This window comes from Crotalus tigris, unplaced genomic scaffold (genome assembly GCF_016545835.1).
Source record: "Crotalus tigris isolate CLP2741 ecotype Arizona unplaced genomic scaffold, ASM1654583v1 scf7180000024439.5362192, whole genome shotgun sequence".
In the NCBI taxonomy this organism is placed as follows: Eukaryota; Metazoa; Chordata; class Lepidosauria; order Squamata; family Viperidae; genus Crotalus; species Crotalus tigris.
In genome coordinates this window covers 3347873-3467312 of record NW_024100609.1, presented here as the reverse complement: position 1 = coordinate 3467312, position 119440 = coordinate 3347873, and the positions used below count along the sequence as shown (strand labels likewise).

The window sequence follows — 119440 nt, the reverse complement described above, 5'->3', positions numbered from 1 at the left end:
ACGGAGGTTCTGTTAATGTAGCGTTGTTGTGACGCTGCTTCTACGGCGTGGTTCAGGCTCCCCTCGAACCTCCTCGGTGCAGTCAAGAGGAAGAAAGGGCCAAATTATGTAAACGCCCCCCCCCCCTTCCCGCGAAGTTGAGAGAGACACCGGGGTTGCGTTATTTAAATCCTGGCTGTGGTTAAGAGACGCAAGATCGGAATGAGGATTTAATCGTATCTTAAGTATGTCACTGACGGTGATTCCGACAGGCGGGGGCGGGGATTTCTGGGTCCGTGTGTTTGTTTCACTTGACGGAACTAAATCCAAACCTGTTCCACGATTTCACTTTTATGTAGAATGCGGGCGCATTCTACTTATATTTAAATTTCTATTTTTTACCTTTCTGATAGGATAAATGTTGAAACGCGGCTCAAATATCTCGAAGAAGTGTGGCTAAAATCTATATTCCGGGTAATTTTTTTTACTAAGAAAAAAGCCAATAATGCGACGCAAAATAAACATCAACCTGAAAGATGCATATCCTACAATAGAGCTTTATGCAAATAGTTGACTAATAAAAAAAACACACAAAACATCCGATAGTAGATGTGTGTCTACCAAAGTGTTCCAGAACGAAAATGCTAATTAACCTATTCACTTTGGGTTTGCCTTCCAATTTCTGAGGACTGAGATTAGGCCTTATGTGATGACCCTGAAGGCACACCAAACTGGCAGGAGTAGCCAACACCCCAGAAGACCAAAAAAGGATCTAAAAAGATCTTGACAAACTTGAACAATAGGCTCTATCCAACAAAATGTACAAGTACAGATTGGGCAAGATCTGGCTTAAAAACAGTAACTGTGAGAGGGGCCTTGGAGTCCTAGTGGACGATCACTTAACCATGAGCCAGCAACATGCAGCAGCAACCAAAAAAGCTAATACAATCCTGGGTTGTATTAACAGAGGCATAGGATGAAGACCATACCTGGAACACTGCAGCCAATTTTGGTCACCATATCACAAAAAAGATGTTGAGACTTTGAAAATAATTCAGAGAAGAGCAACTAAGATGATCAAAAGCCTGGAGACTAAAACATACGAAGAAGGCTGCAGGACTTTGGTTTGGCTAGTCTAAAGAAAAGAAGAAATAGGGGAGAGATGATAGCAATATTCCAGTATTTGAGGGGCTACCACAAGGAAGAGGGGGTCACGTTATTCACCGAAGCACCAGAGAGCAAGGCAAGAAACAATGGTTGGAAACTGACCAAAGAGAGAAGCAACCTGGAATTACTGAGAAACTTCCTAACAGTGAGGACAATTAACCAGTGGAACAGCTTGCCCCCAGAAAGCGTGGGTACTCCATCACTGGAGATTTTTAAAAAGAGGCTAGACAGTCACTTGTCTGAGATGGTATAGGTCAGGGGTAGGCAACCTTGGTTCTTTTATGACTCGTGGACTTCAATTCCCAGAATTCCTGAGCCAGCCATGCTGAAGAGAAATGGAGAGGTTTCCAAGCTGAGCCATGCTGGAATTCTGGGAGTTGAAGTCCACAAGTCATAAAAGAGCCAAGGTTGCCTACGCCTGGTATAGGTTCTCCTGCTTGAGCAGTGGGCTGGACTAGAAGACCTCCAAGATCTCTTCCAGATTCTATTCCCATTCCCATTCCCATTCCCATTCCATTCCATTCCATTCTATTCTATTCTATTTTCTGTTCTGTTCTGTTCTATTCTATTCTATTCTATTCTATTCTATTCTATTCTATTCTATTCTATTCTATTCTATTCTACAGGTTCGTGTAGATACGCTGTAAACAAAATGTTTTGTCATACAGATTTCTATCTTAACCGCCAAGTAGAATGGATTGGATAAAGAGACTTGCCCAAGGCAAATATCTTGATGAAGTGTGGTTTTTGAATTTAGCCATTTGTTTTATCTCTACATTTCCTAGTGCTGTACTATGACATTGAAATATAGGTAAGTTCAGTCATTAATGAAGGATGAAAATTATCACCAAAACATTAAAAATCACCGCCCTTTGAAAAGATAATTGGACAATTTCAGTTTTGTTGCTTGTATATTGGCATACTGGAGTCTTGTATATCAACTCCATTTTTCCATAATTTAGAGTTACATTACCAAGCCTCCATAACCAAATGTTCAAAACTTGTAACATTGACATTGACGGAGGAAACATTTAATATTCAAATCACATATAAATCACAATTCTAAAGTTTAATATTAAAATCGGCAAATGTTGCATTCCAATAGTAGAATGGTAATAATGGAGGAATCAAATAGGAGTTTGAGGGGAAATTGTACATTGTGCAACATTGCAAAATGGCATGGGGGGAATTTGGTTGTGTAACATGAATTGATAGTGAAAACAAGACAAGATATAAAAAAGTGAATTTCTCATTTGGAGATCCCAGAATGAATGAAAGTCTTTTGTGACTAATTTTAAGAAAAAGATATACTTGTTTTGATTATATGATTTCAACATAACTCCATTAATATATAGACACGGCAAAGGAATGAACAGAATTCTAAGGATATGATTTATTCATTTGTTTACAATGAAAGATTGAATTAGTGAAGGATACAGTGATGGTGAGAGATTCTAAATGTGGCAAAGATAATCTCTTGCTAATATCCAGAGAGGATTTCAGGAAACAAAAATATACATGGAAGAAAAATGAAAGAAACCAGCATAAAAACAGAGCTGAGGGAAGAGAAAATTTGATTCTGTATGAAAAAATATTGCAAGACAGGTGACTCTCCACAATGAATAGGAGAAACAAGGAAAAAGGATTTGGAGGTATGTGAGTCAGAATGAAAAGTATATCACAGACTGCATAGAAGTATGAATTGCTACAGGTAATTCTCAATTTATGACCACAATTGGGGGCCAGGATTTCTGTTGTAAAACAAAGAAGTTGTAAAGGGAATCATCATGTGACCAGACCTGATTTTACATCCAGTTTTACTGTGGTTGTTAAGTAAATCTAATTCCCCCTATTGACTTTGCTTGATGAGAAGTTAGCTCAGAATGTCACACAGATCACAATCAAGTTATCCTGGGATGCTGTTGCAACCATCAATAAATGTGAGCCGGTTGCCAAGTGCCCAAACTGTGACCTTATGACTGCAGGGGAGGTGCAACAATTGTAATGTCAAGGATAGGTCGCAAATAACTTTTTCCAAGGCTGTCATAACTTCAAGCTGTCATTAAACAAATGGTCATAAGTCCAGGATTACCTGCACATTACTAGGAAGTATGGAAAAAAATGCTTAAAGGAATGATCAAGTGAAGGGAGCTGAGGAGGAGACAAAATGTATAGAGCAGAAATGAGCCCAAAACAAAGATGCTGTCTGAGGAGAAGAAAGAGAAAAAGATGGTTACAAAGAATGTAATAAAACAAGAAACTCTGAAAGTCCAGAGAGGCAGAAAAATGAAGCATGATTTTGACTGTTTATCTTAATAAAAGCTTTACATGAATCTTAAAACAGCCAAACACTAGTCAAAAGATAATGGATAGCAACTAAAATGCCTGTGCAGAGGAGTCTGTGTCTGTCCACTTTATTATATAGAGGTGAGGATTGGGTGTGTCAAGAAAAACATACAAATAAGTGGAATGAAGTGGGATTGTTAAGAAATGGGTGTGGTGAAACAGGGAGAGACAAGGAAAAATGAGGGAGATGAATTAATGTGGGTTGAATTCATAGTGGCCAAGTCGTGGTGGCGAAACTACTGGTGTGATTTGGTTAAATTGAGAAAAGGACCATCAGATTTCAAATCAAAGAAATGAAAAAAGAATGAATGGGAGAGGAGGAAGGGACAAAAACCAGGATTGATGGAGTTTGAATTGGTTGAAAGAATAGAAATCTAAAGAGCAAAAATCAATGTATAAAGAAATGTATGAACATTGTCTGTGAAGAGGTACAGTGTGTGGTGTTGGTTAAATGAAGTAGTTTGTAACTGTATTTCCTTTTCTTCTTCTTACCTTTTGGGGGCTTTATTTCTTGCTTCTCTCTGCACTTTCCATACTATTGCTTGGCCCAAACGAATTACAGGATGGGTAAGTATTTGAGGTGTTCACTCAACAAGGCAGTCATGACTGTGTAATTGAAAGTCCTTTATTACATGCATCATCCTGAATTTTTTGAGCCTTCCTATGAAAATATACATACATACATACATACATACATACATACATACATACATACATACATACATAATAAAATTTGGATTGCTAACAAAGAATTAAGGGAGAATGGAATAGCTATTTCGAACTTTTTAGTTCTCATCAACCAGACATACCCTTCTGAGAGTCGAACCTGGGCTGTCTGCATGTTAAGCAGCTGTGTTAACCTGTTAACCTCTAGGTCACAGGCTCTTTCTCACTTTGTCAGCTGTGTCAGGGAGGGAAGAGACAGGGGGAGGAATTACCCTGAGTGCTTTTTGATGCACCCTGTCGACCCAAATATAGGAGAAAGAGATCTTTTGCATCTTTTGTATATAGTACATATACATTGTATATATGTATATGTATGTCTATTCTGAGTCTTGGACAAACTTTTTGTAATCAAACTTAACTGTATTTTTTTTGTAGAATTTTTATAAAATCATCATTTTATTGGATAAATAAAATGCTTTGTCTCTAAAGAGCTGGGAGTTGGATGGCTGCAAGAGAGTAATTAATCCAAGTCATCCAGTGAGATTCATGATGATGGGAAGACTTGAACCTGATTCTTGCAGTCCAACTCATTAGCCTTTCCATTAGCTCACCCATTTGTGGTCTTTATTGTGGTATTTTTCTCAATGGCAAACCACTCCTATATTACAATCTAACAAAATGATTCTTATATGCTACAGTAACTTTTGACTTCTCATACCATAACCGTGCCACCCAAATCTCAATTCATGACCTTTTAATTCCAATTGCCTTTTCTTCTTCTTCTTGTGCCATATCCATTATCGGACGTTGGCAATCATGTTGGCGATCCTGTTTTCATCAGCAGCTGCACAAAAAAGTGCTGCTGAGTTTTGTCCAAACCAATCCCTTAGATTTTAAAATTACCCACTTTTTCATCAAGGAAATATGGATAAGTCACCCCAGGGGCAGAGAGGAGGAAGAGGAGAAAAAAAATATTATAAAGAGGGAAGAGAGACAAACAGGGTTAAAAGATCCTCGTGTGAAGAAGTGCAAATCTGGAAAAGTACTTAGCTGGTTGTTTTTATACATCTTTTTCATATCTCCCTCTACTCTCAAAATGCTAAATGTTTGCCTCTAAATTTGTTTGAATTAAACATTCAGAAGAAAGTTGCAGCTCCCACATCATCCAGGCTGATTCATCGTTGATTCCATTCACAGAGCTGCTTTCAGTGAAGTAACACCCTTTTGTTGCACAGACTGGGCGGCTGCAACACATTTGTCTAATGGGCCAAGCAGAAGTAAGACTTGTAACATTGCTGTAATTACACTGGAGTTGAGAGGAGCTGTTTACAGCTCTGGTTTTCAGTCTTTCAATTGCTACTGATTACTTTCTGTGAAAGCACCTGGGGTTCCACAGAGAAGGAACCAACTCTCTCCCAGGACATTTGTATGGACAGTTGTATGGCGTTATAATTATTTATCGGTTAAAAGATTTCATTGAATTCTGCGTGACTTATCTTGTGTCCCATGTAGATTACTTCTGAGACTCGCCAATAAAAAAAACATGCTACCCCGTTGAGAACCATTGTTTCATGGCATGAGGCTGTAGAAACCTCCAGCATTCCCAGATTAGGCTGGTCCTTCCTAACTCATCAATAGAGGAAGAACATTCCCAAGGAAAGTGAAACAGTCACGATAGCAGCTGACTCTTATTTTATTATGATGATAGATTGGGCAATGAACCATGACATGCTTTTATATCTGCAAATCAAATAGTCTAATCATTTCAAAACATTTGTCACTTTTGTGGAGCATCCTTTTTTTTTTTTAAGCACTCTTTTCTCTGTGGAGTGCTTGGTAGCCTTTGAGCTTGGTTGGTTTTTTTGCAGACATTCCGTTACCCAACTAGGTAGTATCATCAGAGCACTGATGATGTTAGCTAGCTGGATAAGGAAATGTCTGCAAAAAGACACGCAAGCTCAGAGACCACCAAGGATTCCATAGTTCAATCCTGAGCTGCAAATATTCTCTTCTACTGGTATTCTTTTACTACTTCTTCTAATCTTTACTGACTCTTCTCAACCCTACCTTGTTTGCAAAAGGAGAAATGAGCTATCAGGGAACAGTGTCCGCAATCTGATTTCTGGTAAATTGTTTTGTGGCTGCCTGAACTTATGTAATAATGACCCAAATGCACCCATGATATGCTCTGAGAATTTCCAAAATGCTCAAAGATCCTCTCCTTTTCTAAGGAACAAAGGTTCAGCCAGTAATACACAGTAAACCTTTTACAGTTGGATGAGCTGTAGAAACAAAGGGTAGACCTTAAATTGGCATAGTTGCTGCAGTATTTAATCTTTTTCTTACAGCCAACATAGCTACCTTTTTTTGTTACTGAAGATAAAATTAGCAGGTAGCAGTGTGCCCTCTATTATTGTTGTTAATGATTTAAGCCAGTCAGTTTGATGACTCAAACCAGTCATGAGATGGCTCATATTGCTTGTATTGCTATTGGAGTATCTTCAATTAATTACTCATCATTTGCTCTTCAAAGCATTTGTGTTACTATTTGAAGTGGAACCCCCAAGAAACCTGTTTGAAAAAATGTATTATGGTCCAAAATAATGATTCCATATAATTTTCAAAGTATGTACAGTCCTAATATTTAACATATTACTCAAAGCTGCCCCATATATTACAGAGGAAATCAACTCTAATGTTTTTATTGAAAATCTATAATGTCTGAAGGGTTTTCCTTCCTAGAGGCAAGGACATCTGTGTACTATCAAATGTCAAATGTTGTAAGAAAAACATACCTCAACCTATAGAGAAACAGATTTATTCTTTGTCTTAAAGTGTGAGAAACGGGAAGTACCTTAAAGTTAGCAATAGAATTTGCCAAAGTATAGAATATTTTTGGGTAGCCTGTTCAATCATTCTTGATGCTGTATCAGAGCCCCTAGGATGGATGGATGATGGACAGATATATGTATTCTTCTACTTATACTTAAGAGAAATTAAATCAATGGTTTATTTTTTTCATTATAAATGTAGACACACAAGATCAAACCACTAATATCATCTTAATAAGTTTACAGAGTATAACAGCAATTTTATGGTAACCTGAGGCAAGAATAAATTTACCTAAATTCACTAAGGCTTTATTTTTACTTCATAAATTCAACTTTCAAAACATACAGAAGAACTTCAGCCAATTTTAACATTGAATTATTTATGTAAAAATTGTGAAAAAAAATGGTACCATTTAAGTTAGAATGTGGCAAACACATCACAAAGAAAAAGGAATATCCAACATTTGCTTCCTTATGGGCTCTGCTCTTGGATTTCCCCCCTTCTAATTTGTGACAAATATATCTTGAAAGCTTTTCTACTAGCTTATTGGCTTGCTAGCACAAAGAGAGACTATTACCTTACTGATTTGGGAGATATTGTCCTGCTTTGAAAAAATGTTCTAAGCTTTGTTGCCCTCCCACTTCAATCTATTTTAAGAATCTGAAGATGGAGCTTGTTCATGGCACCACATACTGTACCACTTTACAAAAGTATGAAAGTATAAATCCACAGGGTGAAAATTTCTGAACCTCTTTTTGCTTCTGAATGCTTGGATGTCATCGAGCTTTAGGGACGATTGTCAAGCTTAAACTAGGAGATCAGACCAGGTGATGGTAATCTAGTCCTAACAATACAATCCTATATATATCTAATCAGAAGTAAATCCTATTTTGTTACTGGCTTATTTCCAAATAAGCACAGGACTTCAACCTCGCTTAGACATTGTTGCAACACCTTCTTCACAGGACTGCCATTCAGAGATTTCAGTTATTTTTTCAGTAAGAATTTTAGCCAGGCAAGAATGTGATAGCAAAAATCAGAATTGTAAATCTCTGTCTGTAACCTGTATTACAATGAATTTCTCCCACTGTACGTTAGCTATAAGTACAATTCAACGTATTTATTACTGCAGTTAATACAGATCTAGGATACTTAATAAGTTATCTCAGCTGTGATGGCACAGTGGTATTGCAGGCTAACTCACTGATCACTCTAAGAGTTCGATTCAGACCAGTTCAAGGTTGACTCAGCCTTCCATCCTTTCCAAGTCAGTAAAATGAGGACCCAGATTGTAGGGGGCAATATGCTGACCCTGTAATCTGTTTACAGAGGGCTGTAAAGCACTGTGAAGTGGTATATAAATCTAACTGCTATTACTATTGCTACTGGGCCCTATTATTCCTTTAAATAAATGTTTTTCAAAGTTGGCAAGTTGAAGATGTACGGCTAGGACATTCTGTGAGTTGAAGTCCGCATGTCTTCAAGTTGCCAACTTTGAAAAACACTGCTTTAAATTTAGTAAGGGAAATGATTTTATACCTTCTGCTGATAATCATAACGTAATTGTTTGTTGCCCAAATCTGGAGGAATTACTGAATTCTCTGTTGCTGCACCTGATTAGAGTATGGAATTTGCTTCCTGGGAAATTCAACACAGACACACCCTGTTCAAGATGCTGTTGTTTTAGCAGGCATTTTCCTTGATGAGCTGAATAATTTCATATGCGGATATTATTTCTTAAAATGCAAGTTTCCTTTTCCAGGGCGATATATAGTGTTGACGGTTGTGGTATTTTATTAATTTGGCATTTGTGCACGTTTTTACACTGTTGAAAGTCACCTGGTCTGTTCTGGCAAGAAGACTGAATTTTTATTGAATTAAAAAGTATATTAGGGCCTAATTATTAAAGAATGCTAAAGTACCAGTTACAGTATTAGTGTTCTGTGTCTGAAGCAAGGAAGACTGCTATTAAATCAAAAGTAGAACTGGAGATACACAATTAAAAGAACATGACTATCAATCATTATTAATTACTTATTTAAATTAATTATAGCTGCCCACACCCATAGACTCTGGGTGGCTTACAAATACAAAACAATAAAAACAGTTAAAAACATACAACCCCACTCATGAAGTCCAGGCCTGGGATCAAAAGAGCTTTCCAGATCTCTAGGAGAGAGGCGGTGTCTGAATTGGGGGGGGGGGCTGTTCCAGAGAGGAAAGACTGTGACAAACAAGGCACACTTCCTTGGTGCCATAAGATGACTGCATTTAATAGGAAGGGCCTGCGCATACTCCCTCTGCCAGAACATAATGGTCAGGCAGAAACAATTGGAGATCAGTGGTCCCTCAGGTATCCAGGCCCTGTGCCATAACATTCAGAATGCAATGCAGGTAGTCCTCAGCTTTACCATTCGAAGTTACAGTGGCACTGAAAAAAGTGACTTATGACCATTTTCCACACTTATGACCATCACAGCATCCTCGTGGTGACATGATTTACATTTGGATGCCTGACAACTGACTCTCGGAGCCATGTGATTTACCTTTTGCAACCTTCTGACAAGCCAAGTCAGTGGGGAAACCAGATTCACTGAACAATGGTGTTATTAATTTAACAACTACAGGGATTAATTTAACAAATGTGGCAAAAAAAGTCGTAAAATGGGGCAAAACTCACTTAACAAATTTCTCACTTAGTAACATAAATCTGTGGCTCAGTTGCGGTCGTAAGTTGAGGACTACCTGCATAAAAGAATTGGAAAGGACCTTAGTCCAACCCACTGCCCAGGAGACCCTATACCAGGGATAGGCATCCTTGGTTCTTTTATGACTCGTGGACTTCAACTCTCAGAATTCCTGAGCCAGCATGGCTCAGCTTGGAAACCTCTCCCTTTCCCCTCAGCATGGCTGGCTCAGGAATTCTGGGAATTGAAGTCCACGAGTCATAAAAGAGCCAAGGTTGCCTATCCCTGCTCTATACCATTCCAGACAAATGGTTGTCCAGTCATCCTTTTTTTTTGTCCAACCACTTCTAACCCAAGATATACGGACAAGATCTGTGATATTCAGTTTCCTTATCAGCCTCACTGTGATCCTCATTACTCAGTATTTTCCACAGAGGTTTGAGATGGGAAGCAGAGCACAGGGTGACAGAGAAGGAAACAAAAATACAAGAATCTGTAAAACAGAAATGAACAGCTGATTCCAATAGAAGAGTACAGGTATATATGTAGCTCAAGAGTTGAATTGTGAAGTCCTTAGTGCTCTCTTGAATTTGGTTGTTCACTTGCAGACATTTCATTACCGGACTAAATAACTTAATCAGTACTAGTGAGTGTGGGATTGCTCCTTGTTTACACACAATAGCTTGTACTGCCAGTGTTGGTGAGGGTTTTTCTCCTTGGTAATTCCTTAATTACAGCATTATTTTCTGATTGTTTGTCTGATGTTAATCCCTGTTTATTTGGCTATAAGCTGCTGAAATAGATGTATTCTAGTCTGTTTCTGTCTTAGCTTTTTATTGTCTTTTGAATAGTGTGTAAATGTGATTTATCCCTATGCGTCTATTAATGGCTGATTTATCTAAATACTGCATTTCCAAGAATTCCTGTGGTTTTGAATTTAGCTTGGCCTTAGATGCTCAGTTTCCCAGATGAAATTATGGTTGAGTCTGTCCATGTGTTGTGACTTTTCATTGTCTTGGTGTTCACTGATGTGCTATCTTCTGCCTTCTATCCTAATAGTGGCTGTTAATCCTTACACTGTTATGTTGCAGATGGCTTCTGTTTTTTGATCATATATGTATAGCTGCCCACCTCACATGAAAATGACTGTAGGGAGTGTTGCTGAGCTATTGGGTGTACCGTGTGGTTTACTAGAGATGTTTTGGAGGGCTTTACTTGATTTATGTGCTATACCATATGGTTGTTCCTGAGATGTTTTTGTTGTATGGCAGTGTTATCCTTTTCAGGGATTGTATTAATTGTGCTGTAGCGAGTTAAATATCTATAGTCAGGTATACTTTGATAATGTTGCATGGTAGCCATTCCGTTGGAAGATGTATAGGCAGCCTGTTTCCTTTTTCTGGTGTTCTGGGTTATTGTAGTGCATTTGTACTCATCTGAGTAATGTTATTACACAGCTTCTGTTATGGGAGGTTGGGTTGTTACCTTGGCAATGGAGTACTTGGTTAGTATGGGTTGTTTTTCAACAGACTTGTTTTTCTAATTTGCTGTCATTTCTTCTGCTGATAAGGATATCCAGGGATGGTAATGTCTTGTTGCTTTCTTCCCTTGTGAATTTTATTCATTTCAAAATGTTGTTGCTTCATGTGTCTTTCTTTTCTAGTTGTTCCTTTTTTTATTACGATGGAGGTGTCATCTACATACTGGATCCATACTTTTAGTTGCACATGTTGGAGTGCTATTATAGTTTCTAGATGTTGAATTATGGCCTCTGCTGGATCCTAAGACAGATGATCCCATGGGTGTTCCTCATATTTGTTGGTCTATTTGTCTATGAAACTGAAAGTTGGTAGTGAGTCAGAGATTGATGAGGCTTATGGTTCTAGGTATTTCAATCTTAGTGTATTTGACTAGGTTGTTGTTGTTTAGGTTGCTGTGGATCTTTTACTCCTTCTAGATCAGGGGTATAAACTGCCGGCCCAAGGGCCGGACGCGTCACGTGGAAGCCACACCCACCCCATTGCCGGCAATGGCAAAACCGGCCCGATACATAGCGCGACGCCATGTGATGTCGTAAGTTTGACACGTCTGTTCTAGATCTATGGGTGTAAAGAATGCTGTGACATCAAATGAAACCATACTTTCATCTTCTATTTTTACATCTTTGATTTATCTGGAGGCACTATAGTGGGGAGTTGACAGAATATTTGTTCCCTCTATGAGATGTCCAAGCTTTGGACATGTCCAAATTGCTGATTTTGCATTTGGGAAGAGAACAAAGAATGCTAAATCTGAATATGAACAGAAAAATAGTTAACTTTTTTAGAGTTATTATTTAGAGCCTCACACCTTACCCCCAGGTGATTCCACTTTTAGCTGCTTGAGAAATACAGCTCCACCTCAATATAATGTGAAGTGGACTTAAAGCACTTGGTGTTCTAGGCTCATATAAATAAAATCACTCTCCTTAACTTCCACAGATACATGGAATGTACGCAGTTTTCTTAGAAGAGGTTTGCTACTGACTTCTTCTAGATATTTTTTCCACTTTCTACTTTCCCTTAAAACACGATCCCCAGAAAGGTTATATGCATTACTTTGCACTATTTATCTGCCTTTTATTTGGGATTTAAGTCATAAAATGATGAATGCTTAAGAGATCAGCTGCTTAAGACGTGTGTGACCTTTTATTTGTAAATCCTGGATTGTTTTACACCAAAATACAAGGACAAAAAAAAAATACAGTTTTAGTTTTGTGTACTGGATATTAAATTGCTCCAGCATCCCAAAAACAATACAACAAATTGTTTGGACCAGGATTGGTTCAAGATAAGCAGTAGGAAAAACAGAATTGACTCCCTGTGGTTCCAAAATAAAATTGTATCTGTCATTAAATACACCCCATTTTTCAAAAAGAGGTAAGCAATTAAACACGGCTATATTATTAGTTAAAAGTTAATACTGTATCTCAGAAGCAGGGTGGAGTTTAACTTGAAATTGTAAGGTCCAGGAAAACCAAATTTGAACCTGTAGTAGTCTAGTATTACAAGTTTAACTTGAATAGTATAATAAAATGAAAACCTGACTAGGCATGACAATTCTTTTAAAACCTTGAAATACTATAGCAAGAAGAGGTCACTTTGGCTATTGACCTCAACCCTTTCCTTCAATATGGGAAACCAAGAGAACAAAATTCTAACACACTTTAGTCTAACAGAATAAAGAGAATAAAAGGGGGGGAGGGAAGGAAAAAAAATCTCAATATACAAAAAGAAAGAAGCTTTCAATTTCCTTTGTAGCAAATGAGTCCAAAGCTATCTCTTACCTTATGATTACAAAAAAGCTACCTTTTTCTATTTTGCATTTTTTTCTAATCATCAAAACCGCAAATCAAAAGTGCATTTTTTTTTTGTTTCATACAAAAGGGCTATAAGAGATTTTAATTCAGCCATAAATGTAGCTCAGGGGTCCCCAACCCCCAGTCTGTGCACTGGTGCTGGGCTGCGGCCTGCCAGTAACCGGGCCGCACAAAGAAGCAAAACCCCATCCGTGGGATGCAGACAGCACACAAAACCACGCCCCCTCCGGTCCATGGGAAAACTTCTCTCCACGTAACCAGTCCCTGATGCCCAAAAGGTTGGGGACCTCTGATGTAGATGACTGTTTTTTCTCTAATAAAAAAAAGTTAATTTAGCCTTTTCTGCAGATTTCCCCAACTTCACCAGCCATTCCTCCATTGTGGGTAGTGTTGAATCATTCCACTTTGGAGCATATAATAATCTTGCTGCAGTTGTCATATCCATGACCTTTTTCTAGTCACCTATTAGTCCCCCAAGACTTTAATCTTTAAAATCTTCTGAATTAGTGGACTGTATGTATTTGTATCCAAATTTCTTTAGCTTTTTACATGATAAAATGTCCCTTCCTGTTCACTCTACCAGTCCTTTGCATATTCAGTTCTATTGTCACTGATTTATTAGGTTACTTTTTCCTCCTAGAATTCAATGATTATTTACCTTTCCATCACTTAAACTGTTATTTCAGGGCTTACATGACGGAATAATAGAGAACTGGTCTCTTTTTATTTTCTTATGTGTGACATTCTTTCAGTGTTTGAAGAATTCCCTTAGCTTTTCTCTGACGCCAAAGTCCTATGTTTATTCTATCTTTTGACAGGATTCTGTTCTTAGTCCTCTGATAATCCTCACTGCCCTTCTCTGCACCGATCCAATTCCTCTCGTCTAAAACCATCTTGAAACAAGGCACCCAGAACAGAGGGGTGGGGCTGAGGATCTGACCAAAACAGATTAAGTGGGTCACTTCTCATGACTAAGAAACAGCTCTTCTGTTGATGCCGCCTAAAATTACATTTGCTGCTTTTGCAACCTTGTTAAACTGTTCACTCACATTCAGTTTGTAATCAACTAGTATTCCAAGTTCTTCAAAAGCATCATTAGGAAGTGAGATATCCCTGACCCTCTCTCAGGTACATTTGATTCTCCTCCCCAAAACAAACAAAAAGGGGGAAAAAAACCCAAATCCCTTTACCTTTCAATGTTATGGCCATTTTTAGCTACTCTTATGAGTAATCTGTTTTCGAAAATATAAAAGAATCAAAGAAAAAATCAGGAAGGGCTGAGACTGAAACTGTTTGGAGAGTCAGATTGAAAAGTCGGAACCCGCCTCCGCACTTCGAGGCAAGGCACTGTAACACGCGGCCTACTGTTTCACGAGATTCAGATTTAGTTTTAATTTCCAACAAGGTAACATTTCAATATATCAAGTTTTATTTTTTGCAATAATAAATACACTTTAATGAGAAAAATATTATAGAGGTAATATAAAGAAAATATTATCTATATTGTTTATATTATACAATATAAATAAATGTATGAACATTTTACAACATCCTTGGTATTGCACAGAAAAAAACAAAAAACAAACTTTGGTAGTCGGATCTCATCTTTTCTACAATTTTCCTGAGGAATGGATGTGCAAGATTCAGTTCAAACATAATACTAGTCCAGGGATAGGCAACCTTGGCTCTTTTATGACTCGTGGACTTCAACTCCCAGAATTCCTGAGCCAGGAAGTCCACAAGTCATAAAAGAGCCAAGGTTGCCCACCCCTGTGCTAGTCCAACAAATTTAGCTTGCAAACCCAATTTGTATGAATCACACACTCAAAAGTTTCCCAAACTGGATGCTTAGGAAATGGGGTTTCCCCAATATTATATGCATTTTGCAGAAAACTGTTATTTAACAAACTGGTTCATCTTCTACAAAACAAAGGCTGCTAGGCAGGAGAGAGCTGAGAAAACAGAGGTAGTGTTCACACTTGTCACTGATTTTTTTCTTTCGCAAAGCTTGGTTGTTAGATTAGGCATTTGATTTCTGAAGCTGATCTAAATATAAACTAATTGCAGACAGGATGCATCTCTCTTCACCTGATGATTTCCATGGAATTAATAAGATGGGAGCATGAAACTTACATGGATTATTTTTGATTACTATAGGTCTTCATTGCAGTAGTCACTGGACTTACGACTTTTCACTTTTTTTGAACTTTGAATATTCTGGACTTCATATGAAATTTGGAATGAAACAGTTTATGTTCTATCGTAGATACTTCTTCGTGGATGAGATAGGGCTGTACTCTCAGTAGGAAAGAAAACAGATCTAGCATAAATCGGTAGGTATGGGGAAAATCTGATTCAATGTACCGACTGCGAGGATTGCGCGGCCTAACAAAGAAAGAAATAATGTTGTAAGAAAAGTAGCACAAGTGTATTCTAAAATTACAATGTTCAGAAAAAAAGAGACCAAATCACAAATATTAATCATCTTGTGGGCTTAAAATGAAGAAAGATCCCAAGTCAATTTCCTTGGAGGAAAAGCAAGATATAATACAAATAAACAACATACAAGGTAAATTCATGAAGATTGAGCTATCATTTGGTTCTTGGTTTTAATGTCTATGTACTATTTCTGGAATCTCAGGAAGTATGTCCAAAATACTTGCTGATAAAAGACAAACAGGGAAGAGGACCTGTCCAAGTTTTTAGCTTCCTGGATGCATCTGGTTAGCCATAATGCTAGACCAGATGGCCCCCAATGAAACCATTGCAGATCTTCAGATGTTTTTTACCGCTAAGCACTTAGATATTTAGTATGCAATGGTATCAGACTGATGATATTATATCTGTAGAACAAATCATAATTTCAGATTCATGCTCCTTCCCCTAAAATATATATTTTCCTAAGTAGAACAGGATACATTTAGGAAATGAAGTAAAATGAGAAGTAAAGGAATAATCTATAATATTGGATGTAGTCTATAATTTTTTGCATTGTTTGCCTTCAAAATAAATCTGTAAAGTCATACAGTCCTCATCTACACATAGGTTGTTACACTCTGAGGCAGAAATTTAGATAAGGATCGAGAAACATAAATGTTGAAAATTATAACTTCAATTCAGTCATAATCACATAATCTGAGGAAAAGATGGAGTGGATTAGGAGTTACTTGAAATGCAAACCACAAGATATATAGTATATTCCATGTAATTAGCAATATTCAGCTGCTTTTGTGTAGAAGTTTTCATTCTCATTCTGGTACTGGAAAGTATCAGCTCTTATTGTCTCTAATGGCAAAATTAAAGGAAACAAAACTATACAATCCTCTTTAAAAACTGAGTTTAATGACTAATTGGATTGATGGAGTTGTCTTAGTCTTATTGATTTCCAACAGCCACCATACTATATTCATTTAGATGTATCACAGACATAGCATTTTTGTAGGACTCAAGAGCTATTACAGTAATTGTTTTTCCAATATATTGAGACAGCTAAAAGACACAGCAGGCAAGAGGATGCCATCAGAACATTAAGATTTTCAATAATGGTGACAATATAATTTTTTCAGGGTTTATTAAATGTGCTTAAATCTATTTGACTGTTTATATGCCATTTTTGTTTGATTTTCCATTGAAAACTGGTAGAAAACCTCGGTTGTTTATCATTTGCCACAATTTTTGCCAGCCACACTTAACATCTATAGTGTTTAAAAAGTAGATTTTGTGGCCACATGGAGCCCTGCGACTTCCAAATTTATATTGATAGACAAGGTTTACGAGACAGTTCAAAGTCATCTATTCTAGCCATTGTTAAATTCATAATATAACTGGTCTGATGCATGTGGAAAACATCTCTAAGAGTTTCTATAGCCTTACTGGAGCTTACTTTTTTAATAAAAATAAATTTAAATATAAGTTTATATTTATATAAGATTATAATAACTAATTAAAATATAAAATATAAAAGAAAAGCAGAATAAAACAATGTAAAACCAGAAATATATCATTTACATCTAAAATTAATTACAATGCTCATAGTTAATAGGATTCCTCTCAGATCATGTGATTAATAATATTCCTTGGCCATTTTAAAAAAATATTTTTATTTTGTTAATGATTTGTAGAAGGAGTGGAAGAATCTGGGGACCAAGTAAAAAGCGGAATCAGCCTAGTCTCTCTATGTCAGTGTTTCTCAACCTTTTTAATGCCGCAACCCCCAACCGGTCGTAAGTCGAGGACTAAACTGGTCATAAGTCGAGGACTAAACTAGTCGTAAGTCGAGGACTACCCAACCGGTTGTAAGTCGAGGACTTTCCCTGCCCGGGACCACCACGTATGCGCGGTGCCACCCCCTGCCCGGCCGAGGTGTAGCTGGCAAGCGGCAGAGACGGAGCAGGCCGACCACCGGCTGGGCCACCAGCTGGCCCAGCCCAAGGGAGGTAAGGCACCCGCCGGAAAAGGGGAAAAAAATGGCGGACAGCCTTGCTTGGCGACCCCCGTGAAATGGTCGATCAACCCCAAATGGGGTCGCAACCCATAGGTTGAGAACCACTGCTCTATGTGGCTACAAATGGACTAAGTTCAACCATTTTTGCATCCCATTGACCCTTATCTAGTGCCAAAATAGTGCTAACCATCAGTTGAATAAATTCCTGTGCATAAGCATGTTGTCAGTTTAACTGGAATTTCACGCCTGACACAACTTTTGGCAATCTCTCGATTGAATCACTAACTGCCACATTAGGACTCCAGTTTGGTGCTCTAATATAGACAATTTAATTCAACCATTTTAAAATGGAACATTCAGCATACATTTTCAACAAGAGCATTAAAAACTTACCTCTTGCGCTTTTTAACTGTACACAACCAATAGTCTCTGTTCAGAGGGGTAAAGATATCTCCTTTTTGTTGCAAAATTGCTTCAAGACTATGCCCATGAAAGCAGTCCTTTTTTGTGCTTTCTTCCATCCAGTTGAACTGGAAAAGGGAAGGCTTTTGCGTCTCAGTTAGTTCCAGGCAGCCAGTCAGGGTACGAAACTGTCTCTGAAGATCCATTACGACCTCTGTACAGAACAAAATACTACAATAATAAAGTACAACCATTCACGATTGTTTTAGGTTTATCCAGATATTTCACTTACCAGCAGCAAGTGAGGGAGGATCCAATTTCTAATTTTGTCTTATTTGTTTATTGGTTTCAATTTAGGTACTACCTGATTCTAAACTAATCATGGGCAGCTAGCAGAAATATAAACAATAAAAACAAAATACAATATAAAGCAAATGGGATCCGATACGAAGACCATCCCTCCCCCCCCCATCAAAATCTTTTCAAGGGGAGCTATCATCTCAATTCCTAGATCAGGCTGAAAGAACAGTGCAGTAGTTCAAGCCGGCACCAAAGCATGTCTGAAATGGGAAGCTCTAACAACTGGAGTTGTCAATAAACTAGAATGGTTATGCAATAGAAGAAAAAAAATGCAAAACAGGAAGTTCTAGGAGTGCTGTTTAATATTAATGTGTTGTTTAATTTGTGATCTTTTGTTGTTATAACTTTCTGTTCCTAGAAGATATAAAGATGGCCAACCCCCCTCCACGACACTTAAGACAATAGAAATTCACAGTAAGGAAATTATATATGCTCCTCTACACTCACCCCCATCCATACTCACACACGCTTCAAAAGGAGCACTTGCAATCTCAGGATTTAAGGAAGCATTAGAAAAAAGACTTCCAAGAAACAAAAATTAATGGGTCGCTTCTCTCAGAAGAAAACATATAGCCAAGACAGCCATATCAAGGCTAAAAAGATTAGTAAAGAGGAGCATAATAAAACTCGAGCCCTGCTCTGGCATAGCTACTTTGAAGGAAGCTTAAACCACGCCTTGACCTATCTAGAAATGGAAATGCAAAATCTTAGTGGCCAGGGACCTCCCATGAATGGCCAAGAAAATGTGTGGCACAATCCTTTCTGGAAGAATCCAAGTGTTCTACGCAATCACTGCCGACACTAGATTTCTCCTGAGGAGAAAAGGAATGCAGGCAAAGTTAAAAGAGGGCCCTCCTGCACATGGACAAATTACACTGAGGATAACTACTAGACCTCAGTAGGGAAGTATCCACTGAGAAATTTCTGTTGGAAGCCTAGTTTCTGGCCAAGGAGATGGTCAGGTGATTTCAATTACAGAGGGAACAGGCTAAACAGGGAAACTGGTAAGTCACCTGTGTAAGATGAGCAGTCATATAAATCATATAAACAAACAAATAGGCAAATTGGCTTCTCATTTGATGTATATTTTAGGAAAAGGAAGTAACAGTAACTATACTCACGTTTCTTCTTGAGGACAACATACTTTTCAGTGGCTGTATACAATAGTGGCTTCTCACATCGCCATAAACGCCTAAAAAATGAAATAATGGTTGTGGGTGCATGCAGGAAACACCTACAGTGTATTCAGAAAATATTCAGATCCCCTTCGCTATTGTAAATTTTGTTATCTTGCAGCTTAATTCTACAGTTTTTGAAATTAATTTTTTTCTCATTAATCTACATTCAGTACTTATAATGACAAAGTGAAAACAGAATGTTTGAACTGCCTGTAAATTTATTAAAAAGAAAAAAACTGAAATGTCACATTGGCCTAAGTATTCATACCCTTCACTCAGTATTTTGTTGAAGCACCTTTGGCAGAAATTATAGCCTCGAGTCTTTTTGGGGATGACACGACAAGCTTTGCACACCTGGATTGGGGGATTTTCTCCCATTCTTTCATGCAAATCTTTTCAAGTTCAGTTAGGTTGGATGGGGACCATCGATGGATAGCCATTTCCAGGTTCCTCCAGAGATGTCCAATAGGGTTCTGGCTGGGCCACTCTAGGACATTCACAGTGTTGTCCCTAAGCCACTCCTGTGTTGTCTTGGCTGTGTGCTTAGGATCGTTGTCATGTTGGGAAGTGAACCTTCAGCCCAGGCTGAGGTCCTTGAGTGCCGTGGAACAGGTTTTCATTGAGGATATCCCTGAACTTTGTTCCATTCAGCTTTGCATTCAACCCTAACCAGTCTTCCAGTCCCTGCTGCTGAAAAACATCCCCACAGCATGATGTTGCCACCACCGTGCTTCACTGTTGGGATGATGTTGGGCAGGTGATGAGCAGTGCCAGGTTTCCTGCAGACATAATGTTTAGAATTGAGGCCAAACAGTTCAACCTTGTTCCTCACAGTCTGAGAGTCCTTCAGGTGCATTTTTGCAAACTTCAAGAGGGTTTTCATGTGTTTAGCACTAAAGAGAGGCTTCCATCTAGCCCAGATTGATGGAGAGCTGCAGTGATACCGGTAGTCCTTCTGGAACTCTGTTGCATCTCTACACAGGATCTCTGGAGCTCAGTCAGAGGGACCACTGGGTTCTTGGTCACCTCTCTTACTAAGGCCTTCTTCCCCGATTGCTCAGTTTGACAGGGCAGCCAGTTTTGGAAGAGTCCTAGTTGTGCCAAACTTCTTCCATTTGAGAATTATGGAGGCCATTGTGCTCTTAGGAAACTTCAGTGCAGCAGAAATTTTAATGTAGCCTTCCCCAGATCTATGCCTTGCAACAATTCTGTTTCTGAGCTCTGCAGGCACTTCCTTTGGCCTCATAGCTTTTGCTCTGCTACACTATGCATTGTTAGCTGTGAGGTGTGTACCTTTCCAAATCATGTCTAATCAACTTAATTTACCACAGGTCAACTCCAATCAAGGTGCAGAAACATGTCAGCAATGATCAAGAGAAATAGTAGGCACTGGAGCTAAATTTCAAGTGTTGTTGCAAAGGGTCTGAAAACTTATGCCAATGTGATAGTTCAGTTTTTTTTTCTTTTTAACAAATTTACAGACATTTCTAAAATTTGTTTTCACTTTGTCATTATGGAGTAATGAGTGTAGAGTAATGAGAAAAAAAATGAATTTCAACAACAGTAAAATGAGGCTGCAGAACAACAAATTTAACAAAAGTGAAGTGAGTCTGAATACTTTCTGAATGTACTGTAAATACCCCCCAAATGATCATGTTACAATCAAACCCATATACAGGTCTTCCCCTTCCTTTAGATTCTGAGAGTTGGGAGACACACAGCTTACATTATGTCATGCTCCCATGTACACAGTTTTAAATGACTTCTAACTTTACCATTATCTCTTGAGTATCATTATTCATTCTCCAAATGGAAAATGTACCAACCTGACCAGTACTGGCCTTAGTGTTAACAGGAAATACTGCATGCAGGCTGGATGAAGCTTGGAATTTAGGCTTCATTTTTCCAAATCACTGGAAAACCTTTTGGAAAGTTTAATTGACTAAAGCCATGAAAAGATGGTTAGAGGTATCTATGGTCTAGAAGGTGATTATGGCAAATGGAAGACTATCACATAGAGTATGGGTGGACTCAATATGAGGAATTTACAGAAGAAATAAAAAACCCACTTTGATATGTTGTATGTATATGAAACTAAGGGAAACCAGAAGGATGATAATCTGAATGATCTTGATATTATAGACTAGAGTTGATAAAAACAGACATGAAAGCAAAAGTATAGATTTAATTATGAATGAAATAGCTAAACCTGTGGTTTACAGTTAGTTATTAACCCCATATGAAAAGGGAGTAGCAGTATAATTTCATAACAGAATAAATAGAAAATAAATAGATGAAAAGATGTGGAAGCTCTCTGGAACAGACAGAAAAAAATTATAGTACAGAATACCATAGAAGAGTATGGAACTGTGGTAATGGATGATATGAAAAAGAATACCAGGCAGAATGATCAAATGCAAGAGTCTTTGTGTGATAAAGAGTGTAGTGTAGTGTAGTGTAGTAGAATGGAATGGAATAGAATAGAATAGACTACAGTAGAATATAATATAATATAATATAATATAATATAATATAATATAATATAATATAATATAATATAATATAATATAATATAATATAATATAATATAATATAAGAATAGAATAGAATAGAATTCAGTGAAGGAATTTGTGAACCTTTTAGAACTATCCATAATGCTATAATATTATGACCTGCAATGTTAATCTGGGCTTCATCCAATTCCTGCTAATAGATATTCTGATTAAACAAACCTCACAGAAAGCAGTGCACTTCACTGTTTGTTTAAGCAGACTCTTTACTTTAAATCAGATAACCTCTGACACAGTAGTGCAATATTACCTATAGTTCTAAAGAATTTACACTACAGTATATAAGCTAATGATTGCTGCAAAAATGATAAAAGAAACATACCATATACTGTGAGAAAAAGAAAGCTGCAATGAACATAATCAGAGCAAGAATTAGTTGAACAAGCTAACGCTTGTAAAGGAGGCAGGGCAACGGAAAACAACTTCCATTTGTATTATTATACAATTATAATAAAACATAGTTCTTCAAGTGAATGAAAATGGCCAACAAGGAACCTCAGCAGAATGTGTTGGATTAAAAATAAAAATCACGAAATAATTTCAGATAAAACTGACATGAAGGAATGTCTGAATGATAGTGATTTGTTAAAGAATGGTACCAAAATGTAATGCGCATCCAAGAAATACACTGATGAAAAAGAAATCATAAATATAGTGGGAAAGTTGAAAAATCAGAAGAGTATATACACTGTAGAATTTATACCGAAGAAATGTGAAAATACAGGCATGCTAGTGAAGTGCCTGGTTGATATGTGAGTATAAAGTCTGTGTCTGAAAATTGAAATATAACACCAACAATATCTAATAGGGGACTTAAACTTGGAGAATAGCAGTAATGGCAAAACTAACAGCATACATATATCCACAATAGAAGTCCTAACAAATCAAATAAGAATCCGTATTTATAATTTATCATGCAGCAAGGCAAATACAAACACTTACAGTATGGTTTCTAAGGGGGTCTAAATGTCTATTCTCATTGAAAATTGGTCTGAATACAAAGAAAGGGGAAGTAAGAGTGGGAAAAAATCAGAGCCACCAGATAAATGTAGCGTAGCTTGGAGTAGTATTTTAGAATATTTATTAAAGATAGAAAATAAAGACATTGTAAAATGAGCAAGTGATAGTAGATAGTGTGTGGTCTATTGCAAAGAATAAATATTTGTTTAAAAGATGAAATGGCTGTATTTAAGGGAAGGCTTCTGTTCACTTTGTTACCAGGAAATGAGAGTTGGGTGTGTCAGGGAAACAAGAACTTGAATGTCGTGGAAAGAGAGTATTTAAAAAGTCTGACATGAAAAATAAGAAAAGATAAGACAAAGGAATGAAGAAGGTGGACCAAATATTAAGGTGAATGAGGTATATTAAGCTGGTTTGGTCATACAAAGAGAATGAATGAGAATTAAGTTCCAAAAGAAACACATGAAGGACGAATAGGCTGAGAGGAAGAGGAAAACTGATAAAACCATTACTGACTGAAGTTGATGAGATCCTGAAAAGAGGGAAGATTAAAGGACAAAAAGAATGATGAAGCACTGTATAGATGTGGGGGAAGCAAGACTGGTTCATATGGATATAAAGACAATGGAGAGATGCAATGAACGGGTGTTGGTATAAATTATATTAAACTGTATTTCCTTTTCTTATAATGCCTTATTTTCTTTGGCTCACTATTTTTTGCTTCTTTGCTTTGTTTTGCATAACCTAAAAGGGAACATCAAAACAAATAAGAGTAATTTTTAAGAGATATACCTGATTCTTTCTTCATTAAATTTCTTCTGCTCCACATCCAAAATATTCTTTACAACCATGTACCATTTTCTAATATCAAAAATTGGACAACCTGTAGAACAAGAGAACTTGTAACTCTTCTCTTAAAAGCATTCAATAGAAAGCAAACTCAGAAACAGAGACAAGCCTTATTACACAGGGAAACCATGCTAACTCCCTCCACGCTGTAATTAAAAGTACTACACTGATTTTCTGATCCTAAGATTAAGGGCATATATTAGCTAATATAAACATGTCTACTTCCTAATGCAGATTTTTTAAGATAATGATTTAATCCCAAACAACCTACACTGAAGCCTATAAAATGATTTCACCAGCTTTGTCACCCGTGACAAAACAATCTTTATTAAACCATAACCCTAGGATACATAGAGCTCCACTGGCCAAAACATGTAGGTCATCAAAACAGTTTAATACTAATCACAGTTATGGACAGCGGGAATATTTCAGGGAAACTGCATCAAAATAGTGAGAGATTGTGAGAAAGAAAAGCATAAACTTACAGCCAATCTGTGAATGCCTGTGACTAAACAACTGGTTGACTCACATGGTTTCTGAACTCACGTACTCAAAACTTATATACTATAGGTAGCATACATATACTACTCTAAAATCCAGGAAACCCTTTGAACATCTTTAAAGTCATCTGCCAACATAGTCCAAATTATGCAGAGTTCTTTTGTTTTTTCTTTCCTAATTTCAAATATTTTTCAGATGAGTCTTCACAATTATGGCCCAGACACTTTAGGAGGAGTGGCTGAAATTATAAAACTTAATCTATATTGTTTTTTTTTTTTTTTTTAAAAAAAAGCTTGGTACCTTCTTCATTTTTTTTGTTTCTTTCCTCCACATAGTTTGCCAGCAGCCTGAAAATACAAAATATTAATCAGATTCGCTATTTATTGGAATCATAACCCTGTGTCTAAACATATCAAATGTATTTAATATTTGAATTACTACCATTGGGCCGTTTACAATTTTAACAGCCCAGAAATCTACTGCAGTCTGTCAGCCTTATATTTATACTGTGTACAAATTAGCACCTGTTGCATGAAAGGGATTCATTGCTAATTTCTCACATGTAGAAATTTAAGCTGCCAGCACAATTCAAATATTAAACTTCACATCATCAAAACATTTTTTATCGGTCTGAACATAAGATAATTAATACTTTAATTCATATTAGGTCCAATAAATTCTGATACTATTAGAGCTTCAATGAACACAATCTGTTGTAGGAAAATGGCAAAAGGAAATCCAAGTCCAATTTATTATTTATTTATTACATTTACATATTGTCTTTTGTACAGGAGCTCAAGACTGTACATAGTGCTGGCTCCTTTTTTCCCAACAACAACAATCCGATGAAGTAGGCTGTGCTGAGAGAAACTGACTGGCCCAAAGCTATCCACTGAGGAGCCATGGTTGAAAATTAATATTAACCAAGCAATAAGCTATCTTTTATCTAAACCGATTTCAATTTTAGAATAGAATAGATTTTTGTAATTAAGAACATTTGACTACTATTCTTGCAATTGAGAACTGCAAAGTTAAGTATTCTTTTTATAAAGCAAAGGACACTTACCACTCATATTCATCATCCAGCAAGAATAGAATTTTCAGCACTACTATAATAATAGCTACAGCAAGTATATCATATTTCACTTTCCAAGTTGATTTATTACCAGGATGAAGCGTCAGAAAATCTGTTTCACCAACACCAATTTTTTTAATCACTCTACAAGCCCATTTGTTCATATCATCTGAATGAAAAAAAAATTGATTGAGAGCAGCCTCAAATGTTATAGTGTATCATTCTGAAACAGTCACCACATCAACCAATGAATTACATATTCTCTATTTGAAATAACTATATGGTTGCACGTAAACATGTTTAGGAACTAATATTTCAGATAACATGGAAAATTACATTATAACATCTCCCAGCACAAAATAGTCCAGGTCAATAAAAACAAAACTCTAATTACTTACTTACTACATAACCAAAGTAAAATTCCATAAACTTCCACTGATTTTGTTAGAAAATATAAGTAATCAGAAACTTAATGCACTAAGTAAAATTAAATTATAGTTCATGATCATGTCTTCACATTCTGCAAAAATAAAGTTTAAATAGCATATGTGTTGATGTTTCATAGGTTGATAGTATGATAGCATTAATTGTTCTTAATAGAGGGTTTTTTAATTATTACACTAAATTAAGAGCATAATGTAAGAACATTTCTGCTTTTTCAAGTTAGTAAAGATGTCACAAATCCTTCACTAGACTCAGTGATGGTCTGAATCTAGTCTATGATAGATAGATAGATAGATAGATAGATAGATAGATAGATAGATAGATAGATAGGCAGATAATTTTTATTTTTGATTCATAAAGGACCAATTGTTTGTTCATTAGTACCCATTATCTTCTTTTAATATAGGATCCTGTTTCAAAAAAATAGATTTTGAACAAGAACATTTAAACAACTAGAAGATACTAAAGTAGACTACTAAATATTCCCTTACCAGGCAAGTTGACTTCCATTATGTATTTCATGCAAAGAATATTTGGATGAAGGAAGCTGCGTTCTGTTATATCTGGAAAACAAGGCAGGTCCATGAATTCTGCAAGGGCATGCATTTTTTTATGAACATCATCATACTTAGGCCAAGACTGAAAAATAAAATATGTAAATAAGTATTAGAAGATATTATGGATTATGGGCGTATGTGTGTGAATAAACAAACTCATTTTCTACATGATCACTATCCTCATCTTGCTCAATACTGAAACCTATATTTTCTTAATTACTCTACAGAGCCCCAAATATTATGCAGAGTTCATCCAGAATCAATTTTAATCAATTATGCTCTTTTGAAAAATATTAGCTAAATCATTAAATATGGAAGAGAAGATATTTCACTAAAAAGGCTTCCATGTGCTGAAGATTCTCCATTCCTGTTTTACAACTTATGAAACTGAACAAAACCACTATATTACTAAATTGGACAAAAGGGGGGGGGGGAAATGCATGAATGGTGGAAAACATTGTTATCTATGGCATTACAGTTTTTCTTCCCTTGTTTTTTATTTTTTAAGGGGCTGATGATACAACATTCATTCAAAACATTTCAAACTTTACCGCTCATTAAATATGCTCAAGATCCCAGAGATCAGGAACATATAATGTGTATAATTTAAACAAAAAAATTGTACCAAAACACAAATATTTAGAAGCTGTATTACTATAGTTATGAATCTTCAGATCAGCAAGTTTTTTTTAAAGTATTTTTTTCTACCTGGAGGTTTTTCTTGTAAAACCAGAAATATTTGTATTACAGGACTGTTGCGCATTAGGTTTATGCTGGCCTTCAGACACTTCAGGACAGTAGTCTAAAAGCAGGATTTAATAGTGGGAGTTACGAGCTGGAAGCAACATCCTTTTCTAGTACCTATGACGTCTCTATGCATAATCTCTCCAACATTTTAAAAACTGAAAAAATAACATTTTAATCAACATAAAATGAACTGAACGTATGGGAAAAGTTTTATTCTGAAACACGTGAATTGAAATAGCAATTTTTTTCAACCCTAAACAATAATGAAGTTTATAAAGATTCATCGGCATGTTGAACAAATTGTCTAAGGAAGATGATTTTTTTTTTAAATAGAGAAAATAATATGGTCATTTTCATGACTATAAAAGTTTCTAGGCTCAGGCAAAGCTAAAAGTAGTCTATTGTTTTAAGTGTCAATTCCTAGAATAAAAGCAAAACCAACTAAGTGGCAATACCTGGCGTAAAAGTGACACCACTTTGCTATAGGAAACCAAAATTGCCACCAAATTAATTTGTGTATATTGCAGGGAAGGGTATAATCTCATTTCACCTATATTCCACCATTGGGGAATGAGACACTGCACATGAAAAATGGTTATTCACAGGACCAATCTGATCTCATAGAAATTCAATGGGAATAGCAAATCCAAAAGACTCCTGTCCACACATACACTTACCACTTATATTCAGAAATACACGTGCTTACATTCAGTTTGTTTTAATGTGAGAGAACTTAATGTGAGTGAACTTTCTGAGGTTTTTCTTTTATAGGCAGTTAAAATAGACTTTAAAGAAATAACTCTAGAACAAAATTTCAGAAAAATCTACAATCTGTCACTAAAATAATTATACAATAATTAACTAAAGGTTTTAATGAAACATTTAATATAATTTTAGGTGCTGAATAATTCTATCAGAATAAAGCCATTCATTTAAAGAAAGCCAACTAACTAAAAGCCATCATGAATACCTTAATTACAAAAAATATTTGAACGTATACCAAGTCCTATATTTTTTTTAAAAAAAACCTGGGATATGCAGGAAATGGTGAGGACCACCATGTTCACCTCGCCTAAGGCACCTGAATTCTTTTTCTGTCACATCCATAATACTGACATTTTCACTGTATTACCAAAAATTAGTGTAATTTATAAAGGTAATACAGACTCCACAGAGACAGCAGGCTTAATCTAAGCAAATCTGAGCTTTCTGTCAACAATATAATTTTCTGCAGCTAGTTAGCTGCAAGTCTTTCTCTTCAAAAACAACACAAGCAGTTTGGCCATCCAGCAGGGTAATGAAATACAATAAGACTGTTCAGGCAAAGAAAGCATTTATACAAATTTGGATGCTCCCAATATCTGCACACTAAGATGCAGATCAAAATAGAAGAACTTTAAAAACCAACACTAATATTTAGAGCAACATATAACAAACTGGTTAGCCTATCACAAGCATGGAAGTGTGGTCTAGTAGTAAATGCGTTGGACTAGAAGCTGGAAGAGCCAAATTCTAGTCCATCTTCAAACAAGAAAAAACACCTGATGACTCTAAACCAGGAGCAGGCAACCTTGGCTCTTTTATGACTCGTGGACTTCAACTCCCAGAATTCCTGATCCAGCCATGCTGAGGGGAAAGGGAGAGGTTTTCAAGCTGAGCTATGCTGGCTCAGGAATTCTGAGAGTTGAAGTCCACGTGTCATAAAAGAGCCAAAGTTGCCTACCCCTGCTCTAAACCAATCGCAGGCCCACCTTCCTCATAGGGTTGTGGGGAGAAAAAAATACTGCACTTAGGTGTGAATGCGTATTTTAAAAAATACCAAAATACTACTGTATCATATAAAAACCAGACACATCACTAGAAGCCAATCATAAGATTACATCTGACTTATTTTGGCCATGTCATGCATGCAAATTCATTGGAGAATAAATGATGCTAGGTAATAATTAATGGAACAAGAAGGGGCAAACAAAGAACACGCTGGCTTGATAACATCAAAACTGATACAAAGATGAACATGCAACAACTGAAAGAAGCTGTACTTGACAGGGTAACATGGAAAGTGCTTGCCTATAAAGTCGCCAAGAGTCCAGACACGACTGCATGGTTAAAACAACAAACTAATTAACAAACAGGCACTTCAGTACAGGCAAAGAGATTATGTGTCATTGTTTTTGACTTTTAGCAATCACACAGATTTTCTCCACAACAATCTAGACTTAATTCTTTCTTTCAGATCCCCCAACAGTGCACAGATTGCCACCTTGCTCCTGGTCATTCTCTTCTCTTTCCTTCCATCTTTCCCAGCATTAAAGCCTTTTCCAGAGAGCTAGGACTTTGCATAATGTGTCCCAAGTTGGACAATTTGTCATTTGTGCTGCAAACTGCAGTTTTGTTTGATGATCCACTGCTTTGTTTTCTTACCGGCCATATTGTCAGGAGTTTTTTTTCCAATACTCATGTTTAAAGGTATCAATATCTTCCTATCTGACTTCTTCAAAGTCTAACTTTCATTTCCAGTAGAGTGTCACAAGGAAAATCATGGTTTGCATGATTTTGATCTTTGGAAATATGAACACATCACAACATTTGAGTATCTTTTCTTAGACCTTCATGGTTTCTCTACCAAATGCTAATCTGCAGTATATTTCTTGACTCCTTGTTCCTTTACTATTGATGATTGGTCCTAAAAGCCAGAAACTATCCAAGAATCTTCCATATCTTTACTGACAATTCCAAGGCTGGCTGTTCTATCTGTACTCATTAGTTCTTTATATTTTAATCCCATTTTTTTTCCACTGTGCTCTTTGACTTTTAGTACTAGGGCTTCCAGAACCTTTGTATTTTCAGCTATTGGTGTAATGTCATCAGCATAGCGCAAGTTATTGATGTTTCCTCTGCCAAAGAGTTTCACAGACATAATAAATACTTTTTAATTAAGTCTAGGTGTGAGAGTCTTGAAAACTCTAATTTGTCTGTACTGCTCAAATAGTTCTGGTTGCACAGCGAGTCCACAGACTGATTTTCTTTTGTAAGACTTAACACTTAAGATACTATGAGAAATGCTGCATTGTTGGGTTCCCTTAAGATCATCCCACACAGTATGGATGTTTCCACCTTATAGGATCTGATCATTTAGAGCTGTACTATGTCTTTCTATGTGTATGTTACACCTGCTAAATAACATTTGTTCTAAGTATATGAAGAAGCAACATTTCCAGGCTTCTCTTCAAAAGTAAATTAATCTTCGTTGCTAGCAGTAAAACAATTCCAATTTTCAGACTTTTCAAGTAACCCTTGGCTAGGTGTATCAACTTTATGGAACTGATAATCTGGGAGGGGGTTTCTATAGATCTCCATTATTTCCATCTCCAGCTCCTCTATAGTGAGCAGAATATTGAGGATTGTGTGTTTTAGCTTATGTGGTAATAACTTCTCTTTTTTTAGATATATTATAGTACTATGGGAAAATGCCAGGGTCCTGGCTCAAAGAAAAGTATTCTATTTCCTTGTGCCTTCAACCAAGGTTTATTTGTTTTTTCTTACAGAAACACTACTTTAGAAGTGTTATTTGTCCCCTATGAATGTTTCTTTGTTTTTATTCTTTTGTGTCTTTGAATCAGTGTTGACTCGTGGCAACTGCCTGCACTAATCCTTATAGTTCCCTTGGCAAGGTTTTAGGAGTAGATTGCTATTGCCTCCTTCCTAGGACTGAGAGAAAGGGACTGCGCAAGATCATTCAGCTGACTTTGTGCCCAAGGCAGGACTAGAATTCCCAGTTTCTACACTGGTGCCTTAATCACTACACCAAACTGGCCCTTGGATATGTTTATTATTATTATAGTACTGGAAAACTCCATATATGGAAGGCTGTGATGCAATGGCTTTAAGTGCAGTCAGCTGACAATTATGCAAAAGTGCACTGATAATATCATCAATGATTATACCAGATATAACACTTATACCTAAAACAACAAAAGACTTTGTGACTCAATACTTTGCAAACTCACTGTAAAATATAGATCAGATTAAAATTCCCTTCCTGATTACTCCTTTGTTATGCATTTCATTTTAATCTTATTTTTCTGTGCCTCATGAACCTGGTGAAATAGAATGCAGCTTGTACTGAATGAACTATGTAACATCTAAAGTCGGAAGTGCTCAAATGATACATTGCTGTTTTATAATTAGATATATTGGTCTTGTTAAAACTCTTCATTTAGTGTCAATGTCTTCTATGGCTGCAATCTTATTTGTTTAGGCAGTAAAAATGTATTAATATTCCTATATTTTATATGGCAGTATGCCATTTTTCCTCATTACATTCAATCCCACAATGGTTAACCAAATAATATTTTAATTTCTCTCTAATACGGTTATTTCTGAAGGTTTTCTTTGAACTGACATATTGATGAAGGTTTTTAAATTATTTCTCCTTGGGATAAGCTGAAGTGGATCCTTACATTTCAATGCCCTATTCATGTGTCATTTTTTCATGTTAAAATATGGCTTTGCAGCTTTGCATCGGGAGCCCAAAGGAACATGCCGCCAGGGGCTGGTTGGTGCACTGAGACCTTTTTAATTTTTTATTAATTAATGGTTTAATGATTGCCTCCTTCTAGAAATTAATTTTAATTCCAACATTTAATTTTATGTACACTTTTAAATATGTTTAAATACATTAAATACATTTTTATTAATTCATTATAAGTGAAAGTCATCACCAGATTTCTATAAGGGAACTTGAAAAATATTATTTTGCTGTTAGCCCAGTGCTATGTTCATAAACTATAAAAGTGCAGAAGCAACATTATAGGAAAAATTAGGAACTGCCATGAGGAGCTACGGCATTTGGGCACTATCGTCTTAGGACAATTGGCCTGCAGTTCTACTGCGTCCAGAGAAAAATGGGAAAATGAAAACCAGCCTACCAAAAGAGAGTTCTATTATTCTCATCATTTGTTTCAATATATTAGAAAAACCTCCACCTTCAACCAAAAATAACCACCATTATTCATTCTCACTGAATGAGATGGATATCTATTTACAGGGCTGAAGTTCTCCATTTAAAATAACAGCCTCGTTATTGCAGCCATTTTAATCTTATTCCTACAGCACTCTTCTGCAGAATCTCATCTCCAAGAATATATGCGCTGCTTCTCCACAATTCTGTAAGCAAGCTGCACAGCTACATGAAGAGGGATGAAGGCCCAGAATCAATCAGAAACTGAGGCAAAGGAAATCTTGGGGGGGGGGGGGGAGAGGAGAAATAGCAAAAGCAAATAAGCAGACAACAATAAGTTATGTTTTATTCTGACATTATAAGCATGAAAGAAAGCAAACATGCCACTTCACAAAAGATTTTTGTTCTGTTCTATCTATGCCTGTTTTCACATGGCAGTCAAAAGGAGTAGGCCTTATTAAAGCCACTGGTGCAACGAAAAGCTCTAATTTACCTGATGCTTTAGGACAGCATTTTTTTGTGTGTTCCTTTTCAAAAGGTATAACCACATCAGTAAAAAATATTTACTTTGAATATTTAAGCTCTTCTAAAAACTTTTTAAAGTGATATCCAACAACAGGGACAGCAATAGCACTTAGACTTACATACCGCTTCACAGTGTTTTACAACCCTCTCTAAACAGATGTCAAAATCCAAGGGGAGAAAAAGTACTAAATATGGGAAGAGGAAAAATAGCACTGTTGCTCACAATGTAGCCAAATTCTGCCAAGTCTGGCTATTATGAGAATGAGGCCATTAACTTTGTCTACCATAACTGAATTCCTCCAATATCACTAACATTAATTTTAATCTCAACTCTAATTCACCCTCCTTTTATCCTTTATTGTTAATCTGATGAATTATGGGGGTCTGTCTGTGTATTTTATGTATACAGGCTAGTATAAGATTGTTAATAAACCTTATACTAGCTTCCGATCTCTTTTTCTTCCCTGACAAGTGTTTGGAATAGGAGAATAGAATTCTCTCACATTATTTTTATATTTTTTAACATTTACTGGCCAGATATAGGTAGGTTAAAGTGGTCTTTCAGTAACCTACTATACCCCAAGCCATAGAAGGCTTTATAGATCTGAACCAACACTTTGGAGTTGTACTTAAAACCAGGAGACAGTGACGTTCTTTTAGGAATTCCTTAAAGCTACGATATCCTCTTTTTCCATTTATCGGCATAGTTATTATATATTGAAAAATGTAACTTAAATTCAGGCAATCCTCAACTTACGATCACAATTTAGCCCAAAATTTCTTTTGTTAACTAAATATTAAATGATTCCCCCCCCAATTTTACGACTTTTCTTGCTACAGTTGTCAAGTTGCAGTTGTTAAGTTAGTAACACGGTTGTGAAGTGAATCTGCCTTCCCTTATTGACTTTGCTTGTAAGAAGGTTGCAAAAGTGGATCACGTGAGCCCTGGGGCACTGTGACCACCATAAATATGAGTCCGTTGCTGAGCTTCCAAATTTTGATCATGTGACCATGGGGATACTGCAATGGCTGTAAGTGTGAAAAATGGTCAAAAGTCTCTTTTTTTCACTGCTGTTGTAACTCCGAACAGTCATTAAATGAACTTTTGTAAGTCGAGGACGATCTCTAGTTTAAAAGCAATCCCCAGTTCAACACGGTGCTATCAGGAAAGGATGTGTTGAACACAACATATGAATGCAGGTTTCCAACAAATGAAGAGTTTGCACCTTACCATTCCTAGGTTGTATTCCTCTCAACCGAAAAACAAGCAAAAAAAAAAAGGGGGGGGGAACTGTGCAGAAATAGAAATGAGCTTTATGACACCACCTTCAGTACTTAGAAAAACTAATACAGCCAGTCAGAGATACTTTTGGTATGTATACATTTTTTTCATGTCATACAATTTAATCTGGTCGAACAGGTTTGGCAGTTATTTGCAAGGCTTCACAAATGTTAGCAATGACAGTGGAAGAAGAGAAATGAGCAGATGTAATTATTGCAAAAGTACCCTATCATGCTACTTACAATGTACTTTGAGAAAAAAGAACCCAAAGTGCTACATCATTCAGTGTAAGAATAGCATTTCGTAATCTTACATTATATTAAAACTAATTACATCTTTGTTTTGATTTAACTGATAAAAAGGCCGAACAAAAAACATTAATATTGCCTTACCATATGTCAATATGATTAGTGATACTTTCAAAATGCCTTACAATGAATACTGACAATCTTGAAACAACTTTGATTGACTTATTTATTTATTATATGTCACCTCTCTATAGTTTGCTTTTATTTTCCTTCTTCCTAAAAGCCAATGCTGCTTACAAGGACTACCAAAACAAACCACAATAATATGCTATGGCCATTGGCAGGGAAGTTAATTCCTCCCTTGGTGGGACTGTGAATATTTTTTAAAAAAGACTACCTGCCTGAAATGTTGCATCCATTTTGATTCATCTGCTGGCAGAACAAAACCCGCTGACAGAACCAATCTTTTTTCCCTATATAACCTAAAATCCAAAGATGAATCCTCCCATTCTTTTTTATATTTGATGAAAACAAATATGTACACAAACACAGACAAAACCATGTGAATAAACTGATGACTTTTTTTTTTTTGTAAAATGTTGTATCACATTTTGGCTCAATATTGAAAACTACTGTAGTTTTTTCACCTTTCAATTTGATTATTTTAAAACCCCTAAATACAGAGCAGGTATGAATTAGTTAAGAAATACAGAGCAGTAAAGAAAGGGGAGACCCTTTACCCTCTAAGACTTATGAGGCATGTGCTCATGTGATGTAACAATTTAGGGCGTGCCTTGGGTTACTGAAGAACAACTGAGGGCAGAAAAGAACAATTATGTGGGCGAAACACCTACTGCTTAACTTGGAGAACTGCTTAATATCCTGAGTTGCTCCAAGGAATAAGCAATATGCAGTATGAAGAATTACAGAAGTAGTTCAGTGACAATGGAAAAAATCCAAAATTTTCTCAATGTCACAAATTACCAGGCCTGATCACACCAGTGAAATGCAACTCTCTTGAGAGGAAAGGAGAAGAAGAAAAACAAGAGAGAGAAGGTGACAGCGGGAGGAACAAACATAATTTATATAGATCAAGGCTTATCAAGGGAAGCTGACATTTGGAAAAAAAATGTTGAACTTAAAAGCAATTCAGTTATGTTGGGCAAGTTCTTATTTTAAGCTGGAACAGATGTTACATTCTAATCAGTATGGTTCATCAATCATGGAAGATATTAAAGGACTATCGGGGTCCAATTCACACTATGAAAATATAACCGCTCTATTTTAGTCACATTCTGTCTCTCACATGCTAAACTACTTGGCTGCATTCAATTCTGCAATCCAAATCACAGATCCACTGAAGCAATCCGCACAATTAGGAAAGAAATGATGTACAGAGGCATCAGTTCTGCCATGCAACAAATTTGAAATCACCCCCTCAGCTACAAATGAATTCTAGTGAGACGAGGAAACATGTAATTCCACATGGATGTTTAGAGTAGCAGCCACTGTATACTGCTATTGACAAGCTTGGATTAAAGAGGTTTAACCAGCAAATACATTAGGAAGCCTATAAACGAAAGTTTAAGGCAATAATGCAGCATCCCTCCTTCAGAGACACAAAGATAGATATTAAAGGACACACATCTCAGTCAGCCCATTTTCCTTCTCTATTAAGCAATGCTTCAACAGGTAAGGACAAGCCAGAGTTTCTGTTACACAACAGCAGATTCCAATGATAAACCTGATTAAAATAAATGTCAGAAGTGAACTTCCTCCTCAGCTCTTTTTAAAGGGCCTCACCCTTGCTTACTGTCATTTTTGAAGTTGTTTCAAGGAGAGAAAATGAAATGCTACCTGCCCACCTTCTGATTTCATGATTATAAATGTTAGAAGATAAAGGGTCTTTCCTTTCACGCCTGGATTATATTTCTGAAACACAACAACAGAAGTTTTGAAAACTCGTATGAACAAAAAGTGCTTCATGTTCCAAAATATTAATTGGACCAACGAGAAAGTTAATAGACAGCACGAAAGGAGAAAAAAACAAACCACAATTCTGATGATTCGACTTTCTAGCTCGTATAGGCATTACAAGAAAATAGCACTGGCCAAAATGTAGACAGCCTCAAAAAAAAAAAAAAAAAAAAAAAAAAGCATAATCATCTCATTAAAATGAGCACAAAATAGCCTGTTAGACAGCAATATAAACATTTAAAATGACAAACACCTACATCCGGAACATCTTGTTTATTATCTCTATATAGCCACCTCATATTGAGATGGTAATCATGCTCTATTGACCAACTTGCTAAATGTGATTGACTTGGAGCTGGGGGAAGGCGCTTGCAAAAATCTCAGGTAGATGCTGACAAATTGGACTCTAATATGGGCCTATGATCTGACCATTTTTATAGCCCACCAAAATCAAAAGACTCTAGATGGATTATATCACATTACGAATTACACATTAAAAAGTAAAAAAAATCAATACACATTCACACACACACCGCCAGGGGTCAATGTCAAGTTTGAGGTTCCAGTGGAATGTCAAATACTATGGGAAAAGCAACTTAATGAATCTTTAGAGCTACAGAGTGCCAAAGCTGGAGCTTGCCCCAGAAATAGTGTATTATGCTATCCATGCTGAGTCACTTCTGGTGAGATAGGCAACCGTATAAGTTTGATACACAAACAAACTTTCAATGGGGCGGGTCTTGACAACTCTTTCCAAGATGCTTTCATCAGATGGGGAGATTCAATTCTGGAAGGGATGAAATAGGTTGTGCAAGAGAGTTGACTTTTTTTTTGGGGGGGGGGCTATTTTCTTATACTTTTCAAACAATTCTTTTTCTCAGAACTCAGTTCTAGAAGTGAGCATTAAGAATCTGTGACACAAAATGATTCTGACAGACAGAGAAGAAGAATGATAGGTTGAGGCAGTTATAGAATTCTTATAAAAACAAATAAATGAGATGGTGCTTTACTGGAAGCCAAGAAATGTGGATGGAAACTAGATATAGTCTGTACAGGCTCAGCTAATTGTTTTGTTGAAGGATTGATGGGCAGAGTGTTGTACATATAGTCCTTGTTAAGCAACTGCCTCGCTTAGCAACCATTTGCAGTTATGATGATGAAAATGAAACTGGCCAATTTTTGCATTTATGAACTTCAGAAGTCTGTACAAGTAGTCCTCCCAACCACAACTGGGACCAGAAAATTCATCATTAAGCAGTTCCGTCATTAAATGAGGTATTATGTTCTACAACCTTTTTTGAAGCAGTCATTATACAAGACATCACATGATCATGATTTGCAACCTTTCCTGTTGGCTTCCCCATTGACTTTGCTTGTTGAAAACTGGCTGGGAAAGTTGCAAATGATGATCGTGTAACCCCAGGATGCTGCGTCATAGTCACGTGATTGTGAGGACGCTGCAACAGTCGTAATTGTGAAGAGTAAGTCATTTTTTTCAGACAATTGCTAAATGAATGGTTGTAAGTTGAGGACTACTGTAGAGCAAAGTTGGAGTAAGATCATGAGTACAGCAGCAATTTCATTTGATGACTGTTTTGCTTAAAGACTTGAGTTGCCAGGCTCAACTGAAAAAAGGACTACCTGTAGTTTTACAAAAACCACACAATATTTTAATAAATCAACTTCTTGTATGCACCATGGCAAGAACACTTAGCAATAGCACTTAGACTTATATGCCGCTTCATAGTGCTTTTTAGCAGTCTCTAAGCAGTTTACAAATGTCAGCATATTGCCCCCCAAAATCTGGGTTCTCATTTTCCCAACCTCAGAAGGATGGAAGGCTGAGTTAATCTTGAGCCAGTCAGGATTGAACTCCTGGCAGTCGGCAGAGTTAGCCTGTAGTACTGCATTCTAACCACTATGCCATCTTTGCTTTCCTGGCTTTCGTTGGTTAGTCATACAGTTTTGTAAGTGGAATAGCTCCCCTGGGTGTTGGATCCAAGTTGGTGTAATAGCTCCAGAACAAGGAAAGATTGCTGAGATTGCCCATACTATTCTGGATATCTGCTCCTCATGAGTAGACCACAGAAACAGTTTTTACAGTTGGCTTGAGTAGGGTGACTGAGAGTTACACCAATTTCCAAGTTACAAATTGCAAAGTAGCCTTTATGGATACTAGGCTTGACCATAATCACTTTTTTGGATTATTTTCTGTATTATTTGCATTTTGCAATTTAAGTTCCTTCAGCCTGGCAAGGTTCTATTGGATTCATTGGATTCATTTCCTCGCCTTAAAAGATGATGATGATGCAAATTTGATTTTGATGCAGAGGTTTCACAATACATCTTCTTTTGTGGTGAAATTTCATCTCCTGCCTTGTTTTTAGTATATAAATTATAACACATACTGATTTATATATACCTGACTCAACAGCAGCAACTGCGAGAAACTAGGAATCTTAGTAGACAAAATCATTTAAATACGAGCCAGCATTGTGCTGCAGCCACCAAGAAAGCCAATGCAATCCTAAGCTTTATTAACATAGGGATAGAATCAATATCAAGTGTTAGTACCACTTTATAATGTCTTGGTAAGACCATACTTGGAATATTGCATCCAATTTTGGTCATCACAATATAAAAAAGATGTTGAGACTCTGGAAAGAGTGCAGAGAAGAGCAACAAAGATGATTAGGGGGCTGGAGGCTAAAACAAATGAAAAACAATTGCAGGAATTGGGTACGTCTAGTCTAGCGAAAAGAAGGCCTGGGGGGACATGACAGCAGTGTTCCAGTATTTGAAGGGCTGCCACACAGATGAGGGGGTCAATCTATTTTCCAAGATGTCAGAGGGCAGGACAAGAAACAAAGGATGGAAACTAATCAAGGAGAGAAAAAAACCTAGAACTAAGGATAAATTTCTTGACAGTGAGAACAATTAACCAGTGGAATGACTTTGCTTCAGAAGTTGTGGGTGCTCCATCACTGGAGGTTTTTAAGAAGAGATTGGACGGCCATTTGTCTGAATGGTATAGGGTTTCCTGCTTGAGTAGGGGATTGGATTAGAAGGTCCTTCCAACTCTGTTATTCTGTTATGTAACCAGTATAAACTTCAGTATTAGTTGGATATATAAAAAACTAATACAAATAATGCACATAGAAGAACAGTGAAAGATTATCGTTATTTAACAAAACCGCATGACCAGTAAAAATATCTACTGAACCACATGTATTAGCTGCAGGTACTCCTCGAGTGATGACCGTAACTGAACATGGCAACTACAGTCATAAGTTGTGACAATTGTAAAGCAGGTCATCAAATGACCAGATCAAATTTTATTACCTTTTTTGTGGCAGTCGTAAAATGAATGTCATGGTGATTAATCTTTGTTTGCTGAAGGCCGTTTTTTTGCCAGAAAGCAGAAGTAAATGCACAGCTTCTGGCAAAACTACCATAAATCGCGGTCATGTGACTATGGGGCACTGCAAATGGCTGTAAATATATCCCAGCTGCCAAGTACCCTAATAGCAATAGCACTTAGACTTCTATAACGCTTCATAGTGTTTTACAGCCCTCTCTAAGTGGTTTACGGAGTCACCATATTGCCCCCCCAAAATTTGGGTCTTTATTTTACCGACCTTAGAAGGCTGAGTCAACCATGAGCCTGCCAGTTGGCAAAGGCAGCCTGCAATGCTGCTTTCTAACCATTGCACCACCAGGGCTCTTTACCTAACCTGTTAAAAAGACAACTCTGCAGCACTTGTAATTCAATCTCAAACCAGCTATTTTAACCTATGAAACACATACCCCCGTGTACTCGGAAATGCTGTCTAGAAATGCAGTAGAGTCCTAACAAATACTCATAACGTTACACATCAGTAATAGTCACCTGCACATGAAAGATCTTAAAGTCAGATCCATACATCTTCATTTCTTCTGGGAAATCTTTAAAAGCATTCAAGTAAGGAATGTGACCATCCATTGCCAACCTGGGGTAAGGAGAGTGAAGTAAAATCAATACACCTTAGTTATAAACTTTTTAAAGATGTGCTCATTTCTGACATCTCTAACCCATGCTAAATATTATATTAAAGTGTCTTAATTTATCAGCGTTAGTCTTTCCGGCTGAATTCTACTAGCTAAGATAACTATACATGCCAACATAGGCATGTTTCATGCAGCATGGACTGGACTGTTTGGAGACAGACCAATGCAGAAATGTGAATTAGTTCACAGAATTTGTTGAATAACCCCTTTTCAAAAACAAATTAAGACACTTTTGTACTGTTCTGGGTTTGCAATTAATGACCAGTACTACATTTTTTAATTAGTTTAATTTCAAACTATTTTATTGGAATAGCACATAGCAATCAATGGGGTATTTTAAATATGTACAGTAAATCTACTAATTCACAGCTGAATAAAAAGTGACATGTTTTACTCGATGCAACTAATGATAACCTTTTTCTACCAGATGCACTACACTGTAAATTCAATGTAGAAGTAGGATTATAACTCAAATATTTTATTAGACATTATTTTTATTACCTTAAAAGATCAGATAATGTAATGGATTCTTTCAGCCATAGTAATGCCAGAGAACAGAAAGCCAGAGTCATCGGCATGGACAAGTTCAGATCCTCTTTCTTTTTTCCCCGTAAATATGAACCACCGTCCACTGATCCAGACCAGCCAGACTTTGCTACAAAAAGAGTTCCATAAGATAAAGAAAGTTAACATTTCTACAGTGGATACAGACTGAAAAAAGCTGCAGAAATAATAAGCCACACCTGTTTTAAAAGGAGAACATTAGCACCCCTCCACTGGTTTAATTTTTCAGCCTAACAAGGATAACAAAGGGGCATACATAATCTTTAAAGATTAACACAAATAATTAAGCCTACATGGCTTCACTTGAAGCACAGCTCACATATTACCAATTAAACTGAAAATAGAGTTTAATTGGTTGAAAGTAAGGAACAGAAGTATTTATTCTTCAAAAATAAAAATACTGTAGCTACAAAAATAAAAATAGCTACAAATAATCATTTAATATACATAAAACAAAGGAAATATTTCATCAATGAAATATGAGCATTCAACTGCAAGATGCGTGGGAGGAAAAGCAGTAATTCTTTCTTGTGTCTGCACCCACAGTATAAAAGGCACTATAAATTAGCATCTGTTCCACCTTAGGAACTTGTATTTGAAATTGCAGAGATCTATTGGACAAGACACAAATCACATGAATAATGTATCAAAATTATACCTGTCCATAGCTTTTATAATATACAAATTATAACACATACATACATACATGAATTAATTTACATATAGAAGGAATATGCTGAGAATCCAAGACAACTTCCAAATAGCATATCAGTCTTGAGAAGGAAGTGCTACCCCATCCAAGACCAGAAATAATTGAATTTTAGTTCAAAATATCTGGAAGGTATCCTGGTGCCTAACTCAGCAAGTTAGCTATTAAGACTCACAATTTTTTTTTTGTAAAAAGTTTTTATTTTCAATTTTTCATTACATTCATAAAAAGTACTTCAGATAAAGAATAAAATAAATTTATACACACAACTTTCGGTATTGCTCACCCATTTCCCCCCAAACCACATCCACCCTCTAACCTCTTCTCTCACTTCCCTCTTTCTCCCTTCTTCCTCACTCTCCCCCTCTCCTCCACCTTCCTACTTACTTCTCCCCTTCCTCCTATCTTCTCACTCCAGATGCAGTCCAGGGGAAATGCCCGAGCAATTCCTCTCTCCAAATTGAAACATCAATATTATATACAATAAAACTATTTCTACTTATCTGACCTATTTAACCTCCAACGCATCCTCCCCCCCCTCCCCTCACTCTCCTGACTTCCCAGAGCCAAGTACAGGGTTATACAAACATATTAAACATAATCTACTTAAGTTTACTAATTATACAATAACCAAAGTCATATTAACCTTTAACTCTCTTCAAACTTTAACATCATAATTTTATAAACAAATCCATTACTCATAAAATAAATGAAACTTTGTTGTACCATATTTCTTCTGAACATATTCTATCCATCTTCTCCATACAATAACATATCTCTCTTGTGAAGGATCCTTTAAGTAAGCAGAAATTTTAGCTATTTCTGCTAAATTAGAAACCTTAAATACCTATTCTTCTAAAGAAGGCAGAGAATCTTTTTTACAATACTGACCCACCAATAATCTTGCTGCTGTTATTAAATTCAACATTAAAATAGTTTCTTTAGCATCAAAATCCACAAAAATACCCAAAAGAAATAATTGGGGAGTAAACTTAATCTTCCTTTTCAAAACCTTTTGAATGTTCCGCCAAATCATAATCCAAAAAGCTTTAACATTTTTACAAGTCCACCAAATATGAAAATAAGTTGCATCAAAACTACCACATCTCCAACATTTAGGTTGCAGGTTCGGGTACATACAAGACAACTTTTTAGGATCCAGATGCCATCTATAAAACATTTTATAAAAATTTTCCCTCAAAGTTTGAGCCTGCGTAAATTTAACGTTTCTAATCCAAATTAGCTTCCATAAATTCAGTAAAATTGGTTCCTGAATATTCTGAGCCCATTTAATCATACAATCTTTTACCGAATCCAATTTTATTAACTCATTGTAAATTCTTTTAATATGAGCATATTTCTGATCTTTAATCTGAATTACCAAATTTTCATCTACTAAAGTAATTCCCACTTTCTTATCTAAGGTCCACCTCTTCACTATTTGCAAATATTGAAACCATGATTGTAAAATATTTTCTTGCCTTAACACATCTGAAGACTTTAGTTGCCAATCAGTACCCGACCAAATAAGTAATTCTTTATACAAAATATTATCAAAATTCACCCCCTTAGAAACCCCCTGAATTGCTTGTCCAGGAATCCCCCAAATAGGTATTTTATAATTTAACTTATAATAATACTTCTTCCAGACTCGAAGTAAAGAATTTCTTAAAATTTGTGACTTAAAAACCAGATCTACTTTCTTATCAAAAATTAAATATGCATGCCAACCATATAATAAATCCTAGCCTTCAAGAGCAAGAATATTTTTATTTGTTAAATTAAGCCAATCACTTACTAAAGTTAAAGTGGCCGCATCATAATATAATTTCAAATTAGGTGCTTTAAGTCCATCTCTTTCTCGAGTGTCTTGTAAAATCTTAAACTTTACCCTCGATGTCTTCCCACCCCAGATAAATTTATTGATACCCTTCTGCCACTCATCCAAATTAGCATCCTTTTTTAAAATAGGTATCATCTGAAACAAAAAAAGAAACTTTGGTAGAACATTCATTTTTACTACTGAAATTCTCCCCAACAACGATAGTTGTAATTTTTGCCAATCATTTAGAGCTTTTTGTACTTTTACCCATAAGTGTTCATAATTATTTTTATACAATTTTCCATTAGATGTTGTGATATATACTCCTAAATACTTAACCTTATTAACTACTTCATTTGCTTCAGCTATAATATCTTTTCCCTTCATAGACATATTTTTCAATAATATTTTAGTTTTGTTCTTATTCACCTTAAAACCAGAGACCTGTCCATACTGCGTTAAAATTTCAACCAAGTCTCTGACCGAATCTGTTGGGTGGGATAACGTCACAACGAAATCATCAGCAAAAGCTCTCAGCCTATAATCAATCTTACTTATTTTTATTCCTTTTAATTTAGATGAATCTCGAATTTTTCTTTTTATATTAAAAAGTTTTTATTTTCCATTTATTCATACAAAATACAATTAAATTCCTAACCATTGGTACCACCTGCCCATTCCCCCCAGGCTGCGTCCACCCTCTCTAATCCTTCCACAATGGAGTAAAATCTCCATTGTTAGTACAAATAACAAGGGGGATAAGGGACAACCCTGTCTCGTACCTTTTTCTATTTTAAATACATCTGTTAATCCCCCATTAATTATAATTTGTGCCGATTGTTGCTGATATATGGCCTTGAGAGCACACAAAAATTTATCTCCAAAGTTCATTTCCTCTACGACTTTCAATAAAAATTTCCAATCTAATTGATCAAAAGCTTTCTCAGCATCTATAAATATTAAAGCAGCAGGGATTTGGTTGTTCTTATCCAAATACTCTATTAGATTAACAATTTTTCTTATATTATATTTCATATATCTTCCCATTATAAATCCAGATTGGTCAGTAAGAATCAATTGTTTCAAGACCTGCATTAATCTATTTGCCAGTATCTTTGCAAAAATCTTATAATCTGTATTTAAAAGAGATATAGGCATATAATTTCTAGGTTGGGACAGATCCTGGTCTTCCTTTGGAATCAATGATATAAAAGCCCTTCTCCAAGATGGAGGTAGCTCTGCTCCCAACAAAATATCATTGAAAAGTTCCTTTAATGGTTCTATCATTTCTTCAGATAGCATCTTATAATAAATTGCTGTTAGTCCATCAGTACCTAGAGTCTTGCCAACCTTCAATTGTTTAATTGGAAAAATAATCTCTTCAGAAGTAATTAAACCGTTAATCCCATCATGATGGTCAATCGTGAGTCTAGGAAAATGTGCTTCCTGTAAGTATTTTTCTATGTCTAAAGTTTGTATAGTTTCACTAGCGTGTAACTTTGAATAAAAATCTAAAAAAGTCTTTTTAATCAAATTTTGTTGATACACTTCTTTACCATTATAAATTATTTTATCTATAGTCCTTGATTTCTGTTTCTTATGTAATTGATAAGCCAACCATCTACCAGGTTTATTTGCATTACAAAATGTATTGTGTTTCATATACCTCAAATTAGTTGCCATCTGATCCGCTATTAACATATTAAATTGCTCCTTAAGCAGAGTTATAGAAACCTTTAAATTATTATCCATTGGGTTTGATATTAAAATCTTTTCCTTACATTTAATCTCATCTTCCAACTCTTTACGTTTCTGAATCTGTTTACATCTATGAGCATTATTCATAGAAATCAAAATCCCTCTCATATATGCTTTACTAGAATCCCATACCATTGGCATCGAGGTACCCTTATTCATGTTCCAAGCAAAAAATTCCTTTAAATAATCTCTACATCTCTGTATATTCTCTTCATAGCTAAATAAATTCTCGTTCAACCTCCAAGACCTTCTAGCCCCTTCTTCCAGCAAAATTTCCAACCATACAGGACTGTGATCTGAAAATATTCTAGGAAATATCTTGATATTCTTCACCCTAGAAAAGAAATCATTAGTAACTAAAAAAAAGTCAATTCTAGAATAAGATTGGTGCCTATCTGAGAAAAAGGTAAAATATTTTTCCTGAATATTCAGTTCTCTCCAAATGTCTCTAAGTTCCAAATCATCCTTTAAATCAAAAAAAGCTTTAGGAAGTCTTGCATGATTAGAAACTTTAGAAGAACTCTTCTTATCTTTACTTGAATCTAAAACACCATTCCAATCTCCCATCATAATAACTGACTTGTAATCCAAAGAAATTAATTTCTGGTGAATCATCTTGTAGAAATATTTTTGTGGTTGATTGGGAGCATATAATCCAACAAGAAGAGTTCTCTTATCGTTTATTAATAAATCAATAATGACATATCTGCCTTGTGGATCAAAATCAATTAATTTCGGTGAAAGCTCCTTTCTCACATAAATAACTACACCTCCTTTTTTTCTGCAAAACAGGAGCTATGAAGCGTACCCCCAGCCGGGGGTTAAACAAGTATTTTTGATCTTTAGAAATGAGTCTCTTGTAAACAAATAATATCATTTCTGTGTTGTTTCAAATAATGAAAGACTTTCTTTCTTTTCTGTGGTGAATTAAGGCCATTAACATTCCAGGTTAGAAGCTTTGCCATTCTTGGCAGGTTGAAGCCTTTGGAACAAAGACTCATGATTTTTTTGATGTATACATTTAACCTCTACCATAAATAGTTTGAACATACATTTTCCATATTTTATAGCATATATTTTAATCACACTGAGAGCTATTGCCATTTAGTAGTTAATAAGACTAAGCACAGAGAGATCCAAGTTCTAGTCCATCTTCAACCATGGAATCAATGGATTACTCTTATAGTTCAAAGTACCTCATAGTGTGGTGGTGGTGGTGGTGACAACGGTAAAAAACAGGAGGAGGTAACATTATACCTTATACTTTTGAATGAAAGGCTGAACACAAATATAATAAATTAAGAGCTAGCAATATGTTACAGAAACATATTATAAAATCTCAATGGGGCTGTCGTATCATTTCCAATCTTTTCCAAAATCTAGCAATGAAGATTGCAAGTTATTCGTATTTCTTATTGATCATATTTTATTTTCAATATATGTATTTAATTAAATCCATTAATAGCAGCACTCTACCACACTATATCACACTGCCTTTACTATCCCTTTGTTTAGATTGAATATAGTTTCTATGAAAATATTCTCTAGATCATGCTTCCAAAAACCTAGAAGGAACCATAAGAATTGTTTGGGGTATGATGCATATGTGACACATAAAAGAAAAACTATGAAGCTCAGTTAATCATTTTAGTGATCTGTTTTGCCATTTTTTTACATACAGGCTGTGTCTTAAAAATATTGCTGATATTCATTCTATCACTAACTCCAGATTAAGTCCAAAATGCAATTCTTTGTGCTCTGTTCGTAGCCATCATGCTAAAAACATCAAGCTAGCAGCCTTTCATTTTATTTGCTCTAGATTATACAAAACAGATTAGACAGTCAGCACTAAATCTAATTCAACATACTCTATGTCTTGATAACCCACAAATTGAATATGCTTCTCAATATTTTCTACATACCTGCATCAAACTCGCCAGTTTTGTTAACAGTTAAATAAACATTTTAAAACCTCAGGATCCCATAATACCTAACTGGTAGAGAAATCCCCCAGCCACAAGCATGATACTAGAAAGATGAAACTTTTAGGTTTGAGGATTCAGATTTAATTTTCCCTGCATTATATTTACACATATAGATTTACTTTTAGACCTAGATTCTAATTTATTCAACATACACAGTTAAAAGGAAGATTACGTAGTGTTGATGGTCTTCCAGATTATATTGTTAGAACTTCTACAGTAATATTAAGACGGTTTCCATATATTCTTATATTGTCTGTTAATCCTATTGGACAGCCTGCATAATTCACCAATGCATATTAAATGAACCCTCATGAAAAAGCACACATTTTGGGACAGCTGGTGGAAGTGTCATAGATTACATCTTCAGGTGACAGCATGACCTATAACCTATTATTCAATCTTCTCCCTGGTATTTGCTTTAGCACTAGATGAGCCATAAAACTGACTTGTCCAAGCAGTGCTCACGTGCCTTCCAAATGGGTTGGAATACATCTTCCTTCATCTCTAGATAGATTGACCATACTTTGAATTGTATACCTAAATCTACTGAGAGAGTTCTAAATGGGAAATACTGCTCAAGAAGACTTCCTTGGAGTCTTCTGCAATCTACAGGAATTTCTAGTAGGGCAATCAATAAATTGTTTCTGTATAATTTGTTTGGATTTCTCCCCCCCCCCATTATTCTTAGGGTTAAAGATCACGTTTTCTATAATTTTTCTACATAGACATGAAGATTGTATGCTTAAATCTCCGAAGTAATCAAACAGAAATATATTTTCATATCTCAAAGAACTAAACAAAGTATATTTGCCCTTACCTGATGCTTTACTAATAGAAGACACAGCGCCAGTGCTAAATTCTGATATCGCATCTATATCACTTGTTGAACAAGTCAAGCTAATCAGGCTAGTGGTTTCAACTTCTGTTTCAGTGTCTGTGTGCTGTTTAAAAACAGTTGAATTAAGACTCTAAGAACGTTAATCCGGAATTCAAGGGGATTCTTTCTTCTTTATTAAACCATGCCTTATTTTTTTTTTAAAAAAAACCAGTTAAGTTTAATTTGCTAAGCAAGATATCAAACAGAACACATTTTTAGAAAGGGAGCATTTTGCCCAGTTAATGCAAAATGATTTCCATAAAAACTAGAACTGTCAATGAGTTTCTTACAAGCTGCAAGTAGAAACAAAACAAAAACTATAAAAAATGTATTACCGTGTTTCCCTGAAAATAAGACAACCCTGTCCAGACAGCCCACTTCTTCTGTGGCTGAAGGAAATGCCTCTGCAGCTGAGAATGGAGCTCCAGATTGACATGTGCGGCAACCCCCCACCCCGGCCTGCATTTCGCCATCAGAGGCCTTCCGAACGGCCTCTGCAGCCGAGAACTGAGCTACAGATTGAATCTGTAGCTTGGTTCTTGGCTGCAGAGGCCTTTCCAGACGGCCTCTGATGGCAAAATACAGGCTGGGCGTAACCCGGAGCTCCATTCTCAACTGCAGAGGCATTTCCTGATAGTAAAACGCAGGCTGGTGAGCATCACAGAAGTGGGCTGCTGAGGCAGGTGTCAATTCATGGGAGGCCAGGCTGCAACAATAAGCGGGTACTTTATTTTTAGGCTTGTGCCTCGCCCCAAAACTAGGGCTTATTTTGGGGGTAGGTCTTACTTTCGGAGGAACACAGCATCAACAATTCAAGCAAAACTATATATTAGAAAAACTAAAGATATTGAAATAGCACTGATACAAAAAAATGGAATACAAAAAAATGGAATAAACATTTTATACACAGAAAATGTAAATCAGCTGTAGATAATTCAAGACACTCTTACACTTACACCAACTGATTCACAGAAGATGTAAGAGTAAAAGACATTGTTTTCTTTGAGTTATTAAGTTCATGTCGATACAGGTAGTTCTTGCTTAACATCCCTAATGGGACCAGCAACTCTGTCACTAAGCAAAGCGGTCACTAAGTGGGAAATCATGTGACTTGCCATTGTGCATTTGGATGGAAGGAGACAAGACTAATCAGTTTCACATCTTCTGCTTTTGTTTGCCTCTTGACTCCTCTCCACCTTTGAAATGCTCCAGTGCCAGTCATGCCACAACCTGGGGTTGGAAGCCATTGCCATACTACACAAATAGCCTCTTACTCTTTTGAAATACTTTAAGTCTCCGATCTCTCCGCTCTGGATAGCAGCAAGAGGAAAAAAAGGAAGTGATTTCTCTCCTTTGCCTGACTTTCTCACTGCCAGCACAATTTTCATGTGTAGAAGAAACATCTTACTCTCTAGAAATGTCTTTCTCTCTTCTCCAAATTTTGTACTCTGGGTTTGTGTGTATGTGTCAGGCAAAACAGAGATTGACTAGAGAAATGGCTCTACCTTCCCCCACAGAACAGAGAGATTAGAGACAAAAGGATTGCAAGGCAGCACTGAAAGCTGTTTGCATAGCATGCCTATGGCTCCCAGTCCCAGGCTGCTGGCTGAATTGCACTGCTTTTGAGAAGAGCAAACAGCTTACTTTTCTGCAATCTCTTTCTCCAATCTTGCTGCTCTGAAAGGAGGAAAGAAAGAAAGAAAGAAAGGAGGAAAGAAAGAAAGAAAGGGCACAGGACATTATGTACTGCCTGTAAGGGTGATCATGTGATTGAGGGATTCTGAAGATCGTAAATTTCAGCAATGTCATAACTTTGAACAGCGGCCAAATGAATAGTCTGTAAGCAAGGATGGTAATCTCATGCAGTCACATTTACATATAATTTATGCTTGAATTACTGAATTACAATAAGAGCATGTATGCTCTTTCACAGCGGTACTCTTCCCATCTATAGTCCTTGACTTATAGTCAATTATTGTAACTTTAATTGTAACTGACAGTCATAATACCTGTTTTACAATCCATAAAGCACTCCCAGGTGTCGTAAAACATTGTGTTGCCCTCCCCCAATCACACGACTGCATTTCGGGTGTCTGCATTTACAATTGGTTGCCAAGTGCCCTGTGATCATGTGATTGCTATTTGCAAAATTCCCCAGAAAGTCAATGATAAAAGTTCAGTATGGGAAAGGGGCTGCGACACACAAGTGTTAGAGTGTGTACATTACAGAATATAGATGGGGAGTTTGTGAGTGAGCACATGCTACAGGAGGAAAAGCAATGGAAGCGATTTACATGCCTGACCTGTGATTTTCCCTGCTAACTTCCAATTGGTTGTTTGTGGGAAGCTGACAAAGGTAACAAATGCAAATCATCGTTAAGTGTGAGTTGGTTCACAATCATATGAACACGAGAGTGTTAGAACACCTAGAACTTTGAGGACAGGTGGTGTGGCAATTTCAGTTGCTGAACAAGTGGTAGTTAACTAAGAACTATCTGTACCTTTCATCAAAGTAGCAATACATTTAAAAAGCAACAGCAAGCACTGTGGAATCTTAAAGGATGATAAACTATGTGACAAGGTAAATTTTCATGGACTTTAACCCATCCATTAATTACATCAGAGGATGTACACAAAAGGTTGTGGTTTAATACCTGTTACTAATTAGAAATCACACGCATTGCTGTTTTTACTACATCGAACTAATAGTCACTTTCTAGAAACACATAACTATTATTCAGTAAGGAAAATGTTCTGAAAACCAGAATATTTAAGAATAGTTAAAAATTACTATAAAATTAGCTTATTTTGTCAAAGATAGCAGCAAATATACATCTTCAAGGACCTGCAAGGAAACCATGATTTGTAATTTAAGCTTTGGGTGTAATATGTTTATATAAGTGCTATATAACTGTATAAGTGTAAAGAAGATAGTTATTATTTCTCTTGAATGGTATACTTACAGATAAACTATCACGAGTAACATCACCGAGAGGCTTCTCGCTAGAAGTTTGTCTGCTCTTGTGAAGATATCGTCTCCAAAAATTATACAGAACTTCATCCTGGTAAGAACCAGCACATTATTCATTAATATTAGTACGCAGGAGGCTTTCTCATTCATCCATTTTGATGAGGTTACCTATATCGTAGAACTCACATTAAAGTATAGATTTTAATATTTTAATACCGAAAGAAAGAAAAGAAGGGAAAATATAAAAAGGGAAAAAGTAGATATACAGTATTGCTAGTTTGCAATATTCCTCACTCAATAATTCAAATTGGTTAAAAATACTGATGGGTAATAAGCTCACTTAAAGCATTAGCATTTCTGTTTTTATTTTTTATTGACCAAAGTTGCTCTGTAAATGAAATGGGTAGTCTCTAAGTTTGGTAAATAAATATTAGCCCATGAATTTTAAAAGATTTACATACTTAAGTGGGAGGTCCTTCAGCCACTCATGTCCCAACCATCTCTCAACTCCTTTACTAAAAGGATTACACTACATGGGGTTGCCCTTGAAAACCACTTGGAAGTTACAGCTGGTCCAGAATGTGATGGCACAGATAGCAATGGATATGCCATATTCTGGTTATATATCAGACCTGCTTTATGAACTGCATTGGTTGCCACTGGGTTCAATTCATGGGCCTAGTCACTACCAAGGCCTGTTTATTTGAGGGTCCATCTATGTCAGATAATTTCTGACTTCCCAATGAAATCAAGCAAAGTACTATACATTCCAGGTCCAATCAATTAAACTGAATCTATCAGGACCTGGGCAGCACCTCCTTTCTGTTGCAGCACTTGCCCTCTAGAAGAGCATCCCCTGAAGATTTGCACAGCTGTTTTTCAAGTTGTTAAAAATGTGGTTCTGCTCCCAGGCCTGGCCTTAGGGTAGATGCCTGGTGTTTCTTAGTTTGTTAAGCTACGTTTTTCCCCTAATAAATTCCCTGGGAAGCCAGATAAATCTTATGTGTACCTTCTTCTTCAGGATCTAAAACCATTCATTTCCTGTGCAGTAGCTAAACTATGTTGCTCAGATGAATATTAAGAAATAATAATAATAATATTAATAATAATAATAAAAAAACAAATTTGCCATTAGTCACTTGCAAAAGGCAGCCTTACTAGGAACTGCTTCCATCCTGCGACGATATCTGTAATACCATCAAACATCCACGTCTGCCTATCCCAGGTCCTTGGTAAGGACTCGATAGGTAGACAAAAATGCCAAATCCAGTCTGAACATCTGGCTGACTGTGCGATGATCATCATCATCATCATAATAATAATAATAAACTTGGAAGGGACCTTGGAAGTCATCTAGTCCAACCCCCTGCTCAGGCAGGAAACCCTACACCATTTCAGACAAACAGCTGTCCAGTCTCTTCTTAAAAACTTCCAGTGCTGGAGCATTGATTAAAAACGTATTACCTTTGTTTTAAATTTTATTTTTGCTTTGATATGGCTTAACTAATAAACTGTATGGGGACATATCATTTTTACTTTATACCTATTAATGTTTTAGATGTGTATCACTGCGTAATAAATGCATTAATATAGTAAGAGGAATGTCACATTATGCAATTTTTTTGCCAGTAACTAGCATATCATTGTATCATAGATGCTTTCTTATTGTTTGATCTTTCTGTTTTTACTGTAAACCGCACACAGTTTTCTGTGAGTTGGGCAGTCTCCAAATCTAATAATAAATAATATTACCACCCAAAACATCAAATAATAATTGTAGTACAAAGAGCTTTTAGGAAAACTTTATCCTACACATAAAGCATTTCTACAAGTTATCAATTACTTGACATGTGCATAATAGATATCTGGTAGTTTTTTTTTTCCTTCTTATTCTAAATCAAGGTTCCATATTATATATATAAAAAACCCCACAAAGCCATTATGTGGGCTTTTTATATTTTGGTTTGCTTAGTGTGTATTGCAGGAATGCAGGCATATAGTAGCAGACTGTGTAAGCCTAGAAAAGTGCTTTATTTTTTCAAATAGTTAAGCAAACTGTGATTACTGAAAAGAGCAAAATACCTTCATCTGAGAAGAAACTCCTAAAGACTGCAGAGCTTCAGCTTGTTTTCGAAGAATATACTGAAAGCCTTCACATATGAACCAGTCCCAGCCTTTATCTGAAAATTAAGAGAAAGTGAAATCCTACCAGTAGCTTATGTTTGTCAGGTATCAAATTATATCAGTCAGAAACTTTAAGAATGGGTTCTTAAATATACTTAAGCAAATACTGAAAACAGGCAAAGATAAATTGCACAATCAACATTTACCCACCAGATAGACCTAGAAGATGACAATGACAAACCAATTTTGTATCATGCCAAAAGTCCTACATGATGTATATCAGGAGTGTCAAACTCAATTTCATTGAGGGCCACATCAGCATTGCGGTTGCCCTTGGGGGGCCGGGTGGGTGTGGCCAGGGTGGGTGCAGCCTACTGGGTGGGCATGACCAGCTCTACATCGTTCACGTCAAGGGTGCCTGGGCAGGAGTGGGACAGATCTGAGAGTCTCTGGCAGAAGGGGGTGGGACCGGGGCAAGTGCCAAGGCATGGTGCATTTCTTCATTCCTCACAAAGGGTGACACCTCTCCAGCATGCACCCAGGGGGCAGGGCCAACGCAGCAGGGACTGGTTCTTCACTGTTTCCGGACAGCCTTGTGGAGCTAACACTGACTGCATTTCAGCATAGATGGCCATCACAAAATTGTACATTGGCTCCCGGCCGGCCTGGGTCAGGGCCAAGGCAGCGGGGGCCGTTCCCTCACTGTTTCCAGGATGGCTTCGCGGGCCACATGAAACCACTTCGTGGGCCGCATCCGGCCTCTGGGCCTTGTGTTTGACATGTCTGATGTATATTATCAGCATACTGTTATACCCAATCCCAAAGTGACAGATGACCCAATCCAGCAGATTCATACTGATTTCAAACAGAAGGAGTAAAAGTATCTAGCCTTGTGGCACTCCATTTCTCAGGGGCGCGAAGCCCAATCTCTGCCTTCCATCAACATGTGAAACATGTAAAAGCAACATGAAGAAAGGAGAACCCATGTACCAGTGTCTCCTACACCTCATTCTTCCAGGTGGTCCAGAAGGATATCTTGATCAAGTGTTAAAGGCCTTGAAGAGTCTTTAGCAATCAAGAATTAAGGCCCTTGCACCACCCCCTTCCCAGCTCCAATAGAAGTCACTGAAAAGCACGACAGTGCTGTTTCACCTAATACAGGTGATCCTTAGCTTATTATTGCTTATTCAGTGACTTTTCAAACTTGCATAAGGGAGACTTGTGATAAGTCCTGAGTTCTGGTTGTCACAGCAAGCTGCCATGATGTGATCACAACTGCCAATATTCCCTGCGTTGTTTAACGATGACTGTTCCAGTCCCTATTGCTATCCTAACTTGAGAATTATCTATATTCTGATCTAAAACACAACCGAAAAGGATTGAGATAATCTATTTTCTCCAGGACACTTTTTAAAGAACTCACTGTGTATCCATTAGCACTATAAAAATTAATATAAGTATTGCTCTGTGTTTTTAATTGTTACAAGTCAATAGTAAAATACTTTATGCCCTAGAAAATGTTAGAGGTTGACAAAAATGGCAAAAGTTGCAGTGTTGTTCTTTTTTTAAAAGACGGAAGGGTAGAGAAAACCATTTAGATCAGTGATTCTCAACCTTTCTAATGCCGCGACCCCATAATACAGTTCCCCATGTTGTGGTGACCCCCAACCACTTATACATTACCGGGTGCCAGGGGCGTGGCCAAAGAAAAGGGGAAAAAAATGGCGGACAGCCTGGTTTGGCGACCCCCGTGAAATGGTCGTTCGACCCCAAATGGGGTCCCGACCCACAGGTTGAGAACCACTGATTTAGATCCAGATTAGCGCTCTCTCATATAATCTGGAGGAGCCATAATCAATTTACATGTTTTGTTTGAATAAATTTGGCATGCTTGAATCTATTATTACTCTGTATACTCTTCTTATAGTTGTTTTTTATAAATACTAATCCTAATGCACTTTTAACAGTATTGATTCTGAAACTCATATCCTCAATTTTGAGAATTAAAAAAAAAAGATTCTGAAAGGTTGTCTTGCAAAACATGACTTTTAGAAAACACAATAAAGTTGAATCCATGTAAATTATTGATTTTGGATTCTTATCACTGTGCAACCATGTGTCTAGAGCAGCGGTCCCCAACGTTTCCAGCTCTGAGAAACAGCAGTGCTGGAGGGAGGGGGAAGGTTTTGTGCCTGTACCTGCCACTTGCGAAAAATGGCACGTGTGTGCTCACCCACTGCTTGCGCAATCCAGTTTTAAATGGGCAACAGCTCAGTACCAGGCTGCAGGACCGGAGGATTAGTTTCTTAAGTTGATGCTAAAACTCCAGCTATGAATAAATCTATAACCCACAGAAGAACTGATTTAAACAAGCATACCATATTGGATGAGAAGGCTGTAAATTGTATATGATGGGAAAGATCAATATTTTATACTTTTATAACAAACTGATAAAAAAAATAAATCTTACCAAATTTATTCTTCTTTTTTCTTAATCCTCTAGAGATAGACTGTGCCCTTGCATTAGTAGTAACATCAGTAGTTTGAACTTCTCTAGTCTTCTGCAAGTTTTGAAAAGATGTATTTTTAATACATATGCCCAAAATTATTCGGCCTTTTTACACTACAGCTAAAACAACTAGACTAGGTCTACAACTATTAAAGAAGTTCATATACTTCATTCGAGTCTTTGATATTAATATTTAAAGATTTACACTTAAACTTAAGGTGAGTTTTAAAATTTGAAAATAAATAACAGCAACCTTACTTCTATGACAGTGTGGCAAGATGTGCAGTAAAATCTGCCTTCTTCTGTAATGCTCCAGCTGACAGCAGAACAATATCCACAAGGTTCATTGTAGTCTCTCTAAAACAATGTGAAAATGTCCATACTTTTCATTCTATACAAATGCACAATGCAATAAATATTTAAGAAAAAAATTCAGCATATAATAGCAAGCATTTTATTTAACCCTAACATTCGTATGTAACATGGCTTTTAAAACTGCATATCTGCAAATAAATTCAGGGCTGTTTCCTTCAACTAAGCATGAATAAAATTGCACTTGATTTTGTGACATACAATCCTATGTATGTTTACTAAACAAAAAGCCCCTTTCTTGCAGAGATTATTTTATAAAAACAAAGCGCTACCATCACTATTATTCAACTGCTAAATATTAACTGACAATTGTGCTTCTTTGCTTTGCAACTCAAATCCACAAATCCTGTAGCACAATTGGGGAAGGGCATAAAATGGTGGGGAGAGAATCAACAACTCCTCTCCACTATTAAGATGCATAACTTCATCACCCAGATATACAGAGTTTTGAATGTTGCAAATTTTATTGTCTTTTCCCTGAGCCAAATCATTCAAGGAAAAGCAGCATGGGAAGAGGTTGGCAACTCCAACATCCCACCTTACAGAGGGATGGAAATACAAACAGAAATGATGAGATTAGTTGCACAAAATCCAGACTATCATTAGATGGCCGTTAAGAAAGTATGCTGTGCCTTTTTACTGCTGTAACTTGGTCTTTCAGTTTTACATCCAGATCGTAACTCCCAGGTTAAATATGTCCTCAAGCTGTGTCTTTCCTCTCAAAAGAGTCCTGAATTCAACCAATTAAACTTCCTCCACCTTGGCGGGGAAATAAAAAAAGCAAACAGCCCCCAAATAGCTACCGACGGGCTGTTACAGATAGAAGAGTCGTGCTTAAAAAAACAAACAGATCCCACCTACGGCATTATTTGTCCGCAAATGAATAAATTATTTTCCCGCTCCCCCCCCCCTTTAACATGCAATACGAGCTTCCTAGTCGCGTTGGTTGCTGAAAAGCCCCCACTCCCAGCTACACCCCCCAACCTCACCGCGTCCTCTTCCTCCATCGCGCGACCCGTTTCACGCGTTAGAGATCATCGCGACTGCGCCATAGCAACCAATTTGCGAGATGCCGGGGAGCAACGGAAACAACTACCGCCCGGGAAACGAGACCTCTTGCTCTTGGGTTCCGAGGTTGGTAATAACATGGGCCATTTTCTGCTTGACGGTTTTGAAGATTTTTAAGTTGTGTGGCTCTTAAATCGAAGTCCAGCTTGTCTTCAAAGGATGATGGCTGGAAATGCAAAGTAGGAATGTTTATTTTGAGTGAAGGAATGGATGAATGACTATTGGACACAGGCAATTTAGCCACCGCAACAAACGTTCCAGGATATTTTTTAAAAACGTAAAGTGCTGGTAAGTGTAGGGAGGTGGTTAGTTAAAAGCAGAGAGGCCTAGTTAAGATAGAGCAACGTTTCTTAAAGCAGGGTTCTAGGGCTCCCCCAAGATCCTCCTCAGACACCTGCAAAATCAAAATTATTTGCAGCCTATGTTGAAAAATAATACAATATTAAAATCCCATCAATCATGAGAAGCAGTAGCAGCAGCAGAGGCATCTTTCTAAAATTTTAATATGGTAAATATTGACAAAAAAAAAAAAAAACCCTCACGCAAACGAGAAAGCTGTTTTGGCGTCCTCCAAATTTTTTTAAAAGCAACGAGCAAATCCTGAGAGAAAGAAAGTTTAAGAAACACTGGGTACTAGAGACCCAAGTTTATATTATGTGTGAATCTCCCCCCTCTTTCCATTACAGCTGCTTTAATAGGGAGATATCCTTGCCCCCTCTCTGCCAGATGTTCTTGTCCTGGCATATGTCACATTAGCCTTATAAACTGAAGTGCTGGGAATTGGAAGTTTAGTGAGAGTTAGAGAAATGCATGCTGCTTATTTCTGCTAGAGATCAAAAGTGTCTGATTCTATTTATACATTAACCAGTTTTGTTTGAACAAGGGACTACAGTTGGTTTAAATTATGGTCTATCAATAACAGTGGTATATTATTTGGCTTTCTTGGGAAAATGCAAAGTAATAAACTGGGTTTAATTTAAAATAAACAGATACCTCCAATCACCTCCTTGCAGCAATATTGTAAGAGAGGAAGAGTACAATGGCTCTTATTATTTTACAGCTACAATCCAAACATAGCTGTCTCTCTATATTTGGCTAAATTTTATTTACATTCGTTTAGGCCATTTATAATCCACATTTCTGGCAAGCAGTGAATATTCAAGGAAGCTAAAAACATTAAGGTAAAGAAAGAATCTGAAAAAATACAAATGTAATTTGATCCTAAAGCTAACTAACAACTAGTTTCACTATAAGATACTGATACATTTTTTCCAAACAATTATTGTTGTGATACTTTAGATCAGTGGTTCTCAACCTTTTTAATGTCGCGACCCCCAACCGGTGGTAAGTCGAGGACTACTCAACCGGTCGTAAGTTGCGGACTACTTAACTGGTCATAAGTCAAGGACTACTCAACTGGTGCAGCACCGTTTGCAGAATGGGACTCAAGAGAGTCTATTCTATTGGCTTTCAAAAGCCAATAGAATAAAAGGAAGTAGCACAGCTAAGGAAAAGGGGGAAAAAAATGGCAGACTGCGTTGTTTGGCGACCCCCGTGAAATGGTCGTTCAACCCCAAATAAGATCCCGACCCACAGGTTGAGAACCACTGCTTTAGATTGAACACTGTGTATAATAGAAATTAAAGAGAAGATTATGTGTTTTATGTTGTTTTTCTTTCTTTTATGATTTTACTTCTCCTGAGAGCAGAAACTGATTTCACCAGTTCAAAGATACTATCAAATGTACAGTTATTTTCTTATCTGGCCCCTGTAGTACTTTTAACATGCAGCATTGTTTTATAATTAGTAATCAATTTTTACCTTTTCTGCATATTAATATTTTACAGATGCAATTCAAATTATAGAACCGGTACAAATAAAAATAAATAACAATTTTGTTTCCCTTTCCTACTAAAGAAGTCAAAAATATATATTTGCTGTTGGAAATGTGTTATCAGAATAACATTCTGTAATATACTACATTTTGTGCATTTCATATATTGTCAACTTTATCAATTAAAAATTTCAAATCATAGATATTAACTATGCAAACTTTCTCCTGCACTTGTCAATATGAAATTAGTTTTTCCAAATCCTGGTTTTTATACTGCAAACTTATTTTTATGGTCATTATACTAGAATTTGAATTACTAAACTACTGCATAGCCTGCACATTTTTTTAAAATTCTCATTTATTTTACAAAGATTATCTGGAGTCTCAACTATTGCATAATCTGTTGCTTGCTTTAGGACTCAGTATCTCATGTGAACTAAGAAATACGGAGTTTTAATTCTTTTATAGCAATTAATATATAGAAACTTGAAACCCGCTATCCTGGGTCCAAAGTTTTGGAAACCAGGCTCTGCCTGTCACAAGCCAGGACAAAGAGTGAGTGATGGAGGAATAATACCTCTTTAAAAAAAACCTTGGTTCAGCTGGCCCAGCTGGTAGCAATAATAATAATAATAATAATAATAATAATAATAATAACGATACCTGTAATACCATCAAACATCTACATCTGCCTATCCCAGGTCCTGGGTAAGGACTCGATAGGTAGACAAAATGCCAAATCCAGTCTGAACATCTGGCTGACTGTACGATGATTGAGAATAATATAATAATAATAATAATAATAATAATAATAATAATAATAATAATAATAATAATAATAAAGTTGGAAGGAACCTTGGAGGTCATCAAGTCCAACCCCCTGTTTAGGCAGGAAACCCTATACCATTTCAGACAAATGGCTGTCCAGTCTCTTCTTAAAAACTTCCAGTGTTGGAGCATTCACCGCTTCTGGAGGCAGGTTATTCCACTGGTTAATTGTTCTAACTATCAGGAAGTTTCTCCTTAGTTCTAGGTTGCTTCTCTCCTTGATTAGTTTCCATTTGTTGCTTCTTGTCCTGCCCTCAGGCGTTTTGGAAAATAGCTTGACTCCCTCTTCTTTGTAAGGGCCCCTTTCCAGGGTTATAGGAGAAGATGATCAACGGTTTTGAAGATGGAATAGGACCCTATGTCCCAATGGCAGATAAAGGGCCACAACTATCTTTACTTAGCAGTGTCTATATTTCAGTGAAGCGGCTGCAAAAGTGTCTTCTCTAGGGGAGCGACCTCTTAATACCTGGCAGTAGGTATAAAGTGCCTTCAACAACAGATGGAGTGACACATCGGTTGGAATTGGAGTACCTCAGTGGTATCAGTCAAATTCTGGATCTGAGGGTGCAGCCTTGGCAACTTTTGCAACCAGTACTATGGTTCCAATTTGGAAGGGCAAGGGTGACATGCTAAATGCTCGAATTATCAACTGACTTGGCTCCTGTGTCACACCATGAAAATATTTGAACAGGTTATCGATGTCAGGCTCTGCAGGATTGTCTCCATCACTCTGAATCAATGTGGCTTTCTGAAAGGGAATGATGGACACCATTCACAGTGCTTGGTTGCTTTTGTGAGAAGACCAAGCCCGTCCACATGGTATTCTTTGACCTGGAAAAGGCCTTTGATCGTGTCCCACAAAAACTTATTTAGCACATCCTATGATCCCACAATCTCCTTGAAGTCTACATCTGGTGGATTCAACTATTGTACCATAGTGTCACTAGCATGATCTGATGTGCAGTGGGAACATTGCCTCCCTTCACCATCAACATCAGAGTACATCAAACACTGGCACTTTCACCCCTACTGTTTGTTCTTTGCTTGGGTACTATGACGCTTGATCTCTAATCGCCTCATCCATGATCACTTCTCTGCCAAAAACGTCTTCTTGGCGAATGAGCAATGTGAAGACCTCCAAGAGCAAACGTGGCAATAGAATGAATGCCTCTGAAAATTTGGTCTTTGACTGAACATCAAGAAAACGGAATATATGGACTGTGCCCCCCAAACCAATGAAACCATCCGCTTTGATGGAGAAGATCTGAAGAAAGTAGAGCAATTCAAGAATCTTGGTTCCTTCATATGCAGTGACAGTGATAGCTTTCCAGATGTCCACGCCCATGTCAGTGCCACTTGGATGAAGTGGCCCTAGGTGACTGGAGTCCTGTGTGATGCCCCTATGCTTCAAGTCGAAGATTTACATAACAATAATGCACCCAGTTGCCCTCTACAAATTGGAATGCTGGCCAGTGACAGCAAAGCATCATGCTCACGTGATGGAAATGCAAAGTCTCCGAAGGTATCTTGGACTAATGCGATTCAACCACATCATGAACGATGACATCTGATGTTAACTGGGAGTCACACCAATCATAGCAAAAATGCAGGAAGAAAGGCATGGACGCAGTAAAGAAGATTCAGTGGCAAGGACAGCCATGCGTCTGGACCCTGATACCAAGAATCGGTGGATGGTGAACGGCTCACATCAAGGAGGACATGAAATGCATGGATGGCATCCCTGAAGATGCCCTGGATCGATCTAAATGGAGACAAATATGGACCCCACCGTAGAGCGAGAATAACGCTAAGATATATTAAAACTTGGCAGTATGTAATTTATCGACATATATAATTACTTTTCATAGAGAAGGCTTACACAACATAGTAACTAGTTTTACTCACAAACTAGCCTACCAAATTTTAGTCTGCTGTGTTGCATGAATATAGCCTGTGTAATAAATTTATGGTTTAATGAGTTCTATGTACGGTACCCAAGTTTAACTGAGTAAACCAGTGGTTAATACAACCATGCAAACATTTGTCATGCAAACACAATCCTTGAGTAGCAAACTAGTTAATTACATTTCAGCTGGTATTTTGTGAATATAAATGTGCTGCAGAAGATCTGTATCATATTGTCTAGTGTTTCTTCCTATGGATGAAAACTGGGCCAGATAATTTGATTGAAAAGTATACACCCATGGTATATCCACCCTTTTTATCTATTTGCTTAATTGCATCTTTAAGGAAGCATTTAAACTGTGAAAATAATACAGAGGAAGTGTTTGGTCCTGGTTTAATATGCATGGAAGTATCCAAGGCATAAAGCCAGTCTCACAAGTCACCAATGCTATAAACAAGCATTCAAATGTCAAATAAACAAAGTGCATGTGGGGAAAAGGGGGGGGGTATTTGTATTATCAATTGGTAACAATGGAGATATCTTTAAAACTCGATATATCACTGTGGAGGGAGAGCAAGTTGGTGCAGTTGATTTCATGCTGACCTTTTCCCCTCCCTCAAAAAAACCCCCAGACATTCTTAATTTCAGGTTGGAAAGTGCTTATGAGTGAAATCTCACGGAAGAGACATTGAAATAGTTATAAATAGCTATCAAACTGAAAAAAATTAAATATTCAAATTTGGAGTGCAAATAAATGCATGCTGAAAAAATAATAATCCTGAAACAGTTATATAATTATTGGAAGTCAAATTAATCATTTCAGTTCCTCCTCCATTTACTCATCTGACCTAATACGAGTGGAGACTTTCTTTCTGTCTTACATGCTCACAAGCCTGCTGGGGAAAGCAAGTCCTGCCTTTGAATAATGGCATGAATATAACTGGTTATTCAACATATAAAATTATGTGTTAACCTTTGTCCCTAATTACAGGTTACTCAAGCATACTGAGTCCTTGATAGGAATATGATAATTTTGGAGTTAGGAGACAGTCTGTCTTCTCGCTTCAGTTCAGTTTCTAATTAAAAGGATTGCATGCAGTATATTCAAGTTGATGCACACTCTGATAAATTATATGCCTGGTGGACTCCAACTAGCAACATTTCTAATGAGCAAGATTCCACGGCTAATATTAAATATTAATATTAAATTCTGATCTTTGTTTTCCCAAACCTGCAAAGCTGAATAAGCATACTTACCGTAAATTGAATACAAAACCATTTATCTCCTTTGCTATAATGAAAGTCTGCTTTTGAGCCGTATTGTTAAAGTAGTATTTGCTTTTAGAATACAGTCAGACTCTCTCAGATGAAGCTTAAAAACAAGAGTTTCAGGGAAGGGTCCCCAAGGAACATCCCAATTATTTTTTGCAAGCCCCTGATAAAGAAGGGTTACAGATAATTGCTTCTCATCATAGACTTCCGAGTACTGTACATCTTTTTGATACACTGAGATGCCATTTTCTGAAGCCACCTTGCAAAGCAGGCTGTATTTTTCACTTTATATATTGCATAATGCAGAGCAGAAACACTTCTCTTGCATTCTGTCTTTCTTCTTTCTGGCTGCTAAGGAGAAATTGCTATCACTATAAACTACTTCTGCAAACCTGTTGGATGGAGAGCCAAAATGTGGTGTCCCGAATACTGTATGTATTTAGTGACTGACTGTGAACCTTGAGTTTCCGGCAAAAAAACAGGCATTGAAGAAAGCTCATAATCAAAATTTTAAAAAATGGCAGGAAACAACAAACCAGCCACTAAGAATACTATTAAAACATAGGAAACACTGTTAAAAGCATAACTAGCAGAGACTACACCCAACCAATTTAAGCCTGATTCAGCTCCCAACCGTGCTTACTCACCAAAGACTAACCAGATTTAAACAAAAAGAAAAAAGAAAACAAGATTTTCTTGCCAGTGAGTGGATAACAGGGAGGGAACGTGTCTGATCTCCATCACAAGGAATTGTAAAGCTTGTAACAACCACAGAAATGCTAGTTGATAAATTCCTACCTGTACAGTAGGTGTTTAGTCTACCCAGCACCAGAGACTTCATATCATAAACCCTGAATGGGATCTCACTTCTCTGTTCAGGACAGATGTGCAATTTGAGATTTTTTTTGCATACACAACTGTTGCTTGGAGACCAGATGGCAAATATGGGCAGAAAGGCTTCCTCCTGTGAACCAATCATGCCTGTTTCTGGACCATGAGGATCCCCAGATAGTTATTCATACCTTGCTCATTGCACATGGACTATTGGATTGTAATGGTGGACTATTACAGCACATTCTACATGATACTCTTATTAAGGTCCACTTGAAAGTTGTAGCTGGTCTAGCATACAGCAGTGCAGGCAGTTATGGTAATGCTGTGGTATGCCCATTTTACATTTCTGCTTTGTGAGCTATACTATTGATTGTTTTTTAAGTGAAAGCCCACATTGGACCCATGAATAAACAATTCTTGGAAAATTGTTTTCAGTCTATCAGTCAGAATCATTGTAAACAATTTGTAATCATTATTCAATAATGACATAGGCCATAGTTTCTTGTTAAAGTCAAATCTTGTCTCTTTTTAGGTATTAGTGCTATATTGGCATCTTTCTGTCCTGTGAGATATTGTAGACTAGTTCACCATGTTTTGTGAAAGTTATAAAAGTTCATCCTTAAAACATCTATAATAAGAATCTGTAATCCATTTGGTTCAGGCATCTTTCTTGGTTTACCGTATATTCCAGCGTATAAGACAACTTTTGAGAGCGTCGAAACAGCCTCCGAACTCGGGGGTCGTCTTATACGCCGAGTCGTCTTATATGCCGGAAATAAGGTAGTTTCTGGTGTATAAGACGACTTTCTAGGCATGCGACTTGGCGTCGATCGTCTTATACGCCGGAAATACCGGTAGTTTCCAGCATATAAGACGACTTTCTAGGCATGCGACTCGGCGTTGATGGTCTTGCGACTCGGCGTCGATGGTCTTGCGACCCGGCGTCGAACTAGGGGGTCGTCTTATGTTTTTTATAGCTTCAGAAACTTCATTTATAGTTAAAATCCATTCACAATCTGTTTCTGTTCCTCTATAATCCCCGGTAAATTTTGTTTCTTTTGATATTCATCTATCTTCACTAAAGAGTTGTCACTTGTTTTATACAAGTTAGAATAATATTGATTAAATACTTTTTGCATATCCATATTATCCGTTAGTACAATGTCCCCCTCTTGCTGCGTCAATATAATTTTATTTTCCTTTTCCTTTCTTAATTTATATGCCAACCATTTGTTTAGCAACCTCATTGTTTATTCCTTTACATAGTTCTTCCATTTCTATAATTGCTAACCTACATAACTATCAAGGTAAAAGCTTAATTTGTTGAGAAATACTTATTTTCTCTAGAAATTTCTTTAATTCTTTTTATCTCAATCAAAATAGCTTGTGTTTTCTCTTGCCTGTTCTTTTTGAGTTCCCTACAAAATAACTTTTGATAAAAGGTTTTCTTGTGCCTCAACTCATTCTTAAGTCAGTACTTTGTTTATGTTATTTTCAAAAAAGTCTTTCAATTTCTTTTCTGCTTTTCTGTCTCATATAAAAGAACTGGATTTCCTTTTACAAACCAAACTTATAGGAGTATGACCTGAAAAAGTCTTTGGTAAGATCTCTATTTTAAAAACCTTGGTAGCTAAAATTCTTTGAAATCCACATCATATTTAGTGTTGAAAAGGATCTATGTCTTTTAGAAAAGAAAATATAGCCTCTTGAATTGCCATTTTTCTGTCTTCGTAGGTTCACTAGCCCTAAAATGTCCATCAAATAAAAGAAATCTTTTAGTAACTTGCCTTAAGTGACTTTAATATTTTTCTTAGAACTTGGGTCAGTTGTGGGGAGATCACTCTGTTCCAATCCCCCATCAAGCTCCAATTTTCATAAGAAACTTATTAGTCTTTCCATAAATCCTTTACAGAGCAGTACTTTTTCTTGGGGCATAGATTCCCAGTATCAGTGTTTTAGTCCCAAGTAAATTAACATCCACTCCAATAAATCTACCATGGTCATCAGTCAACACAAGTTCTGGTTTCAGTTTGGAATTAATGTAGAAAACAACTCCATTTCTTTTCTTTTTCTTTTTTGTTCCTGATGAAATAAATGTGATAAATGAAATAGTTATGCCCTTTTTTCAAATAACAATGTATGTGATACTTACAGGCAAATTATATTTTGTTTTAATGTTTTAAAATCATGATTTTTTTTCTCTTTTGAGGATCATTTGCTCCATTTAGATTCAGTGTTAAAAACTTGTAATCTACAATCAAGCCAAACGTTTAGCATCAGTATTTGATCAAATTTGGACGTTTGGCAACTGGCTCATATTTACGATGGTTGCAGTGTCTTTTGCAACCTACTGACAAGCAAAGTCAATGGGGAAGCCAGATTCACTTAATAAATGTGTTACTAACTTGACAATTGCAATGATGCACTTAACAACTGTGGCAAAAAAAGGTTGTAAAATGGGACAAAACTCACTTATCAACTGTCTTGCTTAGGAACGTAAGTTTTGGGCCCCAATTGTGGACATAAATCAGGGACTACCTGTACTGAAAACAAACTCTTAGAACATTGCCAAGAGGCATTTTGTTCTTCAGCTCTACCTGTTCAGCCTTTATATTGTAATTGGATTCCATAGGAGCATCTCAAAGGAAACAAAGAATAAATTGTGTGTGCCTAAAGTTCCCTCACACTTGGTATAGAAACTGTTGGCAATAAATCAGTAAATTGCGTTGTTTTTCTGAAAAGGGAGGGGTTGCCACCTGGTGGAGATAGATTATATTACAGTAACATACATTACTATAGATAAAATCTCAGCAATTCTTACTGTAGAAAACCTTATTTGTTTTATAATGCAGTTCATAATAGAGTATTGGAGGCATAGTTCTGTTTGTTTAATTCATTAAATGGGTATTTCCAATTTTCGATTCCAGGGAGGAAAGAATTTGGTGATGTCATAATAGTGAACGTATTTTCATTCTATTGATTGATTAGCATTAAAACTGCAAAAACTTTAATTTAGTAAAAGGTGTTCATTTCCTTTTGTTAACAGTTCTAACAAATTAAAGGTTTTAGTAAAAAGTAATATTTAACCAGATGATAACAGCTAGCTGACCAAATTGTCAGGGCTGGACAAACGATCAATTATTATAAAATACCCACTGGATAGAGTATATCCAGTGTTCAAAACTGAGAATGTCTTTGCAAATTATACACAATTATTAATATGCCTGATAATGATGGAAATGATGGAAATCTGATGGAAAGATCAATAAAAAAGTGAGTGTTAACTCTGATGGAAAGCAACGGATTTCAATAATATGAAAGTGTTAAACTACAGTGTGTATATGTGGTCCCTGATAAAATGTTAGCATCACAAAATCATGCTGTTCGACATTTCATCTGATTGGATGGATCATTCAAGAGTACTAAGATATACATGTGAAAAAATGGAATTAAAACTTATACATTTGAATTTTTAAGGAAACTTGCCTATCCTGTTATTATTCTAATTATGAAAGTGGACATTAATATAATGTTCAGATTTTTCCTTTTTTTGAATAATGTTCAGATTTTTTTCAAACATCTCTGATGAATGAAAGCAAAGGCCAATTTAGTCTATCATCCCTTTCATTTGATATATATCCAAACACTGTAGTTATGAGGGGCCCAGAAGAACAATAAGACTGCAACCGCCTTTGATCTCTGTCATTCTTTTGAAAACTGAGTGTCACTTAATCAGGAACAAAATTTCTTTTGATCTCAATTAGCAGTGGCCCAAGTTGTCACTGTGAGGCGTGTCTTTGCTGTCTCCTTCCTCTGCTTTTCACATTCCTTTTCCTTTTCATCAACACACTATGGGGAAGGAGATTGCTTCTGTTATCCATTAGCACAGGGGTCTTCAAACTCGGTCCTTTTATGACTCATGGACTTCAACTCCCAAAATTCCTCAGCCAGTCATGCTGGCTGAGGAATTCTGTGAGTTGAAGTCCGTGCGTGCCGAGTTTGAAGACCCCTGCATTAGCACACAAATGGAGTACCTCCAGTGATATACCTCCAATTATACACTCTGAAAACAGAACTCTGAGTAAGACTTTTCACCTTGGTGGGAATTCTGGAGAGCCGTGCCAGTCATTTTTCTACAGTCACACTACTTCCATTGGGAAAGCAATCCAAGTACTTTTCTAGAACATTTGTTTATCCAATTTGATACTTTGCTCAGAGGAGATTGCAAAATTGCTCCCTTCATGAGCTGCAGGTATCTTGGTATATTTACAGAAAATCAGGCATCTTTTCCCACAAAGCACTCTATAAAGAACAGGAATATTCACAGGTGTTGATAATTATTCATGGAAATAATATTCTCTGCAGTGAAATTAGCTTGTTTTCCAAAATCGGTTTTTGTTGCTCTCCTACTGTTAAACCTATCCTCATTCTCACCACTCATATATTTATAAGAGATAATAATAGGAATCCATCATCTTCCATTCTTTAAATTAACTGTTCTCAGTCTAAATTGTTTAGAGTCTTCCAAGTTCAACACTATTGTGTTCTACTATATAATTTACTATACTTTGACTGAACATTTGCTAAATATTACTGTAACTAGCTATTGTAACTTTCTTAATTTCTAGAAAACATTGTGCTATTGTCATGAAGTTTATGGATAAATTATATGTTCTCATTCTTATTCATACTTCTGGGATCTAGAGTTTGCATAAACAGAACAAAGGATAGCAACTATACAACTTTACATCTTGATGGGAAGCTCCACCATAAGTCATATTTATTTTAAAATATGGTGCCAAAGATTATTTGGATTAAGTACAAATATAAAACAGAGAACAGACACGTTCTAAACTCACAACATCACGGGATGTGTTGCGATGTATCACTATTTTTTTTCCATTGCCAGCAATGGAGTGGGTGTGGTTTCACCATGATGCATCTGGCCTGCAGGCTGGCAGCTTGACACCCCTGTTCTAAAATACCGGTAAATATAACCACATACTAAAATAACAAAAATTGTGAAAAATGAGGGACTTCCGAGGAAGAAATGGCAAACTGATGACCACTGTGGTAGAATGAAGAGCTACTGAGTATGAAAACTAGCTCATCATATTTGCTCTCCAGACAAGGAGAGGACCTGAGATTGCCCTCAAGTGCTCTAGAAAGTTGGTCCTTTTGAGGAGACTGCAAGACAGCAGTCTTTGGTGGGTTTAGAGCTCTGGGAGATGAGGAAATAGCAGTCTTGCTCAAAATACAGTCAGTGACTTTAAAACAGTGGTTCTCAACCTGTGGGTCGGGACCCCATTTGGGGTTGAACGACCATTTCACGGAGGTCGCCAAACAACGCAGTCCGCCATTTTTTTCCACCTTTTCCTTAGCTGTGCTACTCCCTTTTATTCTATTGGCTTTTGAAAGCCAATACAATAGACTCTCTTGAATAGAGTCTAATTCTATTGGCTTTCAAAAGCCAATAGGAATTGTCCAGGCTGTCTCTGCCCTGCTGAGCCCGCCAAAATTCCCATTCTGCAAACAGTGCTGCACCAGTTGAGTAGTCCTCGACTTACGACAGGTCGAGTAGTCCTCAACTTACGACCGGTTGGGGGGTCGCGGCATTAAAAAGGTTGAGAACCACTGCTTTAAAAGGACATTGGGCTTGCATATTTCCTTTTCTAAACACTTTTTGAAATGGCTTGTTAATTGCTTTTCAGATAATAAGAAGCTTTGATTTGATAAATTTGAACACTGAGTGAATATTCTTCAGTCCTCAGCAAAAGATGTTTTAAGTATAAGTTTAGGACAAAACATTTCTTAAAAATAATGCAAACAGCCAAAGTGTGAAAGAAAGAATCCCATGGGGAAATGCTTGTGTTTTGAATTTTTTTTTTTTTAAAAAAAAAACATGACAGGATAGGACTCTGAAGGTTGGACACTAGAGGGAACCAGAAGGAACTAAAGATTAAAAGAAAAGAAAACTTAAACTTACAAAGACAGAACGAATACATTAACATTGGACATATTGAAAAGTATTTTTGAATAATGGACTCAGAAGTTAATTTTAAGTATGTCCGGACAGTATTTAAAAATTCCAAATTCCATCAAATATGACTTTGGAGGAAAAACTTACACCTTGATATACCTTTGTGCTCCTTTTCTTTCCAGAATTCTGACTCATCTCCTAAAGACAAAAGCCTTCTTCTTCCTGAATACGGTTGGGGAAAATCTCTTCCTCTCTATGTAAGCAGCCCAGGTCACACTCAAGATCATGGAAAAGAGCTGATAGTCTGGAACAATGTGAAGGTAAGTTGGTTCTACAATATCACCTTCAACTGTACCACTACCTTTGGCCATTTTGCCTCCATGCCTTGGTGTCATAATTTAAGGGTACTAGTGGAACACAAATAGACAACTGAAGATCATCAAAATAGTAAAGGTTGCAATAAAAGGCTTTAATATCCTGGTGCATTGTATTGTGCTTTGCTTGTTGGAATTTCAGAAAGCAGTTCCCAAAGAGAACTTAAAAACATTTGGTTAACACAATTGAAATTAATAGAAGGAAAAGAAAAGAAAGAAAAATTCTAAATAAAAAGCAATATATTGGAAAAATGTTATAAATAATACCTATGCGGAGTCCTTAGTGCTCTCTGAGCTTGGCTGTTTTCTTGCAGACATTTCATTACTCAACTAGATAACATCATCAGTGCTAAAAGGCAGACAGGTTTGCTTTCTGTTTATATACTAATGACTTGGTGGGAGTGTTCTTTGGCTTAACAACATGGTAAAAAAGTTAAATTTGGGCACAACGAACTGAACAACTGCCTTACTTAGCAATGGAAATTCTGGTCCCAATTGTAGTCGTAAGTCAAGGACATAGCATAGCATGTCCTTGACTTATAGCATCATATAGTCTTTTACTTATCCAGTTACTTATCTATATTTCACATATAAATTGTTCCTAAATAAATATTATGAATTAGACGATTTTCAAATTCAGTCAATTTTCTCAATAGTCAATAATAATAATAATAATAATAATAATAATAATAATAATAATAATAGAGTTGGAAGGGACCTTGGAGGTCATCTAGTCCAACCCCCTGCTCAGGCAGGCAACCCTATGCCATTTCTGACAAATGGTTGTCCAGTCTCTTCTTAAAAATTTTCAGTGTTGAAGCATTCACAACTTCTGGAGGCAGGTTGTTCCACTGATTAATTGTTCTAACCAGGAAATTTCTCCTTAATTCTAGGTTGGTTCTCTCATTGATTAGTTTCCATCTGTTGCTTCTTGTCCTGCCTTCAGGTGCTCTGGAGAATAGCTTCTTCTTTGTGGCAACCCCTGAGATATTGGAACATTGCTATCATGTCACCCTTCGTCCTTCTCTTCATTAAACTAGACATACCCAATTCCAGCAATTGTTCTTTTTATGTTTTAGCCTCCAGTCCCCTAATCATCTTTGTTGCCCTTCTCTGTACTCTTTCTAGAGTCTCCACAGAGTCTCCTTATTTCTATAATTCTTTTTTCATTGTGCTGTTTATTAGGAAGTATCAAAATCAATTTAATACATAAGAACACATATGCAATATGATGTAAAAAAAGATACCATTATGGTACTGCAAAATTTGTAGGCTGGACTTCCACTTTCTTTATAGCTTGCTAGTTTGATGGAAGGTAATCGATAGAGTTATAAAGTAGTCATAAGGGATCAGTTGCCCACGTCGGAATCTGAGTGAATTGTCTGTATATGCTGATTTATTGGTAGAATTCACTTGCAGATAGAAAATCTAATGTAGATTTAGATCACACATGCACAGCCGCATGTATGCCAAACTATAGTGCTATGAAAGAATGACATGCATACAGTAATATTGCCACCCAGGTGACACCATTGCTTGCATCCCAACATTTGACACAAATAAGTTCAGTCATGGCCCTGTGCCTATTCCCTGTGGATCCATGCAGACTTCTGGTTCCAGCACTTTCAGGTCTGTTGTAAACACAGGAGAATCTACATTGAGCATACTGGCTAGGAATTTAGGAAGCTTACACTTCTGGGGGTGCTGAAATGGGAAAGGCAGCTCTAGGGCCTCACAGAGGGGCTGATGTTTCTGACAACGCTGAGGATCAAAACAGAAGTGGTGAAGCCCCAAATGCCTGGAATATGTTCTTTGTCAAGGCTCTTCAAATTAAAATCTGATTATGAAAACATTTGATTAAAATACATCATACAAGTTGGGTTTGTACTGTCAAACAAATTGCTGGATTTGCTCAAAGCGTTATAGGAATTTGAAAAAACAAACAGCCCTTATCATATTGATCAATGTTTGTTTGTTTGTTTGTTTTTAAAAAAGACTGATTTGCCCAAATGAGAAACTCTTTACATTATGTCAAAAATGAAAGCCAAGTTAAAAGTTATGAGTAAAAAGAGTAAAGCCTTTTTTTTCATGTCAGGCTTGACTTCTGGTGACCATCAACGTGGCCATGCAGTTTTCTTAACAACAGACCTGAAGTGGCTGGCCACTGCTCCCTTTGGGGATGTTTTTCAACTTTCAACTAGCCTACTAACACTCTGGTATTTCCTAGAGATTTCCTATTTAAATTCTAGCCAGGCCCAACCCTGTTTAGTTTCCAGGCCCAGAAAAGACACCCATGGCTACTAAGATTATGCCTTAAGAAGAAGAAAAAATCTTAATGCAAAATTCAAAAATCTTTCATTCTGTGCAAAGTCCTTTGACATTCAGGATTGTTAAATAGGGGTAGGTATTCGGTGGTTGTTTGGCAGTAAATGTAGCAGAGAATTACTGAACCATCAAAGAGGCAGACAGGAAAACAGATTTTTGTAACCTGGCAACAATGCAAGGTTTCTACAAGATAAGAGAAAAAAAAATAATTGGGGAGAAATTTTTGGAAACAAAATTGGCCGTTGACTACAACTAAAGAAAAAAATTCTCTAGGAGGGCTACAATCATTAAAAGAACGAAGGAATATTTGCAATCAAGTTTTTTCAAATGTTAAATACAGATACAGTTTTTTAAGTGTTACAGACCAATCGTACTTTTTCTGCTCCAAAACAGATGTTTCAGAAAGCTTTTACAAACACATTGTATACATGGAGTTAGGAGAAGGAAAATCACACACACTAGACTCATTCCGTATGTTGACATTGGATATTAGTATAAAGGTCTGGTGCCATACAATCACTGTTATGTTTTAAATCAGTGTAGCTGTATTCTGTGCCTCTAGAATTGAGAGCAGTTTTACAACAGCATATAAATTTGATTTTAGGGTAGGTCTGAAATATCAATATATCATTGGTCTGGGTGGTGTGAAGAAGATAGAAGCTGCATTCCCACACATGCTTAACTTGGATTCTGAATTAACCCATTTTCTGGATTCAGACAATATATCAAAGCATAAACTAGCCAAATATTGTTGGGTTTGTACAACATAGTAAGTATAAAAAAAATGTAACTGAAACTAAAAGTGGCCAAGCTTAGGACTGTTGTCTGTGGATAAACTGCCCTTGAATTTTTAAACAAAATATTGTGAAAAATGTATCTGGCAGATAAGCTGATCCACATTTTTTATGATATTTTAGTTAAAAGTTCAAGGGACTGCTTAATGGGGATGGGCTTATACATGAATATTTAAGGAAAATATGGGTATTTATTACCATGTTTACTTTGTGAGGATGCTCATTCATGGCTAAGCGAAACTCAATTTTTGGGGTACATTTTGGCACCTAGAATTCTTGGTTTATCCACAAGTAAATATATTAGGCAAAGGCACACGCTAGGTGTGTTTAGCTGATGTGCAAGTTCTTCGAATGCAGCTGAACTGGGCATCCTGCTATATATTGCTTTGATTTCATGACAAAAATAATGTTCTTTCTAATAATAAATATTGAAGGGGATTTCAATAATATAAAACATTGTTTCTTTTTATTTGTCTCTTGGAAGAGAATTTGGTACCAAAGAAGATTCGGAATGCTATTATTTTTATAGATTGTGTTAATGTCCTAACTTTGCCCTGTCTGTATGGCTAAGTTGCAAAGTTGGCAACACTAGAAAGTTGTATTTCTTAGATGTGCTGGGTTTTTTTTTTCTCTCTTTGCCAGAAAGACTCCACATTGAAAACTTGTTTAAAACTAAGCCAATACAACCTTTGAAATTCTAAATTATTATGGCTGGGCATGCTCTGAACATAATACAGAAGCAGCACTCCTAATGAAATCACCTGGAAAAAAGAGGTGACTGTTTTACAGCGATGACTCAAGTGACTCTTAAAACAATAGTATCTTTTTCAGATTTGTCTGAAAAGGGATAGGCTGCTTTAACGTATAGCAGTGTTGGCACTCATAGAAAGTTCAAAGTATTTTCTTCAAGTCACTTTGAAAGCATGCCTCCTCCTGATAAATATTTATAATACCTTTTCTTTCAAAAAAAGTACTTTTTATATATCATGCAATGCACGTGTACATTTTGTTAGAAAAAATAGCAACCTACATCCTGAAACCTACATCCAGTAGAATATAAACACTATTGGGATAGCTCAACTTTGCTTTTATAATGAATAAGAAGGAATGCTAATTTATGTTCAAAGAATATTATTTCCTGGATGTATGAATAGAGAGAAATTGCTCTTCAGTTTATAGGTTATGTCTTAAACAAAAAGCAAACTAGTTGGCCATTTAAAAAAAAAAATCCAAAATTCCTATTAGGATGATAGTTTTCATCATTCTGTAGTTTACTAAATGACATTATAATTATTTCTAATTCATTTCTTACAAAGCCTTTCAACTCTGTTTTTGGAAAGCCTGCTCTTTTAGTTTTAGTTTAGTTTAGTTATCAACAAACAACAATAATTTTCTTGTGTGTTCTGAAATATACACTTTTTGCTACTGTATATAAACTGTAATCGACTCTAGACCCATCGGACAGCATGGATATATAACAATGCAATCAATTTTGCTTTTAAAATTTGCTAACAACTTTTCCCAACTTTTCCCTCAAATAATCCAAATACACAAGGATTTTCTTTTTTTAAAACCCATACATACCCTCAGCTTATAGGCATCATAATTGCACTCTGTCCAATTGCTTACAACCAGCTCAGGAATTGCCAGTAATGGAGAAATGCTATCAATCCCTGCACCCTATTCAAATACATATTTCTATCATTTTTCTAATTAACTCTTATCTTTCTATTTAAATGTTTATAAATTGAATTGTAGTGTGACTTTAATAAAACACAGCTATTTTTCACTTCGTGCTAGGAAGAAGATAGAATTAAATTACAATGTTTTATTCCTTTTTATAACAAATAACCCGAAGGCAAGATTTATAAGAGGCTGGAAATAAGGATACATTGTGTTTAAGTAAACCATCACTTTCTTTCCCTGAATTATTCCCAAAAGTTTAATAATTCTGAAGCATTATTTAAACATAGTTCAACAGAAGTGGAACTGAAAGTTCTACAATGCATTTATTCTAGCCATATATTATTCAGCAGCATATTTCCTCACAAGTTTTCTTTTATTAACTCACAACTTTTTTACAAACAGAGTTAAAATGATATTATCTGCTATTTCATTCTCGCTTACTGATGCCTTCTAGTTTCACTAACTGGGTTTGAGTGATAAATTATTCAATTTTTTAAAAAAAATCCTCTTTTAATTGCTGCACACTATGCTAGTTGGCTCCCTCTTTGCTACAATTCCCTGGGTGACCTTTGATCAGACACTTTCAGAATGACTTCTCAATAGTGTTGTAAAAGTAAAATGTAGATAGGAATACTCACAAAGCATGCAGAATAAAAGTCTAACATTTCAAAAGAATCTCTTTGGGTGCTGGTATTTATATAACACTTCTGTTTACCTGTCTCTTTATTTAAAAAAAAATAGATAGAGCAGTTGCTACTCCAAGGGTCTTATAATTTAAAAAGTCATGGAAGAGAAAGAGAGAAAATGTGCCAAAACAAGAAATACGTAATTATTTCAGTTACTTGTGTTTTGGCTTAGTACACTGAATTATAGAACCCACATTATAATCTAAGATGTTGTAAGGCAGAGGTCCTCAACCTTTTGGCCACAGGGACCGGTTCTGTGGAGAGAGGTTTTTCCACAGACTGGAGGGTGCGTGGTTTTGTGTGCTGCCTGAATCTCGCTTTGCTTATTTGTGCGGACCAATTGCTGGCATGCCGCGGCCCGGTACTGGTCCACAGACCGGTGTTGGGGACCCCTATTCTAAGGAACAGTGATTTTGGAGGAGGCATATAATAGAAAAAAACGAGGATATTCCCAATTCCAGGCATAAAGGAAAATTAGCAAACTTATTTATGGGAATAGAAGAATCAGTAAAGCAATTGGAGCTGGATAAGAAAATTACGTGCCAACAATGAAGCCTCTGGGCCATTGTGCTTTGTATTGAATCCAGATCTCTACAGCTCTAAAGCAATCCTTCCCTGGTTTGGGTAAAGATAGAGGGATCCAAGATGGTGGCCATTTAGGTTTGGGAAAAGTGCTAAGTATGAAATCTTGGAGAAAGGGTGAGAGAGGGCATAGTAATATCACTAGTAACTGACTTTTTGCTGAGCATGTGCTAAGAACCCAACCAACTCTTGGCAAGTTAGCTTGCCTCCCGAGGCACAGGGCAGGAAGACTATTTAATGCTACCAATCAAAGCACATTTATTTATTTTATATATTAGATTTTAATCCTGCCTTTATTAATTTACAAGTAATTCAAAACTGCAAACATACCTTTTCTTCATTTCTTCTCCTATTTTGTCCATAGCAAACCTATGAGGTGGTTGGGTTGAGAGAGAGTGACTGGCTCAAAGTACCCAACTGTCATTCATGCCTAAGGCGGGTCTAGAACGCTCAGTCTCCTGGTTTCTAGGCTAGCACCTTAACCTGAATGAATGGATGATCTACAGTAGTGGTGGTGAACCTATGGCATGTGCTGTCACCCCAGTCCTAGGCCTTCAGCTGGGTTTTATAAAACCTTTTCACTTTAGGCCTCCACCGCTGTGCGCAAAAAAAAAAAAGGTTCAATCAATCAGTCAATTTCAACTTCTCGCGGGAAAAAAAATCTTGCAAAGTTGGGATTGATTGAACTTTTTAGTCCCACCCAGTCTGCCTTTACCACCGCAGCCACGCCCAGCCAATGGGCCACGCCCAGCCAATGGGCCACACCCACCCGGCACCTGACGATGCATAAGTGGGTTTTGTGTTGCAGTTTGGGCACTCGGTCTCTAAAAGGTTCGCCATCACTGATCTACAGTATTTTACAGTATAACTGATAAGGCTTTCTGGGAAATGCCAACAGCACTCGCATATGATTACATCCACATCTGAGGTTCAATCAGTAAATGTACTGTCGGATTTTTATGCATTAATTGTTAGATTTTTGTCTCTGACCAAGGGTTGATCTTAAGAAATTTGTGAGAATCAGGACCTCTTAGTTGGCTCTAGAAACAAAGCAGGATCCAATTCAACCTGTAATTGCATGATTGCTACCAATAAATATCTGAATAATGGCTGGGTTCTTATGGTAACTATGGTTTTTGGGAGGAAGCCAATTTTTTGCATCCAAATGATGTACAAACTATACATTTGGATCATATAGCAAACTAGACAAAAATATGACGGATTTGATTGTGGTTCAATGTCTCTTGTGAACTCAACAAATCTGAATGCCTACCAATAAAGAGAATTCTTCTCCTGTCTGTTCTGGAACAGGGTCAGGTCGTAAGAGTGCTGCTCAGCCAGGAACACTTTCAGAGAAGCCAGGGGTCTAGTCTGTGCACAAAGAGACCTTTGTAACCAAATTTACCGAATCACAGGGACAGTGCTCTGAGTAATATGGGCTGGCTGTATCTAGACATCCTTGCATTTTCCCAGGACAAGCTACGTGAGGGGCCTTGTGGAAAATGAAAAGATAGCTAAATTTAGCCAGTAAGTGGTGTTCAGAGTACCAAGCCAAAAAAAGGGAGAATCTTCCTAGAATAGACCTTAATTCATGTGCACTTAAAATATAGATTTATCTTGATCTGTAGCATATGGCTACAAATCAAGATCTATTTATTAGGTCAAATGACAGACTCTATATTCCCCATCAGTAAAAGAGATATATCTGTACAAGTGTGTAATACTGCACATATAGTTTGCTTTATAACTTGTTTGGGCCTAGAAACTTGTTACCAGCTTGTTCCTTCTTTTTCTTTCAAAGCATAGCACCAAGTAGTCTTATGTTCTGGGTGAGTAACTGAAAATATTACATTATGCCTGATATCACTTTACTAAAGTCATTTATCTATGTAATTTGTATTTGCTTTTGTCTGGAAAAATTCTCTGGGTCATTTCAGATATAACCTCCTAGAAAAAAGAGGAAGTTCTTTCTGAGTAGAGTTCAATTCTTGATTGCATAAAAATGTTCACACTACCAATAGAGGAGAATATTTGTAGCTCAGGGTTAAATCCTGGGGTCTGTGGTGCTCTCTGAGCTTGGTTGTTTTCTTGCAGACATTTCATTACCCAGCTAGCTAACCTCATCAGTGCACTGATGAAATGTCTACAAAAAAACAACCAAGCTCAGAGAGCACCAAGGACCCCACAATGTCCATGCTGTTTCTTGCCAGCTTTTGTTTGCTTTACTTCCAAATTTAGCCTACAATCCTGATGCTCTCCTCTCCAAATATGTATATTAATGATGTTGCCATTTAGCTTCACCCAGCAACTTTACTAGTAATAGTAATAGTAGTAAAGTTGGAAGGGACCTTGGAGGTCATCTAATCCAACCCCCTGCTCAGGCAGGAAACCCTATACCATTTTGGACAAATGGCTGTCCAGTCTCTTCTTAAAAACTTCCAGTGTTGGAGCATTTACTGCTTCTGGAGGCAGGCTGTTCCACTGATTAATTGTTCTCACTGTCAGGAAGTTTATCCTTAGTTCTAGGTTGCTTCTCTCCTTGATTAGTTTCCACCCGTTGCTTCTTGTCCTGCCTTCAGGTGCTTTGGAAAATAGCTTAATTCCCTCTTCTTTATGGCAGCCCCTGAGATATTGGAATACTGCTATCATGTCCCCCCGTGTCCTTCTCTTCGTTAAACTAGACATACCCAATTCTAGCAACCGTTCCTTATATGTTTTAGCCTCCAGTCCCCTAATCATCTTTGTTGCTCTTCTCTGTACTCTTTCTAGAGTCTCAACATCTTTTTTACATCGTGGTGACCAAAACTGGATGCAGTATTCCAAGTGTGGCCTTACCAAGGCATTAAAGAGTGGTATTAATACTTCACGTGATCTTGATTCTATCCCTCTGTTAATGCAGCCTAGCACTGTGTTGGCCTTTTTGCAGCTGCAGCACACTGCTGGCTCATATTTAGGTGATTGTCTACTAGGACTCCGAGGTCCCTCTCACAGTTACTACTATTGAGCATGGTGCCACCTATGCTGTACTTGTGCATTTGGTTTTTCTTGCCTAATGTAGAACCTTGCTTTTTTCACCATTGAATTTCATTTTGTTAGTTAGTGCCCAGTGTTCAAGTCTGTCCAGATCCTTCTGTATCTTAAGCCTGTCTTCTGGAGTGTTGGCTATTCCTGCCAGCTTGGTGTCGTCTGCAAATTTGATGAGTTCCCATCTATCCCTTCATCCAAATCGTTGATGAAGATGTTGAAGAGTACTGGGCCCAGAACAGAGCCCTGGGGCACCCCACTACACACTTCCCTCCATATAGATGCAGTTCCATTGAGGACCACTCGCTGAGTACGGCCGGTCAGCCAGCTACGGATCCATCTGGTGGTGGTTCTGTCTACCCCACATTTTTCTATCTTGTCAAGTAGTAGGTTGTGATCTACTTTATCAAATGCCTTACTGAAGTCCAAGTAAATTATGTCCACAGCATTCCTCTGATCCACTAATTTTGTCAGTTGGTCAAAGAATGCAATAAGATTTGTCTGGCATGATCTATTTTTGACAAACCCGTGTTGGCTTTTAGTAATGACTTTGTTTGCCTCTAGGTGTTCGTTGATTCGTTGTTTGATTATCTTTTCCAGGATCTTCCCAGGTATTGAGGTCAGGCTGATAGGTCTGTAATTTCCTGGATCCATTTTTTGTCCTTTTTTGAGGATGGGAACTACATCAGCTCTTTTCCAGTCCTCTGGTAGTTCCCCTGTGTTCCAGGATCTTTGAAAAATATAGTTCAGTGGCTCCGATATCATATCTGCCAGTTCCTTGAGAACTCTGGGGTGTAATCCATCTGGTCCTGGTGATTTAAACTCATCTAGGCTGGACAGATGCTCCCTTACCATTTTCTTGCCTATCTTAACTTGTGTTTCTATTTTGTTTTTTATGGCACTATTTTTGATAGGTTGGTCTGTTTTTTCCCTTTGTGTAAAGACAGTTGCAAAAAACGAGTTAAATAGTTCTGCTTTCTCCCTGTTGCTTGTCACCTTCTTGCCACTTCCACCCACTAATGGACCAATCATTTCCTTCACTTTTTTCTTGTTTTTTACATGTTGAAAGAAGCTTTTTTTGTTATTTTTGACTTTGGTCGCAAGCCTTAGTTCATTTTGAGCCTTGGCTTTCTTCACTTCATCTTTGCAGGCTCGGGCTATTTGCTGATATTCTTACTTAGTTATGTTCCCCTCTTTCCACTTTCTATACTTGTCCTTTTTATCTTTCAAGATACTCCCAAGATCATTTGACTGTTTACCACACAAAGTACACAAAATATTTATCACACACATTTATACCCCACTTATTTGATAGAGTTCTATGGCTGGTCAGAATGATAGAAAACCACCACCCAGATTGTAACAATTTGGAGAAGGTTTCTGTGTCTGTTTGAGACAGCTACTTGTCTCAAATTGTATAGGGTCACCTGTTTGAGAAGAGGATTGGACTAGAACAGGGGTTCTCAACCTTGGCAACTTTAAGACTTGTGGACTTCAACTCCCAGAATTCCTCAGCCAAAGCTGAGTTGAAGTCCACAAGTCTTAAAGTTGCCAAGGTTGAGAACCCCTGGACTAGAAGATCTCCAAGGTATCTTCCAGCTCTATTCTGATTGATTGATTGATTGATGTATAATCACTCAGGAGTTAGTCTCATTTTCTTCAAGTGGAACATATTCCTGGGTTACTGGGCATTTGACAGCAGTCTTGAGGAACTCAAATTTTTCAGCTTATTGGTGTTTTATGCTGAAATTGCTATATCTTAAACAGACTTTCTGAAGCACTTGGAAATTACTCAACCTTCACTGTACTTGACTTTGGTCACATAAAAATAGCATATGTTGAGAATTAGAGCAGAAAAATAATATTTCCTAGTATTTGCAAGGAATTTCAGAGGTCAACTAATCTTCAAGAGTATGAGTCAATTATATTGATGCAACATATAAACAAAGGTTCCTGTCTTTCAAAGGTTATGCAATATATCTGCCTTATTCCAGTTCTTTGGTTTATTTCAGAAAAAGAAATAGATTATATTTTGCAATGCCTGAGTGCATCAGTTTTGATGTTCTTTTTCAGGCCTTCCTTCCTCTAGTTTACCTCTTTCTATTCATGCCACAAATTTCTTACCAGCAGTGTATGTTTTCCAATCTTCTGAATGCAAGTCACTGCTTGAAAATGGACTTATAACCGTTTTTTCCTCCCACTCACATACAATGTTTTTCCATAAATATAATTTCTTCATTACTATAGAAACCATTGTCTTGCAGGCTAAGCAAGTCTGACTATTAAAATTATCTGTTTGTCAAGTTCATTCTGATTAGCCATGTTACTTAAGTTAAGAAAAAAAATACATTGGACTAAACTTTGTATATCAAATTCCGATAAACTGTCTATTTGTCAGTATTTTAACCCTTAGGACCTCTTTATACATGATATTTTTATGTTCTTTAAATATACATTTTGGAAAGAGGAACGAGAGATTCCAACTTGGAGAGGGAGGGAGGGAGGGAGGGAGGGAGGGAGGGAGGGAGGGAGGGAGAGAGAGATATGCTTGACTATTACAGCATAGTCCTCATGGTCTATGCTCGAAAATCTCCAGAAAATATAATTGGTGCAAAATGCAGCAGCAAGGCTGCTATTCAATGCAAGGCATAGGGATTGTGAATGAAAGGATCAAAGTATAAACAACATATGTTGCCCGTATCAAAAAAGCTGCACTGGATGTCAATTGTTTACCAGCTACAGTCCGCTACAAAATGTTGGCATAACTTTTCATACCCTAAATCAGGGGTCTCCAACCTGTGGGCCATGACCCACTACCAGGCCACGGCTGCTTGGCCACCAGGCCGCTAGCGCTGCCCCACCCTGAGCATCCCACCGGCACTAGCGCCACCCTGAGCATTCTGCTAGCGCTAGTGCCATCCTGCCCCAGAATGTCCCACCGGCACTAGTGCCGCTCATAGCGTCCCACCAACACCACTCCATTTGCAGCACTTGCGCCCGCGCCACCCCATTTGCATGTGCGCAGGCACTCACATGTGGCCATTTGTGTGTGTGCATGCGCTCACACACAGCCCATTTGCGTGCATGCATGTAGCAGTGCCTGCTTCCCTTTCCGGGCCACCAAATCAAAAAGGTTGGAGACCTCTGCCCTAAATGCGTTAGAGCTTGACTATTAGACATCCATACACTTGTTAAATCTGCAGGAAAGGCTCTTTCGAATATATTTCTGCTGTCCAAAGTACATTTTTCCATACAGGTACAGGGCTGTATGGAAGCCTGTGCTAGGAGTGTGCATTACAGTTTGCCAAAGTCCAAATCCTGAATGAGTAATACATTTTCAGCTAGGTGGGTTGAGATAGATAAACGGTAACGTGCTCTGTTCCAACTCTAGATTTCTATCAAGGGCTACTCCTGTTGTTTTCTCTGGAACTCAGGCATGTATCAAATTGTTTTCTCTGGAACTCAGGCATGTATCAAAGTGCGGCGCTGCCTATTAAAAATAAAAGTTGCTGTTTCACCATTTTTAATTAATGTGAGGTAGAGACGGCAAGGGAACATTTGATTCCGTGATTCGAAGATGAGAGAGATTTTGAATTGTGCTGTTTGCTTATCTCATTGTTATCCAGCCTGACCTCCTGAGTGCTTTAAGAGCTATCTTAACTGAACTGGTCCAGTGTGTGTGAAGGAGACAAAAGCTCCTGGGCATCCAAGAAGCATTAGGGAAATCTCTTTCCTTTGTAGGAAATTCCCTCAAATTTGTCTGAATTTTTTCATTGGTAGCCCCAAGGACATGAAATCACATCACATTCCATCTGTAACAACAATGTTTTTGAATGGAACTACGAAACTCAGACACTCATGTATTGATTCTATATAATGATTCATTTTTAATTTTTTCATTTATTTATGGTGAGTCAGGTTTTTTTTACTCTAGGGACTGCCTGCAGTTTTGACAAAGTCTTTCAGAAGTAGCTTGTCCTTGCCTTGATCCTGAAAGGGAGTGCCTGGCCCAAGGTCATCCAGCTGGCTGTGTGCTTAAGGTGGGACGAAACAGCCTTCAGTTTCTAGTCTGGTGTCTTAACCACTGCACCAAACTGGCTTTCTTAATTATTCATGCTCTTATAAATACCTAGTGTGTCTGCAATTTAATGGTATTTGGTTGGGGGGCGGGGAGGGAGAATGGAATTAACATGTTTTCTCATAGTAAGAAAAGAGCCCAATACACAGTTTTCCTCAAACTTGTCTGGATCTCAAACTAGATCAATCTATTTCTGGGACTCCAGGTCACATCTTGAACCAGATAACACTATATAGGGGAAGTTTAATAATAAATTTCAAGAGTTTGCTCAAAGTCATCTTAATCACATTTTTTGTTCTCAAAGAGTCTTCTGTCTACCGATTTCCTTTTTTAAAAAAAAAACACAGTAATAAGGGAAATGTCTACATGTTGGCATAAGTTCAAATATTTAACATAAGTGAAAACATTTAACAGCGTCAGAGTGTGTAAGTTATTTATGTTGGTCTGGTCCCAAGAATTATATGATATAATTGAATTCCACTGAGGGAAATAATTTTAGCTCCTCTCTGTACAAGCATGGAATATTTTTTCTGGAGAAAACAATATTGTTTTATATTGTGTAAAACAATGTAAAATTCAGAAGTCATACTGCAAGGAACTTGAGGCCTCCACATTCAATACTATTTGAACCATATTTAAAAACAGTTATACTATCAAATCATTATTTTGCATTAAAGATTGGTAGTAAGAACCTAGGCAAGTAAAGGATTTTTAAAATGTTGGATTATCTATAAAAAAATCTTACTGGTTTTTGTTTGGCTAATTAATTAGGTTATCAGTTCAAAGTGGAAGATACAACCTATATAAATTATATATTAGTACAGGAGTCTTCAAATTTGGTGCTTTTATGACTTGTGGACTTCAACTCCCAGAATTCCTCAGCCAGGCACGCTGTTTGAAGTCCACAAGTCATAAAAAGGCCAAGTTTGAAGACCCCTGTATTAGTACAGACTGGGAATGGGAGAGGCTAAAGAAATCATTTGCAAAAGCCAAATCTAAGCTTAGCATGAAGCATCAAGTGATAAAGCATGGCAACAGAAATAAAATGCTATAGTACAGGGGTGTCAAACTGCCGGCCTATGGGCCGGTTTCATCATACCGGAGCCGTGCCCACCCCATTGCCGGCAATGGCGAAAAAGCTCCGATACATTGCGCAACGTCATGTGATGTTGCGAGTTTGACATGTTTGCTATAGTATATGTTGAATTTAAAATTTTTACAGTTATTGCTTAATTTTCAGCATCTAGCCTACTGTTAGTTACATTTTTAATTTCTGATAAATTAAATTAGTGCAGCTTCAGCAGAGAATACTGACATAGCGGCAATTATAGTTCTCTAAACAATTATCTGTTAGGAATTCTTAAAACTTTTAATTATTGAATTCTATTAACTATGTCGCCAAATATTTTTTGCATTTCAAGGCCTTGTAAAATGAACATATAGACTACAGTAGATATAGGCAGTTATCCTGCAGTAGTCATCTGGTGATAAAAGAGTTTTTTTCACATGAAGAGATTTTTTTTTCTTCTCTGATAATCTGCAGATTTCTTGACTATAGGAGCCCTCAACTGATTTTGAACAAGTCTGATCATAGGTCAAATCAACTAAACATTATGAGAATCCTGGTTTTGCTTGTGGTCTCTCAAGCATCACAAAAAGATGGGAAATCTTTGAACAATGCCAACAAGATTCTCAAACCTTCAAAATATGAAGACTTTCCTTCAATTAAAATAGAACTATTTTTCTGGTCTCAATTTCAAGAACTTTTTATATCAGGCAAGCATCAGAACATGGTCTGATAGTTTTTTAATCCAACCATTTGCATTCCAAAAAGTCTGGTAAGAATACAGGTCTTTGGGCCAGGTAGTTGCTCTCTGTCAAACCCCTTCACTGAGTTGTGGTAAGGGTAAAATCTTCAATGTATACCACTTTGAATTCATAGAGGAAAGAGAGGATAAAAAAATATAAATCATTAAGCAGGGTGGGTAAGCTTCTTTCAGCAGGTGCTTATAGAATTTCAACCATGTTTTGTGGATACCTCATAAAATATTTATCCAGGGAAAGCTTGCACATTTGCAAATTGGCTACCTGGTAGGTGTAACCAATCACAAAGCACCTACTCATCAAAGGGGAAATTGGTGTCCTTATTTCCTGTCACACACACACCATGCTTTCCTACTACCTTCAATTTTATCTTGATCCTTTTGTCAGAATAAGTTGGCACATTTCCAGAAACTCAACAGCATCAATTTCCCATTGCATTATTTTTAATATAAATGCTCAAAAGTCATATTTCTCATATCATTCCAAACAGGAGCCAAGACACTGCTGATTAAAAACAAACAAACCCAGAAGCCATAGTATGGTACTAATTCTGGGGGACACCAAAAACCAAGCACATGTTTTGCTGGAAAGCAATGCCCTGTTCCCTAGAAGCCCTTCAAGTATTTGAAGATTGGTATCACATGTCTTCATCAGCCTTCACTTCTTTAGGTTGAGCATACTAAGTTCCTTTAATCATTTTTCATATGATTTAGCTGCCAATGCTCTTCCCATCTACACCAGGGGTCTTTAAACTTGACCCTTTTATGACTTGTGGACTTCAATTCCCAGAATTCCTCAGCCAGGCATGCTGGCTGAGGAATTCTGGGAATTGAAGTCCACAAGTCATAAAAGAGCCAAGTTTGAAGATCCTTGATTTACTCCAGGGGTTCTCAACCTTGGCAACTTTAAGACTTGTGGACTTCAATTTCTAGAATTCCTCAGCCAGCTTTGCTGGCTGAGGAATTCTGGGAGTTGAAGTCCACAAGTCTTAAAGTTGCCAAGGTTGAGAACCCCTGATCTACACTGTTCTTCTCTGCATTCTTTGCAGTTCCTCGGCATCTTATGTTGTAGAGACCAGAAATGGATAAAATATCCCAAGTACTCCAGAAGTTCTCAAGTCCAGTGGTCCCCAACCTTTTTGGTACCAGGGACTGGTTTTGTGGAAGACAATTTCCACTGATTTCCCTCGCTTGCCTGTCTCTCACATCCGGCTATGTGGCCTGGTTCCTAACAGGCCACGATTGGGGACCCCTGCTCAAGACCACAATCAGTAGATCTGAGATCACATCTACCAGTTCTTTCAGTGACTTGGGATGTATAAAAGTCTATCCCACAGAGTTAAAATAATTCAAAGATGTTAGCTCACCAGTATCTTATCTATTTTGACATGGCTTCTGAAAACTAGGACCATTTTTTTCTTTTTAGAAAATCACAGATGCAAAATAGGAACTATAGTAAACCTTCTCTCTGCTGCCTGTTACCACCTCCTCACTTTATGAATTATTTAAATCATTTTATTTAATGATTTAAATCAGGGGTTCTCAACCTTGGCAACTTTAAGACTTGTGGACTTCAACTTTGCTGGTTGAGGAATTCTGGGAGTTGAAGTCCACAAGTCTTAAAGTTGCCAAGGTTGAGAACCCCTGATTTAAATAGACAAATAAATATTTTCTGATGATTCCAGGGCTAGAGGAAAGCATGTGGACCTAGCTGTACGGAAGAACCTTGAAGGAGCAGCATCCAATAATCACCTCAAAGTAGTAAACTGGAACTCTGTACTAAGAAAGTGTCACCGGCAACAGCCCTGTGGAATCAGACTATATTATGTCATGTAAAGATTACCTGAAGGTGGCTGTTTGGTTACTAAATCAGTCTTTTGCTGTATAGGAGAGGAAAAAAGAACCTAAACTAAGGGCAATCCCCACTGGAAAAATTTAGACAAAACTATGACTGAATAAGCCACAAGTGGCTGAGTTTATACATTGTGCTAAAGCTACAAAGCATGTTTTACACATTACAATGACCGAGTCCATATATACATAAGACAAAACTAAACACACTAAAGCCTTTCCTCAAATTCCTCCCAAGTCTTTATTTTTGCCTGTTCTTTCAGTCGTTTCTTGTTAATTGGCATACCATATTTATGACTCTCTTTATTTGTTACTGATTATTTATTACTCCTTTTTTCTCCTGGTTCAAAATTGTATTAATTTATCAAAGGGTAAAATACAAAAATATAAAGAAAAACAAAAAAAAATAAAGGTAAAATAGGGGAGAAAAAGGGAAAGAGAAAAAAGTGTAGAGTAAAGGTGAAAAAGAGAAAAACAGCATTGACTTCCGATTTCTTTTGGTGCAGTAGAATAAAGTAAGAACATAAAACTTCAACGTTTTACTTATATATAAGAATATATACTAGCCATTTCTATAACACCAAACCTAACTAATCAGCAAAACCCAAAATCAAAGGTTCATTTTTTTCCACCTCAAGCACAAAGTCCAAAAGTGGTTTCCAAGTAGAAACAAAATTGTGTTTTTTTTTAATCAAAGCAGTCAATTTAGCCATTTCTGCTAATTCCATCCACTTTTGTAGTCATTCGTTCATTGTGGGAATCGTGGTGTCCATCCATTTTTTGTGCATAAAGTAATTTTGCTGCCGTCAGCATATATAACAACATTACAATTTTTTTTCTTTATCCATTAGGTCTAAAAGAAAAGTCTCTGGTTTTATCTTTATATTCACTTTAAGAATCTTCTCTATTTAGATGTGAATCCTACTCCAATATTTCTTTGCTTTATCATATGTCCACCATAAATGATACAAAGTTCCTTATTTCCATTTCCATATTTCTTTGTGAAAGAAAGAATATTGCAATTCTTTATTTTATTTTTTAATATTGCAAACTTTAGGACCACTTTTAAGAAAGACACAAGAATCAGTTGCAAGGAAAATTTTTAAATAGAAAGGTTGCCCCTACAATAAAAGTATAATAATAAATAACAAATTGTATCTGGAACAAGACAGCAGGACATTTATAAAAATTGTGGAAAAACAGATTGAGAACAGCTAATTTTGGATTGTCCTTAAAAATTGGTAGAATGAATTGCACGAGTTTGGGAAAAATCAGCAAATGTAAAAGCTGCCCATCGAAAAGTGCTGTTGCAGACTAAGTTAAGTGTGTACATATAGATGTTATAGGCAGAAGTTTTCATTAATTAACTTTTAATACACAGTCATCTGACCAGCATAAACAAGCCACTATGGGTTAAGTGATGTGCATTGTGATATAGGGCAGTATCTATATATGGTACTTACAAAATTATATAATTGGTATTATTATGCAGCCCTGCAGTGACAAACTCATGTGGACAAGCTATTCTCATTTGTGAAAATCCAAAATTATATTTATACTGATAAAAGAGAAGGTTTGTATTTCAGGGTTGAAATGAGAGGTCCTTGCTGCTCTCTGGACTTGTTTTTTTTCTTGCAGATGTTTCATTACCCAAACTAAGTATCATCAGCACTGATGATGTTACCTAGTTTGGGTTATAAAACATCTGTCAGAAAACGACCAAGCCCAGAGAGCACCAAGGTCCTCTTATATTTATACTATTTATAAATTAACCAGAGATGTGCAGGCTCCTTTCGGATCGGTTTGGGGTTAACTTTAAAACAAATGCCTGAAAAGAATTAATTTTAAATTTAGCCATATTCCAATACTCTCCTGGGAATATGCCTTTTTTTAATTCCCCAAACTGAAGCATTCCTATTGTCTTTGTGTAAGGAAAACCTGCTTAGCCCAGCAGTCTGACAGCCTACACATGCTAGGCCTTTGGCACTCCTTCATTCCTTCTCTGTCTGTGTCATGCTGACTCACTCTGCAGTGACATTATAACAAATGATTTGAGAGCATTGTGTCTTGATACAGCATGCCCTTTGGAAAGAAAGTGCTGGTATTCACAGCCAGCAAAGCCTCCTCTTGGTAGCTCTGGCAGATTACAGTACTGCCCTGCCCTAATTAGGAGTTTATTGCTCAACAGTCAGTGACTGTCATAATATACTCTACTTCCCTTGCAGTTATTTGTGTTAAGCAGCCAGTTGAGTAGATTCTCAGCTTCCACTTCATAAATGCTTCGACATAGTTTGATATTCGATCTCAGGGCTCATTCCACCTGCTATCCACACAAACCCGGCCAGAAAATACCTATATCAGCATAAAGTGTACGGTATTGTCCCTATTAATAATTTCTAAATTGTCATAGACATCCAATGGTGATGCTGTTATTTACTCTATACCTTTCTCACATTCCTAGACTGAAGTGACGAGGGGGGGCATGATAGCAGTGTTCCAATATCTCAGGGGCTGCCACAAAGAAGAGGGAGTCAAGCTATTTTCCAAAGCGCCTGAAGGCAGGACAAGAAGCAACGGGTGGAAACTAACCAAAGAGATAAGCAACCTAGAACTAAGGAGAAACTTCCTGACAGTTAGAACAATTAACCAGTGGAACAACCTGCCTCCAGAAGCGGTGAATGCTCCAACACTGGAAGTTTTTAAGAAGAGACTGGACAGCCATTTGTCTGAAACGGTATAGGGTTACCTGCCTGAGCAGGGGGTTGGACTTGATGACCTCCAAGGTCCCTTCCAACTTTACTATGATGATGATGATGATGATGATGATGATGATGATGATCAAAAGATTTACAATATCTGACTGCTAAAAAAAATATCTTGTGTTTCAACAACAATTCACTATATATTTTGAAAATAGTTACACAGTAACATATTGGCTATATAACCATAATTTAATAAAAGATATACTGTATGTCCTTTTTTAAAAAAAAAAACCCTATCATTGAGCTAGCTCTACCTTTAACTATTTTCTATAGTTATCTATTTTGTAGTCTATTTAAAATCAGTATTGGCTGTTGAGATTCTCCTAAAGCAAAACATAGGATTGCATGGTGCAAAACACATCTTAAAATAAAATTGCCGCAGCCGTCAATTTTTCTAATAGTCAGCAGTTTTTAAAGGGATGAAAAAATTCTTCAGCCTAACAATGCTCTCTGTAAGAAAGCTGACAATTCTCATACAAATGACTAGAATGCTTGAATGCACTGTAGATGTCACAAGAAGCTATGATTATTTTAATACAAAATAAATAGCACTCCCTGATTGTTTTTTCAATGTTGAATTTATCTTACTGTGTATATTTCATTTTATAACACATTTCCCCCCAATACATCTATGTTCTTGGTCCTTTTCTGAAATGCAGTACTAATGATGGTTAGATTTGACAGGGGTGCATGATGAAATAGCTTATTGATGTGATTCTCCTTTTGAGGGGAGACAAATGGAATTTCACACAACATACCAATGATCACAATACATGAGAGCATTGGCTGCACTGCTAAATCAGACGCCACAGGCAAGAGACAAACGGTATTGCATTCTACTGAGGGCTATGAAAACACGTACAAGCTGGAAAGATCATAGTTAATACTGAAAAAAATCTAATTAAAAAGATTATAGTTAATAGTTGCTTTGTTTCTTTCCATTTCATTGACATCAGGAAATAGGTGCATCATGTGGATGAACATTACAGATTTAAAAAAGAAATGAGAACCTATAGTAATTACCAGACAAAACATACTTGCATATTCTTTTCACTTGATAATATGCTTTTTTGTACACAGTTTTCTTTAAAGCTATAGAAAAATAATCCTTTATTCTAACCCAGCTGGGATTCTACTGACATTAGTCGAAGTATAAGGGGAGCTGAAATGAAATATAGATTGAGCAGCAGAATATAGACAGAATTTTAGGTACCCGATTCTGTAATACTAAAATTGAAAGGTAAATCCCAGCAACCTGAATCGAATTTATTTCTTAATAAGGATGAACAAATCTGACCATTTTAGTTCTTCATTTTTTTCAGATCTTTCCATTTTGCTTTTGTCTTGATTTCTCATCTTCTATTTGTAATGCTCTTCTACTTAAAAAACAACCCCACCCCCCAAAAAAACCTTTATAGTAAAACAGGTATGACCTTTTGGCCACTTTTATCCAGATATTTACAGTGTTGTGTCATGTATAATCTTAGCACTGACTAGCACTGATGACGTTACCTAATAATGAAATGTCTGCAAGAAAACTACCAAAACGACTCTCTGAGCATCAAGGACTCCTCATGTGTAATCTTATGCTAACATTTTTCCTAATATTATCATTTTTAGACATTATATTAATTATAACTAATTTTTACAATTTTTCATAACAATAAGGTTTGCAACAGCAAAAATTGCAAAATTTGGAGAAATGCTAATTTTGAAGCATAGTATTTTCAGTACTGGTTCCAAAATGCAAACTGCACAATTATCTCCTTCCTCCCTTTCCTTGGGAAAGAAGTTTAATTTAGCAGCTTTAATAAGTAGATGTTGAGATTTTGATGATATAACAATACTGAAAATGTAAGAATTAATATCCCAGAGCCCAGAAATGATTGAAGAATTACAGGCTTATGACATCCCAGAGAGATTTCAGATTAGAATTTCAGGATCTGAAATAGATTTTTGCAGATGTGTTATGCCACAGTTCTCATTGTTAGACCATACCAGCTAGGGCAGTGATGGCGAACCTTTTAGAGACTGAGTGCCCAAACTGCAACCCAAAACCCACTTATGTATCGTCGAGTGCCTGGTGGGTGTGGCCCATTGGCTGGGTGTGGCCCATTGGCTGGGCGTGGCCAATTGGGTGAGCGTGGCCCATTGGGTGGGCATGGCTGTGGTGGTAACGGCAGACTGGGTGGGACTAAAAAGTTTAATCAATTTCAACTTTGCAAGATCTTTTTTTTTCCCGCGAGAAGTTGAAATTGACAGATTGAGCCTTTTTTTTTTTTTTGCACACGGCAGCGGAGGCCTAAAGCGAAAAAGTTTTATAAAACCCAGCTGAAGGCCTAAGACTGGGGCGAAACCACGTGTGCCCACAGAAAGGGCTTTGCGTGGCCCCTCTGGCACCCGTGCCACTGAGCTAGGGGATACAAGTTGTAATGAGATGGTATCAGAAACATGGCCTCAAGATAAGCAGACACCTCTTAATCTAAACATTGGTGCTAAATTGCTAATTCCTTTCTTACCTTGCTAGTTTTCTAAAAGTGATCTCTGCTTTCTGAAAGATAATCCAATCTTTCTCTGGTTATAGGTATTTCCTCTATAAATTGCATGCCAGATGATTGGCTTCTATTAACAGTCAATCCAGTCTCTGGGATCATTTTGTAATTTTACAAATACCATATTGATTTGAAGATGAGACCTGTTTTCCCCAATAGATATCTAACTTATATTCTCTGAAGGTTTGGCAATAAAAGAAATTGTTATAAAAAGCAAACAAATGGAGGTACAAAAACTAAAGCTGCTGCTTTTAGTAGGATGGACAAGTATACTGCCCCTGTACTCTTCTTATCATTCTTATCTATCCATGGAGGCTTTCTACATCAGTGGTTCTCAACCTTTTTAATGCCACGACCCCAACCGGTCGTAAGCCGAGGACTACTCAACCGGTCATAAGTCGAGGACTACTCAACTGGTGTAGCACCGTTTGCAGAATGGGACTTTTGGCGGGCTCAGCAGGGCAGAGACAGCCTGGACAATTCCTAATGGCTTTTGAAAGCCAATAGAATTAGACTCTATTCAAGAGAGTCTATTCTATTGGCTTTCAAAAGCCAATAGAATAAAAGGGAGTAGCACAGCTAAAGAAAAGGGGGAAAAAATGGTGGACTGCGTTGTTTGGCGACCTCTGTGAAATGGTCATTCGACCCCAAATGGGGTCCCGACCCACAGGTTGAGAACCACTGTTCTACATTAATGAAAAATCAGGATCCTGAACTGCTTGATAGATACTTATCCTGAAAATATAAATAACAAAAGGACTAAATGTCTTCAACATACTGAGACTAAGAACCATTGAAACCACTGATATTTACTACAAAGTAAACATGCATAGACTTTTCTGGTTGCTTGTGGTCCAGCAACAATACCTCTGTTCCCTAGAGAGTTTCATAAGAGGTAAAAAATGTTCTTTTCCAAAAATTCTAAGATTCAAAGTATTAGAAGACTGGCACTGTTCATCCCTACATATGTTTCATTACATTTCTGGAAAAATTCATATTCCATAACAAAGGCAAACTTTAATTATTCCCTGTGAATTCTTTTTTTTTCAGCCTAAGGATAAACTTAAACATAAATCATTATTACTACTAGTTCTAACCAACTGTCTTTAACTGTCACAAGCCTAGATGTTTATTGGATCATTTATTCTAATAAATAAGGCTTGCCTCACCACCTTACCTCTTGGAATGACACTCTTTTTGCAATTCTTTCATTGCTTCCATCATAATTTTTAAGCCTTTAAACATATCAGTTTATACAGACGGTGTGATGGATGAGGAGACCACACAACAGGATAATGCTAAACTGATATGAATATAAGTATTATACAAACATATCACATACGGAAGCAATTAAGTATGTACAGATTCATAGCAAAAGACCACATATAAGCCTCCTTGAAATTATCTTTCTTGTTTTAGAAAGTTGGCGGACAAGAGAGAACAGATGAAATGAAATGCCAGGAAAAGTTTTCACACTAGAAATTTGAAGCAGCTTTGTATGAGTCTATGAGATAAATCCTGGTCTAAAATGTCAATATGAACTTCTTTTTCTTTTCTTTTTTTTGCTTTCTTTCATTTTTCCATCTTGAGAAAATATATATCTTTATTTATAGTATGAGATGTGGTCAATAAAGCATCCTACTGAATGTCTGGCTATAATCCATATTTTAGAAAAAAGAGCTTTGTTCTAAAATGTTGACACCAAAATGTCTAAAGTAGTTTGTAGAGAATTTCCTGTTGGTGAACAAACAAAAGTATAGCATTATTGGCTTTTGGTTAATATTTGCAGAATTTTCTCTTGAATCATCTCCAGAACATGACAAATTCAAGGTGCCCAAAAAACAAACTGTATTTTAAACATGCATAAAGACAAAGTGCTTCAGACATGAAACCCATATACCCGTGGCTAGTACATGAACTGAAATCAGACACATTCCCAATTTATGATCCTCCCCCTGGGTAAAGCCCACGGGATGCTGACTGGACATTGGTAAGGCCTTCCTGATATTTTAATTCTCTTTCAGGGGAAGAAGTGCAATTGACTTCCATATGTCGAATAAGAAATAATGTTGCTTTAAAACTAAAGTATTGTTATGTTCCTAATGATTGTTTAACATATTGGGTTGTTAAAGCTATTACTGGAAGCTTTGTTGTACAGCAATGTTATAGTTGTATTATTTTGCACAATTATTATTTTGATATACTATCCTGGACAACTCTGAGAGAAAGACAGGAATGATACTCTAATCGTTATTTAATTATTTTGTTTGTTCATTCCTCACATTTATGTAGCCGACAATCTCACAAACGTGGCTCTGGGTGACCATAAAACCAAAATCAAAACATTTCACAATAAGAACATCAGTATTATTAACAGACTAAAAGAGAGTATCTTTGGTGCTTCAAAAACTAAACCACAGATTGTAAAAAGTTTATATAGCCTTCTGTGAGGTTACCAGTATCTGAAATAAAAACGGAGGCACTATTAGCCTTTTGGGGGAGGGAGGGTCCACCCTTCTCAATTTGCAGAAAGCATATTTTAAAGAAAGACATTATAGCATTTTGATTGCCTTATCTATATACACTCAGGTCCCTTTATCCAGAGACAGACAGGCCGAGTTCATAAAGAAGGACTAAAGAAATCTGAAAGGGGTTGGTCATAGAGCCCTTTTGCTCACTAACTGAGCAGAGAACAAACATTCACATAAGCCATTTGTATTCAACAGTAAACAAGTTAAGGCAACTGCATGCAGGGCAGGATTACTGCCATCAGAACATGGAAAAATGTCAAAGTGTGCATGAGTGACGCCAAGGCTTCTGACAAAACTCGTCAACTGCTCTTGACTCATTGTGGGTGGTTTATTGCAAATCCCAAGACAAAATATCAGTTGCCCATATTCTTGTCTTCTCCATCAGTCTTCTCCTCTTGCTTTATTAACATTGTTCTCTCTTAAATAACTCCCTGTTCTATATTTGAAATTTTCTCTAATGTAACAGAAGCTCTGAGGTTTCTTTCCTGTCTGTCTCCAAAATCATAAGCTTTGGACCAATCTACCTTCAGCTGAAACAACCTGAGGTACATATATTAGCCTTTACTGCTGTTTTTCTTTCCTACTCTTTCCTTCCTGATACTATTTTTTTTTCAACCACCCTGTGCAGTCTAAATATAGAGTAATACTTCCTTAAGGAAAAACTTCATACACTACGTACTAAAGCACTCTCCCATGCATGTTGATAAAAAAAAATCCAAACCCTACAGATTGTTAAAACTTCAAGGTTTAAGTTCCTAAGGTTATTATCATTGTTGTTCATTATTACATAAATAATTGTACTTTTCTATTTTTCTTCCTCCAAAGGGAGCTCAAACAACGTCCCTCCTCCATCAAAAACAACCAAACATAATGCAAACTCTCTTAAATCGAGGCAGTACCATTAGTTCATGAGATCAGGCCTTTTCGCACCCTTGAACTGAAGTGCTATTCATCATATTTAAGCCAGGTGAAAATTATACCAGTATAAAATTGGTTGTCTTGATTGCAGCTCCCTATCCCTACATAGGGGTTTCAAAGCAGTGAAACAGAAGTAGAGTTCAAAGTGCTAAAATTTTATTTCATGCTACCTATACACAAGAATTTGATCTACTAACAGTCAAGCCAAATTGGTACTAGATAAGGGTCTATGGCAAGGTAGGCAACCTTCGCTCTTTTATGACTTGTGGACTTCAATGCTGGCTCAGGAATTTTGGGAGTTGAAGTCCACGAGTCATAAAAGAGCCAAGATTGCCTACCCCTGGTCTACGGGGTTCACAGGGGGTGGGTGGATTTAAGTGTCTTGTGGGAATGACTCCAAACTGATGATGCATTTGACCCCACTCTTGGGCTCTGCCTGGTCATCTCCTATAGATGATTTTGTAATAAGGATAACTTAAAGCTGTCTTGCTCATTGGCCGGGCAGGTTGACTGCCTGTCAAGCGGTCATGCACTGCAGGAGCATCTCCGCTCCCAAACAGCTTGACTCCTGAACCACGAGTAGCCCCCAGCCTAGGATGTTCTAAAAGCTTTGAAATGTCTGTCTGTCTTAGAAAGCCTTTGGAGTTCCATTGCTCTTCAGCTCAGATATATGTTGCTTACAGCCAGTCAGACTGAAGCTATGCTGTATGTAAACCCTACAAATAAGCAGACATCCTGGACAAGCAGAAAAAGAACGTTCTGAGAATATGTTTGCACCATGATTAGAGGCAAATGGGGAAAATCCCTTCAAAGAGATATCAGAAGAGAGATATTTCCAATGCTGACTCTAATCTTCCTCCCAAGAAACTGGAATGCATTATATACTCCCAGGTGACGTGAGCTTGCTGGAACTCTACAAATGCTTGGCCCACAAATGCCAATAGAGTAAAGTTCTTTTCTATGTCAGAAAAGGGGAAAGGCCCTGTTGCGTTTTTATAGAAGCTTAGGACCATGGCCATATTTGGCATGGCTGCCATTTTGGATTTGTGGAAACTGCAAAGATGATCCAATTTTGTCATTGGAAGCTTTATTTTTTCTCTCTCCCAGTTTTGCCAAGGAGTTGACAGAAAACTGTCCTGGAATCCTTGGGAGTAGTGAGAAGATGAGCAAGTTGACTCTTGCCCTTCCCTTTACCTAATGTAATAAGAAATTAAGCTTTGCCTTTTGTTTCCCTTTTCTGGGTGGAATTGGAATTCCGTTGCTTAAGCTAAAAGGGCAGTTTGACCTGGTCTTGGAATTGTCCTCGTGTATTCCCTTTCGTGACTGAAGAATTTAGAAACATTGAAAATCAATGCCCAAATAAATGGCCTGTGGCTAATTCTAAAATTAGGAAGGAGCAGATAATGTTTTATTAGAGCCAAGCCTTTTCCCACAGCCTCTGTAATCCAGTTCCCGCCCTCACTTTTCCAAATAAGGTTTACAGAAAAGGTGCGGTTTCATGATGACTCATGGGTGGATTCTTGCCAAATAACAGAATGTAAAACAACAACGTTCTGCTTCCTCCTAGTAAAATGAGATTGTTCAGATCTCCAAAGCATTGTTATCTGTGCACAAATTGTATTCCTTTGTTATCACATCCTTCCTTTGAAGTACAAGGTTTGGTGTAAATGGCTTGCCCCATTTTATCACCACAAGAGCTAGGCTGGAATGTCAGTCATCAAACATCTCTGAAGGAATTTGAACTGAGCATTTAGCTTTCATAAACCTTTGGGTCCTAGAAAGTACTTTTTACAGGAGTGAAAGGTGAGATAACAGCTTTAAGTCAAATCATATCTCTCGTTAGTTTCAGGCACCATACATACAATCCTATTTCTTTTTTTGCATCTGAAAAAGTATGAATGGATCTGAATACAACTGAAAGGTTTTATTGGTACCAATTATAGAGCATAGTCTATGTGAAATACCATTTTTGTAATACTGGCAGTGTTCAAATTTAGTCAGGGTATCTCAAGAAAAACATAACATTGCCTAATAAAATGCAAAAATAGCCCTGTACTCTAGATTTGTGCTCTTTACTAAAGAGCAAACTTTGATTGTTTTACCTCCTGTGAGAAATGATAACACGATCATTCTCCACATCGTACGCTGATGTTAGCATCCCAGCCTACTCTTCCAACTTGGCTTAATTCAGCCTTTGCTTAATATCTACTATGCAGCCACATTTTGCTGAATCTACTGATGCATTACGTTGTGACTAACTTTTAAGGGAACTCTAAAAGTTACCTTTTTTCACTGAGTAATTATTTCCCTTGCTATTTTTTTTCCTGCTGTATAATGCAGAATGTCTATCAAGGGTGCCCTGGCCTGTCCACAGAGATGGTCTGAGTTATTATCTTAGCAATAGCTATGTATTATAGAAATGATCCATGCATTTGAATATGAGATGTGAATTATGAATGGAATGAAGATATTAAAAGCCCCAGCCATGAAGGCCTTGCAAAAGATGTTTAGATATTGTGATATATTGTTAGACTTCCGGGGAGACCAGACAGGAAATAAGACCAGATCAGGGGTGTCAAACTTGCTATGTCACGTGATGTGTCGCGACATAACTTTTTTCTATTGCCGGCAATGGGGAAGGCATGGTTTCGCCATGACGTATCCGGCCCACGGGACAGCAGTTTGACACCCCTGGATTAGATGAACTAATTCTACTTTATTGTAAGGCTACATTTTGTAAATCTGAAGGCACAAACATCCCATTGCCATATTTAACTGCTTAATCCAGGGGTCTTCAGACTTGGCCCTTTTATGACTTGTGGACTTCAACTCCCAGAATTCCTCAGCCAGGCACACTGGCTGAGGAATTCTGGGAGTTGAAGTCCACAAGTCATAAAAGGGCCAAGTTTGAAGACTCTTGGATTAATCCATTAGGGTGGGTCCTTCTTAGGTTTATTTCTCTTGACTATTAAGCCACTGGAAGCTCCTGCCTGTGTTGTCTGATTATTGTTTAGGCAGCTTCTACTCCTCTTTCCCAATGTGTCCATACCTTCAAAGATCAGAATAGTGGAAGCAACAATATTCCATGTGATACCCTATGGAAGCAAAACTTGGACTTTGAAGAAGCAGGATAGAAACCGTTTTGCTACTTTTGCAATTTGATATTGGGGAATACTCCCGAGAATACCATAGATAAGAAAAGAAACCAGTGGATTACTGATCAACCCAGAGATCTCATTTGAGGCAAAAATGTTCATACTCATTGTGCAAGAAATTTCTTTGGACAAGGCTGTAATGCTGGGAAAGGCGGAAGAAATTAAAGAAGACAATTATCGGTAGCAGCAAGGTGGATGGACTCAGTTATAGTGACAATTGGTACAATGTTGGAGAATTTGAAGGGCTAAGTTAGGGAGACATCATAGTGTGTGAAAATCCATCTATATGGTAGCTAAGCGTCAGCAACAACTCGATGGCACATAATCAGTCAAACAAACAAACAATGGAAACGGGACGAAGTGGCAGTTAACTTCTTTCTCTCAAATCTCCCAAGACACTTTTCTTTATACACTTCCAAATCTGTACTTTAAATTCTCCTATCCCATTCATTCCCAATTTGTGCCATACCGATATTGTTGAACTAAAAATGCAGTGATGATTGATTGCAAGGATCCTCCTTGATTATAATCCAAGACAGCTGGACCAATTTAGTTGAAAGGAAATATATTGGGTAAATATCAGCAATTCTGTTCTTTTTGGTAGCAGTACATATGGCTGCAAGTAAATAAAGAAAACAAACAGCAAAACCCCATCCTCTACATATCCTCCCCCATCATCAACTCAGTTCCAATTTCTTCTTCTTGTGCTATATTCGTTATTGGACGTTGGCGATCATGTTGGCGATCCTGTTTTTATCAGCAGCCGCACGAAAAAGTCCTGCTGAGTTTTGTCCAAACCAGTCCCTTAGATTTTGAAGCCATGACATTCTTCTTCTGCCTGGACCTCGTTTGCCTTCAATCTTTCCCAATGAACAGGTCAAATTTGTTTTCCCCCAAAAGGTCTTTTCTGTCTACTCACTCTTTATAGCACGTAAAACAAAGTCAGAGAGCCAACTGGGGGTGTTGCAGCACCAAAGATTTTCAAGGTACCTGAAATCCTATCTACTGAGATGTCTTTGTCTTAATAAATGTGTTTATCATCAGACTGCTGGGGACTTTTTATTTCAAAATAATTAAATAGCCATACATTTGAAGAAATCAGTCTTCATCTCCATATGTCTTCCATGAAATTTAAATGTCAAAATCCCAGGCACCTTTTCTCCCAGCCACTTTAGAAGGAGACTGTTAGCAAAAGGCCTGGGCATCAATTTAAATACCTTGATAATCTTGCAAGTACAACCTAATATGGACAGTAAAATGGATGACCCATACTGTGGCATGCCATTATGCATTTTACACAAGACATTGTGATATCTCATGCTTCTGGGTTTCTGTTTGGAATTGGGTGGTGTGAGAGAGCGAAGTTGAGCTCTTTTCAAAAGTGGCTGCAGTCAGGCAGACAAGTCACACACACACACACACACACACACACACACAGACACACACACCCCTTACTTCAGGCATTCTCCATTCCCCAAGAACTGCACTCAAAGGCATCCAAGCCACTGTCCCAGCTGCCTGGCTAATTAAGCCAAACCTGGTGTTTTCAAGGACATGCTGACCCATCCAGAGGCAGCCTCATCCCACTCAGTCCTTTGAGTTTACAGAAGCAAATGCCAAGACCAAGTGGGAGGGGGGGGGTGTGGAGCAGGAAAAGTGAAAACAAGGCTTACCAACGAGGAATCGAGGAAGCCACATCTTGTGATCGGCAGCTTCTACAATCAGGCAAGAGGACTTTCATTCAACTGTGAGGATCTCAAGCAGTTGGTGGGAGTTGCCTGGAGCTCTGCAAAAATTAGAAAAGGAGCAACCATAAAGAAACAGCAATTTGTCCCAACTAGTGTAAGAACATTTGAGAAAAGGCAAAGGTTGCATGTTACTTTAAAGCAGGGGTCTTCAAACTTGGCCCTTTTATGACTTGTGGACTTCAACTCCCAGAATTCCTCAGCCAGGCATGCTGGCTGAGGAATTCTGGGAGTTGAAGTCCACAAGTCATAAAAGGGCCAAGTTTGAAGACCCCTGCTTTAAAGTCTTTGAGACTTTGGTCTGAACTGAGCATTAAAAGACTGTGTATTAAAGGAGAGAGTGCTAAAGACATATTTGCCAGGCAACATCACCTTGCAAAGTCCTAGAAGGCTGAAGTTGACCCAGAGCAGTAGCTTGTTTTTGCAGAAGGTGTGTGCTGCAATAAAGTATTGTGCACAGATTTGCTACACTGTCCAGTCCTTGGAGAGCAAAGAACCCTCACGGGCGTGTGAATGTGTGTGCAGTTTTCATTATTTCATTTGTTCTTAATTAGAATTTACAGCAGGAAATAATGTGCCAGACCATTACTGTTGTTTATAAGTCCATATATTTGCAGCTGCTAACTCGCCACCCAATCTCCTCTAATAACTTCCTTCCTCTATACTGGAATCCTCTGACTAACCAAATGCCTGTTATTTACTCCTGTCTCCCTTTAGAATCAAACCCTTTGTTTTTCCATTACTTCTTCCTCTTCCTGTTCATTAACAAACATCAGGAAAAAAAAGAACTTACCCCTGGTTCGCCGTTGTTGCAACAACCTTGATTTATAAAAATTGAATGATTCATAGCAATACAGGCTTGCTTAGAGAAGATGAGAATCTCTTTAAACAAGTAAAAGATCAAAGGCGAACTCATATTAAGAGAATTTACGGGGTTCTAGTGGAACTGGATTCAGAATCAGAATTAATCAAAGATTGTATGATTAAATGGGCACAAAATTTTGGTGAACCAGTTCTATTGGATACCTGGGAAATTATCTGGGTGAGAAATGTTAAATTTACGCAAGCCCAGAACTTAAGGGAGAATTTTTATAAAATGTTTTATAGATGGCACCTTGATCCACAAAAAATGTCTCGTATGTATCCTGACTTACAGCCTAAATGTTGGAGATGTGGATGTTTGGATGCTACTTACTATCATATCTGGTGGTCGTGTAAAAATATAAAAGCTTTTTGGATTAAGATATGGTGGAATATTCAAAGAATTTTTAGAAGGAGGGTAAAATTTACCCCACAATTATTTTTGTTAGGTATTGTTACTGATTGTGATACTAAAGAGATTATATTGATGTTAAATTTAATTACAGCCGCAAGGCTGTTAGTAGGGCAATATTGGAAGAAGGAATCTTTGCCTACCTTGCAAGAGTGGTTTTTTAAAGTTTCTTATCTGGCGGAAATGGCAAAGATTTCGGCTTTTTTAAAGGAGCAATCACAAGAGAAATTTTTTGCCGTATGGGAAAAATGGATAAATTTCATACAATATAAATTGGCTATAAAAATACCATTTAGCTTTTTCATAACTTGTATTTAAATTTGATATTTTATAGATTGTATTCTTTCTTTCTTTTCTTTTCCTTTATTTCTTTTTTTTCTTTTTTTTCTAAGTATTTTTTAATGTATATGTTTTTATTGTTATATATATTTTATTGTTAATTACCTTATAAGTTGATTAATTTTTTTTTAGAATTTTAAAAATTTTAATTAAGCCTATATTCAGCTCTGGGAAGCTCGGGGGGGGGATGGAGGGGGGTGGTTTGGGAGGGTTTGGGGGAGGGTTGTTTTATTTTTTGTTGTTTTAAAAATTTTCAATAAAAAAAAAATTGAATGATTCTGCATGATGCTGGCTGAAGAGCTGTACTGCACTGTAAGCCATTTCCCCTTTTTGGAATACACCAAACTTTGGGATCAGAAAGAAAATGAAATAGAGCCTTCTTTCAAGGCTTTCAGATTTGGGCAGCAAAAATCCAGATAACCAAAATAGTGGAGAGGCTTTCGTCTCTTTCATGCCACTTGGCCATTGAGCAGATTTTTCACAATATAACCTTCCCAGAAATCCACAGGTAGCCCTTGAATTACGACCACAATTGAGCCCAACATTTAAGTTGCCAAGTGGAACATTTGTTAAGTGAGTTTTGCCCCATTTTATGACTTTTTTGCCACAGTTGTTAAGTAAATCATTGCATTTGTTAAGTTGGTAATATGGTTGTTGAAGCTGTCTTCCTCATTGACTTTGTTTGTCAGAAGGTGTTCACCTGACCCTGGGACGCTGCAGTCATCATGACTATAAAGCAGTTGCCAAGCATCCAGATTTTGATCCCATGACCATGGGGATGCTGCAACGGATGTAAGTGTTAAAAATAGTCATTAGTCCCTTTTTTTTCAATGCCCCTGTAACTTTGAACGATCACTGAATGAACTGTTGTGAATCAAGGACTACCTATATTATTCCATAAAATGTAGAACAAAAGCTCATCAAACACCCTGCCCAATCTGCTATAATATCTGTGAATTGCTGCTTCTGTGGGAAATAGCAACAGACAATAGTGCAACAGTGTAAAAAGGATTAGCTATATACACTGCTATATTAAAATGAGTTTGAATAAATTACCCCCTCTCTACACACTGCCTATGTAAGCGCCTGAAAAGTCCTGAATATCAAGGGAACAGGTGGTGCCTCTGCAGATCTGTACAAAATTATGATATTCCTTAAAGACTGAGATTAGTGCTAGGGGTAATGAGTCAATGGGAGATCAATATCAGAAGCTACAGATTAGCTGTTGAAGCTCCTGATGAAGCAGAACTGAATCAAATGTTCTGAAATAACTGTGGTTTTATATATTTCATTAGAAGACCCCTGCATGCATCTTCCATTAGCATTTAAAGCAATTGCCAGGCACTTTACATTGGGTCTTTTTTTTGGTCTTTTCCATTGTGAAGAGATGTGAAGGACATACGACTTAGATGCCTTCTCCACTATCTGTCCATAATCATTATCCCAAATGGATAAATTATCAGAGCGAAATGGCAACAAGGACCTCTTTTGAATTAGTGGACATACTAATGTGTGGACAAATCTCTGAGAAAGAAATAAATGCCAGTAACATGTTCGCTTTCCCTTTGCCCCTTTCCCTACATTCACACATACTGACAATGGAAAAGAGACTAAAGAAGCAGCATCTGAAAAAAGTCCTCTGTCTTGAGTCAAGCTCCATTTTGGATAACTGGCAACAGTATAGAACTGATTTGCCATTGCCCTCTTTCATATTTTCTTATCTTCCTACCGTAGCTTCATCTGCAACCCTAAGATTCCCTGGTGTTCCCCATCCAAGTAGTAACCAAGCCAACCTTGTTTAGCTTTGGGTCCACTAGCTGTTGCCACCAACTACAGGTCAATAGTACTGTGAAAATAGTCACATTCATCCTTTAGGGCCATAGTCTACTTCATGTGACGCACAGCTTATAGTCCTATTAATTTTAAGGTGCCACAACACTCTCTATATTTTTGCCGCAAATGTTAAGGCAGGCAGCCATTAGGAAACTCCTAACGGACTTATTTCCGAAATCTTACTAGAGAGGGAGATTACGAAGAGGAGGCCCAGCGTTTCCTGAGGAGAGCTTATTCCTCTTTGCCCAGGAAGAAATCAATTTCCAGCCTGCAGTGTAATTTTAAAAAATGATCCATTGGATCTGATAGAAAAATGTTAACTATTTTATTAAACCAGAAGATGGTAACTGTGCTTATCTACAATCGTCTGTTCTTAAAACACTGGGGCCTGGGTGATGGGAACTGAGCTAATCAAGGAATCCCCAGAGGCTGTATTTGGCTTGAATGCTATTTTAGCATAAACAACTGTATTAAAAATAATTATATGCCTTTTTGTTTAAAGGATGGGAAGAGGTAAGATGTTAGTCTATTACAGGATTGTCCTAGATACAGTCCCATTACAAACCTCGTGGCCTTCACAATTCACTCCAAAAATACTGTCAACTGACTATTTTCCCAGTGGGGAAAAATGATAGATTTTGTGCCATGAATAGGATTTTCTTCACAACAAAGCAGTGATTTGTCAAGGCTTTTGGGTTTCAAGTAACAATAAGCAACTTTTGAGTATTTGCTGCATACAAAGACACACAAATCGACAAATCTGAAGCTAATGCCAAAGTAGGAAGGTAGGTTAGCATCTTTATAGCTGAAAGTTGTCAGTGTGCTATTGCAGTCTAGCTAATTCTAATGATTCCTGTGGTTTCTTGCCATGTAAATAGCTCATGTATAGAATAACAACATTGTGTTTAGAGTCTATGTCAAAAATAGATCTGAATATACGTAGGTTTCTGTACAAATAGCATCCTCCAAAGAATTGGGCCCACCTTCTGTTAGGATTGAGGCTGTGCATCCTCAATGTAGCCTTTCAGAACAGAAAGAAAAGGGTTGTTTCATCAAAGGCAGAGACTTCTAAATAGGGTGTGAACTCCTTTGTGGAGATACCATCATGGACATCAGGGAGTGGTGCCTTGGGAATTATATGAGGGATATGTCTGTGCTTGTTTTAGTTTCTATGGCCTCAAGAATAAAAGGAAGCCGTATAAAAACAGGCAGCACATCTGCAATTACACTATCCATAAATAGATATCTGAGAGAGTCTCCTCCCACCCCGCCAGCTTTTATAATTAAAAAAAGGTAGATTTTTATCATTCAAATCTTTTTTTTAGGAGGCATGACTCCTGGAAGTTGAACTGTTTGCCTTTGTATCTTCAGTGATCCTATGTAAAGGCAGTGTTTATGATTTGCATGGGGAAAGCTCTTTTACATTGGTATTTGCTACATATCCATGATCTGCCATAATCATAGTTCAGAGGAGCACTTTTGTTAATTCAATAAACAGGCTCAGCTGCACAGCTGGCCTCAGTTCCGTGATATTGTCTGCCCCCCGTATGTTAATACTATTTCCTTTTTAGTACTATCATATTGTGCCCATCCGGACAGTAAGCTGTTACAAGAGAATATCTGGGGATTTCTGCTATTGCTTTAAATCAACCTATTTTATCACAGAAATATGATTCCTGGCTTCTACTAATCCATCCTCAGAGGTTCAAATGTTGCACAACAAAAGTAATTGCTTCTTCTTCTCGGAGACTTTTCAGATATTTTATGACTTCTGTGGCTCAACAGGGTTAAATTTCCCCTTTTACGTATTTTCCCACTCTTTGTAAAAGTTTTGGAGAGAGAACGGTGCAGAGATTTTTTTGTGTGATGTACATTGTGGCTGTAATTGGATAACAAAAGTCTACAGGTCTGCCATTAATATTTCTAGATGCCCAAAAGGCATTTGATAATGTTTCCTGGCAATTTATGATTCAGCAATTACAAATAATGGGCTTTGGACAGAATTTTACAAACATGATAAAAACAATATACAATAAACAAACAGCGAAAGTGATTGTGAATGGAGACTATACTGAGAACTTTGAGGTAAGAAAAGGTACAAGGCAAGGATGCCCATTATCTCCATTGTTATTTATTTTACTCTGGAAGTTTTAAATAGAAATATTAGACAAGTTACAGAAATTAAAGGGCTAGAATTAAAAGGCAAAACATATAAACTACAAGCATTTGCTGATGATTTAGTATTTATTTTTTTGAAGAACCTTTGGAGATGATTCCTAAACTATTGGGAAAGATAGAACAATATGGAGAAATGGCAGGACTGAAAATAAACAGAGAAAAAACCAAAGTAATAGTTAAAAACCTTACAGATAAAAAAAACAAATGTCGGAAAAAACAGCACTGCAGATAGTTAAAAAGGTCAAATATCTGGGAATACATTTAACAGCAAGATATTCAACAGTAAAAGAAGATAATTACACAATATTGAATCAAATAAAACTGGATCTGGAAAAATGGAAAAACTTGCAATTGTCAATACTAGGAAGAATTGCTACAGTGAAAATGAACATACTACCAAAACTTTTATTCTTATTTCAAACAATAACGATAAAACTTGAAAAAAATTTTTTGGGAAGACTTAAATTCACTAATTTTGAAATTTATTTGGCAAGGAAAGGAAACGAGAATTAAGATGAAATGTTACAGGATGCCAAGGAAAATGGAGGACTTGGTCTACCGGAGTAGGTTTTATATTATCAAGCATCTGCATTAACATGGGTAAAAGAATGGATAACTCTTAGAAATAAAAGGCTGTTATATCTGGAGGGGCATGATTTACAATTGGGGTGGCACGCTTTTTTATGTTATGGGAAAAATAAAGTTCATAAATATTTTCAAAATCATTATATAAGAAATGCATTATTAACAACATGGGAAAAAATAAAATCTAAAATATATTTGAAAATTCCAGGGTGGTTGTCAACAATGGAAGCATTTGACATCCAAATTTAGTGAACTTTGAAAAAATCTGGACATATAGAGATATTTTAAACTCTGAAGGGAATTTAAACAAGAAATCTAAACAAGAAATGGAAAATCAGGGTATCAATCTATCATGGTTGGCACATTTACAAATGCAAGCTAGATATGATAAAGATGTTAAACTGTATGGATTTTACAAGGAACAAACTATGTTTGATAAGACATTGTTAACTTCTGATGAGAAACTAATTAAGAAAAATGTATAATTTTCTATTAACTTTGAAAATGGAAAGCAAACAAGTTAAAGAAACAATGATAAGATTGGTGAAAAATTTTGGATATAACAGTGGTGGTGAACCTATGGCACGCGTACCAGAGGCAGCACTCAGAGCCCTCTCTGTGGGCACGCGTGCCATGTCCTGGAGATGGCAACCATCCTCTTCAACCAGCTGCCTGCTAACTCACTGAGGTCCCACGTGGCCGGATGCATCCATGCTCTCGCTGGCCTCTGTGTGCGGGGGCTGATGGTGTCAGGCAGCAGCCGCCCTGGCCCCTGCCTCGCCTTGCCCTGTGACAATGGCACCCCCACCCTGCCTTGCCTCACCTTGCCTCACCCCGCAGGACGAATCTCCTCCCACTGCCCCACCATCCAGAGACCCCCCTGGATCTCCCCCAACCCTGCCCGGCCCCCACAGGCATCCCTCCCCAGGAGCAACATTGAGCTGGCCACACCCACCCTGGCCACACCCACCCATCTGCCATGACCACCATAGCCACACCCAGCGGACCACACCCACCTGGCAGAACAATGCCCACCCGACACCTGGCAATACATAAGTGGGATTTGGATTGCAGTTTGGGCACTCGGTCTCTAAAAGGTTCGCCATCACTGGGATATAATATAGAATTAGAAAAATGGCAAAATCTATGGGAAAGAAATTACAGGCTGACAATGTTAACTTCCTACAAAGAAAACTTATATAAAATGTCTTATAGATGGCACTTGCCAGTGGCAAGATTAGCAAAAATGTTTAAAAACATGTCAGATAGATGTTGGAAATGTAAACATTAAGTTAGGCATGTATTATCATGTTTGGTGGACATGTGACAAAGTAAAGAGTTATTGCAAAAAGATTCATACCTGGCTAGAAAAGATGTTGGGAGAACAGGTAGAGTTTAAACCTGAAATTTTTTTATCAGGTATAATGCCAGAAAAGAGTAACAAACAAAGCTTATATTTGATTTTGCATGTCACAACAGTGGCAAGAATTATGTTTGCGCAATACTGGAAAAATGAAGGAATACCATCAGATGAAGAAATAATCAAAAAAATACTAGAATGCACAGAGATGGACAGACTGACTATGACAGGGCTTTTCAACCAGTGGTACGGGTACCACCTGTGGTACATTGGCACCTGGCAGGTGGTACACAAGCATCCTAGAAAAGTGGTAGTGGAGGAGGGGAATGAGCCGAACCGGTGGCAGCACTGCACAAGCCTGAGGGAGAGATGGCTGGAGCTGCAGGGCTGTAAGGGCTCAGCGGAAGTGCCAGGATCAGAGCCAGGCTCCAGCTGGAGCTCAGCTCTGATCCTGGTGCTTCTGCTGAGCCCTGAAGAAGCGCCGATCAGCTGGAATTTTGCAGCATCTCCAGGGTCTTGTGATTTACATTCAGATGCTTGGCAACTGATTCATATTTATGACGGTCACAGTGTCCCAGGGTCATGTGAAGTGACCAAAACCTGCTGCAACCACCCAGCAGACGGGGAATAAAAACCAAACATCCCCCACCCCACTCCCACTGCCAATCCTCAACAGAAATGCTCACAACAATGAAAACCTCGGACAGGAGGAAGAGCGCCTCCGGGCAGGCCGGCAGGTATCTTTGTTGGCTGTGGCTTGGGGGGCATTTTTTTTAGTGCCATTGTAACTTCAAACAGTCACTAAGCAAACTGTTGTAAGTCGAGGACTACCTGTACTTTATCACTTTTTTCCTTTTTTTTTTTTTTTTTTGGGTCATCAAATTTTTGACACCTTGCTAGGCGACTGGTGGTACTCGGATGTTGCCATATCCTAAAAGTGGTACAATGGGTGAAAAGGATGAAATGCCCTGGACTATGAGACTGAAAGAAAAAGAAAAAAAGGAATATTATCAAACTTGGGACTTATTTTATCGATGGCTAGAGGAAAGAACAAAGGATTAGGAATTAAATATGTATTAGCGAATGTAAACTCAGACAGCACGTTGGTTGAAAAATTATTACTGAATGTATGAAATAAAAAACTAATAATTTTTTTTTTAAAAAAAAAGTCTACAGGTCTGAAGATCATCAGAGATGGTACACAATAATACGCAGCAAGTCAGGAATCAGTACAAGGTAGTCCTTGACTTACTACCACAAGTGAAACATTTGTTAAGTGAATTTTGCCCCATTTCACAACCTTTCTTGCCACAGTTGTTAAGTAAATCACTGCAGTTGTCAAGTTAGTAACACGGTTGTTTAGTGAATCTGGTTTCCCCACTGATTTTACTTGTCAGAATGCCGCAGAAGTGGATCACATGACCCCAAGGCACTACAACCGTCATAAATATGGTCAGTTGCCAAACATCTGAATTTTGATCATGTGACCATAGGGATGCTGCAGTGGTTGTAAGTGTGAAAAATGGTCATAAATCACTTTTTCCAGTGCCGTTGTAACTTTGAATAATCATTAAATGAACTGTTGTAAGTTGAGGACTACCTGTACAGTTCTTAGGGGGGGGAGCAGATAGCTATTCTCCCACTTTTCCCCAGAAAACAATGTAAAAGGATTATAGAGATGGGACTGCAAAGAAATAGGGAATACCACAAATATTGCATTTATCTACAAACCTTATATCGAGCAGATAGACTAAAAAGTCTGAGCTGCTATAGAGAAGATAGAAATTTGCCACTAAGTAAACTGATAAATGGATCATTATTCAGAGGAGTCATAAGAGCATCCTTCTCACCATCCATTTTACAAGATTCCACCTGTTTGCATAAGTTTGCATTTCTTTCTATCTTCCCCATTTTGTCTTAAAATCCAGAGTTTAGTGTGTTCAAGTTAACCCACAGAGGCAAAGCGTGTGTTTAATAAAAATGTATTTCAAAGTAAACAGTAATGACAGAATATGTTTCCTAAAGAAATGGATGATCTCCTACCTAAGCTGAAAGTAAACTTGACATTTCCTGTTGGAGATATATATTAGTGGCTTTCAAAAAGCGAACGCTTCATAGGTCGTTTTTCAAAGATATCATCCAACTAAAAATCTTGTATTTTGTGAATTTAGAAAAAAAAGAATGAAAAGAACCTTACTTACAATGTAAGCACTGTGCTTCATCTGCAACCTTCCCCAACTCTGTTTTGAACTACAACTTCATCCTTTTTATTCAGCATCTCTATCTACGGCAGTCAGCACCTTTGGTGATATCAGGCTAAAATTATGAGAGAGGTAATTGTTTAATCAAATGATGTAGGGAGAAAGGAGAGAGTCAGAGAGAGATTTCAGTCCATTGGAGCTGAAGTAGGACTGAATAAGGGGGTCATGGAAGGCGATTCAATGTTTACTTTTGAAACGCAACATCGATCTCCTTCATTCACTGCACTGTCCAATCCTGCTCAACCTCATATGGACTGAAGTTCAACTTTTTACCGATACAGAATTTGATAGATTTGTACACAAGGCTGAAAGCTGTTCTTATTTCCATAGTTTGGCTATATGACTATAAAATCTCTATTGACAAGAATGATAAGATTTAATACAAACCTCTCTTCTCCTGTCTCTTCACCAATCACAAAGAGCAAATTGGCAGCTAATGACTGCAGCATAACCCAAACCTATCCAGAAATAAGCCTCTTTTAATTTAGCGGATGTTTTACTGTTGCTTCATCCTGTCCACCTAGGTTTTTTAATTGGTGAGTTTAGAATTGCCATTTTCAGATTCATACAAGATAGAAAGAGGCAACCCCATTTCTGGCCGTCATGTTCAAAATAATCATTTTGCATCCTTTAAGATTAATTCAGCTTTGTTTGACTTAGCCAATCATCCCTCTACAGAACTTATCCAAACTCAAGATGCTCCAGTGTGATCAAACAGGTATTTCCTGAATTTTTTTTTTTTAAATCCAGGAACATTTCTAGTAGAGAGAGAGAGCTTACAAAATAGATAACAGTCATTTGTGTGTGAGGGTGAATGCTTTTTATAAACAAATGATCTGAACTATAACTGGATTTTTTTTTTAATAAAGCTCTTCCAGGGAAGAAATGAATAAACATCTTCTTGGCAAGCAAAAAAGACATCAGAACTAAAAGTTCATTAGATGTCTTTTTCAAAGAAACACTGGCATTTACACATTGCATTTGTTGGCAGAACATCTTTATGCTCAGACTGTTAAATGGTTAAACAGATTTATCAGTGACTGGGTTGACAAGTCCTAAGACTTATATGGTTTTGATTTAGCATGTTCTATCATTCTACTCACTAACTTCAAAAGTGCCCTGCATGTTCTCCTTAAAACGAAATGGAACCTTTGGAATCTTCCTTAGAATTCGGATATGGAAAGAACTAGATCCAAAGGCTGTGTTCACACTACATCCTTATCCGCTGTTAAATGGTTCACTCAATTAGTTCGGTCTATGGAGCTTGTACATCACATCAAGCCATGAACTATTTGCACCCCAGGCAAAAATAACTGAATACGTAGCTCAGAGTGTAGTCTGACCCAGCCCCAAAATGTTAAGTAGTATTGTATAAGTATACTTTTGGTGCATGCACTTCACCTTTGTATTATTTTTTATTAAATAATGAAAAAAATAAAAAAATCAAATACTTAAGCTATCTTATTGGAAGATCCTAATTTCTTTCTTTCATTGATAGTCTTGTTTTCTGTCAACAATTAGCTGGAAGACTAATTGTTCTAATCAGTTCGTCCTGTTTTAGTTTCTTGGCAGATACGTTTCCTGTTTCTTAGTGTGCTGTTCAAATTATATTTACTTTTGGGTCAACAAATCCGGAAGTCTGCTGAGTGCTATTTTTGCACACCCAGCCTCCTTGTTTTTCTTTTGCTAGAGACTAGCTGTGTCTTTTCCTGTAGTGAGAGCTACCACTCTGACTAGTAAGAGAAGAGCACCTAGGCTGCTGGCAACAATATAGATTACAGCAAGTGCTGAGTAATCAACCCTGTGTGGGCAACAGGAGATAAAGTCTTTCCAAAGGGTTATACAATTCTGTGCTACAAATAAAGAGTATATTTCTTGTGCATTTTGCAAAGAAAACATGCCCATTATACTTTTTTGCCATTCTATTCATTTCAAAAATTCATTTCTAACCATCTGATAATTTTAGAACATTTATTTTTCATTACAATATTCACTTTTGTTTTCCACTTCATAATCTTTCAACCTTTTGAGAAAGGGCATAATTGAAGGTAGCAGAACTGAGTTTTAGAGGCTGCTTGGCAGGCCCCAAACCAAGATTGCCATGTGGTGGTTCTCCTAAGCTGGTTCTCTCCCAATAGAGAGAATGTAGCCAGACTGAGTGCTCTAGTGTCTGCATCTACCATTTATTCTGTGAACTACTAGAGAGGGGCTGTCTCTCTCACCTCTTTCTCACACACAAAATAGACTTGAGTTGCCTCTTACTTCTCTGGAATGCACTCCCTCCTTCCTAAGAGTCCAGCCTACTATATTCCTTTCAGCAGCCATCATTTTATTTCATTGGAAGGTTCAGGATACCTTGGCCATTGGCCATTCATGTTATTCTAGTGCAGGGGTCCCCAATCCCCGGTCCGTGGACCTTCACCAGGCCGCAGTATGCCAGAATCTGGCCATGCAAACAAGTGAAACTCCATCCATGGGATGCAGGCCGTACACGAAACCACACCCCCTCCAGTCCGCGGAAAAACCTTTCTCCATGGAATCAGTCCCTGGTGCCTAAAAGGTTGGGGGATGCTATTCTAGCGCATATAGTGGGAGGAAACCATGGCCTCTGCTTTCTTCTCTCATATGGCTCCTTTAATCATGAAGTTTGTTTGGAAAGAATAAAATACAAATATTAATGAAACCTGAAGTCTTTCTTCTAGGTATTATGAACAAAACAAATGAAAAACAGTTTGGGAGGTTATTTCTTGACATGGTAACCGCTGCGAGGATTGTTTACGCTAAACATCGGAAGGCAAATAGCACACTGACTGTTGGAAGAGTGGATTTTAAAATTGACTGAATTGACAGAGATGGAAAAAATAACTGCATTGATTAGAGACAAATTTATAAGAGACTGGAAGCCGTTTGTGGACTTTCTGCATATTAAATACAATAACAGATGATTAACAGACAGATTTCCATAGCAGAGATATCTTTTTATATAATATTTTTGTTGTTAAATATAGATGGGAAAGTGTATAATTATGTGTAGACTTGATATGTAAGGGGAAGAGAACACATTAGATTTCTGATATATTTGTCAACATTCAGCCAAGCTGGATTTTGTTAATAATGTACTTAATATCTGGGGGTGGGTGTTTGTTTGTTTGTACACACAGTTTCTTTTGTAGTGTCAGATGCTTGTTAGTTTTCTTTTTCTTTGCTTTGCATTTTGTCTTTGAAGCTAAAGAATAATAAATAGAAAATAAATAAAAAAAGGAAAAATTATGAGCCACCCTGTTTTATTATTAGGGGCCCCAGCATCCTCATGAGATGTTAGGAGAGTAGCTGAGAGTTGAAGGTTTTTTACTGGTTTATGTAGTTGGGTTGTTTTTCTGGGACACAAATACAAAGCATGTATTTCTCCATTTATCCTAGAATAGGGACAATTTTTGGATCTGGAGAAGTTGAGCTATCCTCTGAAATCATAAGATTACTGGCTAGAGAGCACACAACCATAGGAGGAAAAATAAATTAGAAATGTAGCACATAGCCACAAGATTGTTACCCATCTATGAATTAAAGAAATAAGCCAATATCCTATTAGCAGAAGCAACTAAATGAAGGCTTTGTTCAAATATCCTGGCTTGTTGGGTGCCTAGCAAATAAGCTAAGGCTTTTTCAAAGCTTTTACTCCAGCTTGTTAGAAAAAGAACCTTATTTTGAGTTTGGCAGGCAGAATGAGCCAAATGGGAATGACAGTTGCTCATTTTGGATACAGTAAACTCTGGAGAATTTTGACTTATAATGTCTACAACAGTGTTTCTCAACCTTGACAATTTTAAGGCATGTGGACTTCAACTCCCAGAATTCCACAACCAGCATCGCTGGCTGTGGAATTCTGGGAGTTGAAATCCACATGCCTTAAAATTGTCAAGGTTGAGAAACACTGGTCTACAAGATTCTCAGTCATCCAGGTCATGCTCGTCCCAAAGGTGCTTTTTCAAAAGGCAACTGGATTTTTTTCCTTGAAGATGTTTCGCTCCTCATCCAAGAAGCTTCTTCAGTTCTGACTGAACGGTGGAGAATGGATTTATATTTCTTGCAGTTATCTGATTGTTAGCCTCTTTCTGAGAGTTGTTGAGTTCATTTGGAGGTTTGTCTGTGCCCTCAGGGTCATTTGAATGGTGCAAATGGGTTTGGAACCTTCTTGGGAACTGCTGAAGAAGCTGTCTATAGTCCCCAACTCCTTCCACTACTGTAGGCAGCTTTTTTTGTCATAGAACGCCCAGGACGGAGTTCCAGCACCTTTTTGGGATGGAACCTTATAGGGTAGGCAAGGCGGGTTGTATGACTTGTGTGAGTTCCGACACCTTTTTTTTTTTTTTTTAGAAAAAAAAGCACTGACTGTAGGTATACAATAAAATTTTCTCAGCTTCTGTTGCTTTAAATATATATTTTGCAAAATATGGAAAACAAGGCGGAACATTACAATATTAGCTTAGGATTTCATAGGGCTATGTAATTCAATCTTCTCAACACAAAAGGTTTCCTTTCTGTCAAAGCATCGAAGCAGTTCAGACTTTCTTTTTTAAAAGGTGGCAAGATGCCCAATATTTTCTATTTTAAGCAGTCTATATATACCGCACTAACTCCTAGGGACATTTGCTGATTGTGAATGAAAGCCAGCAAACACATTTTAAAAAGCAATGTCCATGCAGGAACATTTTTTTGATTGGTTTCTGTCATATTAATTAGTATTAATTCCTTCCAATCCAGGTGATTACTTGATCAGGAAACCGCGTAAGAGCTGTTAGAGGTGACAAAAGAGTAGGTTCATATGTGTACACACACAGAGACGGATACATACCACATACATTACACAGAGAACATGAACTCCTAGCTATAAAAATCCTGGTCATAAAAAATTCTATTTCAGACAAGACTGTTTACCTTGCATGCAGTTATTGTGCTTATCCTTCCACCATCTACAGTGTGGTAAAGATTAATCTCTTCAAGTAGAATTTGACTGATGGTATCTACATCAACACAGCCATATAGTTTTTGTGGTAACAATAAAACTGTCTTTGCCACTGTCGTTTTATGAAATGATGACTTTCTAGTCCAACCTACAGTCCTGGTGTTTCCTGATCCCATTCAGATACTAACCAGCCCTAATCCTGTGTAGCTTTTCAAGATGAAAATTACCCTGAGTATTTTAATTTGGGCAGTGGTGAAGAACTACCCCACTTAGCCCTTGAGGAAATGAGGTGCCCTCTACTCATCTTGTTCTACTGCTGAAAGTTGTGCCTGCCTGCAGCATTTCTGTGCAAAAAGTTCGAAAGCATTTTTGGCATAACATCCGAGTGAATATCCCGTGCAAGTTCGTGTGCAGTTAGCACTGTTGTTAATTTAACGCCAGTTTATTACAATGTTATCAAAAGGGTATGACAATACATCTAAATCATTCTTTATATTTGATACAGCTTTTTCCAATTTGGGTTCCTCCAAATGTGAACTTTGTCACATAATCTCCAACTAATGTGATGAGAAGCAGAATACATCTGAAAAGAAGTATGTTTGGGAAAGCAATTTCCATTTCATAATTTCTTTATTTGATACACGTTCAACCATTTGCAGTCATTAAGATAATATTACAATCATCCCTCTGAACAGTTGAGTGGTAATTAGAAGCAAATGCATGGGAATTTGCAGTAATGGAAGAGTTTGTTAATGAGAATGTTAACTGCAAAACATCCTACAGTATGTATTCCACTAGATATGTATAGAAATTTGCTTCCGGATAGAAGTATAAAATACTAAGGTCAATCATTCTGCTTGCTTAATGCATGTATTAGAAGAGCTGAAGTCATTCTATTATAATTACAGGTAGTCCTCAACTTACGGCCACAACTGAATCCAGAATTTATGTTGCTAAGTGAGAAATTTGTCACGTTTTGCCCCGTTTTACGACTTTTCTTGCTACGTTTGTTAAGTGAATCACTGCAGTTGTTAAATTAGTAACATGTTATTAAGTGAATCTGGTTTCCCCTTTGACTTTGCTTGTCAGAAGGTCGTAAGAGATGATCACGTGACCCTGGGACACTGCAAGCATCATAAATATGAGCCAGTGGTCAAGCCTCTGAATTTTGATCACGTAACCACGGGGACACTGCAACAGCCATCAATGTTTAAAGCCGTCATAAGTCACCTTTTTTCAGTGCCGTTGTAACTCCAGATGGTCACTAAATGAACTGTTGTAAGTTGAGGACTACCCTGCAATAACAAAATAAAAGGAACAACAGCAAATAGTAAAGCAGCAAAAAACTAGTATCACTGAAAGACTTCAGAGAGCAATCAAAGTATTACCACAGAAATCAATATTTATTAGCATTTTAGTATTTCTCTTCACCCTTTCAGTTTTAGACAATGACATGCTTTGTTTTCTTTTCAATTCTAGATGTGTTTAATACTAAATTAAAAATGATTCCCTAAATACGATTCCCAAAGAATAATATGGACAATATGCTTATAACTGAAAACATTTGTGCTTGCTGCCAAAAGTTTAGTGCAGTTCCTGAAGAATTGTAAAAATAATAATTGGGGGGAAAGGAGAGAAAGTTAACTCTTAGGATCATAATACGATCTTGTACTTGAGTTTCCCAATTCATTTGGACATTGATCAGTTATAATGCATAGTTCATCACATCAATTCACAATAACAACACAGATCAATATTTGCCAGTAGCAAGTGCAGTATCACATTTTTCTACAAGAAAATTAAGCCAATGCCAAAGTGGACATGCATAATAAAAGCACTTATCAGGCACATTCCAGTTTACAGAATTTTTTTTTTTTTTATCAAAGTCAGCACTAAAGATTAGCATCTCAAGAAAATCGCTTTACACAGAAGTTGAAAGTTTAGATCAGGGGTTCTCAACCTTGGCAACTTTAAGACTTGTGGACTTCAACTCCCAGAATTCCTCAGCCAGCAAAGCTTTGCTGGCTGAGGAATTCTGGGAGTTGAAGTCCACAAGTCTTAAAGTTGCCAAGGTTGAGAACCCCTGGTTTAGATTGTCTGTTTGTTTCCAGGTCAAATATAAAGTGTTATTATTTTTAAGTTCTTCTGCATTAGGCTGTGTTTTGACATATAAGGGGACTCGGGGACTGCATGTTTTGAACCTGTGAAAGCTGCTGTGTCTTTCCCTAGAATCATGTGGTTACACTTGGCCACCGTATAAGATTCTGAGAAGTGACACACGGAGTTTAAGAAAATACTGGCAGGTGTTACATGCATGCCCATGCAATGTTCCAGCACATTGCTCTCTTTGACTCTGAAGTGCTGTACAGCCATTTCACATAGCTAGAGTCCAAGCTATTTCAGAATGTGCTTCCTTTATGTGATTTCACTATTCATTGAAATCATCTGAGATGGTTCAAGATTGGCTCAGGGCAATTCAGGGCTGAGTCTTCTCAGTCTTGGGCATACGGTCCTCAAATATAAATATGAACTGGTGCCTTTGTTAGCTTTAAAAAAGGTCTTCAAACTCACCTTTTAACAGCATTGTTGTGTATTTAATATTGATTTTAATGGAGGTTTCATACAGTAAGAGTCCTGATGGCACAATGGTTAGAATGCAGTACTGCAGGTTACTTCTGCTGACTGCCGGCTGCCTGCAATCTGGCAGTTTGATTCTCACCGGCTCAAGGTTGACTCAGCCTTCCATCCTTCTGAGGTCGGTAAAATGAGGACCCAGATTGTTGGAGGCAATATGCTGATTCTGTAAACCGTTTAGAGAGGGCTATAAAGTGGTATATAAATCTGTGCTATTGCTATATAGTAGAGGTCCCCAACCCCCAGGCCGCAGCACACTACTGGGCCATGATCCGTTCAGAACTAGGCCGTGGAAGCGATAGGTTCATTTATGCATGCAGCATGCCGGCGAGTGTACACACATAGCTCAATTTCTGTGACGGTGGGCGCGCGTGCCCGCCACTTGCACAAATGGAGTTGCGCACACCCAAACACTCACCCACTGCTTGCACGGAACCATTCCCTCTCCCCCCCCCAAGCTGGAAAGATCGGAGACCACTGGTATATAATATAATCAGCAAAATAAGACAACTAAATCTTCATCTTCCTTCATCTTTGTCAAGTTGTCTTTCTTGGCAAGTCCCATCTTCATATTCCACTGCTATCTAGAATACTTTTAATGGCAATTCGAACATTGAATCGAAAATGATCTCGGTGCAGCCTGGTCATCTCCTACTACAACAATATGCTACACAGCACTGGAGGATCCAGTACTAAAAAATAATGCTGAATCTGGTTCAACTGTGACAACAATCACTTTAAAGAGCATCTGAAAGTAGCTATAGATTGGCCGATGAGTAAAGGGAAGTTCATACTCAATATTGCAAAGTTCATTATAGGAGGAAAGCTTAGTGAACTAGGATGCCTGATAAGTATCTGCCTTTGATAGCATTATACTTTGATTTGTTGTTGGGATGCTAAATATTGCTGTACTGTATAAAATAAAGAATAACTAATAGGCTTCCCATGGACTATATTCAAGAGCCAATTAACTGGCAGTTCACCAGTAATCTGCCAGCTATGTTGAGTAATCTCCCAGGTGTGTTCAACACAAAGCAATAAAACAATGATAACTATTAATGGGTTAAAGAACCTCCTGAATACATTTTTAATAGGCAGGGGCCTCTTAAAAGTAAGCCAAGTCAGGCTCAATTTCTGTGATTGTATCCTTCCTTTTCCTTGGCAGAGTTACAGAAGTAATTTTCCCTTGCTTTTTTTTTTTTTTAAAAGGATCCCTTTTTTCCCAGGCCCAAATCAGCCTGGAAAATGGTCATAGGAGTTTGGTAGTCTCCTCTTTATCAAACATCTCGCAACAGGAAGTGATTACCATTTCATTTTTTGAAAATGCATCTAGACAAAAATGCCCAGGCTCATAGAATATGCTATTTAGATTGGAAAAATCCAACCCAGTCTGGCACACATGACAATTTCTTCATCTTCATTCAAAAATATCCAGTGGACAGCTCCTGATCTTCTTTGGTAACTTTATATTCAGTCAAGCTCCTTTATATTCTGTCAGTTTAGAATCAAGAAAAGTAGGGTTCTCATGGATTCAGAGTTGCCATTTTATTG

General features: G+C 37.2%; 1 protein-coding gene and 2 long non-coding RNA genes across 5 annotated transcripts; 2 read left to right on the top strand and 1 right to left on the bottom strand.

Annotated features, from left to right (window-relative positions):
- Positions 1 to 14446: 14446 nt before the first annotated feature.
- Positions 14447 to 56947, bottom strand: TAF1B (TATA-box binding protein associated factor, RNA polymerase I subunit B). 2 transcript variants are annotated; one of them, XR_005555246.1, is made up of 16 exons: positions 56845 to 56947; positions 55742 to 55840; positions 55445 to 55535; positions 52933 to 53030; positions 50843 to 50941; positions 47820 to 47943; positions 40666 to 40819; positions 40007 to 40106; positions 26310 to 26457; positions 25366 to 25543; positions 24600 to 24646; positions 23742 to 23832; positions 19363 to 19433; positions 17873 to 18095; positions 14821 to 15420; positions 14447 to 14715 (listed from the first exon to the last, which is right to left on the bottom strand). XR_005555246.1 is itself a non-coding variant. In XM_039331886.1 (15 exons), exons 1-15 carry the CDS (start codon positions 56860 to 56862, stop codon positions 15228 to 15230), a joined length of 1734 nt encoding a protein of 577 aa, XP_039187820.1. In that variant the 5' UTR covers positions 56863 to 56947; the 3' UTR covers positions 14447 to 15227. The 2 variants fall into 2 exon arrangements, 1 of the variants encoding a protein (XP_039187820.1); XM_039331886.1 differs by having other exon boundaries at positions 14447 to 15420.
- LOC120302870 lies at positions 56937 to 93858 on the top strand. Of its 2 annotated transcripts, XR_005555247.1 has the most exons (4): positions 56937 to 56989; positions 58044 to 58104; positions 69760 to 69897; positions 93534 to 93858. It is a non-coding gene; the product is annotated as an uncharacterized LOC120302870 (long non-coding RNA). The 2 variants fall into 2 exon arrangements; XR_005555248.1 differs by lacking the exons at positions 56937 to 56989; positions 58044 to 58104 and adding an exon at positions 56998 to 57211.
- Positions 93859 to 93906: 48 nt separating this feature from the next.
- LOC120302871 lies at positions 93907 to 104260 on the top strand. Its single transcript, XR_005555249.1, has 2 exons — positions 93907 to 94104; positions 102765 to 104260. It is a non-coding gene; the product is annotated as an uncharacterized LOC120302871 (long non-coding RNA).
- The last annotated feature ends 15180 nt before the right edge of the window (positions 104261 to 119440 follow it).

Bases quoted from the DNA above. Each gene is read 5' to 3' on its own strand.
- TAF1B (XM_039331886.1), bottom strand. The intron at 25,544-26,309 runs GTAAGGGAATAT...TTTTTCATTCAG, and splicing joins AATGGAAGTCAACTTGCCTG to ATGATATGAACAAATGGGCT. The intron at 23,833-24,599 runs GTACCAAGCTTT...CTTGTTCTACAG, and splicing joins AAACAAAAAAAATGAAGAAG to GTTGTCCAATTTTTGATATT.